At 50.4% G+C, this 135,653-nt stretch overlaps 1 protein-coding gene across 1 annotated transcript; it reads right to left on the reverse strand.

Moving 5' to 3' along the window:
- Window positions 1-60,268: 60,268 nt before the first annotated feature.
- On the reverse strand, window positions 60,269-112,716 carry CALB2 (calbindin 2). Its single transcript, XM_008174677.4, has 11 exons — window positions 112,466-112,716; window positions 82,663-82,739; window positions 78,732-78,821; window positions 73,468-73,548; window positions 70,338-70,394; window positions 68,300-68,377; window positions 66,115-66,170; window positions 65,142-65,181; window positions 64,988-65,041; window positions 62,656-62,727; window positions 60,269-60,836 (listed from the first exon to the last, which is right to left on the reverse strand). Exons 1-11 carry the CDS (start codon window positions 112,554-112,556, stop codon window positions 60,720-60,722), a joined length of 813 nt encoding a protein of 270 aa, XP_008172899.1. The 5' UTR covers window positions 112,557-112,716; the 3' UTR covers window positions 60,269-60,719.
- Window positions 112,717-135,653: the final 22,937 nt, after the last annotated feature.

The raw sequence follows: 135,653 nt of genomic DNA on the forward strand, positions 1-135,653 counted from the left end.
CCTGGAGTCCAGTATTATTTGGATGAAATTATTGTGTTTGGGAAGACTTGCGAGGAACATGAAAAACATTTCAATGCAGTACTAAATAGGGTGACCAGACAGCAAGTGTGAAAAATCAGGACAGGGGGTGGGGGTTAAATAGGGTGACCAGACAGCAAGTGTGAAAAATCAGGACGGGGGTGGGGGTTAATAGGAGCCTATATAAGAAAAAGACCCCAAAATCGGGACGGTCCCTATAAAATCGGGACATCTGGTCACCCTAGTACTAAACCACATCAAAACTGCAGGGCTGAAACTGAATTTCGCCAAATGCCAATTCTGACAAACAGAGTTGTTATTTCTGGGGCACATAATTTTGGAGACTGGATTGAAACCTGACCTGGACCACATCCTGGTGGTTAAAAACCACCACCTCCAAGAGACACACAAACCTAACATGCTTTCTTAGTTTTTATGTCATGTTATGCCAAGTTTATTCTGAACAACACTTCAGTCACCGTTACAAACATATTCCAGGGAATCTCGAGCTTGGCCTGGATGACTGTTGCACAAGTTGTTTTGAAACAGTGAAAGATTTGATTGAAAATAGTCCAGCACTTGCATTGTTTGACCCTGCCTCAGACTACAGACTGGGAGCAACACTTACTCAAATCCAGGATGACAACATGGAGGACACTGTTGCATTTGCTTGAAGAACACTTACAGAAGCTGAGAGGAAGTATTCATCTGTTGAAAAGAAAGCACTTGCTTGCTATGGACTATGGAAAAATGGAGAACTTAGCTCTGGAGCCAGACTTTCAAGTCGCATACAGATCAGAGCTCTTTGACGACACTGTTCACTTCTAAAGGACTTGGATGAGTGGGAGGCCAGATTGCTAGATGGTCAGCAAGACTACTGTCTTTCATGTATGTCACAGAATAAAGGCTGGGAATTCAAAATGTGATGCTTGTCCTGCCTGCCCTTGCCGACAGATGGTGACAATGTAGTTGCACTTATAGCAGGCACCCCCACATCCGTTACACAAGAATAATTCAAAGCTGCTTACTTAGCATGCCCCATTCAACAGAGATTGCAGGAACAGCTGATAACAAAATGGCTACACAACCCCAAATGCTTGATCCAGCTTTGCCCCTTTACTGTAGCGTACTCAAAACAATTCTGTACTAGACGGATGGGTATTATGAGGTACTGACTGATTGATTGTACCCGACACACTGCAGACAAAATTCATACATCTGGCACATGATACACATCAAGGGACTGACAGAATGAAAGAGTGTCTATGTGCCCTGTATTGGGGCCAAGAATGCATGCTCAGGTTGAAGCAGCTGTAAAAACGTGCATTACTAGCCAGTTACATGACAAAATGGTGGTGATCATGTGCCACCATTACAGCCTGTTCTTCTTCCAGATGCCACATGGGAAAAGCTTGCCATTGATATTGTATGTCCATTATTATATTTATATGTCATCTCTGCTACGCTCATCAAGTTCGTGTCGATTGTCTTTAGCAGGGAAGGAAACCTGAAAAATTTGTGTTGGACAATGGAACACAATTTTCCTCACTGGAATTTGAAACCTTTCTGGCAGAAGGGAACATATGTGGCTCTGTGGATATGGGGAAAGTCGTGGACGTGATATAGCTTGACTTTAGCAAAGCAGTCTCACACATTCTTGCCAGCAAGTTAAAGAAGTATGGATTGGATGAATAGACTATAAGGTGGATAGAAAGCTGGCTAGATCGTCGGGCTCAATGGGTAGTGATCAACAGCTTGATGTCTAGTTGGCACCCGGCAACAAGCGGAGTGTCCCAGGGGTCGGTCCAGTTTTGGGCACCCCCACTACAGAAAGGATGTGGACAAATTGGAGAGAGCCCAGAGGAGGGCAACAAAAATGATTAGGGGGATAGGGCGCATGACTTACGAGGAGCGGCTGAGGGAACTGGGGTTATTTAATCTGCAGAAGAGATGAGTGAAGGAGGATTTGATAGCAGCCTTCAACTACCTGAAGGGGGGTTCCAAAGAGGATGGAGCTCGGCTGTTCTCAGTGGTGGCATGTGACAGAACAAGGAGCAATCATCTCATGTTGCAGTGGGGAGGTCTAGGTTGGATATTAGGAAAAACTATTTCACTAGGAGGGTGGTGAAGCACTGGAATGCGTTACCTAGGGAGATGGTAGAATCTCCATCCATAGAGGTTTGTAAGGCCCAGCTTGACAAAGCCTTGGCTGGGATGATTTAATTGGGGATTGGTCCTGCTTTGAGCAGGGGGTTGGACTAGATGACCTTCTGAAGACTCTTCCAACTCTAATCTTCTACGATTCTATGACACTTTAACATTACATGTAGAAAATAATCATGTATTACAATCAAATTGATTGAGAAATTGAACAATTCCATAGAAGTTTGAAAGACAGTCTGGAGACAGCTATGCTGGAAAGAAAAGTGTGGACAACCTTCACTACTATTACTTTTAAATCTACAGGGCTACACGCCATGCCACAACACAAAAGTCACCTGCTGAATTATTGCACGGTAGAGAGATGCATACTAAATTAAACATTGCTGGATTACATGGGCCTATATCTGATATATCATTGCTGCCGGATATCAGACAAACAGTTCAATGAAAACCACAAAAATATAAGATGCAGATAAATGCTGTGGGGTCAGGGAACTGAAATTCAAATGTGGCTTGTTTATAGAAGTATGAAAACCTGGAATGTTAGGAAAAGGAGAACCCAGGTTCACTTCCCCACTGAAAATTGTTTCTAAAAAGGACTATGACACTCTGTACCTTAGAGTAGCACTCTGGAACTCCCATATTCATCACTGTCATAGAATTATGATATGTTTTGTACAAAGTTTGCCTTGAGAGGTATCATTTTAAAAGTCTTGATCTGTTGAACATTAATATCCTGTTGGATTGTATGTGCTATCATGGTATAGGAAGTTATGAAGTTTGGCTATGTATGTGTTATTGAAATATGTTGTGAGGTTGGGAACACCCACAACCAACCTTTCAGGTGCAACAATGGAGGAGGCAGACAGGGGTTAATGGCTCATCAACACCCATCAAGGAAAGGATCTCAGAAACTGTATACAATGGAAACTTCTCAGAGAGAACACGTAGACAATGGAGACTGCTTGACCAATGGAGACTACCTGATCCCCACACCACAGCAAAGGATTTTTCCAACAAGCTGGAAGAAACTATAAAAGAGGGGAAGTGACATCATCACTTGGCCTCATTCCCCCGCACAACTCAACACCTGGAAACATGTTTGGAGGATAAAGACTTTGTATGTGGGAGGGCGGTTTCAGGCTGGAAAAGAGTCCCAGTCTGTGTATTGAGGAACTATACTATCCTGTTTAGTTTATAGAACTCAGATTGTGAATTTACTTTTATTTCTTAGGTAACCAACTTTGATCTCTACATTCGCTACCTATAATCACTTAAAATCTATCTTTCTGTAGTTTATATTTTACCTAAAACAGTGTGGTTTGGTTGAAGTGCTTGGGAAATCTCAGCTCAGTTTACATCGAAGCAGGGGCAGTCTGGGTAATGAACTTGTTCTGGTTAGGCTTCTGACCAGGGCAAGATGGTACAGCTCTGTGGTGCAACGCTGGGGAGCTGGGGGGGAATTGGCTGGAGCCTCCCTATTGTTGGTTCATGAATGACTGGGAGAAGCATTCATGTAACTCAGCTGGGTGTGTTGCTGTCTATGGATGGCTGTGTAAGGGTAGTGCCTGCCAGGGGTATGTGGCTTGACACAGCATCACAGTGTGAGGGGCACCCCATGTTGGAGGGACAGAGGGCTCAGTGGTCCCACAGTCCATGTTGCACCCCAGGGACCCTGTCACAAGGACTTCACGCTTACAAGCTGTCAGATGGTCAGTCTGGAGCACTATTCATCTTGCCCCTGCTTACTAAGACATAGTGCAATGTTTCAGACTATCTAACTAGCCCTTTGCTGCTGACAATACAGGATAACTGACAGGATATTGGGCCTGACGAATATGCTGTCAGAGTCTGACAGCCAACTGTATTGGCTAGAGACTATGTTCTGTAATTATTAAAGGAACAGTCTTCTATTATAACTAGAATTCTAATTAAGTTACATAACTACTTCTTAGTTATTGTTTATTTGCTAATTACATAATTTATGTTTATTATAGTAGCAGGCTATTGGATTAGTATTACTGCCGTAAGATTGAGTTTGTTCTAAGACGAGGGAAATGTGGTGTTGTTAGATCCAGCATTGATTGCTGAGAGCTGTAGTCTTTGTTTAGAAGCCAACAGGAAACAGGAAGTGTAAATATGGGTGTTGCTTCATTGTTGTCGTAATAAACCTTGTTGGATTTCACCCTTTTGGTCTCAGCTTCCACTGCTCAGCAAAGAATGAGATAATATTCAGTTAGGTAATAAATACACCATGATCTCCCCAGGCAGAGCTGCCAAGCAGCTCCTGGTGCCTTTTCACAATGAGGCTGCCAGAATGTGACTTAGGGCTTTCCTACACTAGGGGGGCTACAGTGGCACTCTAGCTATGCCGCTGCAACCCCATAGTGCAGATGCAGACGAAAGCGATGGCAGGGTTTTCCCATTGCTGTAGGTAATCCACCTTCCCAAGCAACAGGAGCTAGCTCAATAGAAGCACTCTATTGTAATTCTTCACACCCCTGAGTGACATAGCTGTGTCAATCTACATTTTAAGTGTAGACCAGGCCTTAGAGCCTCTGGCCTTCTCTGCATGGGAACGTTGTATCAGTTTAAATTAAATTGGTTTTTAATCCAGTTTATTTAGTTGAGTGCGAACTCCTATGTGGACACTCCTACATCCGTTTAAAGCTGGGGTCTCAAACTCAATTTACCTTAGGGCCAGTGCCAGTCCTCAAATCCTCCCAGTGGGCCACTAGTGTCACTGAAGATGGTGCTCAGAAAAGAAAACGTTTATATTGTATTTTTTTATTTAGAGTTTCTTAGAAATAATAAAACTGTTATGCAACTTTATACAATTCTTTGCCTGTCAGAGAGTTTTTAGTGTTTGCCAGACACCTGGCAACGCCTCCGTTCTGTCAGTTTGTTGATGTTTGGCCTCAGTGACTGTGCAGTTGAAACCTTCAGGATTGCAGCAAGGTGTGCATCAGACAGTTGTGTTCGGTATTTTGACTTGTTTATATTCATTGTGGAAAAACGTGATGCTGCCTCGATGGCTGACTCTGCCCGGCACCTAATGATGCTGCCTCCATGGCTGATTCTGCCCGGCAACTAATGATGCTGCCTCCATGGCTGACTCTGCCCAGCCATTAGTGATGGTATCTCTGTCCCTCTCCCCCAGCCAATGGAAGCTGCAGGGGCCGCGCCTGCAGCAAACATTGCTGGCAGCGTGTCTGCATGCGTTTCTCCTCCGCAGGCCGCAGTGGGGAGGTTCTTGGGCCACAGATGGCCCGCAGGCCGGGACCTTGAGACCCCTGGTTTAAAGGCAGCTATCACTGGTTTAGTTAAACCTGTTCCAAACTGAGTTAAAATAAACAATAAAACAAAAGGCCTCTCTTACACAAAAATCAGTTTCATGTGGCTTTTTGCACCAGTTTAACTAGATGGTTTTCAACTTACACCTTGTGTTAAATCACTGCAGCTTCACAAGGTCTTTGTTTAGCAACGTAGTCACGAAAACCTGCAGCAGCCCATGGTGCTACAGCCCAGGTCTACCCTGGGAGTTTGTTCCTAGTAGCTATGCCAGAGTACACTGTCTTCAGATGTTGATAGATATTTGGCTGTGTGTGTTCTTTCAGCGTGCTTTCCAGCTCTGCGCAGATAGCAGAGACAGCAGGCTGTGATTGAACCACCCAATAAATTCACAGACTCGGTTTTCAGCAAAGGTACTTGGTCAGGTTTATTGCTGACGAGGCAGGGTACTAATGCCCTGGCTCAATGGTTACAGGTACACTAACACATGTATGCCTGTGGCAATGGACCAGCTCAGTGAATGGCCCCGACTTTCCATTTTCCCCTCGGCCAGACAAAGACACCCTCTCTGAGATACATCTTTATACACAGATACAAACAAGTTACTCATTACTCCTGATGTACCAGGGTGCCACCCTCTGACGTATTAGGGTGCCACCCATTGATGTATCCAGGAGCCACCCATTACCTTGTACATGTTGGTTCGATCAAAAAATCTCTATCCATCATGCTGTCATCTTGACTTTTTCCTTAAGATGGGTCAGCGTGTTCCTGTTCTCTTTGGGGAACGTGTTTGCTATCCAGATGTTCTGGTGCCACCTTTCTGGAATGTGTTTGCATATATTTGTGCCTAACACTACTTAGGAATGTGTGTTTCTGCAATATCAGCCCTATTCTTGCCAGATTCTGTCTGCTTGCAAGCAGGCAAAACCCGACTTTGCTTCTTTGCTTTATATCAACAAAACTACTTTAGTTCAGGCTAGGGTGACCAGACAGTGAAAAATCGGGACGGGGGTGGGGTGTAATAGGAGCCTATATAAGAAAAAGACCCAAAAATCGGGACTGTCCCTATAAAATCGGGACATCTGGTCACTCTAATTCAGGCCTCGGGCCTCACACCAGGCCTCTGATACAAGGGCTTATGCTTCAGGCCCTCTTCCTACTACATAAACTATACCAGCAAAACGGTCCTGGTGGTTTATACCAGCAAAGTGACTTTGTACCACCTTATTTCACCCACCCTGAGCAAATCAAGTTTTACGGGGAATGATATAAAGTTTAAACCAGAACTCTCGTTATAACATGACAAGATGGCTCCTACAAACTTTCAGCATACAGCCTCTGCGTGTATCTACTTCATGTGAGAGACCCTTGATAATGGGAGGCCTTCTGGTGATTAAACAACTAATTTTAAAGAGACTATAAATACAATATACTGCTGCATCACCCTTGCTTCATTCTTTAAACTTGTCCCAATAAATAACTGAACTTCTCAAACAAACAGGCCAGAGGCATGAGTAGAGAATTACAGCACTGATTGCTGTTAAATCTTCATCTGCGTGGGTCTGAGACTGTTAATGCTTAACCTGCTGGCACTTATTTTTACCACTGGTGCAATCTGTCATCTCTATGGGGGGAGGGATAGCTCAGTGGTTTGAGCATTGGCCTGCAAACCTAGGGTTATGAGTTCAATCCTTGAGGGGGGCACTTAGGGATCTGGGGCAAAATCAGTACTTGGTCCTGCTAGTGAAGGCAGGGGGCTGGACTCAATGACCTTTTAGGGTCCCTTCCAGTTCTAGGAGATAGGATATCTCCATTAATTTATTTTATTTTTATTTATTTATGTCATCTCTGTAGACAATTGTCATACGAATCCTGGTCGCAAATGTGTGTGTGAGAGAGAGAGCGCGCGGGGGGGGGAGGCAATAGGCCACATGTCCTCCCCTTCCTTACTAAGGCTATGGAGTAACTACTCACCTGCTACTGCAACTTGACACTTCAGCTTTCTAATCCTCAGCCCCTCATACATTCCATAGAGTCATAGATGTTAAGGCCAGAAGGCACTTTTATGATCATTTAATCTGACCCTCTGTATGACACAGGCCAGAGAATTTCTCCCAGTGATTCCTGCATCCAGCCCAGTAACTTATGGGTGAGCTAGAGCAATTCTTTATTAATTAATTTATTTTTAAGGAAGAGACTTACAATTCTGATTGAAGGACTACAGGAGATGGAGACTCCACCATGTCCCTTGTTCCAGTGATTTAAGTACATACATTGTGAAAAATTTTCACCATATTTTGTCTGGCTTCAACTTCCTGCCACTGGAATTGTTATTTCCTGGAGCTCACAGCCAGTTTAGTTGGGCTGCTCGCTCTGTTCAATGATACACCTTATCATTTTATCCTGGAGGTCTGGAATGTGTTTTCCAAAAAAGTAACTGTTGTGCTATAAAGGAAGCCCATGATATGCAGGGGGTTAGATGAGATGCTCTAAAGGTCTCTTGTGGCCATAAAGTCTACTAATTTTGGAAAAACTGAGTGTAGCATTGGGAGCAGCCTCTGATGTTTTACTGTCTAGCCGTCTTGCTTCCTAGAATGAACACGCATTGAGTGGGGTGATCCACAGAGAGCAGCTCAAACCTTCAAAGTGTTAGGCCAGCAGCAGGACATTAGCACTTCAGGGGATGGGTGGGTGTAGCAGTGACATCACAAAGGCCTTTTGCAGGACCTGAGCCTATTGGTCAAAGGTGGTAGGGAGGTGGTGACCTCACAGAGAGATGCTGACATCAGCCAGGCAGGACAGGGGCGCAGGGCCAGGGAAACCTCAGAGACCCCTGTGGCTTTGCTTCAGCAAGTCTCCTTCTCGAGGTCTCTCATTGAGGACTGAGGGAGTATTAGGGTTCACGTACGTGAGCGCCAGGAGGAGCCTTTTTCGAGTTTTCTCCTTTCCCTTTACTGATTTTACTAGAAAACAGACATCCCTGTTGAGAAGGTAACAGCCTCAGAGAGTTTCTCGTTCCCTTGCAGCAGGAGAACGTCACGGCCAAAGTGATGCACCAGCTCCGCATCATCCGGCAATTGCGCCAGGTGCCTGAGGCACTGCAGGGGCTGTGCCTCTGAGGCCACCAGCAACTCCCGCTCCCTGCTGCAGGTACTGCTCTGGCTCACTGTAAATGGGGAGCTAGTGGAAGGGGAAATGGAGCCCCCTGGCACTCACTAAAAGGGAAAGTGGTGGATTCTCCATCTCTTGATGTCATTGAATGAAGACTAGATGCCTTTCTGGAATGTGTGTACCCAAAAAGTAACTATTGTACTATACAGGAAGCCTATGATATGCAGGGGGTTAGACTAGATGCTCTATAGGTCTCTTCTAGCCATAAAGTCTACTAATTTTGGAAACACTGAGTGTAGCATTGTGAGCAGCCTCTGATGTTTTACTGTCTAGCCGGCTTGCTTCCTAGAATGAAGACGTATTGAGTGGGGTGATTCACAGAGAGCAGCTCAAACCTTCAAAGTGTCAGGCCAGCAGCGGGACGTTAGCACTTCAGGGGATGGGTGGATGTGGCAGTGACATCACACAGGCCTTTTGCAGGACCTCAGCCTATTGGTCAAAGGTGTTAATGAGGTGGGTGACATCAGAGAGAGATGCTGACATCAGCCAGGCAGGACCTGGGCCCAGGGCCAGGGAAACCTCAGAGACCCCTGTGGCTTTGCTTCAGCAAGTCTCCTTCTCGAGGTCTCTCTTTGAGGACTGAGAGAGTATTAGGGTTGACGTATGTGAGTGCAAGCAGGAGCCTCTTTCAAGTTTTCTCCTTTCCTTTTTCTGATTTTACTAGAAAACAGACTTCCCTGTTTAGAAGGTAAGAGCCTCCAAGAGGTTTTGGAGCTGCTCAGTCTGACGAGCAATTCCTCGACAGTGTCCCTGTGGAGACAGCTGAGGTAGCTGTCCCAGTACACAGGACTGCTGATACACCACTGGTGGAGGAGAAGATGGCTCAGGGTGGACACTGGCAGCTGGTTACTTCTGGCAGCGGGCAGTGCTCCACCCCTGCTCCGAACCTTCCTGCCGTGGTAATAGGTAACCGTTATGCTCTTCTTGATACAGGAAAGAAGGAATCACTCCCTACAGTAAAGGAGGAGAAGCCTCGTACCCCTAAGGCTGGGAGGTCTGCTGCCACCACTGCGAATAGGAAACGTAGGGTAGTGGTGGTCGGAGACTCTCCGATGAGGGGGATGGAGGCGCCCATCTGTCGCCCTGACATTTCATCTCGGGAGGTATGCTGCCTGCCGGGAGCCCGTACCCAAGACTTTACGGAGGCATTGTCGAGGATTATCCAGCCCTCTGACTACTACCCCATGCTACTCATCCATGTGGGCACAAATGATACTGCGCGGTGTGACACTGAGCGGATCAAGAGTGACTACAGGGCTCTGGGAGTACGGGTGAAGGAGTTTGGAGCGCAGGTGGTATTCTCTTCAATTCTTCCTGTCAAAGGTAGAGGCCCGGGCAGAGACAGATGCATCATGGAGGTGAATGCTTGGCTGCGAAGATGGTGTCGCCAGGAGGGCTTTGGCTTCCTAGACCATGGGATGCTATTCGAGGAAGGACTGCTAGGCAGAGATGGCGTTCACCTTTCGAGGAGGGGAAAGACCCTATTTGGACACAGACTGGCTAACCTAGTGAGGAGGGCTTTAAACTAGGTTTGACGGGGACAGGTGAGCAAAGCCCACAGGTAAGTGGGGAACATGGAGACTGGGGAGATGGGTCGGAAACGAGAGGGAGTGTGGGCTATATTGTCAGAGAGAAAGGAGGGTCAGGACAAAACTGGGAGGAAAGATCAAACCAGTATCTTAGATGCCTATATACAAATGCGAGAAGTATGGGGAATAATCAGGAAGAACTGGAAGTGCTAATAAATAAATACAACTATGACATTGTTGGCATCACTGAAACTTGGTGGGATAATACACATGATTGGAATGTTGGTGTGGATGGGTACAGCTTGCTCAGGAAGGATAGACAGGGGAAAAAGGGACGAGGTGTTGCCTTATATATTAAAAGTGTACACACTTGGACTGAGGTAGAGATGGACATAGGAGACGGAAGTGTTGAGAGTATTTGGGTTAGGCTAAAAGGGGTAAAAAACAAGGGAGATGTCATGCTAGGAGTCTACTACAGGCCACCTAACCAGGTGGAAGAGGTGGATGAGGCTTTTTTTAAGCAACTAACAAAATCATCCAAAGCCCAAGATTTGGTGGTGATGGGGGACTTCAACTATCCGGATATATGTTGGGAAAATAACACAGGGGGCACAGACTATCCAACAAATTCTTGGACTGCATTGGAGACAACTTTTTATTTCAGAAGGTTGAAAAAGCTACTACGGGGGAAGCTGTTCTAGACTTGATTTTAACAAATAGGGAGGAACTCGTTGAGAATTTGAAAGTAGAAGGCAGCCTGGGTGAAAGTGATCATGAAATCATAGAGTTTGCAATTCTAAGGAAGGGTAGAAGGGAGAACAGCAAAATAGAGACAATGGATTTCAGGAAGGCAGATTTTGGGAAGCTCAGAGAGCTGATAGGTAAGGTCCCTTGGGAATCAAGACTGAGGGGAAAAACAACTGAGGAGAGTTGGCAGTTTTTCAAAGGGACACTATTAAGGGCCCAAAAGCAAGCTATTCCGCTGGTTAGGAAAGATAGAAAATGTGGCAAAAGACCACCTTGGCTTAACCACGAGATCTTGCATGATCTAAAAAATAAAAAGGAGTCATATAAAAAATGGAAACTAGGACAGATTACAAAGGATGAATATAGGCAAACAACACAGGAATGCAGGGGCAAGATCAGAAAGGCAAAGGCACAAAATGAGCTCAAACTAGCTACGGGAATAAAGGGAAACAAGAAGACTTTTTATCAATACATTAGAAGCAAGAGGAAGACCAAAGACAGGGTAGGCCCACTGCTTAGTGAAGAGAGAGAAACAGTAACAGGAAACTTGGAAATGGCAGAGATGCTTAATGACTTCTTTGTTTTGGTCTTCACCGAGAAGTCTGAAGGAATGCCTAACATAGTGAATGCTAATGGGAAGGGGGTAGGTTTAGCAGATAAAATAAAAAAAGAACAAGTTAAAAATCACTTAGAAAAGTTAGATGCCTGCAAGTCACCAGGGCCTGATGAAATGCATCCTAGAATACTCAAGGAGCTAATAGAGGAAGTATCTGAGCCTCTAGCTATTATCTTTGGAAAATCATGGGAGACGGGAGAGATTCCAGAAGACTGGAAAAGGGCAAATATAGTGCCCATCTATAAAAAGGGAAATAAAAACAACCCAGGAAACTACAGACCAGTTAGTTTAACTTCTGTGCCTGGGAAGATAATGGAGCAAGTAATTAAGGAAATCATCTGCAAACACTTGAAAGGTGGTAAGGTGATAGGGAACAGCCAGCATGGATTAGTGAAGAACAAATCATGTCAAACCAATCTGATAGCTTTCTTTGATAGGATAACGAGCCTTGTGGATAAGGGGGAAGCTGTGGATGTGGTATACCTAGACTTTAGTAAGGCATTTGATACAGTCTCGCATGATATTCTTATCGATAAACTAGGCAAATACAATTTAGATGGGGCTACTATAAGGTGAGTGCATAACTGGCTGGATAACCGTACTCAGAGAGTTGTTATTAATGGTTCCCAATCCTGCTGGAAAGGCATAACGAGTGGCGTACCACAGGGGTCTGTTTTGGGACCAGCTCTGTTCAATATCTTCATCAACGACTTAGATATTGGCATAGAAAGTACGCTTATTCAGTTTGCGGATGATACCAAACTGGGAGGGATTGCAACTGCTTTGGAGGACAGGGTCATAATTCAAAATGATCTGGACAAATTGGAGAAATGGTCTGAGTTAAACAGGATGAAGTTTAACAAAGACAAATGCAAAGTGCTCCACTTGGGAAGGAAAAATCAGTTTCACACATACAGAATGGGAAGAGACTGTCTAGGAAGGAGTACGGCAGAAAGGGATCTAGGGGTTATAGTGGACCACAAGCTAAATATGAGTCAACAGTGTGATGCTGTTGCAAAAAAAGCAAACACGATTCTGGGATGTATTAACAGGTGTGTTGTGAGCAAGACACGAGAAGTCATTCTTCCGCTCTACTCTGCTCTGGTTAGGCCTCAGCTGGAGTATTGTGTCCAGTTCTGGGCACCGCATTTTAAAAAAGATGTGGAGAAATTGGAAAGGGTCCAGAGAAGAGCAACAAGAATGATTAAAGGTCTTGAGAACATGACCTATGAAGGAAGGTTGAAAGAACTGGGTTTGTTTAGTTTGGAAAAGAGAAGACTGAGAGGGGACATGATAGCAGATTTCAGGTATTTAAAAGGGTGTCATAAGGAGGAGGGAGAAAACTTGTTCACCTTAGCCTCTAAGGGTAGAACTAGAAGCAATGGTTTAAACTGCAGCAAGGGAGGTCTAGGTTGGACATTAGGAAAAAGTTCCTAACTGTCAGGGTGGTTAAACACTGGAATAAATTGCCTAGGGAGGTTGTGGAATCTTCATCTCTGGAGATATTTAAGAGTAGGTTAGATAAATGTCTATCCGGGATGGTCTAGACAGTATTTGGTCCTGCCATGCGGGCAGGGGACTGGACTCGATGACCTCTCGAGGTCCCTTCCAGTCCTAGAATCTATGAATCTATGATCCACTGGGGCCATTAGGGTTTGTCCTTTTCGTTTTACCTTTTCCTCCATCCCTCCTTCCTTTCGCTTCATCTCTTACTTCTTTTGTCCTTTCTCCTGTTCCCCTCCCACCATCAGGAGTGGTGTGTGTAGGTGTGTGTGTGTGTTGCTGGGGGTGCTCTTCACCTCCCCTTGTTGGAAGTTCATCCAAAACTGTGGGTTGAAATAGTGCCTGGACTCCACTGACACCAGGTGCTGCCATCCTGTGGCTTAGCATTAGTGTCTGGGATGACTTGGGGCAAGATCTCAACCTCCCCGCAACCCAGTTCACTGCTGCCAGAATCCCTCCTGCCCCCTCTGGTAGAGCCGCTTCCCTGGCGAACCTGGGTGGGGGTGGAGAAGAGGGTTCTGATAACTTGAGCTGTGGTTTGGAGGTGGAACAGCTGTCAAGGGCACTGAGGGGGAGGTAGCAGGAGCTCACCCTACAAGGAGGGGGGTTGGCACTGGAGGTTACTAGAAAGGACAAGAAGACTCCATTCTGGGGTTCAGGAGGTGAATTCATCCCTGAGTGGTGGGCATGTGCTGGGTGGAAATACTGCTGGTTCCAGGTGCCCTTAATTCCCCCTGATTCCTCGAGGTGTTTGAGTCTCTGACAGGTTCTCGTTCCCTTGCAGCAGGAGGACGTCACGGCCAAAGTGATGCACCAGCTCCGCATCATCCGCCAGGTGCCTGAGAAACTGCAGGGGCTGTGCCTCTGAGGCCATCAGCAACTCCCGCTCCCTGCTGCAGGTACTGCTCTGGCTCACTGTAAAAGGGGGTTGTGGAAGGGGAAATGGAGCCCCCTGGCACTCACTAAAAGGGAAAGTGGTGGATTCTCTATCTCTTGATGTCACTGAATAAAGACTAGATGCCTTTCTGGAATGTGTTTTCCAAAAAAGTAACTGTTGTGCTATACAGGAAGCCCATGATACACAGGGGGTTAGATGAGATGCTCTAAAGGTCTCTTCTGGCCATAAAGTCTACTAATTTGGTTAAAACTGAGTGTAGCGTTGGGAAGAGCCTCTGATGTTTTACTGTCTAGCCGGCTTGCTTCCTAGAATGAACAGGCATTGAGTGGGGTGATCCACAGGGAGTAGCTCAGACCTTGAAAGTGTCTGGTCAGCGGCAGGACAATAGCACTTCAGGTCAGGGGATGGGTGGGTGTGGCAGTGACATCACAAAGGCCTTTTGCAGGACCTCAGCCTATTGGTCAAAATTGTTAGGGAGATGGTGACCTCACAGAGAGATGCTGACATCAGCCAGGCAGGACGGGGGCGCAGGGCCAGGAAAACCTCGTAGACCCCTGTGGCTTTGCTTCAGCAATTCTCCTTCTCGAGGTCTCTCTTTGAGGTCTGTGAGAGTATTAGGGTTCACGTATGTGAGTGCTAGCAGGAGCCTCTTTCGAGTTTTCTCTTTTCCTTTTACTGATTTTACTAGAAAACAGACGACCCTGTTTAGAAGGTGTCACGGAGTGTGAGGGAACTCAGGGCCCTGCACCCCCGGCTTCCTGCGGTTCACCATGACTCTCAGCCAGCCAGTAAAGCAGAAGGTTTATTTAGATGACAGGAATACAGTCCTAGACAGGTCTTGCAGGCACAGACAGCAGGACCCCCCTCAGTTAGGTCCATCTTGGGGTCCCAGGGCATCCCAGCCCCCCTTGGGAGGTCAGAGCCATCTCTGCCTCCCAGCCATCTCACCAGCCAGCTTCCAACCCTCTGCCTTCAGCGACCCCTCCCACAGCCTTTGTTCAGTTTCCTGGGCAAAGGTGTCACCTGGCCTCCAACCCCTTCCTGGGTTCTCATGTTACATGCTCAGGTATTCTCCCTCAAGGCCAGTCTCCCATCCCCCAATGCAGACTATCCTAGCCACTCTCCCCTGTCGGCATTCACAGACCACAGTAAGAACAGTCCCAGTTCGTCACATCTCTCCCCCCTTCGAGACCGAACTGAGCGGGGTCACTTTAGCCAGTGACCCGGGGAAGTTCGAACCTACCCACGTTCCCATGGATGCCCCCGCATCCCTCCCATTCCTTGGTGAGAATTACACCAGGCCCCTCCAGTTTCACGCCCCCCCTTAGGTCGGGGGTGCTCGGTGGCACTCGCAGTTTGCATGTGGGAAGGTTTATGTGGCCTGTGCCCTTTCCCCACCCCAATACCCCTGGGGTTCCAACTGGGCTGTGGTCTTCTCCCAGCGTTCCAGTCTGGAGGTCTGTGCTTTGGGCTCTCTTGGTTCAGAGCCGCCCTTTTAACCTTGGCCACCCTCCGGAAAGGATCCTCTATGCTGGGCAAGGGTCCTAAAGCTGTTTTCCCCTTGTCCCGGGCCTTCCTCCCCCTCTGACAGGGGTCACAGGATCCGCAGTACTGTCGGACAGTAACAAAGACCCCAGGCCAGTAAAAGCTCCGTAGCAGCCTCTGCTGGGTACGCCAGGTTCCCTGGTGCCCTGAGAGGGGAATGTCATGGGCCCGGCACAGCAGCTGCGGCGATACTTCTGGGGTACCACCAGCTGCCTCCTGATACCCCCTGACTCCATTTTCCCTGGGGGAGCCCATTCTCAGTACAGGAACACCTTCTCGCACAGGAACCTTTTCCGGCCACCTCTCCCCATGGTCTGTACCGCATTGAGGTCGGCCAGGTCCCTTATCTTCCGCAAGGAGGGATCTCTCTGCAACTCGGCCTGGAACTCAGCAGCTGGGACAGGGATGGCCACCTGCTCTTTCTCGCCGGCTGGGTCTGAAGCTGCAGCCTCCCTGAGCCGTGTCCCTGGGCGTTCCCTCCCCACCAGGTTAGGGTCTTGCGCCTCAGGCAAGGCACCCTCCCCAAGGCCAGGGCACAGTGCCCCTCGCCGGCTCTGACTGCGGGTCACAACCAGTGCCCTTTGGGGGTTGCTTGGCCAGTCCTCCAGGTCCCCCCCCATCAACACCTCAGTGGGCAAATACGGGTGTACCCCCACATCCTTGGGGCCCTCCTGGCCTCCCACTTCAAGTGTACCCTTGCCACGGGCACTTTGACTGGTGTCCCGCCCACCCCCGTCAGGATCAGGTAGGTGTTGGGCACCACCTGATCTGGCGCCACCACCTCGGGCCGGGCCAGCGTCACCTCTGCGCCCGTATCCCAGTATCCATTGACCTTCCTCCCATCCACCTCCAGGGGAACAAGGTACTCTCTGCGGAGGGACAGCCCCGCGCCCACCATATAAACCAAAAACCCTGAGTCTGGAGCATCCAGCCCCCCAGAGGAGCTGGCCTGGAGCTCTCCTCCCTCCTTAGCAGGTGGTACTCTGCCAGCCCCCCTTCCCTGGGAATGCAGCCTCTCGCCCGGCTGGGTCTCTACCCAGTCAACCCTCTGTGGGTTCGGTCTGCTCAGTCTGTCCCTGAGCCTGGGGCACTGGGCCCGTATGTGGCCTTTCTGGCCACAGTGATAGCAGCCCATGTCCCATGGGTCCCCTTGAGTGGGTCGGATGGTCCTGACGCCGGATGTTCCCCTTTGATGGGGTTTTTCTGTATTTTCCCACGGGGAGGTCCCACGGTGACTCTCTCTCTGCGTTGTGGTGGGACTGTTCCTTTGGGACTCCTCCCTGTTATCCCCTGACCGGCTCTTTACAAACTCATCGGCCAGCCGGCCTGCATGTCGCGGGTTCTCTGGTTTTTTGTCCCTCAACCACAGCCTCAGGTCGGATGGGCACCGCTCATACAGTTGCTCCAGTACCAGCAGTTTAACCAGGTCCTCCTTCGTCTGGGCCCCATCAGCCCACTTGCTGGCGTATCCTTCCATGCGGACAGCTAGTTGCAGATATGAGATCTCAGGGGTTTTATCCTGACTCCGGAACCTTTCCCGGTACATCTCAGGAGTCAGCCCAAACTCACGTAGCAGGGCCTTTTTGAATAGTTCGTAGTCCCCTTTCTCTGCCTCTTCCAGTTGGCGGTACAATGCCACGGCTTTGGGGTCCAGTAAGGGGGTAAGGACCCGGAGTCTGTCCGCGGGATCAATCTGGTGCAGCTCGCAGGCCATCTCAAAGGTATCCAGGAAGTCATCCATGTCCTCCCGCTCCTTGCGTGGGGCCAGGATGCACTTATCAAAGCTCCGTGCAGTCCTGGGTCCCCCCTCACTCACCGCAGCCGGGGGTTCGCTGCCCCTCAGTCTCGCCAGTTCCAGTTCATGCTGTCTCTGTCTCTCATTCTCCTCCTGTTCATTCTGATGCTGTCTCTCTTCATGCTGTCTCTGTTGTTCACGTTCCTCCAGCTCTCTCAGTTTTAGCTCTTTCTCCCATTCCAGCCAATTCCGCTCCACGGATGCCGAACGTCGCCGGGAGGATCCCCTGCTGGCCGGGGGGGTCACGGCGCCCTCGGTATTTGCTGGGCTCCTCCCCACCCTTCCCCTAGGCATAGGAAGGAGGGGTCTCGGGAAGCCCTCAGCAGCCGGCTGACCACTCCCAGCTGGGACAGACACTGGTGCCTGCGCTGCATTTGCCAGGATGCTTCCCTGAGACACAGGGATCAGTTCATTCGCGCGATCTCCCGCCTCCAGCTGGGCAATGAGCTGTTCTTTGGTGAGCCTCCCACTGCGCAGCCCCCTCTGCTTGCACAGCTCCACCAGGTCGTTCTTAAGCCGCTTGGCATACATCTTCCTGCTGGCCACTCACCGGCCTGTGTGCTCACAGCTCCCCACAGTTCCCAGGGAGACCCCTAGTGTGCCAGCCCTTCTCGAGGTCACCACCTCTCTGCCAGGGTCGAGCTGCAGACTCCTCCGCCCCTGGGACCACTCGCTGCGATCCCCCCGGGGGACCCTGTTACTGCAAAAGTCCTTCTTGCTGGTCACACACTCCCAGGGGTAATAACCGTCTCTCTCTCACTCTTCAGCACACCTGGTCCCCGTCAATCCCCCTTCATTTTACTGCTCCCCAGTCACTTACTGCAGGAAGCGCCGTCCATGGGGTGCAGTAGATCCCACCGCTGCCACCAGTTGTCATGGAGTGTGGGGGAACTCAGGGCCCTGCACCCCCGGCTTCCTGCGGTTCACCATGACTCTCAGCCAGCCAGTAAAGCAGAAGGTTTATTTAGATGACAGGAATACAGTCCTAGACAGGTCTTGCAGGCACAGACAACAGGACCCCCCTCAGTTAGGTCCATCTTGGGGTCCCAGGGCATCCCAGCCCCCTTGGGAGGTCAGAGCCATCTCTGCCTCCCAGCCATCTCACCAGCCAGCTTCCAACCCTCTGCCTTCAGCGACCCCTCCCACAGCCTTTGTTCAGTTTCCTGGGCAAAGGTGTCACCTGGCCTCCAACCCCTTCCTGGGTTCTCATGTTACATGCTCAGGTATTCTCCCTCAAGGCCAGTCTCCCATTCCCCAATGCAGACTATCCTAGCCACACTCCCCTGTCGGCATTCACAGACCACAGTAAGAACAGTCCCAGTTCGTCACAGAAGGTAAGAGCCTCCAAGAGGTTTTGGAACCTGCTCAGTCTGATCCATCTGGTGCCAGCTGAATTCTAGGCATGGAAAACACTAGTTTAAGGTGGCAGAATTTTATTCCCTCCCTGGGATTTTGAACCGTGGAATCACTGGGGACATTAGGGTTTGTCCTTTTCGTTTTACCTTTTCCTCCATCCCTCGTTCCTTTCTCTTCCTCTCTTACTTCTTTTGTCCTTTCTCCTGTTCCCCTCCCACCACTAGGAGTGGTGAGTGTGTGTGTGTGTGTTGCTGGGGGTGCTCTTCACCTCCCCTTGTGGGAAGTTAATCTAAAACTGTGGGTTTGAAATAGTGCTTGGACTCCACTGACACTAGATGCTGCCATCCTGTGGCTTAGCATTAGTGTCTGGGATGACTTGGGGGCATTTCTCAACCTCCCCGCCACCCATTTCACTCCTGGCAGAATTCCTCCTGCCCCCCCTGCTAGAGCCGCCTCCCAGCCCAACCTGGGTGGGGGTGGACAAGAGGGTTCTGATAACTTGAGCTGTGGTTTGGAGGTGGAACAGCTGTCAAGGGCACTGAGGGGGAGGTAGCAGGAGCTCACCCTACAAGGATGGGAGTTGGCACTGGAAGTTACTAGAAAGGACAAGAAGACTCCATTCTGGGGTTCAGGAGGTGAATTCATCCCTGAGTGGTGGGCAGGTGCTGGGTGGAACTACTGCTGGTTCCAGGTGCCCTTAATTCCCCCTGATTCCTCGGGGCGTTTGAGTCTCTGACAGGTTCTCGTTCCCTTGCAGCAGGAGGACGTCACGGCCAAAGTGATGCACCAGCTCCGCATCATCCGGCACTTGCGCCAGGTGCCTGAGACACTGCAGGGGCTGTGCCTCTGAGGCCTTCAGCAACTCCCGCTCCCTGCTGCAGGTACTGCTCTGGCTCACTGTAAATGGGGAGCTAGTGGAAGGGGAAATGGAGCCCCCTGGCACTCACTAAAAGGGAAAGTGGTGGAATCTCCATCTCTTGATGTCATTGAATGAAGACTAGATGCCTTTCTGGAATGTGTGTGCCGTGCACTTAGGACGGAAGAATCCCATGAACTGCTACAGACTAGGGACCGAATGGCTTGGTAGCAGTTCTGCAGAAAAGGACCTAGGGGTCACAGTGGACGAGAAGCTGGATATGAGTCAACAGTGTGCTCTTGTTGCCAAGAAGGCTAATGGCATTTTGGGCTGTATAAGTAGGGGCATTGCCAGCAGATCGAGGAACGTGATCGTTCCCCTTTATTCGACATTGGTGAGGCCTCATCTGGAGTACTGTGTCCAGTTTTGGGCCCCACACTACAAGAAGGATGTGGAAAAATTGGAAAGAGTCCAACGGAGGGCAACAAAAATGATTAGGGGTCTGGAGCACATGACTTATGAGGAGAGGCTGAGGGAACTGGGATTGTTTAGTCTCCAGAAGAGAAGAATGAGAGGGGATTTGATAGCAGCCTTCAACTACCTGAAGGGGGGTTCCAAAGAGGATGGAGCTCAGCTGTGGGGAAGTTTAGGCTTGAAATTAGACGAAGGTTTCTGACCGTCAGAGGGGTGAAATATTGGAACAGCCTTCCGAGGGAAACGGTGGGGGCGAAGGACCTGTCTGGTTTTAAGATTAAGCTAGATAAGTTTATGGAGGGAATGGTTTAATGGGATAACATGATTTTAGTCAAAGGAACAGCGTGCCATGGCAGGTAAATAGTATAATGGATAATGAGGGTCAGGCTGGAGAATCTTGCCTACGTGCTCGGGGTTTTACTGATCGCCATATTTGGGGTCGGGAAGGAATTTTCCTCCAGGGTAGATTGGCAGAGGCCCTGGAGGTTTTTCGCCTTCCTCCGCAGCATGGGGCGGGGATCGCTAGCTGGAGGATTCTCTGCTAATTGAAGTCTCTAAACCACAGGATTTGGGGACTTCATCAGCAGAGTCAAGGGAAAGGGTAGGGACAGCTTTGTGGCCTGCATCATGCGGGAGGTCAGACCAGATGATCAAAATGGTCCCTTCTGACCTTAAAGTCTATTAGTCTATGAGTCTATGAGCTGTTCACAGTGGTGGCAGATGACAGAACAAGGAGCAATGGTCTCAAGTTGTAGTGGGGGAAGTCCAGGTTGGATATTAGGAAAAACTATCTCACTAGGAGGGTGGTGAAACACTGGAATGCGTTACCTAGGGAGGTGGTGGAGTCTCCTTCCTTGGAGGTTTTTAAAGCCCGGCTTGACAAAGCCCTGGCTGGGATGATTTAGTTGGGAATTGGTCCTGCTTTGAGCAGGGGGTTGGACTAGATGACCTCTTGAGGTCCCTTCCAACCCTGATATTCTATGATTCTATCCTAAAAAGTAACTATTGTACTATACAGGAAGCCTATGATATGCAGGGGGTTAGATGAGATGCTCTAAAGGTCTCTTGTGGCCATAAAGTCTACTAATTTTGGAAACACTGAATGTAGCATTCGGAGCAGCCTCTGATGTTTTACTGTCTAGCCGGCTTGATTCCTAGAATGAAGACGCATTGAGTGGGGTGATCCACAGAGAGTAGCTCAAACCTTCAAAGTGTCTGGTCAGCAGCAGGACATTAGCACTTCAGGGGATGGGTGGGTGTGGCAGTGACATCACAAAGGCCTTTTGCAGGAACTCAGCCTATTGGTCAAAGGTGTTAGGGAGGTGGTGACCTCATTGAGAGATGCTGACATCAGCCAGGAAGGACAGGGGCGCAGGGCCAGGGAAACCTCAGAGACCCCTGTGGCTTTGCTTCAGCAAGTCTCCTTCTCGAGGTCTCTCTCTGAGGACTGAGACAGTATTAGGGTTCACATATGTGAGTGCGAGCAGGAGCCTCTTTTGAGTTTTCTCCTTTCCTTTTACTGATTTTAGTAGAAACCAGACGTCCCTGTTTAGAAGGTAAGAGCCTCCAAGAGGTTTTGGAACCTGCTCCGTCTGATCCATCTGGTGCCAGCTGAATTCTAGGCACGGAAAACACTAGTTCAAGGTGGCAGAATTTTATTTCCCTCCCTGGGATTTTGTCCCGTAGAATCACTGGGGACATTAGGGTTTGTCCTTTTCATTTTACCTTTTCCTCCATCCCTCCTTCCTTTCTCTTCATCTCTTACTTCTTTTGTCCTTTCTCCTGTTCCCCTCCCACCACCAGGAGGGCTGTGTGTGTTGCTGGGGGTGCTCTTCACTTCCCCTTGTTGGGAGTTCATCCAAAACTGTGGGGTTGAAGTAGTGCTTGGACTCCAATGACACTAGATGCTGCCATCCTGTGGCTTAGCATTAGTGTCTGGGATGACTTGGGGCAAAATCTCAACCTTCCCGCAACCCACTTCACTGCTGCCAGAATCCCTCCTGCCCCCGCTGCTAGAGCCGCCTCCCTGCCCAACCTGGGTGGGGGTGGAGAAGAGGGTTCTGATAACTTGAGCTGTGGTTTGGAGGTGGAACGGCTGTCAAGGGCACTGAGGGGGAGGTAGCAGGAGCTCACCCTACAAGAAGCGGGGTTGGCACTGGAGGTGACTAGAAAGGACAAGAAGACTCCATTCTGGGGTTGAGGAGATGAATTCATCCCTCAGTGGTGGGCAGGTGCTGAGTGGAAATACTGCTGGTTCTAGGTGCCCTTAATTCCCCCTGATTCCTCGGAGCGTTTGAGTCTCTGACAGGTTCTCGTTCCCTTGCAGCAGGAGGAAGTCATGGCGAAAGTGATGCACCAGCTCCGTGTCATCCGGCACTTCCCCAGGTGCCTGAGACACTGCAGGGGTTGTGCCTCTGAGGCTATCAGCAACTCCCGCTCCCTGCTGCAGGTACTGCTCTGGCTCACTGTAAATGGGGAGCTAGTGGAAGGGGAAATGGAGCCTCCTAGCACTCACTAAAAGGGAAAGTGGTGGATTCTCCATCTCTTGATGTCATTGAATGAAGACTGGATGCCTTTCTGGAATGTGTGTGCCCAAAAAGTAACTATTGTACTATACAGGAAGCCTATGATATGCAGGGGCTTAGATTAGATGCTCTAAAAGTCTCTTCTGGAAATAAAATCTACTAATTTTGGAAACACTGAATGTAGCATTGTGAGCAGCCTCTGATGTTTTACTGTCTAGCCGGCTTGCTTCCTAGAATGAAGACGCATTGAGTGGGGTGATCCACAGAGAGTAGCTCAAACCTTCAAAGTGTCAGGCCAGCAGCAGGAAATTAGCACTTCAGGGGATGGGTGTGTGTGGCAGTGACATCACAAAGGCCTTTTGCAGGACCTCAGGCTATTGGTCAAAGGTGTTAGGGAGGTGGTGACCTCAGAGAGAGATGCTGACATCTGCCAGGCAGGACAGGGGCGCAGGGCCAGGAAAACCTCAGAGACCCCTGTGGCTGTGCTTCAACAAGTCTCCTTCTCGAAGTCTCTCTTTGAGGACTGAGAGAGTATTAGGGTTCACATATGTTAGTGCGAGCAGGAGCCTCTTTCGAGTTGTCTCCTTTCCTTTTACTGATTTTACTAGAAAACAGACGTTCCTGTTTAGAAGGTAAGAGCCTCCAAGAGGTTTTGGAACCTGCTCAGTCTGATCCATCTGGTGCCAGCTGAATTGTAGGCATGGAAAACAATAGTTTAAGGTGACAGAATTTTATTCCCTCCCTGGGATTTTGTCCTGTAGAATCACTGGGGACATTAGGGTTTGTCCTTTTCGTTTTACCTTTTCCTCCATCCCTCCTTCCTTTCTCTTCATCTCTTACTTCTTTTGTCTTTTCTCCTGTTCCCTTCCCACGACCAGGAGTGGTGTGTGTGTGTGTTGCTGGACGTGCTCTTCACCTCCCCTTGTGGGAAGTTCATCCAAAACTGTGGGGTTGAAATAGTGCTTGGACTCCACTGACACTAGATGCTGCCATCCTGTGGCTTAGCATTAGTGTCTGGGATGACTAGGGGCAAGATCTCAACCTCCCCGCAACCCACTTCACTGCGTTTCAGTCTCTGACAGGTTCTCGTTGTTGCTGGGGGTGCTCTTCACCTCCCCTTGTGGGAAGTTCATCCAAAAAGTTCATCAGGGGCTCGTTCACCTGCACATCTACCAATGTGATATATGCCATCATGTGCCAGCAATGCCCCTCTGCCATGTATATTGGCCAAACCGGACAGTCTCTACGCAAAAGAATTGATGGACACAAATCTGACATCAGGAAACAAAATACTCAAAAACCAGTGGGAGAACACTTTAACCTGTCTGGTCATTCAGTGACAGACCTGCGGGTGGCTATATTACAACAGAAAAACTTCAAAAACAGACTCCAACGAGAGACTGCTGAGCTAGAATTGATCTGCAAACTAGACACAATCAACTCTGGTTTGAATAAGGACTGGGAATGGCTGAGCCATTACAAACATTGAATCTATCTCCCCTTGTAAGTATTCTCACACTTCTTATCAAACTGTCTGTACTGGGCTAGCTTGATTATCACTTCAAAAGTTTTTTTTCTCTTAATTAATTGGCCTCTCAGAGTTGGTAAGACAACTCCCATCTGTTTATGCTCTCTGTATGTGTGTATATATATCTCCTCAATATATGTTCCATTCTATATGCATCCGAAGAAGTGGGCTGTAGTCCACGAAAGCTTATGCTCTAATAAATCTGTTAGTCTCTAAGGTGCCACAAGTACTCCTGTTCTTCTTTTTGCAGATACAGACTAACACAGCTGCTACTCTGAAACCCATCCAAAACTGTGGGGTTGAAATAGTGCTTAGACTCCACTGACAGTAGATGCTGCCATCATGTGGCTTAGCATTAGTGTCTGGGATGACTTGGGGCATTTCTCAACCTCCCCGCAACCCATTTCACTGCTGGCAGAATCCCTCCTGCCCCCCGTGCTAGGGCCGCCTCCCTACCCAACCTGGGTGCGGGTGGAGAAGAGGGTTCTGATAATTTGAGCTGTGATTTGGAGGTGGAACAGCTCTCAAGGGCACTGAGGGGGAGGTAGCAGGAGCTCACCCTACAAGGAGGCGGGTTGGCACTGGAGGTTACTAGAAAGGACAAGAAGACTCCATTCTGGGGTTCAGGAGGTGAATTCATCCCTCAGTGGTGGGCAGGTGCTGGGTGGAAATACTGCTGGTTCCAGGTGCCCTTAATTCCCCCTGATTCCTCGGGGCGTTTGAGTCTCTGACAGGTTCTCGTTCCCTTGCAGCAGGAGGACGTCACGGCCAAAGTGATGCACCAGCTCCGCATCATCCGGCACTTGCGCCAGGTGCCTGAGACACTTCAGAGGCTGTGCCTCTGAGGCCTTCAGCAACTCCCGCTCCCTGCTGCAGGTACTGCTCTGGCTCACTGTAAATGGGGAGCTAGTGGAAGGGGAAATGGAGCCCCCTGGCACTCACTAAAAGGGAAAGTGGTGGATTCTCCATCTGTTGATGTCATTGAATGAAGACTAGATGCCTTTCGGGAATGTGTGTGCCCAAAAAGTAACTATTGTACTATACAGGAAGCCTATGATATGCAGGGGGTTAGATGAGATGCTCTAAAGGTCTCTTCTGGCCATAAAATCTACTAATTTTGATAAAACTGAGTGTAGCACTGGGAGCAGCCTCTGATGTTTTCCTGTCTAGCCGGATTGCTTCCTAGAATGAAGACGCATTGAGTGGGGTGATCCACAGAGAGTAGCTCAAACCTTCAAACTGTCAGGCCAACAGCAGGACATTAGCACTTTAGGGTTTGGTTGGGTGTGGTAGTGATATCAAAAAGGCCTTTTGCAGGACCTCAGCCTATTGGTCAAAGGTGTTAGGGAGGTGGTGACCTCAGAGAGAGATGCTGACATCAGCCAGGCAGGAGACGAGCGCAGGTCCAGGGAAACCTCAGAGACCCCTGTGGCTTTGCTTCAGCAAGTCTACTTCTCGAGGTCTCTCTTTGAGGACTTAGAGAGTATTAGGGTTCACGTATGTGAGTGCGAGCAGGAGCCTCTTTGGACTTTTCTCGTTTCCGTTTACTGATTTTACTAGAAAACAGACGTCCCTGTTTATAAGCTAAGAGCCTCCAAGAGGTTTTGGAACCTGCTCAGTCTGATCCATCTGGTACCAGCTGAATTGTAGGCATGGAAAACACTAGTTTAAGGTGGCAGAATTTTATTCCCTCCCTGGTATTTTGTCCCGAAGAATCACTGGGGACATTAGGGTTTGTCCTTTTCGTTTTACCTTTTCCTCCATCCCTCCTTCCTTTCTCTTCATCTCTTACTTCTTTTGTCCTTTCTCTTGTTCCCCTCCCACCACCAGGAGTGGTGTGTGTGTGTGTGTGTGTGTGTGGCTGGGGGTGCTCTTCACCTCCCCTTGTGGGGAGTTCATCCAAAACTGTGGGTTGAAATAGTGCCTGGACTCCACTGACACCAGGTGCTGCCATCCTGTGGCTTAGCATTAGTGTCTGGGATGACTTGGGGCATTTCTCAACCTCCTCGCAACCCACTTCACTGCTGCCAGAATCCCTCCTGCCCCACCTGCTAGAGCCGCCTCCCTGCCCAACCTGGGTGGGGGTGGAGAAGAGGGTTCTGATAATTTCAGCTGTGGTTTGGAGGTGGGACAGGTGTCAAGGGCACTGAGAGGGAGGTAGCAGGAGCTCACCCTACAAGGAGGTGGGTTGGCACTGGAGGTTACTAGAAAGGACAAGAAGACTCCATTCTGGGGTTCAGGAGGTGAATTCATCCCTGAGTGGTGGGCAGGTGCTGTGTGGAAATACTGCTGGTTCAAGGTGCCCTTAATTCTCCCTGATTCCTCGGGGCGTTTGAGTCTCTGACAGGTTCTCGTTCCCTTGCAGCAGGAGGACGTCACGGACAAAGTGATGCACCAGCTCCGCATCATCCGGCACTTGCGCCAGGTGCCTGAGACACTACAGGGGTTGTGCCTCTGAGGCCATCAGCAACTCCCGCTCCCTGCTGCAGGTACTGCTCTGGCTCACTGTAAATGGGAAGCTAGTAGAAGGGGAAATGGAGCCCCCTGGCACTCACTAAAAGGGAAAGTGGTGGATTGTCCATCTCTTGATGTCATTGAATGAAGACTAGATGCCTTTCTGGAATGTGTGTGCCCTGCACTTAGGACGGAAGAATCCCATGCACTGCTACAGACTAGGGACCGAATGGCTAGGTAGCAATTCTGCAGAAAAGGACCTAGGGGTCACAGTGGACGAGAAGCTGGATATGAGTCAACAGTGTGCTCTTGTTGCCAAGAAGGCTAACGGCATTTTGGGCTGTATAAGTAGGGGCATTGCCAGCAGATCGAGGAACGTGATCGTTCCCCTTTATTCGACATTGGTGAGGCCTCATCTGGAATACTGTGTCCAGTTTTGGGCCCCACACTACAAGAAGGATGTGGAAAAATTGGAAAGAGTCCAACGGAGGGCAACAAAAATGATTAGGGGTCTGGAGCACATGACTTATGAGGAGAGGCTGAGGGAACTGGGATTGTTTAGTCTCCAGAAGAGAAGAATGAGAGGGGATTTGATAGCAGCCTTCAACTAACTGAAGGGGGGTTCCAAAGAGGATGGAGCTCGAGTGTTCTCAGTGTTGGCAGATGACAGAACAAGGAGCAATGGTCTCAAGTTGCAGTGGGGGAGGTCCAGGTTGGATATTAGGAAAAACTATTTCACTAGGAGGGTGGTGAAAAACTGGAATGCATTACCTAGGGAGGTGGTGGAGTCTCCTTCCTTGGAGGTTTTTAAAGCCCGGCTTGACAGAGCTCTGGCTGGGATGATATAGTTGGGAATTGGTGCTGCTTTGAGCAGGGGGTTGGACTAGATGACCTCTTGAGGTCCCTTCCAACCCTGATATTCTATGATACTATTCTAAAAAGTAACTATTGTACTATACAGGAAGCCTATGATATGCAGGGGGTTAGATGAGATACTCTAAAGGTCTCTTGTGGCCATAAAGTCTACTAATTTTGGAAACACTGAGTGTAGCATTGAGAGCAGCCTCTGATGTTTTACTGTCTAGCCGGCTTGATTCCTAGAATGAAGACGCATTGAGTGGGGTGATCCACAGAGAGTAGCTCAAACCTTCAAAGTGTCTGGTCAGCGGCAGGACAATAGCACTTCAGGGGAGGGGTATGTGTGGCAGTGACATCACAAAGGCCATCACATCCGGCACGTGCGCCAGGTGCCTGAGACACTGCAGGGGCTGTGCCTCTGAGGCCTTCAGCAACTCCCGCTCCCTGCTGCAGGTACTGCTCTGGCTCACTGTAAATGGGGAGCTAGTGGAAGGGGAAATGGAGCCCCCTGGCACTCACTAAAAGGGAAAGTGGTGGATTCTCCATCTCTTGATGTCATTGAATGAAGACTAGATAACTTTCTGGAATGTGTTTTCCAAAAAAGTTACTTTTGTGCTATACAAGAAGCCCATGATGTGCAGGGGGTTAGATGAGATCCTCTAAAGGTCTCTTCTGGCCATAAAGTCTACTAATTTTGCAAACACTGAGTGTAGCATTGGGAGCAGCCTCTGATGTTTTACTGTCTAGCCGGCTTGCTTCCTAGAATGAAGACGCATTGAGTGGGGTGATCCACAGAGAGTAGCTCAAACCTTCAAAGTGTCAGACCAGCAGCAGGACATTAGTACTTCTGGGGATGGGTGGGTGTGGCAGTTACATCACAAAGGCCTTTATCAGGACCTCAGCCTATTGGTCAAAGGTGTTAGAGAGGTGGTGACCTCACAGAGAGATGCTAACATGAGCCAAGCAGCATAGGGGCACAGAGCCAGGAAAACCTCGTAGACCCCTGTGGCTTAGCTTCAGCAATTCTCCTTCTCGAGGTCTCTCTTTGAGAGAGTATTAGGGTTCACATAGGTGAGTGCGAGGAGGAACCTCTTTCGAGTTTCTCCTTTCCTTTTACTGATTTTACTAGAAAACAGACGTCCCTGTTGAGAAGGTAAGTGCCTGGGAGAGGTTTTTAACCTGCTCAGTCTGATCCATCTGGTGCCAGCTGAATTCTGGTCATGGAAAACACTAGTTCAAGGTGGCAGAATTTTATAGCCCAAGTGGGATTTTGTGCCGTAGAATCACTGGGACATTAGGGTTTGTCCTTTTCGTTTTACCTTTTCCTCCATGCCTCCTTCCTTTCTCTTCATCTCTTACTTCTTTTGTCCTTTCTCCTGTTTCCCTCTCACCACCAGGAGTGGTGTGTGTGTGTGTGTGTGTGTGTGTGTGTGTGTGTGTGTGTGTGTGTTGCTGGGGGTGCTCTTCACCTCTCCTTGTGGGAAGTTGATCCAAAACTGTGGGGTTGAAATAGTGCTTGGACTCCACTGACACTAGATGCTGCCATCCTGTGGCTTAGCATTAGTGTCTGGGATGACTTGGGGCCAGATCTCAACCTCCCCGCAGCCCACTTCCCTGCTGGCAGAATCCCTCGTGCCCCCGCTGCAAGAGCCGCCTCCCTGCCCAACCTGGGTGGGGGTGGAGAAGAGGGTTCTGATAACTGGAGCTGTGGTTTGGAGGTGGAACAGCTGTCAAGGGCACTGAGGGGGAAGTAGCAGGAGCTCACCCTACACCGGGGCGGGTTGGCACTGGAGGTTACTAGAAAGGGGGGTTGTGCCTCTGAGGCCTTCAGCAACTCCCGCTCCCTGCTGCAGTTACTGCTGTGGCTCACTGTAAATGGGGAGCTAGTGGAAGGGGAAATGGAGCCCCCTGGCACTCACTAAAAGGGAAAGTGGTGGATTCTCCATCTGTTGATGTCATTGAATTAAGACTAGATGCCTTTCTGGAATGTGTGTGCCCAAAAAGTAACTGTTGTACTATACAGGAAGCCTATGATATGCAGGGGCTTAGATTAGATGCTCTAAAGATCTCTTGTGGCCATAAAGTCTACTAATTTTGGAAACACTGAGTGTAGCATTGGGAGCAGCCTCTGATGTTTTACTGTCTAGCCGGCTTGCTTCCTAGAATGAACAGGCATTGAGTGGGATGATCCACAGAGAGTAGCTCAAACCTTCAAAGTGTCAGGCCAGCAGCAGGACATTAGCACTTCAGAGGATGGGTGGGTGTGGCAGTGACATCACAAAGGCCTTTTGCAGGACCTCAGCGTATTGGTCAAAGGTGTTAGGGAGGTGGTGACCTCAGAGAGAGATGCTGACATCAGCCAGGCAGGACAGGGGCGCAGGGCCAGGGAAACCTCAGAGACCCCTCTGGCTTTGCTTCAGCAAGTCTCCTTCTCGAGGTTTCTCTCTGAGGACTGAGGGAGTATTAGGGTTCACGTACGTGAGCGCGAGCAGGAACTTCTTTCGAGTTTTCTCCTTTCCTTTTACTGATTTGACCTGAAAACAGACGTCCCTGTTTAGAAGGTAAGAGCCTCCAAGAGGTTTTGGAACCTGCTCAGTCTGATCCATCTGGTGCCAGCTGAATTCTAGGCAATGAAAACACTAGTTTAAGGTTTTAGAATTTTATTCCTTCCCTGGGATTTTGTCCCGTAGAATCACTGGGGACATTAGGGTTTTAGCTTTTTCTCCATCCCTCCTTCCTTTCTCTTCATCTCTTACTTCTTTTGTCCTTTCTGTTGTTCCCCTCCCACCACCAGGAGTGGGGTGTGTTTGTGTGTTGCTGGGGGTGCTCTTCACCTCCCCTTGTGGGAAGTTGGATAGTCCGTCCACCTGGGATTTTGTCCCGTGGAATCACTGGGGACATTAGGGTTTGTCCTTTTCGTTTTACCTTTTCCTCCATCCCTCCTTCCTTTCTCTTCATCTCTTATTTCTTTTGTCCTTTCTCCTGTTCCCCTCCCACCACCAGGAGTCGTGTGTGTGTGTGTGTGTGTGTGTGTGTGTGTGTTTGTTGCTGGGGGGTGCTCTTCACCTCCCCTTGTGGGAAGTTCATCCAAAAAGTTCATCAGGGGCTCGTTCACCTGCACATCCACCAATGTGATATATGCCATCATGTGCCAGCAATGCCCCTCTGCCATGTATATTGGCCAAACCGGACAATCTCTACGCAAAAGAATTGATGGACACAAATCTGACATCAGGAAACAAAATACTCAAAAACCAGTGGGAGAACACTTTAACCTGTCTGGTCATTCTTCTTGATGGGCCCTCAACACATGTCTGACAGGTCTGGATGTAAATCTGTCTTGTCAATGTTAGCTGCTCCTTTGTTGCCAGTGAGGGCTAGTTGTAGGCGTTTCCCATTACCACATATTTCAGTAAAAAACCTATAGCAATACTTCATAACTTCACATACACTAATAGTACCCACAATTCAACAGGGTAGTAATATTCCACTGATCAAGACTTTTTAAATGATACCTCACAAGGTATACTTTGTACAAAACATACCATAATCATATGTAAGAGTATGTGGCCATCCTGCCCTCTCAATCTCTGAGGGCGGCCACGCCTCCTCACTGGCACGCACCTGTGAGGGTGATCTAAAAGGGGGAATTAGCAGCTCCAATGTTCAGGCCTTCAGGCAGGGCACAGCAGTAGAGAAGTCAGTGAGCCCTGGCCCTCAGTCAGGGTTAGGTAGGGGTAGCAAATAGTCTACCCCTCAGTATGGCTGGAGTCCTCTTCAGGCTCCAGCAGCAAATGGGATGCATCTGTCTCTGCTGATGACTCCAGCCCATCTGAGCTGCAGGGCCAGCCTTTTATACTCCCTCTTCCTGTCCAACCCCTATGCTTCCAAGCCAGTGGCTCTCAAACTTTTGTACTGGTGACCCCTTTCACATAGCAGCCTCTGAGTGCCACCCCCCTTATAAATTAAAAACACTTTTATATATTTAACACCATTATAAATGCTGGAGGCAAAGCGGGGTTTGGGGTGGAGGCTGACAGCTTGTGACCCCCCCATGTAATCTCATGACCCCCTGAGGGGCCCCAACCACCAGTTTGAGAACCCCTGTTCCAGACGGCAGGGCATGGCCTGCCTGACTCTGCACAACAGGTGTCGGGTTGTGGTCCCTCCCTGTCAATCTCAGAGGGAGGCCACACCTCCTTGCTGCATCATATCACAGTAGTGAATATGGGGTACCAGGGTGCTACTTTGAGGTACAGAGTGTCACAGACCCTCACATGAAAGAAGCTATGGAAGTGATTTATGAGGATGATGGTTCAGCTGAATCAGAAGTTTCCACGCAGCAGCCCTGCTAGATTCTGGTGTTTTACTCTTGAGCCACTAGGTGGGGCTACATTTCTACCAGTATTTCAGTGGTTCCCAAACTGGGGTTTGTGAACCCCTGGCGGTTCGCGAAATGTTACAGGGGGTTCTCGGAAAAAATTCCCTAATGGCGGATAGGGCAGCACGGGACCAGTAGCCCGGAGCCTCTGGACTTCCAAGAGCTAAGCAGATCAAAGCAACCATATCTATCAGACTGAGGAGATTTAAACTTCAAGACTCATAAGAGATGGAAAGGGCGGTGCATATTTTTTGCTGTTTTTAAAATTAAATAGGCAGCTAGTATTGTTTTTAAAATTATTATGAAGAACAAGTTTAAGCTTTGTTGTAACGTGTGTTGTTTGCTTGAACTGCAGTTGGCTTCTTAGATACCTTCATGCTGTTTCACATCTGATACTTCTTGATGAAATATAGGAGCCTCGTCTTATAACAAGCTTATTCAAAGTGATACAAGCTACGAAAGTGAGATCTTGGAAGAGTGTAGCCATTTTCATGATGTAATAAAAATACTGTAATGATTAATAATAATAAATAGTGTGTAATAAGCATGTCATAAAAACAAATTTTATATTTCTAAGATCACTGCTTTTATAATTTATACTCAGGTAAAGGAGAAAATCCCTGGAAATATTTTTTTTAGGAGGGGGTTCACGAGACTTGACATTTTGGTGAAAGGGGTTCACAGGTTGTTAAAGTTTGGGAACCACTGCAGTATTTCAACCACTGCAACCAGAACTAACAGGAGATGGGGAAGTAGAAATAATTATTCTGGAGAGTCAGAGCAGGTCTGGGGTGTCTGTGAAATCATGACCAGCAAAGAAGTCCCTGTGAGTGGAAAATTGAAAAACTTCCCCTACATAATTCACTATCCAAGTTCATGAGGAGTGATGAAGAAAGCAACAGCGAGAAGTTATGAGTAAGGCTGTGACTTTCAGCCACTTCCGTGACTTCAGCCGGCGGTGACCGGGAGCTGCAGGGTCCGGCGGGGACCCCCGGAGCTGCTGGTAGTGGTGGAAACCCCGAGCTCCTGGCTGCCCCGGGCGGCAGGGTAACCCCGCATATCCCAGCGTCCAGGGGCAGCAGGGGAACCTCCGAGCTCCCGGGAGCCCCGGGCAGCAGGGAGCCCCGCAGCCCCTGAGACATCAAACAAAACAGTATAACAATGGGACATTCACACCATCCCATATATATGGTACGTCACCCCTGAGCATGCTGTATCCCAATGGACTATGGATTCTTAAGGTCAATCTCCACTCCAATATAACCATCAACCGGTACACCCATTACAACACAGCTATCATTCTGGGACACAATGATCCATGTTTGAACACTGTTGAGGAGACTGGTCCTGTCCACAACTGTAGCATGGTTTGACTCCACAAGATGGAGCTATTATTTAAGCCAGGGGTAGGCAACCTATGGCACACGTGCCGAAGGCGGCACACGAGCTGATTTTCAGTGGCACTCGCGCTGTCTGAGTCCTGGCCACCAGTCCGGGGGGCTCTGAATTTTAATTTAATTTTAAATGAAGCTTCTTAAACATTTTAAAAACCTTATTTACTTTAACATACAACAATAGTTTAGTTATATATTACAGACTTCTAGAAAGAGATCTTCTAAAAACATTAACATGCATTACTGGCACGCGAAACCTTAAATTAGAGTGAATAAATGAAGACTCGGCACACCACTTCTGAAAGGTTGCCGACTCCTGATTTAAGCTCTTGCACCATGGCCCCAACAGGACTGGTTTCCCTTTGCAAAAGGGAGGGTGGATTATCAGCAGGAGATTGAAAACCTATAAACTTCTAGCCTCTGTCTACACCGCAAGTCTACCCACATGTCTATTTCAGAGTAGCAGCCGTGTTAGTCTGTATCCGCAAAAAGAAGAACAGGAGGACTTGTGGCACCTTAGAGACTAACAAATTTATTAGAGCATAAGCTTTCGTGGACTACAGCCCACTTCTTCGGATGCATATAGAATGGAACATATATTGAGGAGATATATATACACACATACAGAGAGCATAAACAGGTGGGAGTTGTCTTACCACCTCTGAGAGGCCAATTAATTAAGAGAAAAAAAAAAAACTTTTGAAGTGATAATCAAGCTAGCCCAGTACAGACAGTTAGATAACAAGTGTGAGAATACTTACAAGGGGAGATAGATTCAATGTTTGTAATGGCTCAGCCATTCCCAGTCCTTATTCAAACCGGAGTTGATTGTGTCTAGTTTGCATATCAATTCTAGCTCAGCAGTTTCTCGTTGGAGTCTGTTTTTGAAGTTTTTCTGTTGTAATATAGCCACCCGCAGGTCTGTCACTGAATGACCAGACAGGTTAAAGTGTTCTCCCACTGGTTTTTGAGTATTTTGATTCCTGATGTCAGATTTGTGTCCATTAATTCTTTTGCGTAGAGACTGTCCGGTTTGGCCAATGTACATGGCAGAGGGGCATTGCTGGCACATGATGGCATATATCACATCTGACCTGGTTATAGCAATCCTGCGGGAATTGTATCTACTCAGCAGCTTGTCTGCCTCACAACTATGTCTGAGCTGTGCTTGTGCATCCCCAAATAACGGTTTGTATCAGTGCATTCTGGGAGAATCCAGACAACTATCTCATAGTGCCTCAGTAGGGGATATAGCATTCAGTAAACATGCGCAAGAAGCAGCCCCAGCAGCACGAGGCAAGACGTCCTACTGCACAGAAAGCTGGGAGGACAGAAGCAGGGCTGTGCGGTTGCATTTGAAACAGGCACAGAGACACAGCTCTGGTTTGCTGGGCAAGTCACATGCCTCCTGAAATGCAATGGATCACAGATTTGGGTAAATACACAGATTTTAAAGAGAAAACCCAGGAATTTGGTGGACATCATGGACCCCTTTGGGGCTGACAACCCTGGTTTAAGACCCTCTCCCATCCCGTGCCGACACATGACAGGGCATAAATTGGTGCCTCTTGCAATGGAACAAGTAGCTTGCTCCAGCTGTTTGGAACTGCTACCCTCCAAGCCCCCCCCCCCCCCAACTCAATGCTGGCTCTAGGCATTTTCAAATGAATTAGACCAGGACAAGTGAGGGGCACAGTTTTTCCTTTGAACTGGATAAAAGTGACGGTGAATATGGTGGTGCCAAGCCATGGCCATAGCTATACGATGTGGCAGACCAGTGTTCCTGCCTTTTCTCAAGAATACATGAGTACTGAGTCATCCCAAAGATCAGATACAGCCTCATCCTGGGTTGGGCCTGAGTTCTGGAGGAGCTCTCAGCTTTGCAGCCTTTCTTACCTGGAGTGGCTATAGAGAGCGGGCAGGGTAGTCACTGGAGGGGCTGTACTGACAACGCTCATCCAGGGCAAACTGCAAAGAATAGGGCAGATGATCCCCCAAACTGGTAGTTTAGTCTAATAATTAGACTCACCAAGCCAGTAACCAAACAGCTCCTGTAATACCACCATCCTTTGGCTCCCACCCCGACAGCCAAGTCGGATATAGTGAGTGTTACTGAAAACCTTATTTACTATACATAAAGTTCTACCAATCCCAAGAGATCAGACACATTGCTCCCCAGGTCAACGAATATTTCAGATTTTACCCAAATACACGCTTACAGCCAATCCTTATTAACTACATCTAAGATTTATTAATAAAAAAGAAAAGAAAGAGAGTTGCTGTGGTCAAAAATCATTATACATACAGATAGGAATAGAGTTCTTAGGTCAGTTTCATAGAGAAAATGGTGAGGTTGCTGATCTGTAAAAATCCTTCTAGAATTAATTTAAGAGGTTATAATCCAATAGGCAGTCCAAGTGAAGAGTTGGTTCAAATTTGCCCTGAAAATTGAAGGGATAATCCAGAGTAGATCTGGAGACCTCAGTCTTATGGGTTTAGACTTTTCCTGTCAAAGTTTCAGCAGCTCTGGTACAGCAAGAATCAGGTCCGCAACTTTCTTTATAGCTGAAAGTTGTCAGCCAATGATCACAGTAGGCGCTCTTTGGATGAAGACTAGGCAATGTACACCGTTGCTTTGAAGCTAATCTGTTGCCTAGGCATACGCTAGACTGTAATTTGGTATTTGAGAAGTGAAAGGGATGGTAGCCCTAAGGGAAAAGAGAACAGCTTGGCTCATTGTGTTAAATAGCTGTCTGCAAGCCTCAAACTGCTAAATGAGCTTTAGGGTAGGGAAGGCTGTGCCTCCCCAAACAGCCTGGCCCTGCCCCCATCTGACCCCCACTCACTTCCTGCCCCCCGACTGCCTCCCTCAGAATCCCCGACCCATCCTGCTCCTTGTCCCCTCACCGCCCCCACCACCACCACCCGGGACCCCACCCCCACCAACCCCCCCGTCCCCTTACTCCCCCGACCCCTATCCACACCCCCCGCCGAGTCCTGACAGACCCCCAGAACGCCCACGATCCAACCCCCGTTCCCCATCCCCTGACCACTGCCTCCCCCCAGCAGCGCTGTCCAGGGCTGCTCCTGGGTTACCGCCGCCTCTCCCCTCTCTCAGAGCCTCAGCGTGCCGTGTCCAGGAGCTGCCCTGGCCCCTGGACAGCGCTGCAGCGGCGTGGCTCCAGCGGGACCGGAGCTCGCAGCCCCACCCCCTTACCACGCGGCTCTGACTCAGTGGGAGTTCAGGCCCTGCCGGAGCCACGCCGCTGCAGCACTGTCCAGGGCCGCTCCTGACGCGGCGCACTGGGGGAAGGCGAAGGCGGGGCCGGGGGCCCCTGTGGGGCCCGGGGAAAATTGCCCCATTTGTCCCCCCCTCTGGGCGGCCCTGCTTGAGGGCCCTGACCTTCTGCACTTGGATTCAGTGCGGATTCAGCCTTGACAAGGTCTGACACCAGTACCTGTCTTCTGGGCAGGCAGGCTTCACTGTGCTTTCTGCCCTTGGTTAACCCTTTTCTGCCCATGTGCGGTTTGTATGCTCCATCACAATACAGCATCTCCTCCCTGAATTCAGAGATCTTATTCAATGGGTTAAACTCACTCTAATTCGCTCCTTAGGAAATGTTCCAGAAACTCAGAAAGTAAAATGTACCAGGAACCGTGAACAGTTTGAGAAGCTCTTTATAGCTCTCCCTGCTGCTACATACATTCAATTTCTTTCAAACAATACACCAGTCATCTGCACTGCGATCAGTCAGAACTTCTAGGATATCAAACAACGTCTGACTTTGAAGATTCATTTGAAAACCTCTCAAAAGAATCTCAGACTGGGAATGAGAAAGCAAATGACTTGCCCTAGGGCCTGAAGTTTTTTGGAAGAATCCTTTCGGAAACCATTCTATTTCAAAAGGCTAGTGATTAATCAGTCTATTCCATTCCTGCACATGTGGGTGATCCTGCTAAGAACAGAAAATTCCCAGCTATATCCAGAGTTCAGGCCTTCAGTGGCTCTATCACAGAGACATTTGGGGCAAAATTCTACCCTCGGATAACTCTACTAAAGCCAAAAGAGTTACATCAAGGATGAATCTGCCCCATACTCTGTTTTGGGATTTGGACACATTGTTGGTGCATTTGTTCCCACAGTTCCTAATGATTCAATTAGTCTCAGCATAGATTGCTAACATCCTACCATTAAGAGAAACTCACCAGATGTTCTCTGTCAGATTCAGTCCTAATCACTTGTCTCATATCTGACATCAGAGAACTCCTATGAGCAAAAGAATCTGTAACAGCAGCCCTACCTCCAGCAATCTGGGCAGCTTATCCAACCTATTCTGTGTCCTGTATTCCAAAGGCCTCGGTGAGATGAAAAAGGACAGCTGCTCTAAAAAATAATAATTAGATGTTATTACTTATGATTAGGAGGGAAAATAGGAAACGCTTTGCCTTGAAGCAGTATCATACATACTTCTCCAGTGCTTTAACGGCTCAGTGTCAATGAAAGTTAGACCCAGAATGGAGGTTTGGAGGTTTGAAAAAAAAAGGATTGTAGAAAATCTATTATTAAGGGAAATATTTTTATGGCCAGATTTCAATGCCAACTGTTTTGTGGGGCTCTAAGCTTTCCACATGCAAAGAAAAATCACATCATTTCATTCAGAATGGCTTTTATTTTAGATTAAGGGCGGCTAGAATGAACACAAGGAAAATGTCCTTGACAGCCCAGTGTGTGTGTCTCCTCTGTGACAAGAAGCATCAACTCTGCCTCAGAATGGCAGCTGCCTCTGCAGAGAGTGGACTCAGAGAAATGGAAGGGTGCGATATAACAGAAAGACATCTTCAACGTGATGATGGGATGGATTGCACCCTCAGCAAGTTCACAGATGACACTAAGCTGGGGGAAGAGGTAGGTACACTGGAGGGTAGGGATAGGGTCCAGAGGGACCTAGACAAATTGGAGGACTGGGCCAAAAGAAATCGGATGAGGTTCAACAAGGACAAGTGCAGAATCCTGCACTTAGGACGGAAGAATCCCATGCACTGCTACAGACTAGGGACCGAATGGCTAGGTAGCAGTTCTGCAGAAAAGGACCTAGGGGTCACAGTGGACGAGCAGCTGGATATGAGTCAACAGTGTGCTCTTGTTGCCAAAAAGGCTAACGGCATATTGAGCTGCATTAGTAGGAGTATTGCCAGCAGATCGAGGGAAGTGCTTATTCCCCTCTATTCGGCACTGGTCAGGCCATAACTGGAGTATTGCATCTAGTTTTGGGCCCACCACTACAGAAAGGATGTGGACAAATTGGAGAGAGTTCAGCGGAAGGCAAAGAAAATGATTAGGGGTCTGGAGCACATGACTTACGAGGAGAGGCTGAGGGAACTGGGGTTATTTAGTCTGCAGAAGAGAAGAGTGAAGGGGGATTTGATAGCTGCTTTCAACTACCTGAAGGGGGGTTCCAAAGAGGATGGAGCTCGGCTGTTCTCAGTGGTGGCAGATGACAGAACAAGGAGCAATGGTCTCAAGTTGCAGTGGGGGAGGTCTAGGTTGGATATTAGGAAACTGTTTCACTAGGAGGGTGGTGAAGCACTGGAATGGGTTATCGAGGGAGGTGGTGGAATCTCCTTCCTGAGAGGTTTTTAAGGCCCGGCTTGACAAGCCCTGGCTGGGATGATTTAGTTGGTGTTGGTCCTGCTTTGAGCAGGGGGTTGGACTAGATGACCTTCTGAGGTCTCTTCCAACCCTGATATTCTATGATTCTATGAGAAAGAGAATCACAACAGCTGCATGCACTATAACCATTCTTCTGTAGTGTTCACGCCCAGTCACGTTAAATTGGTGGATGAGACTCAGAAAGTGAAACTGACCAGCCTTGAGTGACAGTTCACTGTAAACAAAGACATCCTGGTCTAGTGCAGGGGTGGCCAACCTGTGGCTCCGTAGCCACATGTGGCTCTTCAGAAGTTAATATGCGGCTCCTTGTATAGGCACCAACTTTGGGGCTGGAGCTACAGGCGCCAACTTTCCAATGTGCCGGGCAGTGCTCACTGCTCAACCCCTGACTCTGCTATAGGCCCTGCCCCCACTCCACCCCTTCCCGCCCCCTCCCCTGAGCCTGCCATGCCCTCGCTCTTCCCCCCCGAGAGCCTCCTGCACACCCCGAAACAGCTGATCGGGAGGTGCGGGGAGGTGCTGATTGGCTGGGCTGCCGGTGGGCGGGAGGTGCTGGGAGCAGTGGGATCTGATGGGGGGGGGGGCTGCTGATGTATTACTGTGGCTCTCTGGCAATGTAAATTGGTAAATTCTGGCTCCTTCTCAGACTCAGGTTGGCCCCCCTGGTCTAGCAGTTAGAGTCTTGGCACTGCATTGCTGTGTGACCTTGAGCAAGTCACTTCACTTTTGTTTCCCTGCCCATCTTTTGGATATTATGACTGTAAGCTCATTGGGATGGGGTCTGTGTCTTAATATCATAGTGATGGAGTGTATCACAGGCCACCAGCACCTGCACACAAAACCCAACAAACAGAATGAGACCAGAGTATTACAGCCCACAGTTCTGTGCCATGGGCAGAGAACAGCATGAACCAATGTGCACCATTGGCCAAGGCCCCCACAATGGCAGGGAAGTGGTTAAGTGAGATATCCCCAGATAATCCTGGCAAGTTGGTACAGTACACAGTGGGGTGCAGATCCTGGTGCTACTGTATTACAAATTAATAATAATAAAGTAACCCACATTGTTAACATTCTTTCTGTGTTACAACCATTGTAGTTGTTCTACTCAAGACTAGAATAAACTTGCCTTTAATGGAACTCCTCGGCTTCATACCAGTGTATCTGAGAGCAGAATTCAGCCAATTGTACTGAAATGGGCAGTCTCCCTTTTTAAAGGTAGGATAAGATGCTTGGCTATAATTACATTGTAGGCTGTTGTGTTATCATTCCTGTGCATAGGCGCCGACTTCTGCTCCTGCCGGTGGGTGCTTGACCCCCCCCCTGCTCCTGGCCCCACTCCACCCCTTCCCTCATGTCCGCACCCTGCCTTTCCTCTTCTCACCCCTGCTGTGCCCCCACCCCATTCCACCTCCTTCCCCAAGTCCCTGCCCCGCCTCCTCCCTTGAGCGGGCTATGTCCCTGTTCCTCCCTTTCCCTCCCAGAGCGCCGCCAAACAGCTGTTTGGTGGCAGGCAGAAGTGCTGGGAGGGAGCGGGAGGAGCAGGCACGCTCAAGGGAGAGGCAGGGAAGAGGCGGGGGGAGTTTGGCTGCCAGTGGGCGCGGAGTACCCGCTAATTTTTCCCTGTGGGTGCTCCAGCCCCGGAGCACCCACGCAGTCGGCGCCTATGTGCCTGTGCATGGACTGGCAAGACCTATGCCACACTCCTTGGCACCACAGACTTTGCAGACATATGAGTCAGCAGGATTATATGTAACTGATCCTGCAACTAAAACAACTACCTAGTACTTTTGTCTGTATTGCTTTTATTGTAAATAGGGGAAAACTCAAACAAAAAGATTAAAGAGAGAGAGAGAGAGAGAGAGAAAATTAGCATTATTGAAGCGTAAGAAAAGTCCCTGGAGTCCCCTCGGCCATGTGACAGCTATATAATCTTTTGTCAAGTGTCTGGGTCAGGAAATAAAGTTCAGGCCCTTCTCAGCAGTCCTGAATATTGCATCTTTGTTACACGAGGGATTTGTCCTTTTATCCCTGAATGTTCTTTACCTTTCACTTCTCCTTCATCCAGTAGAACCAGAATTAGCAAACAACAAAGCTTTATTTAGATTCACGGGTCATGGATTTAAGGCCACAAGGGACCACTGTGATCATTCTAGTCTGACCTCCTGCATGGCACAGGCCGTAGAACCTCACCCAGTAATTCTGGCATCAAGCCTATAACTTCTGCTGGAGCTATAGCAGATGCTTTAGAAAGGGACCCAGTCTTGATTTAAAGATTAAAGATGGAGAATCCCCCACATCCCGTGGTGAGCTGTTCCAATTGTTCACCGTTAACATGTGTTGCCGTATTACATACACATTTAACAAATATTATTTTAAGATAATCTCATTATTTTTTTGCATGACTCTTATGGCTCAGTCCTACAATCCCTTATTCATATGAGTAGCCCTTACTCAGGTGAGTTAATGTCATAGATTCCAGTGGAACTACTTGTGAGAGTGAGGGTTTGCCGTACTGGGTAGTATTTGTCTAGTGTTTCATACAAATTGTAAGTCAGAAGGCTTTGTAGAGTAGAGTTACAGTGATAAATAATTGTAACAGGAGAGCGAAATGAGCAGGGGCAAGGGAGAGGAGAATTTGTCAAGTGAGATATGAATTCTAACCTGATCTGTCTACCTACATAACTCTGTGCCTCCCCATAACCAATGTAGCGTCTAAGCACCTCCCCAGGCTATTTAAAAACAGAAATAGCAATTAGAATCTCATTCTCTTCTTCCCAGCCTATAGGCAGGGGCATCATTTGCATGGAGCAAGGGGACAGTTCCCACTCCCAACCTTAGTTTGCCCCCCAACTTTTCATAGGTCTACATGCTCCACTCCCCCATGAATTTGCCTGATACAATAGAATCACACACAATGTTCTATCCAATGACATAATTCCTGCCCGACACCCATCCAGGAATTTTTCTGAAATGATGGCCTTATCTGTAGGACAAATAGCGGGAGGGGGTTAGACTGTGGGTATTTTGTCCTGGCTCCTGAACTGAATGGTCAGCCTGATGGGATGTTTGGGGATAGAGGTGTCACAATCTAAGCATTCAAAGTTAGACCCCCCAAAATAATTTGATTTTAAAAATTATTACATTTGGGTTCTTTTTATTTGCGCTTATAGGGAGTTACAATGTCAAGCTATTCTCTACAACGATGAGGGATAAACATGTACTTTACAAATAAAAAATGAGTCTTGAGAAAAACCACCAAGTATTACGAGTATTGCCAGCACTGGTACTGTTATAGTCCAGGAGCAACAGCAGCAAAACAGGTGTAGGATTGATGTGACTGTCTGTAAACGCTTACCAAGGTTTGTGGTGGACTCTCCACCACGGGACATTTTTAAATCAAGGTAGGATGTTTTTCTAATAGAGATACTTTAGTTCAATCAGGAATTAATTCAGGGAAGTCCTATGGCTTGTGTTATGCCGGAGGTCAGACAAGATGATTGTAACAGTCTGTTCTGGCTTTATAATTTATGAATCATCCAGTAGATGCTCGACTGACCACAGACCTGGTGTTGGAGAAATGACCCTCTATGGAAATAGAAACAGGTTTTTCCCTTTTAAATTTGCTCCCAAGTCCAACAGCATTATTTTGTCAGTGCAAAGGAATCCATAGATGGCATAGAGTTGAGATATCAAGTGCTACACACCTTTTTCCTGAGGAAGGGTGTGTGGCTGAAGGACTGTTGGCACAGCCACTTGGGGGCCCATTGCAGCTGGAAGCAAGTCAGAGAAAACCTAAAGCATAAAAAGTGAGGGATGAATTCTGAAGCCAACATGTTCAACCCTTGGTGCTGTAATGGTAACTGGGCCTACAAATGTACCATAATTGTGAATTCAACTGGGGGGAAGTGGAGACAAGTTCATAAAATGTCACAATAACCTACAAAAATAATGCTGGTGGGAAAAGATGCAAAAGGGGGCCCGACTGAATTAGTCCAAACAAAAAGGCCTCCTGATATAACTCAAGGCCTGTGTTATAATCACGCCTTGTAAACAAGAGCAGTACGGGTCCAGAAATTGATGAACCAAAATTGGGGTGTTGGAAATTAGGCCTGTTGGTGGATAAAATAATGACGGGATGGGCTATTCCACCTGCAATTCCCTTTGGGATCCTTAAAAAAAGAGACTTTAGGAAGAAAATTGGCAAAGGCAGATGCTGGCTGATTGAGGGAAAGACCAGTAAAAGAGTTTCCCATCCTGTCCGCCACTGGCTGCTAGTCCCCCAGATCCAGCACAACACCATTGTACTTTCATCATCCTGATCTTAAGAGATGTCCTGAGCAGACCGGGCCAGAGAGAGGGACCCAGATAACATCACCATCTCTACAGGCTCTGGTTAAATCCCTAACAACAGCGGGGATGGGAGACTATGTTGTCCACGCACCCCTCCACCCCACCTGATGTACCTCGCCTCACGTGTACCCTGTTGTTTCCCCACCTCATTTCTTTTATTTTTTCCCCTATCCCTCTCCTTTTGCAGAAGAGTTTCATCAGAGTCTGGCTTAGCTGGCCAAAACTGCATCTTTGGCAACACTACTATAAGCCTGTGATGAGAAGGCAGCTCAAAGCAATGCCCCAAATAGCCTGTTTCTGGTACAAGTTTGCCAGGTCTGAAAGTGGCTAATCAGACCGTGTGCTGGCTGGACCTGTGTTTTTCCAGCAGTGAAATTACAAGTGAGAGTCAGCACCTGAGATAGAAGCTGCATTTTCTCTCATTGCTGTTCTTTTCTCTTCCCTTTTGTGTGTGCTGTCCTGAACCTAAGGACAGCCCCCCTGACTCGGACTATTAGGCTATATCGCCCGGAGGGGAGGTGCGATCTGTTAGACTTGGCCTCAAGGCCACAACGCCCCCCACCCCGGGGTGATGGGGTGTACCTGTCCCAAGACAACTGATGGAAAATGTGGACAATGACTGGGACCTGCTAAAATGCCCGAAGGAGGGAAGACCGACAACAGGACACCCCTTTTCTTTCATTGGTCAGTCGAGCTGGGCCGGGATGGAGACAGACAAGGTTCTAAAGTGGCTGCTGGAGAGTCAGCAACAGCAAGTGATGCAACAACACCAGCACCAGACCCAGCTGCCACAGCAGGAGACGTCACAGCAGCAGCAGGTGATGGAGAGCTGGTCGCCCAACACCAGACCCAGCAGGAGCACTTGATCCAGCAGATGGTGCCACACTACTGCGGCCGGGCAGATCACCCTTTCCCACTCCAGTGGAGTCAGAGGCCAGGAACACCTTGACTGGCCTCCCAGTGGGGCTATGGGGCCCATTGATGACATTCTTTGTGACATTCGAGTGGGTCGCCTGCCACCACCGCCTGGTGGTTGTCGGAGCGCTGGGCTACCCTTCTGGTGGAGCTGGTCCGGTCTGCTTACTGGAACCTAGACCCCCAGGAGGCCTTGGATTACGGGAAAGTGAAGACAGCCATCTTAGACCAGACTGGCATCAGTCCAGAGACATACTGCTGATGCTTCTGCTGGGAGTGATACCCACCCCGGTCCAGACTGAGGGCAGTAGCCCAGAGTCTCTGGGACTACTGTTGGCAATGGCTGGAACTGGAGAAGCAGACCAGAGTCCAAGTGGCTGAGATGGTGGCCCAAGAACAGTTTATCCAGATCCTCCCCAGTGGAGGGAAGAAATAGATGCAGCGACACCAGCCAGTGACTCTTGCCAAGGCCGTCATGCTGATAGAAGATTAGTTGGCTGACAAAGGGTCAGAGCTGCGACCCTGTAAGCCAGAAGGCCCAGACAGACCAAACAGGACTCCAGCCAAGCTGGGAGATCCGGAATGACCACGTCTACCAAGTGATTAAAGACCCACAGACCCAGGAAGACTTCAGACAGTTGCTAGTCCCACAGAGGTTGTTGCGGGAACTCTTGCATCTAGCCCACTTGGTGCCCTGAGTGGGGCACCTGGGAAGGGAGAAGACCCTTCAGCGGCTGGCGTGACGGTTCTTATGGCTGGGTATACACCACAAAGTTAAGGACTACCATGCCTCCTGCCAATGAGTGCCAATGAGCTGGCCCAAAGGGAATACCAAAGACACCCCTAATTCCACTCCCCATGATCAGAGTAACCGTTGAATGCAATGGCATGGACCTCATGGGACCATTGGAGAAAAGCAGGGCAGGATATCGTTACCTCCTCATGGTTGTCAACTCTGTGACTCAGTATCCCGAGGTCGTCTCCTTATGTCCAGCCACATCGCCTCAGAGGTCATGAAGATCTTTGCCAGGGTTGGAATACCATGGGAAATAGTGACAGACTAGTGCACCAATGTGTCATTGTGGCTAATGACCAAATTATGTTGCCTATTGAATATTCAGGCCCTCAGAACTTCAGTGTACCATGCCCAGATGGATGGGCTGGTTGAGAGTTCAATGGGACCCTGAAGGCAATGCTACGCAAATTCATGGGGGATGACCCGTGACACTAGGGCAAACTGTTACCAGCCCTGTTGTTAGCAGTGCGAGAAGTCCCCCAAGCATCCACAGGCTTCTCCCCCTTCAAGTTTCTCAATGGGAGGCATCCCAGGGGCATCCTTGACCTCCTAAGGGAGAACTGGGAGGAACAAGAAACCCAGGTTTTGGGGTCAGCCCACTTACATATTACAACTGCACAAATGGCTCCGAATGCGTGGGACCTTCGCCCAGGAGAACCTACTTCAGACGCAATGTACACAAGAGCGGCAGTACAACAGAGGGGCCGAGATACGTAACTTTGAGCGTGAAGACCAGGTCTTACTCTTGTTACCCTCCATGGAGTCCGAACTACTAGCTAAGTGGTAGGGTCCCTTTGAGGTGGCATGGCAGATAGGGCCCGTGGATTATGTAATCTGGTTGCCCAGACAGCGAAAGGAGGTATGAACATATCATGTGAACCTCCTGAAAGCCTGGAAGGCCAATGAAGGCCTCCTGATTGCCCTTTGCCCTCTGAAACCAGAATTGGGGCCTCTAGTCAAGGGACATCTGGATATGAGTGTGACCCTGCATCCCATATTCTTCACAGTGATATTATTATGATAGGTTTATGGCATAATTATGATGCATTTTGTACAAAGTAAGTCATGTTAGGTGTCATTGGAAAAGTTATGATTTGCTGGATATGATTATCCTATTTGTGTGCATGTATCATTTTTGTATCTGAACTTATAAATATTGACTATGTATCTGCATTTCAAATGTAGTTACACCTGGTAATGCCCACCAGACAAGATGCTTTCAGCCTAGATAGTGGGTGGGGAAGGGCCTATTTAGGGCAATGGCCATTAGGAAAAAAACAATAGGCCTTAGGAGAAGCTCATCTCCCACCTGGGGATCCTTCCTGTGAACGCTACAGACAGCCTGTGAGTGAAGCTGCTATGACTCTACAAGGACATGTGACCAGGCCACCTGATGCTGGACTTCATCTTGGGATGTCAGTATTTTTCCACAGACTGGTCTGGGAACCAAGCTTGGAAACAAAGGGTTCCTGCCATATGCAAAAGCTACATAAGGCAGGGAGTGACATCATCTGTGGTTCTTCACTCCCCACCCAAGAGGACTCCGGGAAACATCTGAGGAACAAAGACTGGCCTGGGGGAAGTGCTGGATCCAGGCTAAAGGGATTTCTAGCCTGTGAATGAAGCACCTGGGGATTCCAAGTTGTAAAGCAAGTGCAGCTCGCCCCTTAAGGAGCTGCAGCCTGTTTGTATCATTTCTCAGAGTGAGAATCTGCTAATTCAATGGCTCTCAAACTTTTTTACTGATGACCCTTTTCACATAGCAAGTCTCTGAGTGCGACCCCCCCTTATAACTGAAAACACTTTTTAATATATTTAACACCATTATAAATGCTGGAGGCAAAGCGGGGTTTGGGGTGGAGGTTGACAGCTCGTGACCCCCACAAGTAATAACCTTGTGACCCCCTGAGGGGTCCCAACCCCCAGTGTGAGAACCCCTGGGCTAATTCATATCCAATCTAGCTAGTATATTAAGCTTAGTTGGCATTTTTTGTTTATTTGCTAGGTAATCTGCTTTGATCTGTTTGCTATCACTTATAATCACTTAAATCTATCTTTTGTAGTTAATAAACGTGTTTTGTTTTAATCTAAACCAGTGATCTTTGACTGGAGTGCTTGTGGAAAATCTCTGCTTGGTTACCACAAGTGTGAATTTGTCCTCTTCACATTGAGGGAGAGGCGGACCGGGTGTTAAACCCATATACTGGCCACATTTGACCAGGGCAGGGTGTACTGCTCTGGGGCCTAGGCTGGGAAGCTGGTGGTTAGAGAGCCTGCATGTGACTGCAGCTGGGTGTGTCCCTACCTGTGTGAATGTTGGTGAAAGTGCAGGCTGAGGCGAAACTCGTGGGCAAAGACAGCCTTCCCTAGGCCATTTGGCCTGTTCCAATTCATGATAATACTGTTCGGGCTGCATGGGGCAGCTGCCACATTCCAGTGGCTGATGAACTAGGTACTGCAGCCACATGATCAGTATGCTGCAGCCTAAATCAACAACATTGTGATCTACAATGCCAGCTGGAAAGACCACCTCACCAATGTGCTGCAAACCCTCAAGGAAGCCCTCAGCTGTCACGTTGGGGTATACAGTGGAGGAGGAAAGTTACAGCCCTTGGCAGATAAAGTACCTGGTGGTGTGGGCCCTGTTTACTGGTCCTAGACACCATTTGATCCTTCTCCTCTCTCCATGGTATAATAAAAGAGCTAATTTAGATTCAGTTGAGAGTCTTGTTACGTGCTGCAGAGCTGAAATCACGGATACCTCGGTCTAAGTATTAGACCTACTTTGGGATAGCGCCTCTATTGCAAGAGACTGCCCTGTGTGCGCCAGCAGTGAGGCTCCCCCACTAACAGCTGAAATCACTGAAGGCTGTGTTAAGTGGGGGACCCTGAAGATATCTTGGCAAGTGGCCAGCAGGGAGGCTGGTGGAGAGGGCCAGAGCAGAGCCCCGCAGAGTGGCACGGCAATCGGCCGTTGGGGCGACGAGCGAGTGACCGAGCAGCAGGGCGTGTAAGGTGCTTCCTTACCCCCTTCCACCCAGGGTGGGAGGTGAACTCTGTGGATGAACTCTGAACTCTGGGGCTTGCACTGGCCAAGGACAGCAACAGTGAGTGTGGTACAAAGTAGGGATGGGCACATTAAAGGGACTTTTGGGTTGCTGGACTTAAGAACTTGAGGGGAAAAGGACACTGCCCAACTTACTTAGGGGTGGGTCTTTTGCTCATGGTTTATGTTATGAACCCTAGTTGTGGTGTTTTCCCAAATTAATATTGTTACTTCCCTCCTTTTATTAAAAGTTTTTGCTACACTCAGACTCTGTGCTTGCGAGAGGGGAAGTATTGTCTCTTAGAGGTGTCCTGGGGGTGGTGTGTAATTGTCCCACGTCACTGGGTGGGGGCTCGAGCCAGTTTTGTGCTGTATTGTTGAAAAGGAACCCCTAGATACTGAACCCGGCCCTTGTTGCTGCTGGCTCCACCTGGCAGAAGGGTTACAGATCAATCATTTGGGGATCTGTCTGAATTAGCAACAATTATACACGTAGAGGACAATTATATGAATTAGAAGAAATTTGGACCCAGTTTCTTGATAGATTTGTATAAAATATGATGAGACAGCGCAAATAATGCCAGACTTCCATTCCACGTCCTCTCTGATTTTTCACTCCTTCCCCCGTCACCTCTTCCCTTTTTTGCCTATTTGATTTTGTCGTCTTTTTCTTTAATTGTTCCCCCCTCCCTAACATAAAGTGTCTGAACTCTGGTCTGATTTTTGTATTGTCCGGTCTTGCAGCTTTGACAAGTTGTAAAGTTGCGTAATTATAGAATTTCACTGGTTAGGCTGTGAATATTTAACATATTCATAAACGATCTGGAAAAAGGGGTAAACAGTGAGGTGACAAAATTTGCAGATGATACAAAACTACTCAAGATAGTTAAGTCCCAGGCAGACTGCGAAGAGCTACAAAAGGATCTCATGAAACTGGGTGACTGGGCAACAAAATGGCAGATGAAATTTAATGTTGATAAATGCAAAGTAATGAACATTGGAAAACATAATCTTAACTGTACATATACAATGTTGGGGTCTATATTACCTGTTACCACTCAAGAAAGATCTTGGAGTCATTGTGAATAGTTCTCTGAAATCATTCATTCAATGTGCAGCAGCAGTCAAAAAAGCGAACAGAATGTTGGGAATCATCAAGAAAGTGATAGATAATGAGACAGAAAATATCATATTGCCTCTATATAAATCCATGGTACGCCCACATCTTGAATACTGTGTGCAGATGTGGTCGCCCCATCTCAAAAAAGATATATTAGAATTGGAAAAGGTGTAGAAAAGGGCAACAAAAATGATTAGGGGTATGGAACGGCTTCCGTATGAGGAGAGATTAATAAGACTGGGACTTTTCAGCTTGGAAAAGAGGCGGGATATGATAGAGGTCTATAAAATCATGATTGGTATAGAGAAAGTAAATAAGGAAGTGTTATTTACTCCTTCTCATAATACAAGAACAAGGGGCCACCAAATGAAATGAATAGGTAGCAGGTTTAAAACAAACACAAGAAAGTATATTTGCATGCAATGCACTGTCAACTTCTGGAACTCCTTGCCACAGGTTGTTGTGAAGGCCAATACTATAACAAGTTTCAAAAGGGAGTTAGATAGATTCATGGGAGATAGGTCCATCAATGGCTATTAGTCAGGATGGGCAGGGATGGTGACCCTAGCCTGTGTTTGCCAGAAGCTGGGAATGGGAGACGGGGTGGATCACTTGATGATTCTGTTGATGATACCTGTTCTGTTCACTCCCTCTGGGGCACCTGCCATTGGCCACTGTCAGAGGACAGGACACTGGGCTAGATGGACCTTTGGTCTGACCCAGTGTGGCCGTTCTTATGTGAAATGAGCAGCATTTGGTGACATATACAGGCAGTAAGGCAGTTATTTTTTTGGCATTTCTATTGTTTTCTTTATGAAAATTAATTTAAAAAAAATCACAAAAAAGAAAACCTCCCTTATTGTGATAGACTGAAGGAGCTCTAGCAATTTAGTTTAACAAAGAGAAGGTTGAGGGTGATGTGATCACAGATCATAAGTATCTACACAGGGAACAAATATTTGATAATGGGCTCTGCAGACAAAAGGTCTAACATGACACAGTGGCTGAAAGTTGAAGCAAGACAAATTCAGATTGGAAATAAGGTGTAAATTTCTAACAGGGAGGGTAATTAACCATTGGAACAATTTGCCGGGGTTGTGGTGGATTCTCTATCACTGGAAATTTTTACATCAATATTGGCTGTTTTTCTAAAATCTCTGCTCTGGTAACGATTTGGGCTAAGTCTTGTGGCCTGTGTTATACATGATGTCAGACTAGATGATTGCAAGGCCAGAAGAGTCCATGGTAATCTATGACTCAAACAAGGTTTTTTTTCCCCCTCTAGAATCATAGAATATCAGGTTTGGAAGGGATCTCAGGAGGTCATCTAGTCCCACCCCCTGCTCAAAGCAGGACCAATCCACAACTAAATCATCCCAGCCAGGGCTTTGTCAAGCTGGGCCTTAAAAACCTCCAAGGAAGGAGATTCCACCACCTCCCTGGGTAACCCATTCCAGTGCTTCACCACTAGGGTGACCAGACATCCCGATTTTATCGGGACTGTCCCAATATTTCCTTGTTTGTCCCGCGTCCCGACCGACATGCAGTCGAGACACTGGACAAACAAGGAAATGCCCCGAGCCTAGAGCCCGGAAGTGCTCGCACCCCGCCCCCCCCGGACTCCGCCCCCTCCTCCCCCGATTGGCTCCCTCCCCGAATCCCCACCTCTTCCCCGGGCTCACCATTCCCCCTCCCTCCGCAAGCGCTGGAGGGAGGCCTGGGAGACTCAGAGGAAGCGCGGGGCCGGGGTGAGTAACAGTCCGGCCTGGCTGTAGGGCGAGGAGGGGGGCGGCCCGCGGGGCCAGGCGGTGGCTGTTCTCACCCCCGGGCAGCAGGACTCGGGAGCAGCCGCTGCTGCAGCTCCCACTGCCGCGGGGGAGGAAGCGGCCATGGCGCTCCGCGGCTGCGGCTCTGGCGCCCCCGAACCCCCCGAGCCGGGGCCTGCTGCAGGGACCCAGCAGCGCGCACGCTGCGCCCAGCCCCTGGCTAGGCACGTCTGGGCTGCCCAGCTGGTGCTATCCCGCGGCGGCCCCGGGGCGGAGGCATCGGCAGCCCAGCCCCGTTCGTTCCCCTGCGGGACAGGGGGACTGGGGCCTGCTGCCCCCACTCCGGGGCCGCCGCGGGATAGCACCAGCTGGGCAGCAGCCCAGACGCTGGCCAGGGGCTGGGCGCAGCGTGTGCGCTGCTGGGTCCCCGCAGCAGGCCCAGGCTGGGGGGTTCGGGGGCGCCAGAGCCGCAGCCGCCGAGCGCCATGGCCGCTTCCTCCCCCGCGGCAGTGGGAGCTGCAGCAGCCGCTGCTCCCGAGTCCCGCTGGCCGGGGGTGAGAACAGCCGCCGCCTGGCCCCGCGGGCCGCCCCCCTCCTCTCCCTACCACCCAACTGAGTCCTGCCTGCTCGGGGCCAGGCCGGACTGTTACTCACCCCGGCCCCGTGCTTCCTCTGAGTCTCCTGGGCCTCCCTCCAGCACTTGCGGAGGAAGGTTTTTTTTTGTTTTTTTTTGGCCCCGCCCCCGCCACGCCCCCTCCCGCGTCACCCCCCCCCTCCCCCCCCCCCCCCCCCCCCCGCGTCCCGATATTTGTCTTGGGTGATCTGGTCACCCTATTCACCACCCTCTTAGTGAAATAGTGTTTCCTAATATCCAACCTAAACCTTCCCCACTGCAACTTGAGACCATTACTCCTTGTTCTGTCATCTGCTACCTCTGAGAACAGTCTAGATCCATCCTCTTTGGAACCCCCTTTCAGGTAGTTGAAAGTAGCTATCAAATCCCCCCTCATTCTTCTCTTTTGCAGACTAAACAATCCCAGTTCCCTCAGCCTTTCCTCATAAGTCATGTGCTCCAGCCCCCTAATCATTTTTGTTGCCCTCTGCAGGACTCTTTCCAATTTTTCCACATCCTTCTTGTACTGTGAGACCCAAAACTAGACACAGTACTCCAGATGAGGCCTCACCAATTTCGAATACAGGGGAATGATAACATCCCTCGATCTGCTGGCAATGCCCCTACTTATACAGCCCAAAATGCCATTAGTCTTTTTGGCAACAAGGGCACACTGTTGACTCATATCCAGCTTCTCATCCACTGTAACCCCTAGGTCCTTTTCTACAGAACTGCTGCCTACCCACTCGGTCCCTAGTCTGTAGCAGTGCATGGGATTCTTCCGTCCTAAGTGCAGGACTCCGCACTTGTCCTTGTTAAACCTCATCAGATTTCTTTTGGCCCAATCCTCTAATTTGTGTAGGTCCCTCTGTAGCCTATCCCTATCCTCCAGCGTATCTACCGCTCCTCCCAGTTTAGTGTCATCTGCAAACTTGCTGAGGGTGCAATCCAGGCCATCCTTCAGATCGTTAATGAAGATATTGAACAAAACCGGCCCCAGGACCGACCCTTGGGGCACTCTGCTTGATACCAGCTGCCAACTAGACATGGAGCCTGTAGACGAGCCCTTCCTTGCTTGTGGTACAGATCAGTCAGAGACCAGTTTTTTGCAAACCCCAGTGCCTTTTATTTCGCTGCGTGCGTTTCCACCACCACCTGTACACAGTTCTGTACACGTCACTATTACTCAGGTAGCCACCTGGGGAACAGCTAGGTCCTGTAGCTAGGTGGGAGCAGCGATCCCTAACTCCTCCCTTTCCTGTTCCTTCCTGCCAGCTTGATTGGCCTCCCCCCATAAAGCTCACAGGTGATGATCTTGCAGCCCTTTAATGAGCCACACCCTGTCAGCTCCTATTACTTCCCCTTAATGGAAGCTGAGCTAGCAGGAGCTGAGTTAACAGGGGCTGGTTCAGTGTCTCTTAGGCCAGCACCCTGTTACAGAGCCATTGATCACTACCCGTTGAGCTGGATGATCTAGCCAGCTTTCTATCCCCCTTATAGTCCATTCATCCAGCCCATACTTCTTTAACTTGGCGGCAAGAATACTGTGGGAGACTGTATCAAAAGCTTTGCTAAAGTCCAGGAATAACACGTCCACTGCTTTCCCCTCATCCACAGAGCCAGTTATCTCCTCATAGAAGGCAATTAGGTTAGTCAGGCATGACTTGCCCTTGGTGAATCCATGCTGACTGTTCCTGATCACTTTCCTCTCCTCTAAGTGCTTCAGAATTGATTCCCTGAGGACCTGCTCCATGATTTTTCCAGGGACTGAGGTGAGGCTGACTGGCCTCTAGTTTCCCATCCTCCTTCTTCCCTTTTTTAAAGATGGGCACTACATTAGCCTTTTTCCAGTCATCCAGGACCTCCCCCAATTGCCATGAGTTTTCAAAGATAATGGCCAATGGCTCTGCAATCACATCCGCCAACTCCTTTAGCACCCTCGGATGCAGCGCATCTGGCCCCATGGACTTGTGCACGTCCAGTTTTTCTAAACAGTCCTGAACCACTTCTTTCTCCACAGAAGGCTGGTCACCTTCTCCCCATACTGTACTGCCCAGTGCAGCAGTCTGAGAGCTGACCTTGTTCGTGAAGACAGAGGCAAAAAAATCATTGAGTACATTAGCTTTTTCCACATCCTCGGTCACTAGGTTGCCTCCCTCATTCAGTAAGGGGCCCACACTTTCCTTGACCTTCTTCTTGTTGCTAACATACCTGTACAAACCCTTCTTGTTACTCTTAACATCCCTTGCTAGCTGCAACTCCAAGTGTGATTTGGCCTTCCTGATTTCACTCCTGCATGCCTGAGCAATATTTTTATACTCCTCCCTGGTCTTTTATCCAAGCTTCCACTTCTTGTAAGCTTCTTTTTTGTGTTTAAGATCAGCAAGGATTTCACTGTTAAGCCAAGCTGGTCGCCTGCCATATTTACTATTCTTTCTACACGTCGGGATGGTTTGTTCCCAAAGATCACTGAAGATGTTGTTCAGAAAAGAAAACGTTTATATTGTATTGTTTATTTCAAATTTCTTAGAAATAATAAAACTGTCATACAACTTTATACGATTCTTCGCCTGCCAGAGAGTTTTTAGTGTTTGCCAGACACCTGGCAACGCCTCCGTTCTGTCAGTTTGTTGCTGTTTGGCCTCAGTGACTGAGCAGTTGAAAGCTTCAGGATTGCAGCAAGGTGTGCAGCAGAGAGTTGTGTTCGGTATTTTGACTTGTTTATAGTCGTTGTGGGGAAAAAAGTGATGCGGCCTCCATGGCTGACTCTGCCCAGCAACTAGTGATGGTATCTCTGTCCCTCTCCCCCAGCCAATGGGAGCTACGAGAGGCGGCGCCTACAGCGAACATTGCCGGCAGCTTGTCTGCCTGCGTCTCTCCTCCAGGGGCCACAGTGGGGAGGTTCTTGGGCCGCGGGTGGAGACCCCTGCTTTACACCTTTATTTTCAGTCTGAATTTGTCTAGTGACAAGTTGCAGCTGTTGGAGCGTGCAGTGCACCCTCCCCGGGAATCTGCGGAGCGTGACCGGCGTTCTCTCGAAGCCGATCGCAGGTAACGTCTTCCAATGGCTAAATCTACATGGAAGAAATCCAGTCTCCACTCTTCAGGTTCAGGGCCCCCCCTAGCCAGGGGCATGCTGCGCACAAAGGGGGGCACAGCGGGTGCCCTCTAAAGACAGTGACATTTCACTGCCTGCACCGGTCTGTCTGCAAAGAGTGGCCTAACTTGCCCCCTCTCTCTTTGTGGTGCTCCACATTTCCAGACTGCGGGCAGGTGCTCTTCGGGGACGCTGTGTCTCGTTACTGAAGAGTCCGTTAAATCAGCCAGTGAAACCCAGGCTTCTGAGCTTTATGGATCACTTCGGCACAGCAGGGGCAGCCACATGGTGCTGACTAAGGCCCTCGTCCTGCAAACACTAAGCATCTGCGGCACGTGGGCCACACGAAATCGGTTCAGTATAAAACCTGGACTCAGCCCTTCAGGGAAGAGCTCTTCTTTTGTCGGCCCAAAGTCCTGGACAAGAAGCTAAGGAGTTACTGGGGCCTAGTACAGTGCCGGTTTGCTTTGGATGTAGTCTCTGTGGGTACGTCTACAGAGCAAAAAAACCCCCACGTCAGCGAGTCTGAACTTGGGTCTACCGACTTGGACTTGCTTTACAGCCCTAAAAATAGCCATGTCGTGGTTCCTGCTCAGGCTGGAGCTCGGCTCCGAAGCCGGGGACGGGTAGTTTTCAGAGCCTGGGCTCCAGCCCTGTAGCCCTGGGCTCTGAGACTTGCTGCGGCAGGTGTTTATTTTGCAGTGTAGACGGACGCTATATGGGGAGAGATGGAACAGTAAAGATAAGCTGCTGCCTCTGCAGTCCCAGCTGGGCGGTGCTAAGGCAGGAGGACAAATTTCCATTTACTTCTAGCCCCTAGACTGAAAGCTCTCTGGAGCCAGAGCTGCCCACCCCGTTGCCTTCTGACGTGCCAAGCACACTGTGGGTACCTAACAAGTAACGTTGAGCCAATGAGTCACTCCAGGGATACAGGGTCATTCTGTCAGCACTGGACACTACGATCCACTCTAGTCGCTCATGGGGCTGTAGGAGCAGCCAGTGGGAGCGGGAGGAGAGTTCTCAAGCAGAATATTTCACAAAGCCCCCTGCCCATGTGCAAAATCTCTAGCACAGAGGCCAGGTAGAAAGAGCTGTGGGATAAAGTGGTTTGTTGCCTGTACAATGCCCAGACATGTCAGCAGGTGGGATTCCAGGCTAATGGTGATCTCATTTCTATAGCATCGTTGATCCAGGAGGGTCCAATGGATCTGTGGCCACATTCTCTCTTGGTGTAAATAGATAAAACTCCACTGATGTCGATGGAGCTCTGTACTTACACCCACAGAGCACTCATTTAAAAGATAGAATCATTTTTCCCAATCACTGAAATGCAGCCACCTCTGGGTGGATTAGGGCAGTATTTGAATAGCACAGAGCACCAGCTTTAGAATAATACAATGATGTTTAAACTACTGGGGCAGTTAAGGTAGATGACATGTCACACACTATGGGAATTCAGGCAGTAGCCTAGGGCTAACACCTTAGAATACAGGGATCCAATAAGATAAAGTGAATCGATCACTAGGCAGACAGAGTCGCTGTCTCACCATAAACATCCAATATTTAGAGTAAATGATACCGTCCCAATCTGCCATCCCAGAATGCAGGACACTAGCTGCCGAGTTTAGGTCCAGGGTGCCCCTTGCCTAAGAGCTCACAGAGCGTTGGCTGTAATTACCTCTTGGAGGGGAAGTTTCTACCTACCCCTGGAATGGAGCGAATGGCTTATCCCCTGATGCAGGCTGGCTTATGCCAGTTATTGATGTTTAGCCTTTTTTAAGATTTTGTATTTGAGGCCTGTGATGGGGTGTTTACCTCACACAAGGCAGAGCAGGTTAAATTAGACTAATTAACCTGAAGGGCTGCACCTGAGGGAGAGCCAGGGCTTGAGAGGCTGAGAAGGAACAGGGAGGTGGGGGGGCTGACATAAAGTCAGGAAGTTCCCAGCAGAAATGGAGTTGGGCTGGTAAATGGTAGGAAGGGTCTAGGGAGAGAGCAGCTGGGTCTGGAAGAAGGCAGATCACAGTTGCTAGACATCGGGTCTCTGGACTGGAACCCAGAGTAGAGAGTGGGCCTAGGTTCCACTACCAGCATCTAGGACAGGGGTGGGCAAATTTTTTTGGGCCGAGGGCCACATCTGGGTGGGGAAATTGTATGCAGGGCTGGGGCAGGGGGTTGGGGTGTGGGAGGGGGTATGGTGTGTGCAGGAAGGGGCTCAGGGCAAGGGATTGGGGCAGAGGTGGGGTGTGGGGTATATGAGGGGGCTCAGGGAAGAGGATTGGAGTACAGGAGGGGTGTGAAGTGCAGGCAGGGGGCTCAGGGCAGGGGGTGTGGGGTGCAGGAGGGGGCTCAGGGCAGGGGGTTGGGGTGCAGGAGGGGTGTGAGGTGTATGAGGGGGCTCAGGGCAGGGGCTGTGGGGTGCAGGAGGGCTGTGGGGTGCAGGAGGGGGCTCAGGGCAGGGGGTGTGGGGTGCAGGAAGGGGCTTAGGGCAGGGAGTTGGGGTGCAGGAGGGGTGTGCAGTGCAGGCAGGGGGCTCAGGGCAGGGGGTGTGGGGTGCAGGAAGGGGCTCAGGGCAGGGTGTTGGGGTGCAGGAAGGGGCTCAGGGCAGGGGGTGTGGGGTGCAGGAGGGGTGTGGGGCGTATGAGGGGGCTCAGGGCAGGGGGTGTGGGGTGCAGGAGGGCTGTGGGGTGCAGGAAGGGGCTCAGGGCAGGGGGTGTGGGGTGCAGGAGAGGTGTGGGGCGTATGAGGGGGCTCAGGGCAGGGGGTGTGGGGTGCAGGAGGGCTGTGGGGTGCAGGAAGGGGCTCAGGGCGGGGGTGTGGGGTGCAGGAGGGCTGTGGGGTGCAGGAAGGGGCTCAGGGCAGGGGGTTGGTGTGCAGGAGGGCTGTGGGGTGCAGGAAGGGGCTCAGGGCAGGGGGTGTGGGGTGCAGGAGGGGTGTGGGGTGCAGGAAGGGGCTCAGGGCAGGGGGTTGGGGTGCAGGAGGGGTGTGGGGTGTATGCGGGGGCTTAGGGCAGGGAGTTGGGGTGCAGGAGGGGTGTGCAGTGCAGGCAGGGGGCTCAGGGCAGGGGGTTGGGGTGCAGGAGGGGTGTGGGGCGTATGAGGGGGCTCAGGGCAGGGGGTGTGGGGTGCAGGAGGGCTGTGGGGTGCAGGAAGGGGCTCAGGGCAGGGGGTGTGGGGTGCAGGAGAGGTGTGGGGTGCAGGAAGGGGCTCAGGGCAGGGGGTTGGTGTGCAGGAAGGGGCTCAGGGCAGGGGGTGTGGGGTGCAGGAGAGGTGTGGGGTGCAGGAAGGGGCTCAGGGCAGGGGGTTGGGTGCAGGAGGGGTGTGAGGTGTATGAGGGGGCTCAGGGCAGGGGGTGTGGGGTGCAGGAGAGGTGTGGGGTGCAGGAAGGGGCTCAGGGCAGGGGGTTGGGTGCAGGAGGGGTGTGAGGTGTATGAGGGGGCTCAGGGCAGGGGCTGTGGGGTGCAGGAGGGCTGTGGGGTGCAGGAAGGAGCTCAGGGCAGGAGGGGTGTGGGGGGCAGGAGGGGTGTGGGGGGCAGGAAGGGGCTTAGGACAGGGGGTTGGGGTGCAGGAGGGGTGTGGGGTGTATGAGGGGGCTTAGGGCAGGGAGTTGGGGTGCAGGAGGGGTGTGCAGTGCAGGCAGCAGGCTTAGGGCAGGGAGTTGGGGGGTGGCGTGCAGGAAGGGTTTGGGCTCTGGCGTGGCAGTGGCGTGCACCGGGGCCAGGGCAGGCTCCCTGCACGCCTGCCCTGGCCCCGGCCCCGGCCCCGCACTGCTCCAGGAAGCGCTGCAGGGGGTGGGGTGGAGGGCTCCCTGTGCACTGCCCTTGCTGCGCCTCCAGGTACCTCCCCGGAAGCTCCCATTGGCTGCAGTTCCCCATTCCTGGCCAATGGGAGCTGCGGGGGGCGGTGCCTGGCGGCAAGGGCAACACACGGAGCCCTCTAGTGTAGACCTTCCTGAAGTTTCTCGATGGCATCGTGGCAGGTGTGCTTGTGTTACAAATTAAAGGATGTTATTTCTAGGCTACGGCTACACTAGAGAGTTTACGGTGGTGGAGCTGCACTGCTGTAAGCTAATGTAACCGCTCTAAGCTGATGGGAGAGAGCTCTCCCGTCAGCTTCACGACTCCCGCCCTGTGAGCGGTGCTGGTTATGTCGGCAGGAGAAGCTCTCCCGCCAGCATAGTGCTGTCTACCCCGGTGCTTAGGTTGGTGTAACTTACGTTGCTGTTTCACACCCCTGAGTGACTTAAGTTATACTGCAGTAAGGGCTAGTGTGGTCACAGCCTTGCTGTCAGTTCACTAAGGGCAAAGAGAATCAAGGTGGGATCTTTCTCATGCATCATCACCTGTAAAGATGTTCCTAAGGCCAAATTAACCCCCCTAATACCTGTGCAATCCTATTGTCTTCAGATCAGGTCCTCAGTTACATTTGTGCAATCACCCTGCCATCCCTGGGTTTGCACAGGTGTCCATGATTAGAACTTAGAACAGTTCTATTGATGGTGCACATGGGAGAACAGACGACGCAGCTCACTCCCTGCCATGTCAACACAGTGCCGACCTAGCACCAGGAACAAGATGAGAGCTTATTTTTATCCGCTAACTCAAGCGGATATGCTGGAGAGAAAACCACTCAGGCCCCTGTTCTGCCTTGCCCTTTGTAGTCTCTCATATACCTGTGCTAAGTGAGTGTCAGATGCTACCAAATCACAGTTGTAGGGCTAAATTCTCTGCAGGCATATTACCACTGACCTTAGTGGAGTTATCAGCAATCATTTGCCCCCTGGTGTTATGCCCCCGGGTGTTATGCCCCCCTCAGACAGATATAAGTGATGATAAACACGCAAGGAGAAAATCTGATGAGTAAGAAATCATTCTTGCGTAGTTTCTTTGCAAACTAGAGCCAGAGTTTTAAGACACTGGCAGTGGGACAAGCCAGCCCCATGGCTGCTGCAGGACCACAGAAACACTGACCAGCCTTCAACCCTAATCATGAATCTGGAGTTCGGATGGCAAAACGTAACAAAATATCCCCCTATGGAGTCAGATTTTCAGAAGAGCTCAGGGCTGGATTTCAAGTGAGATATTTTGCACTGAAACTCTTCTGAGGGAAGATTAGGGTTTTGACTAAATTATTATTTTTTTAAATTAAAAGTATCTGCTTTCCACAGGGAAATTCTAATTCTCACCCTCTCCGCCCCCATTGAAAGCTGAATACCCAAATACCGAAATCCTTCAATTCAGAATTGCTGCTGTGGTGCCTCGTTTGAGAGCCTCATGCTTCCATTCTCTTCTATGGACTGGTCTCTCTGGTCAGACTACATTTCCCATGATGCAGCAAATCCAGCAACTGCCATGATGTACTACCTATCCTCACCAAGGGAGGAGATGGTGATGCGTCATGGGAGAGGTAGTCTGACCAGGGAGCCCAGCCTATAAATGAGAATGGGATCACAAGGCATCTGAACTACAACTCCCACTATGCACCACAACATCACTTGTTTTTTTGCAAACACCCCACCTCCAAAACCCCCTTAATTTTCTGTGGAACCCCTCCCCAACCACCACCACTTTCCGAACAGTTCTGCTCAGTACCCAGCACCTTCTATTCCTGTGACTCTTCAGGAGAGATTTTCAACTGAGCGCAGCACCCAGTGTGCTGAGCACTTAGGCACCAGCTTGATTTTTCCAAACTGGGAGCTGAGCTCTTTTGAAAACCTCATGCTTATTTGCTTGCAGATGTGGCCTTCATCGTCCTGGAGAAAAAGAGATCCAAGCGCAGCCTGTCAGCCCCGGTAGTAGTACTTAAGTTTATTTGTAAACTGTTCTTTGGTAAACAATAAGACAGAACTTGAAAAGAATTAAAAAAAAAAAAAAGAGACAAAGAAAAATGATTCACTCCAGATTCAGGAATGCACAGGAAACAAACTATGCCAACGCAAGACACAGGCTGTACCCAGGAAGAGAACTGGACTATCACCCTACTGAATACTTAGCCTAAATCACAGAGCCACTGGTGGATGAGGTCATGCATCACTGCCCCGCTCACTACTGTTGGCAAAGATTCTGTGACCTGGGTCACAAGCAGATCAGCAGGTCTAGCCTGGGGGGGTTGGAGTTGATTGGTCAGGGACCCACCCAGTTGCTCTCCCTCCTCACCTGCTCGCGCTTGCCCTCTCTAGTCATCTTTGTGGAAGGTGGCAGGGTGGGGGAGGTTTTGGAGGAGTGGGGGTGTTGCCTCTTTACAGGGGCGGCTCATTGCAGAGTACAATTTCCAGTTCCTTGCGGTAGAGCTTCCCCCCATCGGAGAGGTTCATGATGCTCTTTCTGTAGTTGGTGAGCTGCTGGATGTTCATTTCCTGGCAGGCGGGAACAGAAAGGAACATGATATAGAATGGCGGCATACACAGGACTAGATTTGAGCTGGCCTTTGAAGTGGGGTTCAAGGACCTCCCAGATAGGGTTGCTGACTTGGAGTGTCTGGTTTTTAAATATTACCACCAGCAATGCCAGAACCTCCCCTGCTCCGCCCCACCCCACCCCCATCACTTGCTGCTTTTCCTCTCCCACCCCCACCCGCCTGGGTCAGGAGGGACTCGCCCGCAGAGCTGGGGGTGGGAGCTGCAGCCACCCGACATAGGCAGGAGGCAGCCACAGCTGAGTAGGGGCTGGAGCGGGTGAAGACCCGGCACCTCCCCCATCTGCAGCAGCCAGACTTTGGGGGTCCAGTCAGTAGATCTGACTGGACACTGTCTGGTCCCCTTTTTGACTGGACTTTCTGGTTGAAAACCAGGCACCTGGCTACCCTACTCCCAGAGCGGAAGGATTTGGGGGATTGTAAGTCGCAGGGATCATGGGCACTGTAGGCTGGTAGCAAAGCATGCTGGGAAGAGAGGCAGAATAAAGGTTGCTTGTGGCAGTTCCCCCTAGTGAGGAAAAAAGAGGAGAGTTGTATCTCTCCATGGGAGGAAGCTTGGATGTGGGGAGACCTTGAGAAGGAGGGAGCAGAACCCCTCATAGGAGACCCTTGGGTGGAGGGCTAACGCCACTCAGCCAGCAAGGGGAAATGGACAGCGGCTGTGACTGAAGGCAAGAGGTGAGTTGCTTTATTCCTGAGTGGGGGCCAGGCCCAGAGGCTCTAACTCCGCCGTGGTTTGCCACTGCAACGCCACTGAGAGCAGTGCAGTTTCCCCAGCGTAAGGTGGGAGCAAGGTGGGTAAATCAGGCCCAGTCTCTGCATTTGGCCTACAAACTTGCTGTAGTTCACTTTGTACTCTTTCCCTAAGTACCGCTGGGACGCTGCAAAACAGCTGGAGCAGCTGGCCGTACTCTGGCTAGAGTGACCCTCACCCCTGCACAGAGAGTCAGAAGCACCGAACTCTTAGAGCGGAGCAGATGTGGGACTTCAGTGGAGCACAGGCCTCTGCACAGAGGCAAACTTTGTGCACTGAGTGGCTTGCAGGTAAGCACCCATGTCCTGACTTGGCAATGGGCCACATTCACCACTGCACAGTGCAATGGCATCTTGGCTGGGTCATCTGCAGGGACTGGACTTGGACCTGTGGATCTAAAAACACGAGCCAATGCTGCCTAAGCTTCATACTAATAAACCTGCTTACTGGCAGGAGCAGCTTCCTTTGTGCCACTCTATCGAGCAGCACCTTGCACTGCTGCAAAGGGTCAAGCAAGTGCAGGGCAACAGTGATTCAAGCGCCTGGCCTCCGCTGTTCCTACATTCCTCAGGGCAGACATTGCTGAGCACTGTGCAGGCTTCTTCACAGCCACCCGATCGGGTGCTGAGCAAACCCAGATGCCCAGCACTAGCACGCTGGCCCACCTTCTGCACCCTGCAGGATTGAACCCTCACTGACACGACCAGCTAGGACACCCGCATGTTAACCTTTGGGCCAGATCCTCCAGTGCAGCTTCTAGGCACCACATGGGTCTGCAGCCAGGTTTCCCCAGGCTTGCCGCAGGTGTAAAGGATGACCCTGTGGTTCACTGATCCGTGCCTAAGGCACTGCCCTGCACTTCATCCACACAAGACACAGACTAGTCGCGGAGGACGCAACAGCTGCTAGGGCAGACTAGGGAGCAAAGCTGCTCTAGTGGATTTGCCCATTGACTTGAACAGGAGCAGCCCTTAGGTTTGTCTCCATTTGCTCCTTGTCAGCTCACCTTCTTGTTCTTCTCATAGAGGTCTTTCAAAAGGGCATCCAGCTCGTTCTCATCAATGAAGCCGCTCCCATCCTGGTTAGCAAGAGCAGGAGAATACACACATTAGGGGACACTTCATCCAACCCAAGGGGCCCTGCAATCATCTCCCTGCCTCTGCTCCCTAGGGCCGCAGTGGCCTTGCTGTCAATCACCACTGAACGGCTCAGACCTGCCATTCCCCTGGATCGCTCTCAGGTTTGGGGGCCTGGAAGCTACAGGAAACCCAACACAGCTGCACTCTCTTTAGTCCAGAGGGCAGCAGTGGGGAACTGGTTTCACTTTTGACTGTGTTCATAATGTGATGATGTCACCAGTGCAGACATTGCCACTCTCACTGGGGTAAGGCCCTGAGTCAAAGCCCAGTGCAGGCACCAGAAAGGCTTTGAGTATATGGCCTGGTCCAGCGCCCACTGGCATGACTCCATTGAAATCAAGGGAGTTACACTAGTATAAGTGACAGGAGAATCTCTATAGCCAGCTCTACTTGCTATAAAGATCTGCAGCAACAGTGGTCCAGAAAAGCAGGATTTCATTATTATTCTGTCTCTAAATCCACATATCCCCTGTGTTCAGGTGGGTGGCAGATCCCTGGATTCACAGACTCTTTAAAATGTGCTCTTCTGTCCTCTGTGGGCAGAACTCCCCTGCTCACATTGAAACATCGAATCATAGAATCATAGAATATCAGGGTTGGAAGGGACCTCAGGAGGTCATCTAGTCCAACCCCCTGCTCAAAGCAAGACCAATTCCCAGCTAAATCATCCCAGCCAGGGCTTTGTCAAGCTGGGCCTTAAAAACCTCTAAGGAAAGAGATTCCACCACCTCCCTAGGTAACCCATTCCAGTGCTTCACCACCCTCCTAGTGAAATAGTGTTTCCTAATATCCAACCTAGACCTCCCCCCACTGCAACTTGAGACCATTGCTCCTTGTTCTGTCATCTGCCACCACTGAGAACAGCCGAGCTCCATCCTCTTTGGAACCCGCCTTCAGGTAGTTGAAGGCTGCTATCAAATCCCCCCTCATTCTTCTCTTCTGGAGACTAAACAATCCCAGTTCCCTCAGCCTCTCCTCATAAGTCATGTGCTCCAGACCCCTAATCATTTTTGTTGCCCTCCGCTGGACTCTCCAATTTTTCCACATCCTTCTTGTAGTGTGGGGCCCAAAACTGGACACAGTATTCCAGATGAGGCCTCACCAATGTTGAATAAAGGGGAATGATCATGTCCCTCGATCTGCTGGCAATGCCCCTACTTATACAGCCCAAAATGCTGTTAGCCTTCTTGGCAACAAGAGCACACTGTTGACTCATATCCAGCTTCTCGTCCACTGTGACCCCTAGGTCCTTTTCTGCAGAACTGCTACCTAGCCATTCGGTCCCTAATCTGTAGCAGTGAATAGGATTCTTCCGTCCTAAGTGCAGGACTCTGCACTTGTCCTTGTTGAACCTCATCAGGTTTTTTTCGGCCCAATCCTCTAATCTGTCTAGGTCCCTCTGTATCCGATCCCTACACTCTAGTGTATCTACCACGCCTCCTAGTTTAGTGTCATCTGCAAACTTGCTGAGAGTGCAGTCTACACCATCCTCCAGATCATTAATAAAGATATTAAACAAGACCGGCCCCAGGACCGACCCTTGGGGCACTCCACTTGAAACCGGCTGCCAACTAGACATGGAGCCATTGATCACTACCCGTTGAGCCCGACGATCTAGCCAGCTTTCTATCCACCTTACAGTCCATTCATCCAGCCCATACTTCTTTAACTTGGCGGCAAGAATACTGTGGGAGACAGTATCAAAAGCTTTGCTAAAGTCAAGGAATAACACATCCACTGCTTTCCCCTCATCCACAGAGTCAGTTATCTCGTCATAGAAGGCAATTAGGTTAGTCAGGCACGACTTGCCCTTGGTGAATCCATGCTGACTGTTCCTGATCACTTTCCTCTCCTCGAAGTGTTTCATAATTGATTCCTTGACTCTTGAAACAAGAGTCTTCTCCGCACCCCTTCCATGAGCAGAGCGGTTGGCTACGTGCTGCGGGCCAGAGCCCCAGCTAGCCTCCATTAGCATAATTATGTGCAACTCAGTGGAGCCCTGCGGATTGACACCAGCAGAGGCTCTGCCTATGACGGTGAATGGGAGAAAATGCCAAAATGCCTTTCCCAGTCGCAGCAGGCTAGAGAGAATAGGGGAAATAAAGTGCTAGGAAGAGTTCTTCCTGGACCAAGCTCATGGGATTTCCGATCCCCTTGTGCTTCCCCTTCTCCCCCACCCCATCCACGCAAGCCTCTTACCTTGTCATAAAATGCAAAGATAGCATTGAATTCCTCGGTGGCTAGTTTCATTCCCTGGACAATGACAGGAAGAATAAAGAAATGAGCCACGCACACAGGGAGGGAGGAAGGGGAAAACAATCAAAGGGGAAAAAAGTGAGCAATCTTTTTTTACCTGAAATTTAAGTAGGAAGTTCTCCTGCACAGGTAAGAGTCTGCAGAGAGATTGTGAAAGGGTAAATCAGGAGCTGAGTGGAGACACTCACCCGGCACATGTGGCCACGGTGCGGGGAGGGTTTGGTCCTCAGAGCTCTGCACAGATGCTGCCCTGGAGAGATCGGCTTTGCCTGCTCTTCTGTGGATGTACCTCACTCAAGCTAGTTAGTGGATCCCTGTAAAGATGGGCCTACAGTCTGCACCAACCGGCTTCTGAATGGAGGCCTCCCTGTTTTCCCACTCAGCCCTCTCAGGAAGGGCATGGTCCTCCAGTCAGGGAGACCGAGGGTTAAAAGCTGTTGAGATTGATTGGATGGTCACAGACCAGACTCCAGTGGATGTTTGTCTGCAACCTGATTTGGCATGATTAGGAGTCAGGCCAGATTTGGAATAGCAACGGGTGCTACAGGTTGGCATCGAGGTGTATTGGCAGAATTGGGCAGGAAGCAGTTTGTTTGTACTACAGTCTGCCAGGCTGCAGCTATTGGTCATTAATCTCCAGTCATGGGCAGTGGGGGGCAATGTTGTTCTTTTACAGAGGCCATAAGGCCAACGGTATTAGCCCTCCTGGAATGCTTTTTCTGCAGCTGGGCAAGCCATAGTATTCTCTTCCACTCCTGGTGCGGATTCCTCTCTGGCACTAGTGTGGTGAGAAGTCACTCCATGGAGCTCCATTGGTGCAAATGGGAAGGGAGTCAGGCTCCTGGACTTTAACAGCAGTAGGGTGTGAAGCCCTTCGTTTAGCATGGCTTTGAGGCAGGACTGGAGTGGCTTGTAGAACAAGTTCAGGGGATACCTGGCATGCAGATGGAGCTGTAATTCAGCAAGGGGGGAGATGGATTTGACTGGGGGGAGGGTCCATAGTTTTCTTTGGCTCTTGCAGGGGGAAGACTAAGAAGCCCAAGTAGCAAGCAGTGCAAGAGGACCCTTACCGGGACATCTCCGACAGGCCCAGCTTCCCGTCCCCATTCATATCGAACATGCGCAGCTGATGGGACACAAACCAGCAGTCTGTTAGTGACCGGCTCTTCCCTCCACCGGCGTCCCCAACTGGGATTGCAGCCGAGCCTTTGGCAAAGCAGGGGGTCAGCTGACAATGCCAGCTTTCTACAGGGGGTAGGGAAATGGGGCCTGTTAAATTCAGAGTCGTGGAGGAGGGAGGGTTGCCAGGTGTCCAGTTTTCGACTGGAAAGTTCAGTCAAAAAGGGAACCTGGCAGTGTCTGGTCACCTGCAGTAACATGACTCCGCCAATGCCGGACAGGAAGCGCAGCAGCTGCGGCGGGAGCCTGGAGGAGCTGCTCTCTGCTCAGCTGCTCATGGAGAGAAGTGGCTGGCTGCCTCTGCCATCTCCAGCAGACAGATTGGTGTGTGTGGGAATCCTGTCAGCCCCTGCCTGCCCTGCTCGGCCCTGATTTTCCCACCTGGCCTCTTGCTCCAGGGACTGACCCCCATCCCCTCCCTGCCCCACATGGGCAGGCAGGCACTGCGTCAGCTCCTCCCAGCCCAGCTCTGCAGGCGGCAGGTGAGTCCCAGGACGGGGGAGCGAGCAAGCGGGAGGCAGGGCCTAGGGGTGAGGCCTTGGGGGAAGGGGCAGGGGTGGGGCTGGGTGCCCGGTTTTCAGCAGTTAGAAAGTTGACAACCCCAGGAGGAGGGCAGGCCTGGTCCAGGGTGTGTTATGGGGAAAGCTCTCGTCAGCCAGATAAGCTTGAGTTTATAGCTAAGTGAACTGTAGGGAGAAAAGTTTGAGCCAAACTGTTCCCTAGTGTAACTGCAATGGGCAACCCCCAGGGATAGATTGGGCCTGTTATGTGTGTCTGCATTTTACACTTAGTAAAGCCTGGGACAGGTTTAACAATAGCAAACTCTTACATAGCACTTTTAATCAGTAGAGCTCAAAGCAATTTAAACAGGAGGCCACTATCATTGTCCCCATTATACAGACAGTGAAACTGAGGCACAAGAGGGGAAGGGACTTGCCTAAGGTCACCTAGCAGATCAATGTCAGAGCTGGGACAAGGACCCAGGTCTCCACACTTCCAGTCTAGTGCACTCTTCATTAGGACAAACTGAGACAGGTGAAACAAGTGCACTTTCCACATCACATGCCACTAGCCAGATTCTGTTGGGAATCTCAGCAGAGAGGCCAAGGAATTGCTGGGGGCCTAGACACCGAACTCCCCTTTCGTGCTAAGAGTGGACCTGTTGGGGCAGTGGGGGAAGCCTGCCCTGCTGCCAACCATTCTGTGGTTAGACACAGGCCTTTGTTCTCCAGGGCTAGCACCGGAGAACTTTGCACTGGCCCCAGCCTGCCCTTTCCTGTGACTGAAGGTCCCAGCCCAGGGGCGTGCTGCTCACGCTCCTACAACAGAACGGACTCGAGTTTCTGACCCAGATTTCTTACTGCCTGGGCATGCTGCAGAACAAGTGCACCCATCCTCTGAGGGCCTACCATTGCTGCTCTGGGAGTCCCCTCCACTCTTTTGGCTGGAAGATGGTAGCGGTGACCTTGGGGAGTCTCAGGGTCCTGAGACAGAAATAGAATTGCCCCAGCCCAAGCAGAAGATAGCATTCATCCCAGTGCTACAGGTGCTGGCCTTCTCTGCTACGGTCGCCATAAGCTCTTTGGGGCAGGTGTGTGTCCAGTGCATAGCACAACTGGGGCCTGAGCAGGCCTCTCAATGCTACCACAACACCTGTAGCAGAGAATACCTAGTAAGGCCAGGAGTTGCCCTGCAGCACATGGGCTCAGTCACTGGTGAGGAGGAGGAAAGTGCGAGGGGCTGAAGGAGCGGACGCAGGCTGGGGGAGCTCTCACTGCACCAGCTGAAGAGGAGGAGGGCTGTGGGGGGAGCTCTTTACCCAGACCAGAGGGAGGATGGGGGAGCATCTCTGATTTTAGCAGTGGAGGGAGGAGCGGTGTTCCCTCTACTCTAACCCCGATGCTTTTCACCCTTTTTCAGGCAGCTGGACTCATGCAGACTGACTCCTCGTCCCCACAGCTTCTGTGAGCTCGCTGCACGTCTGCTGCAGCTGCTTCCTCAGGCGCAGAATGGGCTCTGAACGGAGGGAGCTGGGTCAGCAGCAGCACCCCCCCCCCCGGGATTGGTCTCACTTACTATGGTCTGTGTATATTCTTGCAGCTTTGGCTCATCGTAGGGCTTGTTCGCTTTCTTTAACAGGTCTGACAGGAACCCCTGCGACAGGAGAGGACCACGTAAGATTCGTGTCGGTTACAAACCCTGGCTTACCAAGGCAGAACTCCCCCTGCCTTGCTGGAGTAAACCCATGCCCCTTGTTTTTCTTCACTGGGGAAAAAGGCACGTCCACTGCTGGGCAGTCTAGGAATGGCGCTGAGACGCGTCCCACCTGTCCAGTCAAGGGCTATAGCCACAATGCAAGAGCATGTCTGAAAAGGTTAGTGTGGGAACTTCAAGGGGTCAGTGGCTAGTACCTTGGCACCCCCATCGCTGTGCCAGTCTCAAAGCAGCGCAGTGCTTGGCACAAATTCCTCCAGGACTCAACCCGGGGAATGAGCGCTTAGAGTGGAGTGCCTGCTCCTTACATACTCCATAGGAAGTAGCGTCTCCTCTACCAGCCAGATTTAGCCCCAGTGTACAGCGACATCAATGGGGCTGGACCCACTTCCACTGGGGCTGAATTTGTCTTTAGGTTTGTTGGTGTTATCCGCAGTGAGCATTTCTCTCACAGCATCGCTCAGGAGATTAGGCATTTCTCACTCTGAATCCCCCCCAACGGAACCTTCTTAAAAGAGCTCTAAATTCCCTTCCAGAATGGGAATTGCTTGGTCCCCGCTTCACTCTATGTGCCTTGAGAAATACCCCGACCCAAAGGCAAAGTGCACCACAGCTCTGACTGACTCCAGTACAGCCATGCTGATATGCACCAGCGGAGGAGCTGGCTCCAAACGTTCTGCTGGCTCTTCACCCTCTGAAAGGCACATGGCACCCAGCCAAGGGGACTGGCCCAAATTATGTGCCCAGTCTCTCACGAGGTTTTTGAGATCAGGAGCACTTGAGCAACACATCGAGTAAGGCAAACCTAGGAGGAAGGGGCAGCTTCCAGCATTGTACACGTCTAATATCCTAAGATGCACTGAGAGTGACCTGCCATTTCACCGGAACAGGTGGTGTCAGCAGGCTCAGTGCAGAGAGCCCTCAACACTCCTGGCTGCTGATGGCAACTGAAGTTGCTCAGCGCTTTACAGGAACAGCCCATAGTTACGAAGGGAATGAAGCTTTCTTGAAATGAGGCCACTGGCTCTGAGAAGCCAGTCGATCACAGTAAGTGGGATTTTAAGATCAATATGTTAACACAGGCAGGCTGCAAACACTCTTATAATGTGGGGCAATATAAACAACACGCAGTGAAACCTGCCGTCAGCCACCATCCACGGGGCAAAGCAGAAACCAGTTGCGTACCTAGCAGCAGTGGCTCTCTAAAGACTACACCAAACTGCCACGGGAACTTTGGGGTTCCTTTACAGAGGTGACTTAAGACAATGCAATGCCGTCATGGAGCGGGTCCTGGGTGCAGATTCTACTGCTTGCATTTGTGCCACCCCATTGGCATTCAGTGCAGTTGCAGCGAAGTAACTGGGCAGGATTTGACCCTGGGTGAGTTTGGTGAGCTTTATTTCTAGTCGTTTCTGGACAGTTGCAGACCTCTGAGCTTTATCAGCTCATCTCCCCAAGCTACTCTAAGGTAGGACAGCTTCAGTAAGAGCCTCCCGTCTGCATCTGCCTTCACTGCATCTGCCTTCACTGCATCTGCCTTCACTGCATCTGCCTTCACTGCACGGCCCCTAGAGCTGCGTATCCAGAGCCCAGCTCTGCTGCTGCCAGAGCCAATGACAGTTTTCCCATTTGACCTCCATGGCAGCAGGAGTAGGTGCTATACAGTGAAGTACAATGCAGGCTGAAGTGATCAGGAGCTGCAAAGGGACAGTGTAACTCTCAAGCCTAGCGTCTTATAGACTGAGTGAACATAAGCTAGACACGAGCTGCGCCATGCACACGCTGCTTTTCTTAGCGAATGACTCGCAAGAGAGGTATGGTATGGTATAGAATGCCAGCCCCACCAACAGCACAGCCCTTTAAAGTTATATCTCCAAGACACTCTTCAGTCATCCCCCACCTTGAGTTCATTGGCTTCTATATACCCACTGCGGTCTGTGTCATATTTCCGCCAGGCCTGCAAGGGAAATGCCACACGTTAGTACAAGTGATTCCCCCACTGAAAAAAGTACTAGATTTTGGATAGTGAGACAGTGATAGCTCTTTGATCTAGAAGACAAAGGTATGAATGTGATCTAATGACTAGAAGCTGAAGCTAGACCAGTTCAGGCTAGAAATCAGGAGAAAATTTAATGCTTAGGGTAATTAACCATTGGAATCCAATTTACATAGGATTCTCCATCACTTGAAGTCTTTAAATCTAGATTGGATGTCTTTCTAGAAGATCATCTATAGGTCAAACAGAAGTTATGGGCTGGATGCAGAAATTACTTGGTGAGTTCTAGGGCCTGTGTTATACAGGTCAGACTAGATAGTCATAATGGTCCCTTCTGGCCATAGCAGCTTTATGACATACTCGTTGGGAATCCACTGATTTTACTGGGAACTGCATTCACTTAACATTGGGGCTGGATCTAGCCCAAGGTACCTATGTACACAGCAGTGAATGGACTGGGACTACCCCTGTCAGCTTTTCCTTTTTAGGTAGCCTCTCTCGTGGCATTGGGAATGGGAATAACTAAAGCTACCATGACAACAGACCTACAACGCATGAGGTCCATTCTCCTAGTGATTTGTGTGTTGTCTCAACATTGGCGCATCCATCTCAAATACAGTAAGAACTACCCCACAACTACCTGCACCAAACGCAAATGAAACCCAACCTGTTTGGGCGTTTGGCTCAGTGAGCATGAACCTGTTCTGTAGCTGTGGAGGAGACAGATTGTTACCCATAAACAACAGAGGTGACAAAGGGGGAAGGAAGGGCAGTAGAAATGTGCATTTCCCCCCACACTTGGTTAGCATTTATTGTAAGTTTCTCTCTATCTCGGGTCTAATACAGCATCCTTTACCATGACAGCTGAGTCCCCTATAGATCAGGAGCCTGTGTACAGTCTCTCTCTGTCTCAGATATTCATGTGGACCTAACAAATCAAAAGACATTTATCTGTTCAGAGCTGGTTGATCAAAGTATTTTCCTGCTTCCTGTGGAGACACTACATTGTCTCCCCCACACGGTGTGTCGGAAGAGGTCTCCCTAAGTGCTATTCTTCTGCCTACGCAGATTTCCACCCCATCTGGCATGGGGAGAACATAGCTCCTCATTGGTCTTGAATTTTCTGAAGTTTCATCTCTCAGGGGACGGGTTTTGGTCCTGAGGGGAATTGGTTTAGCAGAGCCGGGTGCACTCGGGGAAAAACAATGTCAAGAGTTCATGCTCATTATTAGACTCGCTATTGGTGGAGTGGGCTGAATTCAATATTTAATGACATGTGATTATGAAACAATAACTCCCCTTGTCTGTTAAATGGCAGCAGATAGAATGGCATCACATTTGCATGTTGTTCTCATTTTCCAGTAATTGATTTAAACTCTTGCACGGTGTCGCTGTGCATTGCTGAACAGCTGCTACACGTCACTAGCCGGTGAAACCTCTCTCGTACATCTCATATTGATGAACTTTGGAATCTGTCAGACTGAGATGCCACATCACTTTATAATTTGAGAGGGTCTTTTATCCTATCATCTTAAAGAGTGTTTAAATATTAACTACTTATGCCCAAAAATGTCCCTCTGAAGTAGACAAAGGAGATAAAGGTCATGTTACCCTCCTCCAAAATGCTGCCACTTCTGTGTGGAACACCACTGCTGATTGATGGCATCAAGGAACACTACATAGTTTAGGACTGAAAGTGGAGAAAAGACCATCCAAATAATACTGGGAGTGAAATTTAGGGAGGCAGAATATAAATATCTAACCTGCAATTTGGGCAAGACACAGGAGCTAACTTCCTTACTGTTCTGAGAAGTGCCATAAGATCCTCGATGATGACAAGGCTTCTGCACCTCACTTGTGTACTTGGTCCACAGACAGCACCTCCAACAGATATGTCTATAGACACTAATCACCTCCCGCAGCCCAGATCTATCTCCCTGCTCTTACCTTCCTCTTCAAATTCTTGAAAGAGGCTAAATAACTGATTTACAGCACCCGGAAATTTAGAACATTCTCTTGCAAAGTGAATTTCAACAGCACAACACAAGGGAAGTCCTCCTCCCCTTCCACAAGGAAACACATCCCACTAATGAGCAGCGCCAGGCTGTTGAGAGCCCCTGCCCCCAAAACTCCCTCCCAGGTTTTACAGTGTGAGCTGGGCCAGGCCTTTGGAGATTAGTGAGTGTCATGGATGCCATTGTTGTGCAGGTGTGATCAGTGAAGCTCCTAGATTGAAGGTGCGCCTTAGTCACTGGGACTTGGGGGTTACAAACCAGCCAACCTGTCACTCTGGGAAGAGGGAGCAGGGATGTTCCCACAGTCCACTTTGTGCTTGTCATAAACTATCTGACTAGCTCAGGTACTTGCAGAGTATCTGTCCCCTTAACAAGGTGTATTATGACACCAGAATTATGGTGTAGGCTCTGTGGCAGACCCTGTCTGTCTGTACAGCATTGCTCAATATGGCCCCAGTCCTGAACTGCTTAATACAAGCAATAAAAAGGACAAAACTACGGTGTGGATGTGTAGGGCTAAAAGCTGCTCCCACTGAAGTCTATGGCAAAACGTCCCTGGACTTTAATGGCATCATGGTTTGGCTTGTTGTGTCCATAGCTACAGCTTGCCTTCAGTGGGAGGATAGAATTGCAGCTGGCATGTAGCTATGTCTCTTCCAGGTAAAAACATTCAGAGGAAGCCAGCATGGCTGCTGGACAAAGAAACCACTCACCTAGAGAGTGTGGCCAAGAATTTCACCAGGCTGTATTCATTAGGAATAGCTTGTTAGTCAATGCATTTTCCCTGGTAATAGTTCAAGTATATTCCCCCTGCCCTGCCTGCCTGCCTCCCTCATGCTCCCCGCATCCCCAGCCTCCTAACATGCAGGAGAAACATTCTACCTAACTGGTCAGAATTAAAGAAATTACAGGGCGAATTCCTTATTCAGCCCTTGATGTCAGTAGAAATTTAGCCTAAAAATGGCTTCTGGAACTGGTTTGGTTATAATAATAGTAATAAAAATCTGCTCTCTACTCACCTCCATGAATTCAGAGCTGGATCCAACCTGCTGTCTGAAACACAACAGGAAGTTCTCCTCTGTGGGCAGGATCTGAGCCAGCTGGAGGGTGGGGGAGACAGCAAAGCCATCAGTGAGTAGAAGGCAAGTCACACAACACACAGAGAATCCTTGGCCCATCCCACTGGTGCGTGTAGACGGTGACAGAATAGGATTGTGTTTCCTTTCTTACTGCATCTTTGTAATTTTTGCTGCTGTCACAGGCCACTGCCATTTTGCGAGGGAGAATCAATGCAGCACGTTGCAGAGGAGATACATACATTGTGCTCTTTCTCTCTCATTGCAAATTTACTTTTGCTCTTAATTGTTTTGTTGTTTTGCTTAACCTAAAATAAGTCATTGAGACTAAAATGGTTGCTCTTTGCGCATGGAAAGAACATAACAAGTCCCATCTCCATTGTTTGCAATAATTCCCTAGAAAAAGGAATTATGTTTCAGATCTTCTATCTGTTTTGTCCTCTTCCTGATGAAACACATTAGCAGAGTGGATGTTACATTCCTCTCTAATGGCTAGGCCACTAGGTAATAACAGCCTACTGCCACTACCAGCTAACAGAGTGAAACCATTAGCTCCAGTGATTGAGGTCTGTGCTTTTGTGTGAAGGTCCTGGCCTTACATTCTGTTGATAGCTAAGAATGAGGTTTGTTCCACTGTAATTCAACATACTTTCTCCATGCGTTAATAAGGGAGTTTGAAAGTATTGTGGCTCCTTTTTACTTCCTTGTTTGTTGCACCAGCATCCTTGATGATGCTGAGCCCAGCTCTCCGAATCGTGTTAGGCAGTTAAGTGCTGCCACAGAACTAACCGGGGGAGGCCAGTCACACTAAACACTTTGTTCTACCTAAAGCTTTTGTAAAAGTGGCTGTTTTACACTTTAATTTTTGGTGATCAAGAAAAGGAGGATTTAAAAGTGGGGCAAAAAAAGTCCTTACATGTACTATTGATACCACCTAGGACTACTGAATGCAAAAGAATCATAAAAAATTCAGTTCCATCGACACTGTTTACAATTTGAGCTTTTTTTCCATTTGGACAGGGAAAACAAGCTAGACAAGGTCACATGTGTGCTCCTAGTCAGTTTCAGGCAGAAACTGGGTTTCAAGCACAGGAGGGAACTGTTTACATCCAGACAAAAAACTATCTTTAGTGACATTTTTAAAGGAAAACCCATGAAAACATTAGCAATGGGGTTGGGAACTTTTTAACGAAACCTTATATTTGAAGATCAAGGCAGCTAGGACCAAAGAGAATTGTTCCAAAGAAGATTAACAATTTGAAAGGGCCATAGATAAAACTGAGACCTAAACTTTGTGAGGTGCCTCTGTTTTTCCAATCAGTTCAGTTCTCCTTGTCTGCCTGCCTTTCGGTGCCCTTTTCCCAGCTGTCTTCTTAACTTTGAGTCATTTCTCCCAAAATAGTGTCAGTGTCTTAATCAAAGGGCTGGACAACTTTTAATAAGGCCTGTGCAGGCGAGCAGCTGGACAGAAGATTTCTTCGGAAGCTCAGGTTGGCAGGAGCCTCCTTTTTATTAGGAAAATAATAAAGTGGAGCTTCCTGGTAAATGGAGAGAGCAGGCAGCAGACTGGCAGGAGACAGAGTGACTGGCTTCCTTGATTTTTTCATTTAGTGGTAAACAGCTGAAAGGAACCATGTCCTAGCCACTGAGAACATCCTGGCTATATAGCTGGCTTTGTCATGACACTGACAGCAACTCACCAGAGCAATTTCATTCTCTCTGCAGGTAGGGCCAAATTTAGACCTGGTGTCACTCCAGTGACTTCAACAGGGAGGAGTTTGGCCTGACGAGTTCTCAGATACTGTAAAGCTGGAAGGATGTAGACTGGGGAGCAAAAGATCGTAGCCCCCACTGCCCATTGTATATACAGTATCTCTGCTCCCCAGTCAGAGTCCTCCCCTCGGAAAGAGAAATCAAGTCCGGTTCTGCAAACCAAGAGTGGATTCATGCAGATCCCACCCATTATGGCTGTGACTGGCTTAGCTGAATTGCTGCCATCCTAAGCCCTGCTCGGCTTCTGCTGTGCCCATGAGCAACCGCACCTGAGATGCAGTGACCTGAATACCGGTAATTCGTTGGTATGGTCAGCAGGACACACAGTGCGAAGCATGTTGGGATATGACCGAGTCAGGCCAATTACATCTTACTGGTCCCTCTGCATGTGCTGGCTCAAACGCAGGGCCCAGGCCTGGGGCCTGACTCATGCTGAGTAGCATTTTGGTCCATGATGAGTAGTTAATGGGACTAGTCAGTGTGAGTCAGGCTACCAGGATCAGTCCTGACACAACAGGGCCTCCTTGATGGTCACAGGGAGGAAGCGGGTGGAAGGCAAAAATGAGGGTGTACACACGCACAGGGGTGGGGAAAGGGCTGAGGACGGGGAGTCAGAATCACTGATGGCAAAGCGGGGAAGGGAATGGGCGGAGAGGCAGAGACTGAAATACATGCTCTGGGAGCTAGCGCCTCATCACTCATAGGCAGGGAGGGCAGAGTACAGAAAAGCGAATCCACCTCTGGGAAAGGAGCCAGCCAGACATGCTGCCTTATTTTATAGGGACAGCCCTTCCTTGGTGCCTAGCCTCCTACAGCCAACATCATCACAATGTGTGGCCCACACCATAACAGGGAGCGTCTCGCTACCACCATCCTCTCTCCCATTCATCACTGTGTGCACCCAGCTGCCCTACTGGCAACTGAACAGCTGCCCTGGGCCAACCACAGTAACTACTTATGTAGCCAAAGTACTTGGGGCAGTCGTGGGATTCGAATCTAGGACCTACCGAGCTGAAAGCAGAAAGTAAGTGGGGGGCTGGCCCCCCACTGAAACTTAGTGGGTTTTTGGTCGGCCCCCTCCCACTATCAAAAGAAAGGGGAAGGGCCAAAGAGAAATCAGGATCGTGAGACTGTCAGTCCCCAGGGCCAATGGGGAGACGCCAACACTCCAAGTTAGCCCCATTGACAGGGCAGGTGAGCCAATGAGGGAGTCAGGAACCTGGGGTCCTGTCCTCCCTGTGAGGGGGAGCTGCCTGGGTCACAGTAGGGCAGAGCTAAGGAGAGCAGCATGGAGTCAGAGCTGGGCTGGAGCTGGTGCAGTGCAGACCAGCCGTGCCGACGGGAGCCAGGGCTGAGCTGGCTAGCAGGCATCCCTCATGCCACGAGTAATGCCAGAGAAGAGAGTGGTGAGCAGCTGGGGAGAGCAAGGGGGCTCTGGGGAGAGGGCCCAGCGCAGGGAGACATCGCCAGGCCCAGAGCCAGCTGTGTGGGGTGTCCCTGGGCCCATGGGCGGGGGGGGGGTCCTTGTTCCTTTACCCTTTTCTATTTTACCTTATTTTTCTAACAGTTGCTGTTTAGTAAATTGTATTTGGTTTAAGCTATAAGTAATGATCAGTGGGCCAGGGATGTGGCTGGTGCAGAGAGTACCCCATCCCTTGGCCTAAGTGCCCACAACAAGACTGGGGTTAAACCTCCCAGGAATCCTGGGCCCAGCTCTACTGGGGGTAACAAGCACTCTGCCACATAGGAGCATGGAAGAAGTGTCCTCAAGGTCAGGCAGGCTTCTGGGTAAAGGAAGTGGGAGCGAGGACTCCGGTCCTTTCGCTATCTGATTCCACTGGGGGAGTGCAGAAACCAGGAATAGTGGGACCATTCCCCCGCTTGCAATGAGCTGCCACCACCGGAGCTAAAGAAGTAAGCATTAGCAGACTCGTACACCTCTTATGGGATGCAAAGCACTGAACTGGAAATCAGGAGACCTTGGTTATATTCCCAGCTCTGTCACTGGCCTGGTGGGTGACATTGTGCAAGTCACTTTGCGGCCCTGTGCCTCAGTATCCCCATCTGTCAAATGGGGATTATGATGATCAGCGTAAGAGCCTGCTATTATGTATATCAATCATTAGAGGGCAACAGATTGAGATTCCTCACTACCCGGAGTGCAGATCACACGTACCTGGGCAGGCAATATTAGTGCTGAATGGAAACACGGAGAAGCCAAATCCTTGTGACCAGCCAGCTCCCCACTGGTCACCATGAAGTGCTCTGCAGACCGTAATCTGGGACTACTGCCTCATTAAAACAATATGCCACACAGTTCTCTCTCATATTGCAACAATCATGCAAAATAGATACAACTTTGATACCTCATCCCAGGTATGATTTTATACCACTGTCCCTGAACAATCAGCTGCATCTTTGACCTGACAGTTGATGTAAGAGTTTATAGCCCTTCTCAAATCTCATTCTAGCTACGTCATTTTTATTGTTCCTATCAATGCCTAATCCTTTCCTACATCCCACTAAGCTCTCGGATTTAATAATTTCCTGCAGCAGTGAGAACCAGGCCTCCTGGGTTCAGTTCTTGTCACTCCGATAGAGCAGAAATAGAAATGATCCAGGAAAAGGCAGCCGAAATGATTAGAAGCCTGTAGAGACTATATGAAGATAAATTAAAAAGATTAAGATGCTTTCCTTTAGAGAGGAGATGAATCGGGGAGGGAGGGGAGGGGGGGATATAAAATCATTACTGGGAGAGAGGAGGGTTCCCATTTGCCCAATCCCATAACATGGGAGCAAAAGGGCAGCCAATGAAATGTAAATCAACAACTTCTACAGCTGATAAAGGGAAATTCTGTTTTATGCAAAGCATAGTTAGCCAGTGGAACTCACTGCCACAATATGTTAGTGGGATCGAAGGAGGAATTAAACATGTATATGAATAGTGAGAACATCAGCAGCAGTTACACTAGCTGGGATAACAATCCATAATGAGCATCAGCTCACGCTTCAGGACACAAGGCAACCACATTAGCTGCCAGGGGTTCAGAAGATGTTTCTCCCATGGCTATTGGATTGTACTATTGTCCATGTGGTAGAGAACCAAGGCTTGCATTTTCAAAGGTGCCTAAGGGAATCAGGCGCTCAGATCCCATGGAAATCCAATGGGATCTGGACACCTGACTCCCTGAGGCTGCTTTGACAAGGCAGTCTAATGCAACATGCGGCAGGATTCACACTCCCCACTTCTGGAGTGCAAGAGGATCCATGTGTCTATGCTAGGATCTAATCCCCAAGCATAGGTGGCCATCCTGGTCCCAGTGAAGCCAATGACAAGTCTCCCACTGATTCCAGTGGGGCCAGGATTCCCCCTGAGCATAGTTGTATCGATGAGAGCAGCTTGTGGGAGCGATGCTGGCGCTAGCACCACTCACCTCTGCCATTTCAATTCTGCCATCTGCATTCTTGTCATACTTCTGCATGAACTCCTTCATCTTCTCTGCAAAGTTGCCGTTCTTAGAGTCCTGTGAACAAAGCAAGAACGTTTGTCCCTCTTGACCTCCAGCAGGGCCTCTGTGCCCCCTGGCCCCTCCCGCTCCATGCACTGTGCCTGGTCAGTGCGTTGGCTTCGAGCCATGAAAGGTTGGGAAGGACGCTGGTTGGATGTCGAACAGGCCAGTACATCAGAGAGGAGCCCCTTTCACTCTTAACCCAAGGCAGGAGAGCCAACGGACTATCCTACCTCAACACAGTAGGGTTAAATTACAATCGTGTCTATACGCCCTGTTGCGTTAGGCTCTGTACACACGCACAAAGAGACAGGCCTTGCCCGGAAGAGTTTACAGTCTAACTAGACAAGAAGAATTAGTCTCATTCCCAGCTAAGAAGCTGAGGCACAGTGAGATTGAGGGAGGCAAGGGCAGAGCTAGGAGGTGAATCAGATTTTCTGCATCTTGAGGCCAGTGCCTTAACCCCAAGAGAAGTCCCGTCTAGTCCAAGAGAGCAGACCGGCAGCTGGCAGGGGACACTAATCTAAATGAGTATGAGGTGAGTAACAACCCAGCCTCACATCAAACCAGGAAAGGCAGCTGCCCATGTGTCCCTGGCCAGCTAACGCCGGCTTTACAGATTACTCTGCAAACCAGAGTGGTCCTGTTAATGCCAGGGGCTCCTTTGGGTGGGGAGAGGTTGCAGGATCAGGATCTATGAATATAACTTGTGCTAAGGTGACTCGGTCTAAAGCTCCTATTGACTTGTTACACCTCATGGCTCCAACGTTAACTCAGCGTTGCTAACTCTCGTGATTTATCATGAAGCTCACGCTATTTGGTGTTTTCTCTTCAAGCCCCAGCTCCTGGAGTCATGTGATTATAGGAGAATTGCAGCTTGCATTTAAAAAAAAGTAGGATTTGAGCACTTGGGTCTGTGGAGAAAAGCTGGAAAATGTGACCCCCTAAAGGCTCCAACAACAAATATAAAGACCCCAGATCTATTATTTTTGTGATTGGGAGGGGTGGGGGGGGAGACTGGCCTGTGATTTTTGCAGGGTGGGGTTTGGCAATGTTAATGACTCAAAAATGGCAAAGTAGATTTTGCAGAAACTTTCCTAAACAAACATCACCTTGGGGCTGAGACCAAGCCTGGAGGGCCAGATACTGGAGACACTTATGACATGGACAAGCAGAATATTGTGTGTACCGGGGAGAAAGACAATCAAACTACCCACATCCAGCTCTGCTCAGCTTGCAAGTCATAGGAGCTGGAAAACAATAACCCAGCCTTTCCGCAAGCAGATAGGAGTTTAATGGTCACCCTCTTTTCAGCACCCTCTTCCTTAGCTGGCTTGTCATTTACTCACTGAAAACAAGAAATAAGATCAAGAGTTATGAGGCTTTGTTGCTAGAGTGTCTCAGGGCACGTCTTCACTACCCGCCCAGATCGGCGGGTAGAAATCGATCTCTCGGGGATCGATTTATCGCGTCTCATCTAGACGCGATAAATCGATCCCCGAATCGATGTGCATACTCCACCTCGTCAGGAGGAGTAAGCGGCGTCGATGGGGGAGCTGCGGCGGTCGATTTGCCGCCATCCTCACAGCGGGGTAAAGTGCTATTACAATTGTGTTGACTTTTGTTTGGGGCCAGCTCTTCCGTATGTGAGTAATCTGATGGGTGGGTCCCTCTTTAAAGCAGCATGGGCTTCCCATGCCTTCTTACCTTCTGGCCTTGCACAGCCAAAGCAGTAGAAAAGGCCACCTGGGCTAACCCCAAGGGGCCTTGGTTAGGCAAGGGGTTTTCACTGGCCAGCAGGGGGCAGTGTGATGACGGGCTGAGCAGTGTTTGGTTAGCAGGGGATGGGCAATGGATCTGCTAAGGAACAGGCTTATACACACTGTATGCGTCTGGGCTCACGCCATGTCAAATGGCTTGGCCTGAGTGAGCAAACCTTGGCTGATGGGGACCCCAAACTGTGTGTGGAGGGGCCAGCGGCACAGTGTGGAGCTAGTTCGCTGCCCTCTCAGCGCGCACATCCAAGCCCCTGTAAAGGGAGCACAGCCCCAGGAGGCAAGAACAATCAAAGCAGCAGTCTGGTTATGCCACTGCCCCTCCGAGGCAGTGAGGCCCTGCTCTCCAAGGCTGTTTGGAAGAAGAGGAGCTCGTGTTTCCAGTGATTCCATAATTTATGCTGTCAGTTCCATCTGCAGCCTTGCATATGCTCCAATGAATATTGCACAGACATCCGCCGGCAGGCTGCCAGGCTCCGTGCCACCTGTGCCAGCCTGATGATCACGTGGCAGCGGGCGAGCCTCGTTCAGTCTCACAATGGTGTGAGAAGGGTGCTGAGCTGCAGGGAAAGCTCGTCTCTGGCTTGCCTTGGCCGGAGAGATGGCTCCATGACCCAGCATATGAGGGTAATATTGGGGAGGAGGGGAGTAGAAAATGAGAGGAATAAATGAGGCTCTTTGGGGATCCAACCCCCCCTCCCAGAACCCACCCCGGGATGTTAGGGCTAGAATGAACGTTTCATAAGGAAGGAGATCAGAGCTGGCTCAGTGGCAGGGCTCTGCGCTGTCATGCAGGACAAGTGGACTAGCAGGGACTGGGCTCAGGCTGCAGAGTGGGTAGCTAGGGTCTGAAAGTAGCAAATATCCTGAGTTGCTCAGCAGTGGCTCTCTCAGCTGACTGACGCCTGAATGGATTTCAGCCTGGTCCTTAGCCAGCGAGGACTGGCGACTGAACCCACCCCAGATGTTTCAAAATCACAAGTCGGCCCCTTCCAAAATCATGAGTTTTGGGGTGCTTTTTATTTGCCTGCTGATATCAGACCCTTCAGGTTGTCCTCGGGTCACGTTCTCAAGCTGCTCTTCGCAAAGCCTGAGGGCTAGAAAAGTATTTGTATTGACCATTTTAAAGCTATTCTTTACTAACCAGAAGTAGCTGTGACCTAAATTCCCAATGTCAACTGCAATATGGCACAGCCAGCTGCTGGGGCCTTAACATTAGTCGTGATGCAGAAGAGTGAGCGACCACCCTGCTCCTTGCAGCACAGCACCTCCAGCTCTACGCTGGGCCAGTGGCGGCAAAAGTGCCATAGAGGGAAGCACACCACCTACTGAACCTTTCACACACACACCCTTCCTGTAGCTGGGGCATTGGGGCTGCAAAAGAGTCTCATGTAATCACTTGACTCCAGTAGCTGGGGCTTTGAGTAAAACATCAAATATTGCAAGACACAATAAAGTCACAGGAGTTGGCAACACAGACAGTGCAGCCTACAAATGCATATTTGCAACAGATGTTTCCAGTGTTACAGAGAGGCCATAGGTTTTTTAGACCCAACTGTGAGCCATGTAATAATGTGAACATGTGGGAGAAATACCCTAACTTCTCAGTACATGGAAATACTTGCCCAAGTAAAATTGGTAAGGCACAGATTGATTACTAGCCAAATCCTGCTGACTTTGAAGAGTCAGGACCAATCATCATCAAGAGGTGTAGCTTGGCACCCACACTGGGATTTTAGGTACCCTAGAAGTGGGCCTGAGCCAGAGAGTTCAGAACCAGACTTTTCCAATGTCCAGAGCTGTTTGGAGCCAGGATTGGAAAACTCCGCCAATCTTGAGTCAGTCCCAAGCCCCTGAATTCTTTTGAAGTTTGTTTTTCACTACTGGGCATGGCCCCTAAAACTTGCAGGTGATGGGCCCAGATTCCAGCTCCCTGAAAGGGCTCTTCATTGCAACCCTCACAGGGAATGAGGCAACACTGGGCTGTGCGGGAGACTCAGGTCAGGAGAAGAACAGGGAAGGAGGGAACAAAGAAGAGGAGGAAGAACAACAGAAGAGGAAAGGAAATGAATTTTTCTTACCACTCCAGAGCCCTTTCTAGCACTTTCTAGCTCCTGGAAGAAGTTTTCCAGTTCCTTGCCTTCAATGTAGCCATTTCCTGCAAGGAAAACAAACACATGGTTAATAGTGGTTGAGCCAGTGAGGGGGTTAAGACAGTGCCAGATTAAGGCCTGTGTGGAGAGGCCCAGCTCCTGGAGTCCTGTGATTACACCAGAATTTAAACATTCAGAAAAAAACCAAAATGAATTTCTAGCCTTTGTGGTTGGGAAAAAAAGCTTAAAAACATTGCCCAAGTGTAACCAATGCAGTGATGTCCGCCTGAGTCTGCAGAGAGCCTGCGACAATTGCTTGGAGAGGGGAAACTGCCCCTTGTTTCTCAATAGGGGGCTAACTCCAAGACTTTCTGCTCCAGGGCGACCAAACCTGGCCTGTCAGAGGATTGGGTGTAACAGGAGGAGTAGAGTGCAGCTGGCCTGGCCCATGTATCTAAGTGGTTTCACCTGGCTGCTGAAGTATGTCCTGAATTTCCCCACAGCCTACCCTGCTGCTCTTGGTGGAGACAACGGGGCTCCATACTGCTTCTCTTGCCTCTCTGGGAGTGGAGGCCCCCTGCCACCTCCACTCCCAGCCGGGGCAGGTCCCGGGCACAGGGTTCTGGGGATAGAGCCATGAGGGGCCTGGTGCCATAGTGTGCCTGTGGTCCCAGATTGCCTTATCCAGCCCCAGTCCATCTAACAGGAGGAGCTCTGTGTGTCTATGGAGTTCCCTTGCCACACTCCCCTGACCCCTGAGCACAGGCAGGAAGGAGGCTCTCCAGCTACTCTCCCCTAAACTCAGCTCCGGAGTCAGTAACTCAGCCGGGACAGGGAGCGGGCGCAGGAGAGAGCAGAACAGATTCAGGCAGTGTCTCTCCTCTGGATTTCCCTCAGGCACTGTTCACTCCTGCAAGGGCAGAGACTGGCGTAACTGGGGCTCAAACCTTCCAGACTAGGCCCAGAACTCGGGCAAAGGGCCTGGGCTGGCTCACAGGATCAGGAGAGAACTGGATATGGGCCCATGGCACAGCATTTTAGATCCAGATCTGAAGTGTGAGGCTGGTGCAGCCCGGCTCTTGCCTCATTATTGGAAGACAGGCAGAATTCTGCTGGGTTGGGCCGAAACCAGCCCAATAGACACAGCCTCTGCTAACTGAAAGCATCTCATCGGCGCAGCTCCAGGCAACACTTTGTTCCCACACATGCCTCTGTCTAACCCTCACCCTGCCTCAGCCCATCCCCTCCTGCCCATCACACCCTCACTGACACGTCAAGCCCTGCCACACCCGTCCCCCTGCCCAGCGCACAGCGTGAGGGGTGTCATCTAACCGCAGGGTTAGAAGGGACCGCAAGGGTCCTCTAGTCCAGGGGTTCTCAATCCGTGGGGAGGGACCCAAAACTGCGTCACCGGAATGTTTCAGAGGGTCGCGTGGCAGCTCCTGTCCCAGGGGGCCGGCTGGGCTCCCTTCCCTGCTGCAGTCACTGCAACCTCTGGGCTCCGAGCACCATTCAGGCTTGGCCCAGCCGTCATGAGCCAGGTCACAACTCCACTCACACACATGTGGTCCAGTCAGGGGGGCGGGGCCAAACCGGAGTGGTGTGAGTGCCGGCAGGACCCAACCCCCCGGGAGGCGGGATCCAACCGAAACCACCCAAGGCCTTCACCCCCAGACTATTTACTGGGTCATGACAGGCCGTAAACATTTACAAATGGGTCCTGAGCCCACAAAGGTTGAGACCCCTGGGCTAGTCTAACCCCCTGCCAAGATGCAGGATTTGTTGGGGGTCTAAACCACCCAAGACAGATGGCAATCCAGTCCCTTTCTGAAAATCGCCAGGGGAGGAGCTCCCACCACCCCCCTAGGCATCTGTCCGTCTCATTGTCCTTCTGCTCTTACAGATACAAAGTTTTTCCTGAGATTTAATCTAAATCTGCTACGCTGTAGATTGAATCCATTCCGCCTTGCCCTGCTCTCTGGGGCAAGCGGGAACAATGTTTCTCCATCTTTCTTATGGCAGCTTTTCAAGTATTTGAAGACTATCATGTCCCCCCTCAATCTCCCCTTTTCCAAACTAAACCTACCCTGTTCCTTCAGCCTTTGCTCATATGACTTGCATTCCAGCCCTTTGAGCATCTTTGTCGCTCACCTCTGGATCCTTTCTATGCATTGGTGACCAAAACTGGACACAGTACTCCAGCTGAGGCATAACCAGCACCAAGTAGAGCGGTACTATCACTCCCATGCTATGCCTCTGTTAATGCAACCAAAATTGCATTTGCTTTTTTTGCCAGAGCATCACATTGCTGACTCACGTTGAGGTTGGGATCCACCACAACTTCCAGATCCTTCTCAGCAGTGCTGCTGCCAAGCCAGCTATGCCCATTTCACAAAACCCGGTCGCCTTACTTAGCTGCAAACCCACATGAAGGGAAGCATGGCACCTGGTGAAATGTAGCACAGAGTCTTCTCCAGCTCTGTTTAGACCCCTGTCTTTCTGCCCCCATCTGTGGCATGTCTGTCCTTCACTAGGCCAGGAAGCAGGACTCCTGCACTAGCTTCCAAATAGGAGTATGTAGTGCCCTAGCTGCCTTATAGGGCTGCAAGCCCCAGATCACTGACTTGGAATGATCAGGGCCTTCGATCCCACCCTGTCTATTTGGGGTCCAGGTGAGTGGCACAGGTGCCATCTCCATTTAACATTTACAGGAAGAACAGGAATAATGTGCCGGGCAGCTTGGAGTCTGTCTGATTTCTCAAGCAAGAGGGAGGAGATGGTAGCCGGTAACTCGTGAATAACCCTTCCTGATCCCGGGGGAAGATAGCAATCCGTAGGACTAAAGCTCAGTGACCTTGTGACTTGGAGGAAAACAAATAAAAGTCATTTGCCCATATGAGACACTCTGTACCTCAAAGGAGCACCCTGGAACTCCCTATTCTCCACTGTGATATGAATAGGACGTGTTTGTACAAAGGATGCCTTGTGAGGTCTCATTTTTAAGTCCTGATTTGTTGAACAATCATATCCTGTTGGATTATGTCTGCTATCAATGTGCTGTGAGGTTGGGAACACCCACAGCCAGCCTTTCAGTTACAACAAAGGAGTAGCCATCAATAGCCATTAATGGCTCATCAACGCACAATCCACTAGCCCAGAGGCTTCTCAGAGTGGGCACGTGCACAATGGAGACTGCCTGGCCCCCACCTCACAGCAAGGACATTTCTGGCAGCTGGAAGAAGGTATAAAAAGAGACAGTGACATAATCGCTTGGCCTCTTCCCTGCCCCCACCCAACTCAACCCCTGGAAGAAGGTCTGGAGGACAAAGACTTTGGACTGGGGGAGTTTGGTCCCAGGTGGGGGGTTCCCAGCCTGTGTATTAAGGAACTGTCACCTGTTTGTGCCCTCTGGCGGGGTGAGAAAAGCTGTTTCATTCAATTCCTGCCTAGACTAAACGTTTAGAATGCGTGTTACCTTTCAATTTTCTTAAGGTAACTATCTCTGACTTTATGCCTACCACTAACAATCACTTCAAATCTCTTTCTCTGTCATTAACAAACTTATTTTAATGTTGTCCTTACCAGCGAGTCAGTCTAAAGTGCTTGGGGAATCTGCTCATGTTACAAAGGCTGGCGCCGGCCCACTTTCCTTTGGTGAAGTGGCCAGGCTCCTGACCAGTGCAAATTGGTACAGTTCTGGGGTGCAAGACTGGGGAGCTGGGGGGGACTGGCTGGAGCCTCCCCATTGATGGGTCATGAGTGGCTGGGAGATCATTCATGCAACTCAGTTGGGTGTGTCCCTGTCAGTAGATGGCTGTGTGGGTGCAGGGCCTGTCAGTATCACAGTGTGAGAGACAGCCCCAGGTGGTAGCTTTGGAGGACTCAGCGAGTCCACAGTCCAGGATGCACCTCGGGGACCCCGCCACACCATGGCAACAACCTGGCAAGATCTCGTACAGAGATTCACTCGGTGCCATCCAGCATAACAAGACCTAGCCTGTCAGCCTCCCAAGTTAGCCTGTCTGGGCCAGCTACAGCAGCAAGGTGACTCAAAGCCTTTCCAGAAGCTCAGATCTATAGCCCTAAGCAGGCCTGTGGGCTGTTGTAACATGCAGCAGTGGGCTAGTCTATCTTCCTAGGGTCCTTATATGGCCCCCAATACCGTAGTATCTGAGCACCTCACGATCTATTACCATATTTATCCACATAACACCCTGGGAAGCAGGGAAATGCTATTATCCCATTTTACAAATGGAGCTAAGTGACTTGCACAAGGTCACATGGGAAGTCTGTTGCTACAGCGCTAGGTCTCCTATGTACTACGCTACTGCTCTAACCGCTGAACTATCCGTCCCTTGTATTGAGCATAACTGGTGGCTGGCTGTCGTAGAGAGGCACATGCTAGGGCTGGTGTGTGATGTGATTAGTGTCAAGTTATGATGGAATCAGTGGATTTGGAACTTCCTCACCATGTTTGAAGGATCCCCTCTCTCTCCTGGTCTCCAAGAGCTCAGAACGAAAGCCCAGGGCTGTCTTACATTGGGTCGATCTGGGGCCTATGTAGCTTTGTTCCAACCCTGGCTCTGCAGTTAATAGTCTGGCAGCATTTCCATTATAAACTCTCATTTCAGGGGTGTCCAGCTCAGCCCCAACTGCTCGGTCTGGGCTGTGACTTGCTGCACAAAGTGTCGGCCCATCAACCTACTTCTCTCTTCTTACCAATCTGAGACTATGTCTCCACTACCGCAGGAAGTCGACCTACGTCACGCCACTCCAGACACAGGAATAACACAGCTGGAGTCAACGTAGCTTAGGTCGACTTACTGCGGTGTCTACACTGCGCTGCGTCGACGGCAGATGCTCTACCATCGACTTACCTTGCTCCTCTCGTTTTGGGGGGGAGTACCAGGGTCGACTGGAGAGCGCTCTGTGGACTGCGGTTCATTTGGTGGGTCTTCACTAGACCCACTAAATCAACTCCCAGTGTCAATCGCCAGAGTGTCGATCCGGCTGTAGTGTAGACATAGCCTAAGAGCGTTAACCACAGCCCTTTTTGAAATTGCAGGCAAGAGGGGGAAAGAAAGATGGGTCCGATTCTGATCCTTCTTTGAAGTCAGGTTACAAAAATGGCTTTGTTATTTTTGTTAAAAAGAAGAAATGTGGTAAGTGAGTCTCCCACAACTTGATCAGATCATTGCTTGTATTTTGAGATTAGACATCAGTTAATGCACGAATAGTAAAATAAAATCAGCCACTGAATATGCAGCAACTTGTCTTAAAAACTCTTTCATATGCCTTCTGGTTGTGCATAATGACACCTTACATTGATATTGCTCCTTCCTAATGCCTTGAAAGATTGCAGAACCAGAGGAATTATTTTGATCACCACTAAAATGCGGCCACTTCAGGTGTGGAATGTGGCAGTCTGTAGCCATTTTACAATCCATTAAATACAAACCCAAGATACTAAAACAAGGAACCCTCCAGCAATAAGCCCCTCTACAATGGAAACTGGCCAGGCAGAAGGAAACGTAACCAAAATCTCCACAACCCTGACTCCCGAGAAGAGGCCATACCGCAACATCGGCCAAACATCGTTCAGAGAGATGGAGTTTGCAGCATGCCCCAAAGGTCAAGCTGGGACTACTTCAGACATGGAAGGAGGGAGGGAATTCCTAAGTCAATAGGTGCTCATGGAAAATGCACTGTCAGAAGTGCCCTCTTTTCAACCAGCTTGGTCATGTCCAACGTTCACAACTGCTGCAGCAGCATGGCAAAGTGCTAGAGGCCTCTCTCAACTAATAATAATCCCTAGCTCTTATCTAGCACTTTCCGGCTGTAGCTCCCAAAGCACTCTACAAATCATTATCCCACAGGTGATGGGGAAACTGAAGCACAGAGAGGGGAAATGACTCGCCTAAGGTCACCCAGCCGGCCAGTGACAGAGTTGGATAGAACTGAGGTCTCCTGAGTCCCAGTTCAGTGCTCCTCCATTAGATCACCCTGCCTTTGAGATCCCAGACTTCGTAGGTCAACACCAATATCTTGCACTCCACTCAGAAACCAACAAGCAGCCACTGCTGATCATGGATGGTTGGGTCTTGTTCACATGCTCAGGGTCTAACTGATCGCCATATGTAGGGTCAGGAAGGAGTTTTCCCCGGGTCAGATTGGCGGTAACCATGGGGGTTTTCACCTTCCTCTGCAGTGTGTGGGTGCAGGTCACTTGCCAGGATTATCTGGGTGTATCTCATTTAAGCAGTTCTCTGCTTGAGGCATATCATAGTCTCCTGGGGGCCGTAATACCTTGGTCTCATTTCTTTTGTTGGGTCAGTGTGCCGGTGCCCTGTGCTATACAGGGGTCAGACTGGAGGGTCTGGTGCTCCCTTCTGGGCTGGAACTCTGACTCTATAATGGCAAGTCCTGCACCTAGCACGCTGACAGCTGCGTTCTGCGTCAGCTTCCACGTGGCGTTAAGGTGGCCATGTAGAGCACCCACCCTAGAGGCTATAAAGATGTGGATCAGTTTAGGGAGGCAGGATGTAAGTCCCCAAACTGGAATTTGTCCAGCACACTGAGACCATCATCCCTGCCATGATGCTGGGTCCTTGTCCCTCATCTGAATGCTGAATACTGACTCAGTGTTACCAGGCCACAGGCTGGAATGGCCCCATACATCCGCCTGGGTAAATGGCCCTAAACACCATTTGGAATCTTTGCAACTGATGGAGAGAACATCTCTGGATGTAAAAAGCTGCCTTCATCCACATTTATCCAACCTCCAGAAATGGCTCAGGAATCTTCCTCATGAAAGAACAGGAGGACTTGTGGCACCTTAGAGACTAACAAATTTATTAGAGCATAAGCTTTCGTGGACTACAGCCCACTTCTGAAAGAGTCACAACAAAATTAAATACAACCTCTCACCTGGGATATCGACTAGCATGTATCCTGATGCTCTACATTACAATCATTCTTCGTTAGGAATGGAAGGGTTGGGAGGGAGATAAGGTAGGATGCCGGGGTTGAAGCCTAGAGTTACAGGAAGCTTTACTATGGTTTCAAACTAGAAACTCGGCTCAGGTTTGCCAAAAGATTCTTAAAACTGGGCCAAGATTCCAACAACCCTGGGCTGGTGTTAAGTTTTTGGGTAGCAACCATGCCCGATCCTCTGGATCCACTCGTTTTTAATCCCAACCCAGGCAAAACCTCACTCTTTATTCCCCCCAAGAGGTACCGATGAGAGCCAATGCCTGGAAGTTGAAGCTAGACAAATTCAGACTGGAACAAAGGTGTACGATTTACCAGTGAAGTAACTAATCATTGGAGCAATGTACTGAGGGCCGTGGTGTCCTGTGTGACCTTGGGGAAGACCCTTAGCCTCTCTGTGCAATGGGGATAATAATGCTTCCCTGCCTGACACAGGTGTTGTGAAGATAAATACATTAAAGATTGCATTGGACAGCTCAAGGCATGTCACAAAGTGTTATACAGGAAATAGGCATTTATTATTTATTGGGATTACGGTGGCTTCTCCATCAGTGGCAATTTTTAAAATCAAGACCAGATGTTTTTCTAAAAGATCTGCTCCAGTTCAAACAGGTGTTAGTTCAGGGAACGTCTAAGTGTTCTGCAGGGAGGTCCCCATGCTCCCTTCTGTCCTTGGACTCTCTGAGTCGTGCCAGGTGCTGTAAGCACATGCAGTGAGAGACAGTCCCTGGCCCACAGCCTAAACAGACAAGGGTGTGGGGGAACTGAGGCCTGGAGAGGAGAAGGGTTTTGCCCAAGGTCACACAGCAGGTCAGGGATCATGCCAAGAAACCAGGCAGGGTTGCCAATTCCACATAGCAGGAAGTCACCGGACAAACCTTGAAAAATCGCTAGATGTTGCTGTTTAAGCACTCAAAAGGAGTCAAAAATGTCACTAAACAAAATGTCGAGAGAATTCACCATCTATCTATCTATCTGTATATGCGCCCAGGCGAGTATAGGCACAAAATCATTGACAAGCTGCTCAGTAACGTTAATAAAATCCATTCCATGCCATTCTTACTACGTTCTGTTGCATACCAAGTCAATCTCATTATGTCTCAACTAAGCACATTCCTTGGAAGGAATCGCTTTCCGGGGCTTCTTGGGCTGAGATCACTGTAATCTGCAGGCGAGGAAAAGAAGTTTGTGGAGGCTAATTAAATAGTTTGCTAAAGCCAGGAGCACTTTGGTGAGAGCAGCACATTAGCCAGGGGGTGTTTTTAGCCACGTGTTCTTTCTCGCTGCTCCGTAGTAGGTAGCGCACCCTGTGATGCAGGGAAAGACGGCTAATGAAGTGGGCAGGGTGGGGGAGGCAGGTTAGCCAGTGGGGAGAGCCGCACAGAGGAAGGGGAGGTGGGATGAGACAGGGCCATGTGCCCCAATAGGGTGGGGGGCACCGTGACTCCAGGGATGAAGCCCTTACTACAGGATCAAAGGTGGAGATTTCGGCTCCCCTTTACTCCTTCCCCTGGCTGGCCTGTGGTTAGCTGCCCAGCTGGGGGAGGGATTAGGAAGGGGTCTGGCTAGCGGATTGTTGTTTTTAAATCTACTTTCTTGGTGCCCTGGCTCTCCCTTTCACTAACCTGTCGGCTCAACTCCAGGCTGGCAAGAAAGGCGAGGCTCAGCTGCAATTAACCAACCCCAGCCGTGCTGGGCTGCAGTGTCCAGAGCGCCCTTCCCAATGAGCAGAGGGCACCCTTCTGATGACAGTGGACTGTTGTAGTTGCTTCTGCTTGTAAGTAACAGTGGCAGTTACAGAAAGCAGTGTGCAAAAAGCTGTAATATTTCAGTAGTAATAATTTTTGCAGTCTATGGGAAACAGAGATGTCAAAACACAAAGCAGCATCCACTCAGCGACTCCCAGGGAGTGGCAGTCTCAGGAGCAATTTAAGGGCTGGCTACAACCTGTGCAAGGGAACTCAAGCAAGGATGCAGGAAACAAAAATCTCTTTGCTCACTGGTGAAAGCGGTACTTCCACTGCCTCACCCTAACCCTGACGGGGACCGTCTGTTTAGTCTCCTGAATGTTGCTGAGTCAAAACTGCACAGCCGCCTGGGTATAAACCCAGTAAACGCTCTCCTGACCGTAAGAACTGGACTGAAACGGTTTGGAGAATCATGCTGCCCTTACAACTTTCCTGATGCTGTTATAAGACGAATAGGAACAACTTCAGCCTACTCTTTTAAAGCAAACCAGTCATCTCGCAGGAGTCAGGAACCTGAGCCGTGTACCAGTAATCAAGAGCCATCTCCAGCCAAAGAAGGGGAATGGGACTGGGATGAGAATACTTTGCAGGTTTAGGTATGTCCAGTGCTTACTTTGTGATGAAAGAGGGGTCAGGGCTCAGCTGCCCTCAGTCCCAGCAAGCCCAAACACAGATTAAGCACTGCCCAGAGGTGCTGGGCACATAGGTAGGAAGAACCCTCTGCTTTGGGGCTACTGAATATTCCCTCTTTAATCATGTAAAAAGAACAGGAGTACTTGTGGCACCTTAGAGACTAACAAATTTATTATTAAATTTGTTAGTCTCTAAGGTGCCACAAGTACTCCTGTTCTTTTTGCGGATACAGACTAACACGGCTGCTACTCTGAAACCTGTCTTTAATCATGTGTGTTTTGTTTAGAAAGCAACACTACCTTATTGCAACGGTGGGGGTTTTTTTGGTTGGTTTTGATGTGTTTTTAATTACAACGATTTGGTTCAGTGGAGGAGGATTTACAAACCTCAGCTGTACGGACTTTGCTCTTTGTCTAATTGAGAGTCCAATTTCCACCCATTTAAGGGGACCTGCCTGGAATGGCAGAACCTCCCCTGGCCCTGATTAAATGTTCTCCCACTCTCTGAGCCCATTCAGCAGAGGGCTTAAGGTTTGTATGTGAGCCAGTGGCCCTCTGCTCATTGGGAAAGGCGCTCACAGGTCTGCTGGGATTGGTTAATTTCAGCTGAGCCTCACCTTTCTTGCCAGCCTGGAGTTGAGCCGACAGGTTAGTGAAAGGGAGAGCCAGGGCGCTCGGTGCTGCAGGGAACCAAGAAAGTAGATTTAAAAACAAAAACCTCCCCCCAAGCTGGGCAGCTAACCCCAGGCCAGCCGGGGAAGGAGTAAAGGGGAGCTGAAATCAAACTAGCTCCACCTTTGATCCTGTAGTAAGGGCTTCATCCCTGGGGTCACGGTGCCCCCCACCCTATTGGGGCACATGGCCCTGTCTCATCCCACCCCCCCTTCCTCCATGCAGCTCTCCTCACTGGCTAATCTGCCTCCCCCACCCTGCCCACTTCATTAGCCGTCTTTCCCTGCATCACAGGGTGCGCTACCTACTACAGAGCAGCGAGAAAGAACACGTGGCTAAAAACCCCCCCTGGCTAATGTGCTGCTCTCACCAAAGTGCGCCTGGCTTTAGCAAACTAGTTAAATAGCCTCCACAAACTTCTTTTCCTCGCCTGCAGATTACAGTGATCTCAGCCCACGAAGCCCCGGAATGCGATTCCTTCCAAGGACGTAGTAAAGAGTTTAATAAGCAGAGAGGAGAATGACCTTGTGCCAGGCCTTCAGCCCCACCCCCAAGGCTCAATGGTCCTTGTCCCTGCCTCGCCTCAAGGAGGATGGCGGGGGTGTTATATCCCCTGCCTTGGGGTCAGTATGGGAACCCAGACTCCTCCCTCTACTCTGGGTTCTAGGCCACTCACCCTGTACTAAACAGCTAAAGGCTGCTTCCTCAGACTCACTGCTGCTTCCCTGCGCTCCTTCCTCTGCCTCCCAGCCCTCTTCAGAGGGTGATGCCTTCCTGTGGTTTGTCACTGGAGGGTCCAGCTCCTTAAGCTAATTCCTGACATTTTGCAGCTTATGCAGAATTCTAGCTAAGCTCCCTGGCATCTCCTTATGCTTGGTCTGCAGGCTCTCAGCCCAGCTGCTGCTGGTCGGCCAGTTAACCACAGCTAAAGAGGGAGTCACTCTGCCCCTTAGTGGCTGGGGCAGGATGGGATTTATACACCCCAGCACAGGATCTCAAACTTTTTGATAGGCCCTGTCTGCATTCCAGAAATTTTAGTACAAAGTCGGCTTAACCTGGTAACTTACGAAAGTAAACCGCCCTGGTTAGTTACACCAGGGGAGATTTCTCTAATACGGGCAGGGGCATAATGTGGCCATGTCTTAATAGAGCCACAGGTTGTGCCAGCAAGGCCGTGAGGTCCGCCTGGCTGGAGGGCTGAGCTGTGAGATGGGACAGACCAGTGGAGGCTGAGGGCTGTGGACAGGGGATGCTAGAGCTGAGGAGGTGGATGCAGCATGGCTGGCCAGGAGGGTGTGCACTGGCTAGTGAGTGACCCCTCCACGCATACCCCTCACCCCTACTTTAGACTATAAGCCTCCAGGGCTGGCACTTTCCTGACTGTGTGCTCGGTGCTGTAACTGCAATGAATGTGGGTGCTGGGGGGTCGGGGCAGTTTACTGTAATGTCCCAGGGCAGATCAGATACATGATCTATCGCTGCCAGATGAAATGGTCTAATGGAAACGTGCACAGACCCTCACTAGCTGCTCTTCTCTCTTGCACCAGTTCTTGTTCACTGGGAAGTCACTTCTTGGGGCCTATTTCTTCTCTGCTTCTTGTGTGAGGAATTGCTCCCAGTTTCATGGCGCTGAGGCTTAGCTACAGAACACTGAACTTGGAAATGCCTGACAAAGCCCTGGCAAGCGGGTCACTGGGAGAAACTGCAGCTGATGTGGGGGGAATCTGGGAGAGCCACTGCTGCTAGCCCAGGTACCGCCATTGCTAGGGCCCCAGAAATGAAGCTCTTATGGAGAGCTCCTTCCATGTGCCTCCCTCTCCATGACAGGGTTACCCGGGCCGGGCCTCTTGGGGACAGTATTGCTGTGAGTCGCCATTAAAGCATCTGCCCTCCCATGATGGGATAAGCTCTTAGTCAAGTTAAAAATCACCCTAAAGGCGATGGGAATTCTGCCTGTGCGAGGACTGGGAGGATACCAGGAACTTGCCCATTTGTTATATCTATCCGTGGTATTTACATGGCCACTGTAACAGGGTGACTGGCCCTTTAAGGGGAAACAGCTGCAGTGCCCACCTGTGATACTTAATTCTCACCCCAAGTGCAGAAAATGAGCAGTCAGATGACAGGCAGGTCACATGCCTAAATCAGAGCCTCTGGGGTGGAGAGCAAACAGACGCCTGAGGACAGCCAGAGAGAGTCCATGTCTGCTAGAGAGGAGTACCACAACCCTGCAGCAGCAAGTCTCGGAGCCTGGGGCAACGGACTTCGGCTTGTGCTGCAGCAGGGCTAAAAGGAGCTCGGGTTGGAGCCTTCATTCTCGGAGCTTGCTGTCTGCAGCGCCTCCTGCTGGTCTCCGTCCGCACCTAGACCTGCCTCTTCACTAGCTCGTCCTCCTTTGTGGCAGAATGTAGGGTGTGACGGCAGAGACAAAAGATGCCCTCGACCTTGGAAGGCAGGGGAGGGGGAGATCAGACAGTGACCGGCTGCAGCCACGGCTGCTGTTAACTACAAGCTCTCATTGTTTTAATGCAAAGAACGCCATGCTCCCTGTATGATGTTCTCTTGCTGGGTATGATGGAGCTGCAGCTCCCCGCAGGCAAGTCAGCACAGCTGCCCACCCAGTGCATGCTGCCCAGCCCTGGGGCTGCAGGTGAGACTTCCAGGGTGTGCTTGTCCCCCTCGGAATTATAGCCCAAGCTCACGGAGTGAGCGGTGGAAGGAGCCAAATGTAGCGACTCATCCAGTCTAGTCCCATTCCCTAGGGCAGGGATGGGCCACTTTAAGGTAGCAGAGGGCTACAAAAATCCACTAACACCCTCTGGTGGGCTGGGATGGTTGGGTCTTGCCTCCAGGTGGTGTGAGGTGGGGGGTGTCGGGTCTTGCCCCTGGGGAGTGGATTTGGCGACCAAGCCTGCCCTGTGCAAACCCTGCAGCAGCAGCTCCTGCCCCACAGGACTGGGCCCAGCCTCCTGCGCCGGCCCATTGGCTCCCGCCAGTGTCACATGACACACGTGTCCACCTTTGGGCGGGGCTCATGCCTCGCCCTGGCGCTGCCAGATCACCTGCCCCAAGCTGGACGGTGGCGGGCCAAATAAAATGACCTGGCAGGCTGGATGCAGCCCCTATGCCGCCAATTGCCCACCCCTGCCCTAGGGTGTCCAGTATCAGCGTTTATAATGCGGTAGCACCCAACAGCCACAGCCAAGCTGGGCCCCACTGTGCTAGGGCCTGTACAAATCTCCCATAGATTACAGCCCAGGTCCTACAAGGCTTCCATTGCCTGGTCACCATCTCCTTCCCCACATGGCAGCTCTTGGCTGAACACCTGGCATTGTTTGATCGGCAGGAAGGGGTTTGTGGGACTTAACTACTGCAAAGACTACGGTCAAGGAGTGAGAAGGGATGTGACTGAGGGATTCAGTTACAAACGGCACAGTGAAAAGTGACCAGTTCCTTCTTTCTCCCATAATGAGAATGGTGGGGGTCAGCAGCTGGAAATGCTTCTCCCTATAGGGTGGCGTTCACGGCTATGGAAGGCCATTGTGTCAGACGCTATGGCTGGAACTTACCAAGATGATTTTCTAAAGAACATCTGCAGCTATTGCAAGCAAAAGAGAAATCAGTCTCATGGTTCAGGGGCTGGGCTGGGCATACACTGATTGCTGCTATGGTCAGAAGGGGTTATGTACTCATCCCTCAGTCTCCCACAAACTGTACAGGCATTCCTGTGCATCATTAGGCGTTCTTATCTTCCTCTGAGTTCTCTGGCATTGACTGCTTTTGGAAGAAGGTTATTGCTGGGCCAATGTGCTTTGTGACATGCTACAGTAACAGAGACTCACTTGTTAAAATTCCCAAGGAGATAAATAGCTCCTCGTGATAACTGCTGAATTTCCTTAGTTATAGAAAAACAGCCCATATGTTCTTTAGCTAACAGCACAACTTGGTGTTTATGCTGCGCCAATTTTCTGTAAATATAGACATTCAGTATCTATCACTAGAACTCTTTGTTTATTTACTTTTTACCAAAAAAAAGAAAAAGAAAAAAAGACTATGCATTATGTAAAAACAATTAGCCTGTGGAACTCATTGCTACAAGATATCACTGAGCCAAGAGCTTACCAGGATTCAGAAAAGACTCGGACATTTATATGGCTAGTGAGAACATCCACACTTAGATTAACTAGGAATATACATGCACCAGCTCCAGAATAGGGAAGAGCTAGAAGCCTGCGTTGCTTCCGGGGCTAAAGCAACATCTCATGGAGGAGTTAATCAGAAGCTTCCCTTGAGGGTTGGTCATTAACAAATGTCCACTGGTGGGTCCTGCTATGGCCTCTATTATCTGAGCACCTCACAATGTTAACCAGAGTTGTCCTGGCAGCTCCCCTGGGAGGTAGGAAAGTGCTATTACCCTCATCTGACAGATGGGGAAGTGAGGCACAGAGACAGACTAAGGCCCTTCTTCGGGGTCACACAGGGACCCATAGGAGAGCAAGGAATCGGACCTGGGTGTATCTTAGTCGCAGGGATCATTGCTGATGTGCATGGGGGAGGCTGGCACTGCCACGGCCCCTGCAGTAACTAGCTCGTGGGGCTAGAAGACGTCAGTCTCTATGACTGTCATGCTGGCACCTTTCATCCACGCATGCATCCACGCAGCGTTCCACTGGACGGCACCCACTAACTCCCTCGGTATCCTCTTGGAGCAATGGATGTTGCCCAGGATTCTCTGCTTGCTGTCTCCTTGTAGATCCCTTGTTTTGCTTCCAGGACCTGCCCCCCCCTTCCTCTTTTGTTCTTCGCTGGCTCCTGTGTTCTTGTGACCTCTTCGTTTCCGTGGGCAGAGCCCCACCACACACCGATCAGAAAGGCTGGTACCCTGCACCCACACATACATCCAAGCAGTGTTCCACTAGCTCCCTTCTTCTCAGAAGAGCGGGCGCTGTCCGGGGGTCTCCGCTTGGTGCCTCGCACTGATGCTCTTCTGTTGCACCTTTGACCCATCTCTGCACTGTTCATTTGTCCCATGAGTTGACCTCAGGGTTCTTCTGGCTCTGCCCCACTCTGAAGTGGGTGGCCCTCCCGTCACTGGAAATCAAAGAGCCCAGAGCCTTTCGTTAGCACTGAAAATTCCAGTCCCTTGCTGATCTCCTTTTGGCCACTTGGCTCTGGGCCCTCAAAACACAGGGCTGCACGAGTGGTTTCCTGGAAAGGGCCACCTCTCTTTGCTGCCCTCCCAAAAGTAGTCCTCCCAGGACGGGCGCAGGCAAGCCATTGCCAGTCGAGCCTCACGCAGATTTTGTAGCAGCCTTTCGCCAGTCGCTGGGCAGCCAGGTTGGAAGGGTCAGTGCACAAAGTATGGCTGCTGCTTTGGCCCTGGAAGGAGCTGCTGTCTGGCTTGCAAAACATTTAATGGCCTTCTACGCTGCTGTACACTTGCAGCTGGGGTTCCTATGGTAACAGTGCCTTCTCTCTCCCTTAATGAATCCATCCCCAATTAGTTTCCGATCGGTCTCCCTTCCTTTCTCTCTCTAACTCCAGTTCATCTCTCTGCCATCGCTTTCTAATTGCCATCTGAAAGGCTCCTGTGCTCGGCTGTTCTCGTGTGGAGCAGAGCAAGCGGGGTGAGGCTTCAGCAAAGATTTAATAAAGCGACCGTGGGGCTGCGGCGCTCAGCCAGGAATCCGGGGAGCAGCGATCACTATCGCCTGCAGCGCCTGCCCCCTTCCTATCCAAGTCGGCTACACAAATAGCTGTGCCGCTGACACCCCCTCCGCGCCCCTCCCCCAGCCAGCAGTTGGGCGTGTGAGTGCAGCGGGCCCCTAGAAACAGCGAGCAGCCGGATTGTGTCTGCGCTTTCCCAGCACGGTGACTAATGAGGCTTGTCCTGCAGCCGTGCCCGGAATGACACACACGTGCCAGGCCTGGTTTGCGTTGCACAGGGCTATGCTGGGCCTGGAAGGAACGCGGACAGATCTGAGCGTCTCTACCCATCCCTGCCTAGAAGACAGAAGAGGAAGCTGTGACCATATTTTCTCTCAGCTGCACCAAAGGGAAGCCCTGGAGAACAAAGCACCCAGAGGCAAGAGCTAGGGAGACGCCTGCTTATCTCCCCCCAACCCCTCCCTTCCTGAATTGTTTGGGAATGACGAACTCCTTCACGTATGTCTATACTGCAATTATACTCAGGCTCCGGCTCGGGTTAAGGGGCTGTTTAACTGTGATGTAGACGTTCAGGCTGGACTGCAGCCCTGGCTCGAGGACTCTGCAATGGCACCTACATGGCAATCAAACAGCCCCTGATCCCAAGCCCAAAGCCCGCTGGCATGGGCCAGCCGCGGGGGTCTAGTTGCAGTGTAGACAGACCCTAACACTACTAGGGCTTGAAGGTCGTGCCGTGTATTACTGGAAAGGTCATCTTTCATGCATGCTAAAGTACCAACTTAGTACCATTTCTGCCTCTCAGAGACCCCAGGCACTGGGGTAGGCAATTGCTCACCCAGGCTGCTGGTTCCTGTATGTGGGGTTTCCATTGTCACCCACCCTTGACTGAAGGTGGGTCTGTACAGTCACTAGGACAAGTAGCGCGAGCTTTTGGGGCCGAGGCACCATCACTGTGCCAATGACATCTGGCTCTGTCCCTCGTTGAGTGGACACAGTGTGTGGACTTTCCCAGTGGGCCGGCAGAAGGGTGAGCTGCAATCCAGATGGAGGTGAAATCCTGATAAGATGGAGGCAATGCTAGTTGGTTGGGGGAATGCAACCGAGCTGGCACCTACCCCATGAGAAATCCAGCCTGCCCTCCAGCCTGTGGCCACGAGCAGGGACTGCTTTCTGTGTCCAACTGGAATCTGTTCAGGGCACTTCACCTTTCTGGAACTGTGAGACGCCTCTTTGGTTTTGGTGTCCACAGCGTCTATGTCCACCCAACCCACTGACAGCCGCCAACCACACCTCCATGCTGAGGGGTCATATTACAAGCTTAACTGATTGTTCTCCCAAGAAGATCGGCAGCATCGCTTTGCTGCTGCGGGTCATGGTGGCATTCTCAAAGGGCCCTAGCCTTCCACCAGGGCTGCGCTGGAGGTACATCCTGCCCCATGAAGCTGGTCTGTGCACTGGGGCAGCTCATGCCCACAGAGAGCGATGAGGGAGATACAAAGATATCAGGAGTTCCAAGCAGCACCAGGTATTCTGTGAGCCCTATCTAGTTTTGCTGCTGGTGTGCTCAGATGCAGTGTCTCTCGGAGGAGGGAAATTACTGTCCATTCTAACAATTAGCCACATGTCTACTCAGGCAAGGTATTTGGTTACAAGACTGTTGAAGGCTTCACAAATCTCCATCTTTATCTCTGAAGGTCCATGCATGCCATGCCAGCCTTCTTCTGATCTACACCTTCATTTCCCTGGCTCTCTTGGGCTCTCTTTACTGGCTGTTCTTGGGGAATCAGAGCTGCAGCCCAGCACGTTATCCAGGCTAAGGGATTCACAGAACAGCAGTTGTTTATCAGGTGAAGCCTCCTGGGAGGATTGATAACGAGACTGGTGGCGCTACTGTGAGGCCATCTCCTCAAAGAGTTGTCTTGAAAGCTGCTGAGAGAGAATGAATTGGAAACAGATCCTATTTGTCCTTGCCACTATTCAACTGGAAGTTCATGTTCCACTCATTGAGCTCCTGCTTCCATGGGCTCTGGATTCTTATCGTCCTAGGAACAGGAAAGGTCAACTTACAGCTTCATCTTCTCTACCCTCTATTGTCAGACCCCAACCCATCCAAAAATCATCAGGAACCTACTAGCTAAGTAGCCACCCAGCCTGACCTACCTTATGAAATATAAGGAGACCAGAGGCTAAGTGATATGGCTGTAGACAATCACTACTTTATCCAGAGAGCCTACATTGGCCGTTTCCTTCAATACTGTATGCTCAGAACCTAGAAGGTCATTTCTGCCCGTGTCCAAGAGGAATACTAGCAGTTAGAACGTAAATGGTTAATACACACCCCTCAATCTCTCTCTTGCCAAATCTGCTCAGGTAAGGCTGACAGAGAGCAGAACTGTACTGAGAAAAGCCCACAGACAGTGTATTCTCCTCTGCACGTCCAAAGGAGTAACAGTTACAACTCCCATTAGCACTGTCTGCCTCTTAGCGCAGGGTTCTATAGTACCATCTATCACCACCCAGTAAAATCAGTATCAACAGCCAAATCCCTACTGGGCTTCATGGAGTCTCCAGCACTAATGGAAGATAGATGAGTTGTCCACCCTCCTGCTCATCTCCCAAATTGCAGCATGACCCATGGAGCCGGGTGCACATGACCTGGTGCCAGGTGATCAGCCCCCATGAAAGGTCTGCATTATAAAGTGACCAGGTTGATAGCAAGAACATAACTTTACTAAAGGTGAACAAAATGGTCCAAATATATCCTTGGTATAACTCCAGTGATGTTCTCCAGAGCATTATAGATAGAAGAAACTGAATGGCCAAGGCCTCTCTTAAATGCTCCTTCGCTACCAAAGGCTGATCCCCAGTTTCTGAAGACCTTACAAATTCAGGCCCACCTGACAATGGCCTGTCTTAAGTGCTATGTGTGGCAAACAGATGGTCTCCTCCGCCCAACTGTGCCCAGCGTCTATGGCAACTGGAATTCTGCCTTTCATTGGCAGGATCCTTCACTGGGGTAAGCAGTATGGCCATAGAGCATGAGGCTGGCGAACAATTATAAGGTTTCCATTCCACCTAAGGGAACTGGAAGGGTTTAGCAGGTAGACAACAGAATGTAAGGGGACTGTTGGCCCCTTGCTAACACTCAGTGGAGGTGTTTTGGTTGCTGCTCCCAGTACCAAAAGAAAGGGGAGGGGTCGATGGGAAATCAGGACCTGAGACTGACAGTCTCCAGGGGCGATGGGGAGAGGCCAGTGCTACAGGTCAGCCTGATTGACAGTGCGGGCAGCTAATCAGGGAGTCAGGAGGCCAGGGGGGTCCCGTCCCCTGTGTGAGCTGGAATTGCCTGGGCCAGAGTGGGGCCGAACTAAGGAGAGACCAGGCTGAGCTGGGGAGCAGAGCTGCACCGGCCAGAGAGAACCAGAGACGCAGCCCAGGGAGCAGGTCAGAGCTGGGAGCAGAGTCACAGAAGCAGCCCGGAGAGCCGACCTGAGCTGGGAGCAGAGCTGCAGCCACCAGAGCCAGAGGGGCCAGAGACGCAGCCCAGGGAGCGGGAGGCAGAGCAGCGCTGAGACAGGGTGGAGCTGGAGCTGGGGCTGGGGCAGTCCGGAGCCAGGTTCGGTGAGCAGCTGGGGAAAGTGAGGGGGGACCCTGGGCAGAGGGCCAAGCACAGGGAGACCCCATCAGCCAAGAGGCCTTGCAGTCGAGCCCCCCCAGGAACTCTGCGCCCGGCCGTGTTGGGGTTACGAGGACTCTGCCACACAGGAGCGTGGAAGGGGAGCCCTCGAGGTCAGGCAGCCGCTGGGTAAAGGGAGTGGGAGCGAGGACTCGGATCCTTTCGCCAGCCCATTTCACCGGGGTAGTGTGTAAGCCAGAAAAGTTCCCCACAATAGCGGGATCATCCCCCCACTTACAGGAAGCTGGTGGATTTGTCATCATTATATAAAATCTGTCTAGGTACCTCTATGGACCACAGCATCTCTGTTTCTGGATTGAGCCTCTCAACACCCCCCGCCCAATGTTCCCATTTTACAGATGGGAAACTGAAGCACGGAGCGATGCCGTGACCTCCCAAAGATCACACAGGAAATTTGTGGCACCACTAGGAAGATAACCTGAGCCCCAGGCCAGTGCTTTAACCAGGACACCATTCGTCCTCCTCTTTATCAATAAAAAATGCAGAGGAGCCCCAAGCGCCTGCCAATTCAGTTACAGAGCAGCAATTCGTTCAGCAAATTGAAAAGAAAAACAAGAAAAGCTCCAAGTCGCTGGATTCTCTTCTGCCATGGCCACAGCAGAGCTCTCAGCAAAGCAGGTGGCTCTTACCCTCCCACTCCTGCACTGTGCCCAGGGTCAGATCGCTTCAGAAGTTTCACCCATCGGGTTATTTAGTCGTGCCATGGACAGACATGGCAGTTCAGATTCTGCTCTTCACGGACCCTTTTTTTTTTTTTTTTAAACCATGGCTCCTGCTCAACTAAGTGGCACAGTCCACAATTTTGGTCTCCTTGCTAGAGTACGTATTTGGCCCCCATTACAGTATCTGAGCCCCTCCCAATCGTTAATGTATTTACCTTCACAGTCCCTCATGTGAGGTAGGGCTCTGCTATGATCTGCATTTTACAGAGAGGAAACTGAGGCCCGGAGACGCTAGATGAATTTCCAGTCACACAAGGAGTCTGTGGAGTGAGAAGAACCTTGCCCTGGTATCTGTGCCAGTGAGAAGAGAGGCCGGAGAGCTTGGTGGAGCTAGCTGTGACTATTTATTTCAGAGCCATCACTTTGAGTCCACCCGGTTCTGACATCAGATGAATTTGATGGTGTGAGGGTTCGAGTCCTCCTGTGGGAGCACAGCACGCCGAGAATGCACTATCCTTTCACCGCCGATGGCCGTGCGGGGACCACGCCTAGCCCAAGTCATGGGTGCAATGAGTTCAGTGCTATCACACAGATGGGTTTTTAAGCTCTGCTTAGGGGAGGCCAAGCACTGGAAACGCAGGGGTTGGTGCCAGTCAGGCCTGAGGTGCCTTGGCAGCGCTGCTGGGAGAACTTGCCCACACCAGGCTGGTCCAATCAGCCTCACACACTAACATTCCCCAAAGCCACCGGCAGCAGCCTGGAGTTGACTCCAGCAGCAGAGCGTCCGAGCCTTTTCCCTACAGTGACGTCATGCCACCAAGGAAGAAGTTTCAGAATCACCCCACCCATCAAGCCATAAAGAAGGGGAGTCTGATCATGACAACCCCACCCCAGCCAAGAACCCCGCCACTACCTCAGTGGCTCACGAACAGACAAGATCCTCCGTTTCCAGCGTGCTCTAGACCCAACCTCCCAGCAGCCTCAATGAGTCATAGAGCTTAAGGCCAGTAGGAACCACCATTTCATCTAGCCTGACCGTCTGTAGATCACAGACCTCCAACACCCGCACACTAAACCCAGCCCTGGAAAGGAGACCAAAGTAAATAAGATGTTTGAGCTTCAGCAGTGAGCTGCTGCCCTGAAGGGCTCTGCTGCTGTCCCACGGCCCTGGCCTGTGCTTAGGAGCCCAGACAGAGGAGAGGTAGATGGTTATTGACACTGTCCCACAGGGTCTGAGGTCTGAGTGGGCATAGCCAGAGGGCAGCAGATTTATCCGCAGTGACGGACTCTCAGCTGGGTCCCGAGAAGCCCGGTGCTTCAGTGCGGCCGTTCTTTTCCATGTCAGCTGAGGCAGCCTTCAAGCCAGTGAGCACAAAATAAAAGCGAATGAATGACTAGACATGGGAGCTGCAGTGCCATTCACAAGGATAGACACAACCTCCGCTGCACTTGGGAGTACCGTGGTCTCTTGGTGAATGTCCTCGCCAGGCAAAGGTCCGGGGCTACAGGCTGAGCTAAATAAATGTGTTGCAATGGATTTAGTAAGTGACTGTGCACACCAAGAGGAATGGGCTGGAAGTTGGGGGAAAATCCATTTCCCAGCTAGGAAATTCCCCGCATGAAAAAAATCTCTACAGCTGAGCAGCAGCCAGGGACAAAACCTGTTGAGCAGACCCTCTGGGCGCTTCATGATTACAGCAGGCTAGAACTCAGAGCCTCCGGTCACAGAAAGCACAGGCCCCTGCCGTTAGAGCTCAACGAAAATCTCCTCGAAGCATAAGTAATCCAGGGTTGATGGCACACAATCGAGCAGTTCTGATTGCTGCCAGTAGAGGGCAGTCATGCACATAGAAACCAGTTCATTACAATAGCTTTATGATGGACCAGTGCTCATGGCGCTAGCCTGGGGCTCCACAGAGCCTGATCCAATGCCTTGCTCTGCCATAGACTTCTTGTGTGACCTTGGTCCAGTCACTTAGTCCCCTGAGCCTCAGTTTCCCATCCATAAAATAGGGTGACTAGTACTTCCCTGTGGGACTGGGGTGCTGTGAGGAGAAATACACTGTGAGGAACTCAGATACTAGAGCAACAGGGCCATGTGAGTCCCTGAAATATCTGAAGCTTCTTTCTCTAAAGCTGCTGGTGCTGTGGCAGACCCCTATGGGCCAGTGGGTGATGGCCGTTTCTAAGTTGATCGTTTCAATAGTTTTTGAGCGATGGCTGCTTGGGATTCGAGGGGTGAAAAGGAAAATGGCTGTGTCAATGGCTACCTTTCCCCTTTTGTGTCTGAGCGGCAGGGAGTCCCAGCCGAGCCTGGCTCACTTCTTTTTCAAATGATGATTTTTATACAATTTTTCCCTTTGTTGGCAAGACGCGACCGTGGCTCTTTCCAGCTCTGGCTGTGCTCTTTGATGCGATAGTAATGGGCTGAACAGTTCTTGTTAAACAGCCTCTTTGCAAAGATAAAGGATTTAGCTGCTGCTTTTCTGTTGGGTCTCGCTGCAGCTGTCTGCACTAGGGACGTTTACCCTTCCAGTGGCCCACCATTGCAGTCACTGGGGAAGCCCAGCATGCTAGCGACGATGGGAGCCTTCGCACAGCCAAGCTGCTGGGGTGTTAACCACCGTGCTGGCTAATCCTGCGCAGAGCAAGTAGAGATGGCATGGTGGGTAAAATGCCAGAGGCCATCTACACTAGCTGCCCTCTGTTGCAACAGACTCACTGTTTGCAGTGTTGGCAGGGGTGGGACATGCGAAGGCTCTAGTGTAGACATGGCCTGTACATGAATTAATGGCTGGATCCATTTCTCCTCAGCTCAGTGGGCCAGGTGCAGCACCTCTGACTTCACTGGGACACCGTCTGCTGTGTGTCTCCACAGCCATGTTTCTGGCAGCAGCTTGTTCTGCTCCTCTGCCCCACTTTCGGCCAGCATGACAGACCCGTCTCTGTGCTGCTGCTGTCCTGCCTCTCAGCTGTAGGGGAGCTGTGTTTGGGTGGCCGGACCTCATGCACTGCCTAATCGTGTTTTGCACCCGTCAACAGCACTGAGTTGGGTGAACGGTGTCCGGCTTTTCACGTCCTGGCTAATATCCCAGATCTATTGGCGGGCAGAGGAGCAAACCATGGCTGGCTCAGTTTTCTCTGCTCCCTGGCTCCTCAGCCCCAGGGAAACAAGGACCAGATTTTCACAAGAGCTCTGAACCCAATGGACACCCTGTGAAAATCCGGGTCAGGCCCACCACGATGCTATTCCTTCCTTCGCTGGAGGGAAAGGGAAGGCCGGGGGCAGAGGGGCTGGGGCACTGGGGCACTGCAGGGACGGGGAATGACGAAACGTTATCAGAGAAGGACAGGAGATGGAAGCCGTGGTACCAGGGTGGAGAGCATGGGGGCCGGGGGTGAGCACATGGTGGGAGGGCCCGGAGGCCGAGCACTTGGTGGGGCAGAGTGTGTGTGAGTCTCCCTGGAGTTGTCAGATCCACTTGAAATTCTCATTCAGAAATGGAACTTGTGCCCCGTGTCTCTGAGGCAGTGGCAGGTCCTCTCTGTGCTGGGCATGGACTCAGTGGCACATGGGGCACAGATGGAAGCTCCCCGCATTGCACAGCTGTCTGGGGGATTCCCCTTCTAGGGACCATCATCTCCTTGAGCCCCCATTGGCATCGGGCTGCTCCCACCTCTCTCGATCCTGGTCCCCACCTCAGAGCGATGTGTTCCCGTGCTGGATCACAGCCTGAGTCCCTCCAGCAGCCCTGTGCTGCGGACTCAGCTGTGGAGGAAACTCAGCAGCCAGGCCTGGCTCAGCGGCTCCATGCTGGACCAGGGCACTGCAGGTGGGGCCCAGAGCACACGATCCCACCCACAACATCTGTGCCATAGAGCCACCTAGCCCAGGGATGCCTTGGGGCGGGGGTTCTCTGCAGAGCCCTTTGGCATGTGGCGCTGGGCAGTTTGACGCAGGGCTAGCTAGACCTGTCACACCCTGATGGTGTTGGTGGGTGCTCCCTCTCCCCCCCCAGCAAGGGGCACTGAGCCCTGTGATTCCCCACAATGTATCTATGTTCTTGTAGTCTGCCCCTCATCATGATATCTGAGCTTGATGGCTTTCATAGCCCTTCTCATCAAGGCACTTTACAAGGGTGGTTAAGTATTATCCCCGTTTTACATTTGGGGTAACTGAGGCAGAGAAGTTTAATGCTAAATTTTTCAAAAGCAGCTACTGATCTTGGGTACACACAGACACGTAGTGCACTTAGATTTCCAGAAAGCCTTTGACAAGGTCCCTCACCAAAGGCTCTTACGTAAATTAAAGCGGTCATGGGATCAGAGGGAAGGTCCTTTCATGGATTGAGAACTGGTTAAAAGACAGGGAACAAAGGGTAGGAATGAATGGTAAATTTTCAGAATGGAGAGGGGTAACTAGTGGTGTTCCCCAAGGGTCAGTCCTAGGACCAATCCTATTCAACTTATTCATAAATGATCTGGAGAAAGGGGTAAAAAGTGAGGTGGCAAAGTTTGCAGATCATACTAAACTGCTCAAGATAGTTAAGACCAAAGCAGACTGTGAAGAACTTCAAAAAGATCTCACAAAACTAAGTGATTGGGCAACAAAATGGCAAATGAAATTTAATGTGGATAAATGTAAAGTAATGCACATTGGAAAAAATAACCCCAACTATACATACAATATGATGGGAGCTAATTTAGCTACAATAAATCAGGAAAAAGATCTTGGAGTCATCGTGGATAGTTCTCTGAAGACGTCCACACAGTGTGCAGAGGCAGTCAGAAAAAGAAACAGGATGTTAGGAATCATTAAAAAGGAGATAGAGAGTAAGACGGAGAATATATTATTGCCCTTATATTAATCGATGGTACGTCCACATCTTGAATACTGCGTACAGATGTGGTCGTCTCATCTCAAAAGAGATATACTGGCACTAGAAAAGGTTCAGAGAAGGGCAACTAAAATGATTAGGGGTTTGGAACGGGTCCCCTATGAGGAGAGATTAAAGAGGTTAGGACTTTTCAGCTTGGAAAAGAGGAGACTAAGGGGGGGATACGATAGAGGTCTATAAAATTATGAGTGATGTGGAGAAAGTAGATAGGAAAAGTTATTTACTTATTCCCATAATACAAGAACTAGGGGTCACCAAATGAAATTAATAGGCAACAGGTTTAAAACAAATACAAGGAAGTTCTTCTTCACACAGAAAATCTATGAGCAATGCTGGAACCTGGCATATTACCATATTAACTAGCTATGTACAGATAGCTCTTCTGCAGCAATCTTCCAACACTGTGAAAGGCGAATGGGAGCCTAGTTCGGCCCCAGGGCAGCGCGGGCCTGTTCTAAAGCCCACGAGACCCATTGGAAAGAATCCTATTGACTTCACTGGGATTTGGCGCAGTCCATGCATGAGTAACTAACTGAAGTCAAGTTTCAGTGGTAGCCGTGTTAGTCTGTATCAGCAAAACCAACAAGGAGTCCTTGTGGCACCTTAGAGACTAACAAATGTATTTGGGCGTAAGCTTTCGTGGGGGTAAAACTTGTATCTTCCAAAAGAGAAATGGAGCCCTAGGAGCAGAGGAGTTCGTAGCTGATGTTGAGACCTGGGAAATCAGAAAGAGAGAGAGAGAAGGGGACTGAGTAAAAGAGGCAAGAGACACAGGCAGAGGAAGAAAGCGTGGGAGAGATAGAAATTGACACCTCTGTAAGCGGTAAGGAGTGAATGAGGGGCAGAGGATGAAATGACAAAGAGAAAGAAAACTCAAAGAAGACTAGTGAGCTGGATTTTGCTTGGCGCTAATGCGCCTCCTGTTTTAATTGCATTTCCCTAGCCATTCGACTCAATCCCTTGGCTGCCTCTAGTCTGAAAATCTTCAACTCCGCTGGGGCTCAGAAATCATTTTAACTGGGTGCAAAAGTAAACAAGGCGCATCGACCCACCAGACACCCGTGCTGTGTGCTGACCAGTCGGGTAACTTCTGCCATTTTCATTTGCAAGGACAGCCCCCTCCAAGGGCCCAAGAGATGGGTTAATATTTTCATTTGTATGTGCAGCCACTGTCAAGGAGAGAAATGACCCAAATACAGCAGCTCTGCACTCCAATGGTGCACTGAGCATGCTTCCCTTGGGCCTACTGTGTGGCAGATGGCAGAGGCATCACATTTCCCCAAATCCCTCAGTAGAACCCCCAGACCCTGCCATACAGGACCACCCTGAAATCACTGGGTGAAATCTCTGGCCTGCGTGCTGCAGGAGGACAGGCTAGACTAGCACAACAGTCCCTTCGGGTCTCTGAGACTTAGTGGGAAAGATTCTTACTAATGTAAATTAAGACAGTTTCAGTCCCAGCTGTACTCCTTGCTTCCGATGTTGGGGAAGAAAGTGGGTGAGGGGATGCTGTTGCAGTGGGAACTGGAGTTGTTAAAGCCCAGCCTTTTGTAGCATTCAGGGCACTGGTTGGAAAAGTGATCGAGCAGAAATGACTTTGTGACATTCCACATTGAATCTCTCAGCGAATGCTGATCACATCTGCTCAGTTCATAAGTCAAAAGAAGGCAGAGGAGGATAAATCCTGTTCTTGTTGGCAGTGGTGTAAATCCAAATCAAACCACTAATTTCAGTGACGTTACTCCAAATTTACACCGATGTAACTAGGAGCAGAATTTGCCATGATTTTTCTCAGACCCGGCAGCACGGAAACCTCCAGCTGGGTTCTCTCTGCCTTTTCCATCGTTGCTGGTAATAAAGTTTCTGCAGCCAGAACTCAGCTCACAGTTTTGGAACAGAATCGAGTTGGTACTGTTCGATGTTAACGAGAACCCAGGTAGCTCTCCCCTAGCTGCAGTGACTCTGCCAGTGCAAAGAGCTCTGGGGTTATTTTAGCTCAACCAGCAATAATTCTTTGAATTGCCTTGCGCTCAACATCCAGCATATTTTTCCTGACTGTCTGATTTAAAATAATCACAAATGCTTTCAAACTGAGATAGAAACTAATGTGGGCAGATTTTGAAAGCAAATGAACCCAAGCCACTACCTTCTGTAAATGCTTCCCAGGGTCACTTTTGCTGTTTGTTTACCGAGACTTGTTGGGTTGTGGAGTGAGAGACAAGTCTTTCTTAAGCAGGTGGCTTTGTTTAATTGGTCTCTGCAATGCCCTGAAGGGAGAGATGATAATCAGGAGAGGTTTCCTTCACAGGTGTTGGCGAGATGAAGGGTGGAGAAGGGAGGGGGAAGAGAAGGGCCCCAAGGACAAGGCTGAAAACAAAAAATGATGACTTGGATGAACAAACCTTGAGCCACAGATGGAAAGAGATGGAGATAAAGGTGGATGGGACACTCCCGTGGAATCTTTGTTCTATTCTTGGATCTTACTTAATTCCTACTTCACTGCTGCCACTGACTCCTCTCCCTTGTTCCTGAGCCTTGCTGTTCACCTTGGTTCTTGCTACAGGATTTTAAATCGTTTTGTATTTTCCCTTCCCCAGTTTATGACCCCAAGTGCCTGGAGGCTCGCTGGACTTACAAGCGAAGACCACTCCATGATCATTCCCTAGTGCCTCTTCCCCCCTAGACTCAGCTTCACCTTCTCACCCAGCTTTACCATGCTGCGGAGTTTCTGCTAGAGAAGGGCTAAGCTGGGATCATCTGGAGTCCCTCCAGATTCAGGGGTGTTTCAATTTGGAGCTTTGCTTCGGGCGAACGTCTGTTTCTCGCCTTCTGCTCTAATTGCTGTCAAAGTGTGATGCAATGGCAAGGACATGGCTAATGATAAGCTAGCATGACAATTGGCAGCCATGCCAAATAAGTGGCCCCCGGTCTCCTGGGAAGTCCTCTTCCCACCCATAAATTCCAGTTTACACAGCAACACCCAGTTTACTCAGACTGTGTGTGTTTATTAGATGTTCCAGATGTATCAGGTCTGATGTTTTAACCCCTCCACAAATACAAGGCTCCCCACCAGTCTGTTCCAATTAGCAAATACTTCTAGAGATGAAAGGTCTACCAGGAGATTTCTGAGGAGAGTTTAAGTAGCTGAGCACCAGTCATTGCATCTTGATGACCTGCACACCCATCACTCCCTGCCTTTTGCTAGTGTTCCGGCTTATTCCTGCGGGAATCCGAGTCTTTCTCCCGCTTCACAGCTGCTGTTTCCTTCTGATGGAAGCTACAGATCCGTGTTCCAGGAAAGCCCTTCAGCACCGTTAGCCTGGGGGAAGAAGGGGGCGCTTGAAACTAATAAGAAGTTGTTTATTTACTGTAAGCACTCAGGCAGACTGTACATCAGCGCTCCTGCTCCCCTGTGAATGAAGAGCCTGGAGTCCTGGAGACTTAGGGTTCCTCCTGCTCTGTCTGGGGAATTCCATTCAATACATTATATAATGGAATTCCCACGAAGGACATTCCTTTTGTGCAGGATGGGTGAGATGTGAAGGTTTTAGGACCAGGTAAATGGATGGATTACAAGGGTCTGCAAGTGGCTATGATTCAGCGCTGGCTTACCTGGCTAACTACCCCTTGATAGCAGTTGTCCGTGACAGAGAAGCTGGGCATTTTGAAATAACAGCTGTATAGAGACCCTTCTGCACAGCCAAGCTCACTCCCTGCTTCAAGAGGGACACGGAGAGGAAGTAAGGGGATCGGACGTGCACAGGGGGTTTCTTTCTGCTCCACCATTAGGACAGATTTAAAGCCAATTTTCATTTTCAGGTTGCATTGACATCTCTGGGCTCAGATGGGTCAAAACTGCGAAAACTTCACTTGCCATCTGGTTTTGAAGCCAACAGCTGACTGAAAGGACACAACAGACCTAGGAGATGGTGCTGGCTGTCATGCCTGCAAACAGCTCACCCCATCCTAGCATACCTCTACCTGCTTAGCGTAGCTTGCTACCAGCATAACCATGCACATTCCATCCCCCCAGCTACCGCACAGAGAACAAAAGCTACAGAACTGACCAAAGATCTGGACTCTTCACATAGAGATTTAAGACTGGGGTCAAATTCAACCCACGTGCAAACAGGTACAACGCCACTGACTTCAGCTAAATTATGCTGGGTTACCCCAGGGTTTAATTTTAGTGCAAGTGTCACTTTTATTCCCCCATCAGATCTGGACCTTGCTGAACATCAAACAGAACCAGCAGAAGGAGGATTATTGGGCTGCCTGACCTAGAACATAGAACAGTACCACAAGGGATTGGAGTTAAGATTGGGGGAGTCCAGCAAGCAAGAACTATTGGGGTAACAAAGCAAAACACCAGCCAGCTCCATCTTTTAAAAGGCAGCTGCAAAGTTCCCACAAGGGCACAGCCCTGTCACAAGCAAAGCCAGACCCAGCACATTACAGTAGGAGTTCGTCCTGTGTCACTTAGGATGCTGGTGGCAATGTCACACCAAACAGAGCAGATGGGCCGGGAGACTCCTAGGTGCAATACCTAGTGCCCGGCTCTCCTAGCTGGAGCCGTGTCCATTGAAAAAGTTCCCTCCAATTAATAACAATAAAAAGCCCCTTAAAACATGCAGTTAGGAAAAGTTTTTTTTTATAGCTGTCCCAATAGAAAAATATACATTTCAAAACCCAAATGCACACAGATCTGACTCTAGCAATAGCACACAGGGATGGATTTTTATCAAATATTTAAGGGTTGTTTAAAAAATCCTCCTAAAAGTATCTGAGATTTAAAAGAAGTTTTGGGGGTGAGGTTCTTACTGACCATCAGAATCGTAATGTTTCCAGATGTCCAGGAACTGGGATGCTGTGAGCTCAGCCAAGTGCAGGTAAGGGGTTTGCTGCTTCACCGCCATGGTCAGCTGCCAGGGCAACCCTCAGTGCTGCTCTCTGTCTCCTCTCTCAGCTCCAGTGATCTCGCCACCAATATTTCCAGCCTCTCTCTGCTCTGCCTTTATATAAACCCTCTGGAGCTTGCACAGGGCCCTGGCAGCCACTAGAGGGCGCACAGTCTCTGAGAACCTAAGATCTAGCCAGAAAAAGGAAGGGAATGCAAGAGAGAAATGGGTAGAGATTGGGAGGTGTGGAGCATAAGGGGGGGTGAGGCGCTGAAGGGAGGATCTGAGTTTCCAGGATTTCGCTAACATCCGGGAGTTTCTGTGTACAGGAGCCAACCGATCTAGTTAAAAAGATCCAGCTCTCTGGAATTGGTGTCATTGATCTGCTGAGAGGTCACCAGCCCTAGCATGGTACCCTCCCTACTGAAAGTGGCTCTATGTGCTCCCGAGTGAACTGGCCGGCTTGCTGGGCTCTGGGGTGAGACAGACCAGTTGGACCCATTGTAACGGAGTCCAGGGCAAAGTGGGCTGAGCTCAAAGACTTTCAAGACTCCCCTGGGTTGTGGCACCCAAGCCCTGGGACAGGACCTGGGTAAGAGAATTCAGTGCTGTTCTGGCTTGGTCCAGCTGTGTAGTAAGGAGAAATAGTTATCTGGTGGTCACTGTGAATTGGGCTGGAAGGTCTCCGGCCAGCTCCACCACCCCAAACTGGTACTCGTTGGCCTCTTTATTGTCAGTCTCAGCAGAGACACCAAGGCCTGGGAAGGCCAGGGAGACTGAAGTCCCCTCTCACCCTCAGAGACTGCTGTGATCTGGAATGCTGCCCCCCCCCCCCCCGCCCCAGCTCTCCAGCCAGTCCTTCCCCAGGGTATGTGGCTGTGCTACTCCGTAGCAGTGTACATCAAGCAAAGTATTAACAACTTCAACTAGGGTTACCATATTTCAGCGAGCAAAAAAGAGGACGGGAGGAGCCCCGCCCTAGCCCCGCCCCTGCCCCTCCCACTTCCCGCCCCCCCCCTGACCTCCCAACCCTCCCCCCGTTCCTTGTCCCCTGACTACCCCCTCCTGGGACCCCTGCCCCTAACTGCCCCCCAGGACTATCTAAGCCTCCCTGCCTCTTGTCCCCTGACTGCCCCAACCTTTATCCACACCCCCATCCCCAGACAGACCCCTGGGACTCCCACGCCCCATCCAACCACTCCCCACCCACTGACAGCCCCCCCCCAGAACTCCCAACCCATCTAAACCCCTCTGCTCCCTGTCCCCTGACTGCTCCGATCCCTCTCCGCACTCCTGCCCCCTGACAGCCCCCCCCAGAACTCCCAACCCATCTAAACCCCTCTGCTCCCTGTCCCCTGACTGCTCCGATCCCTCTCTCCACTCCTGCCCCCTGACAGCTCCCCCCCAGAACTCCCAGCCCCCTACCCCCCCCCCCCCGCTCCTTGTCCCCTAACTGCCCCCTCCTAAGACCCCCCCCAACTGCCCCCCAGGACCCTACCCCCTACCTGTACCCTGACTGCCCAAAACTTTCTCCACTCCCCCCAAAAAGCCCCCCCCGTTTCTTGACCTCCACCTCCAGAACCTTCCTGCCCCCTGACCTCCTTACCCTGCTGCTCAGAACAGAGTGTTGGGCTCTGTGCAGCCGAGCCGGACACGTGGCTGAGCTCCCCTGCACAACAAAACCCGGTCTGGCCCTGCACAACAAAACCCGGTCTGGCCCTGCACAGTGCTGCTGGACTGGGCTGCAAGGGAGCTGCTGGCTCAGAATGCAGGGCGGATCCGGCTCCTCTACAGCTGCTCCTGAGTCCAGCCCGGGACTTCCCTGCAGCCCTCCCAGCCACTCGCTCTGCTAATCCCGGACATTGTGAGTGCTTTACAAATTCCCCCCGGACGCTATTTTTAGCACACAAAAGGAGGACATGTCCGGGGAAATCCGGACGTATGGTAACCCTACTTCAACAGAACTTTATTTACAGTGGAAGTCCCTTTTCCAAGCTGTAGCTGCACATTCTGTAACTCTCCCAGCCTCCTCAACTCCTCCCCCTCCTTCCTGTTTCCTGTCCTTTCAGACTCCCAACAGCCAGTGCTCCCAGTTCTAATAATCACATGCAGCATCTAAACACCACAAGCAGGCAGCTCAGAGAGGATAAGAGTTCTAGCCCTGCTCACCCAACAAAGAATCCATTTGGGCTGAAGTGGTGGAGATGTATCTTCGTGGAGTCACAGGCTGGCAACTGCAACAGGCCTTATTAGTGGCCTTCCTTACAAAGCAGCCCTTCTAGAGCGTGGTCCAGCTCCTGGTGGGATCACTGGGGGATTGCTGCTGCCTCTTCCCCGATGGGCCTGTTCACTGGGGAGGGGAGGTGGGTCTCTGAGGCTGTCAGACCAGAACCTTACACAGGCACTGGCCATTGACAATTAAAAGAGAGACTCAAACTGGCCCAGCTGCTGTGCTGTAGGGCTCCCCTACAAGATCAGAGACAGTGGCGCTCAATAACTAGACAGATGTGATCCACACTGAGCAGGCTAGGCCAGAGCGAGGGATGTATCTTTGTTCCTGGCCCACCCTCACACAAGGATTTTGCTGTAACAAATCAGGCTGAGCATGCCTTGGGAAATATCACTGTCTGCTGTTGTGAGGCCCGGACTCTCTGGTCTCTTGCTCTCCAACCCAGTGGGACCAGAAGGGCTGGGAGGTGGAAGCGTGATCAACTTCCCGGTGGCCGGGTTACTGTCATGGCCTGCTAGGGAAATATCTGCCTGCTGATCATGATCAACATTAATTGAGCTCTAAATAATAATACCACCTGGCTCTTCTACAGAACTTTTCAGCCCTGGATCTCAAAGCAAGGAAGGAGAGAAGCATCATTATCCTCATTTGACAGATGGGGAAACTGAGGCACAGAGCGACGAAGTGACTTGCCCGAGGTCAACCGGCAGGCCAGTGGTCTCATCTACTATAGAGGCCGATATGGTTATTGTCCCTATAAATGCCTGATCCTGTCTCTGAAATTGCAAAGCCCTTGGCACTAACAGCACCTTATGGTAGCAGGTTCTATAGGCCAGCCGTGCATCTGGCAGGGAGGCACCTAGTGGAAGTGAGAGAGAAGCAGTTTGGGTAGGGGGCACTCTGGGTGAAGGGACCAAATCCAGTTCTGGTGTAAGAGGCCAGGACTGTACTGATGCTGAATTTGGCCCTGGAGAGATCTGGGGTAATCAGAGTGTAATCCTTCTGCCAGGTTCAATGGCTAGGGGGTCCTTTTCAACACGAACTGGCTCGTGCCCCCACCCAGTAACCTGGGAAATTACACAACAGTCCTGGGTGCCTGAGAGGCAATACTTCCCCACTCGCAAGCAGAGTCTGAGTGTAGAAAAGAAACTTAATGAAAGGAAGGAAGTCCCCTGACATTAATTAGGGAAAATGCCACAAGGAGGATTCATAATCATAAAACTGTGAGCAGGACACCCACCCCAGAGTGTGTGGGGCGGTGTCTTCTGCCTCATGTTCTTCAGTGCTAGAACCAACGTGCCCCCCCTACTCCCTCACCACACCCCACTCGCAGTGGCTGTCCTTGGGCAGTGAGGACCCAGGGTTCAGAGGTGCACATGGGTGAGTTCACCTCCCACCTTAGGAAAAAGACACCTAGAAGAAGACCTCGTCACCTGGCCACCTTGCCAGCCACTGCTCCTCATTGCCTGGCCGCCCTGCTCACCACTTTCACTGGCTGCCCATCAGTCACCTCGTGCTGCCACCTGCCTCTCTTCTGTGACCTCTGTAGGTCAGTCTCTTAGTGATTTTTAGCTCTCAGCAGGCTGGGCAAGAACACTGCCCGACCGCAAGTGATTTCAGCTCTCACTGAGTACTTAACATAACAACAGGCTCCTAATGGAGCCTATTTAGTTCTGTCTTTAAACTGTGGGGAGGAACAGGGTATAGGACCAGGGACCCTTAGAGAGACTCCACACCTCCTGGCTGAGAAACCTGTCCCCACCCCTCTTACAGGCATCTAGCATTCAAACCCCTGGCTTAGCAAGTTCCTTTCAGCTGAGAGTGACCCCTCCTTTGGGACAGGTTAAGCACAGTTCTGCTCCCCTTTATTCATACAATAAAGACAACAACACTGATAACAGCATTTCACCTCCCCTGCATTCAGCACTAAAGTGATTTCTAACCCAACACCAGCCAAAGTTGATCACTTTGAGCAACACTGTAAATACAGGTTTCAGATTAGTAGCCATGTTAATCTGTATCAGCAAAAACAACGAGGAGTCCTTGTGGCACCTTAGAGACTAACAAATGTATTTGGGCATAAGCTTTCATGGGCTAAAACCCACTTCATCAGATGCATGGAGTGAAAAATACAGTAAGCAGTATATATATTACAGCACATGAAAAGATGGGAGTTGCCTTATCAAGTAGGGGGTCAGTGCTAACGAGGCCAATTCAATCAAAATTCAATTTAAAAACTTCAAAAACAGATTTCAATGAGAAACTGCCGAACTGGAATTAATTTGCAAACTGGACACCATCAAATTAGGCCTGAATAAAGACTGGGAGTGGCTGGGTCACTACAAAAAGTAATTTTCCCTCTGTTGATACTCACACCTTCTTGTGAACTGCTGGGAATGGGCGACGTCCACCTTGATTGAATTGACTTCGTTAGCACTGACCCCCCACTTGGTAAGGCTTGGGATGGGCCTGGGTTTTGGAGCAGGAGGATCTGAATTTCTCTCTCTGTTGCTGTTGTAAAGAGTCATGGAGAGCACCATAGTGATGGCTTTGAAGTTCCTAGTTGGCCAGGGATTGGTTACAATAGGAACTCTCTGATGCCGTGGGTACACGTGTATGGTGACTGATGCAGTGTGAATTCTATAGTGGTATTAGCCATGTGTTGGTGAACAGCACCAAGCACGCTCTGAAATCGTGCTGTTACTCACACACTGGTAAATAGAAAGGAACTGGAGTCTCCCTTGCCTGGAACAGTTTGTGTCTGTTGTTGTCAAAGAACATTGCTGCTGCGGCTGCATCCCCTTTCCAACCTGTTATTGTAGGCCCTGGGGAGGGTGCAGTTTCCTGCTAGGTCACCGGAATGGCTTGCTGTTGCTTCTCTTTATGACAGTGGCATTGCAAGAAGGTCTCTGCCGCTCTCCTCTTGGTCTAACTGCACTGTCTTGACTTCTTCTCAGGCACACCGGGTGTTGTTTCAACCTGTTGGCCCTGCCAACTGTCTCATTTGTCCCAGAGCGGAGTTCTGCTTCCGTTAGCACGGAGGATGCAAAAATCAAACTGACCTCTTGTACAGGGATGTTGCATTCCTGTTGGCAGCATGGAGCCAACACAAACCCACACCCTCAAATGCACGCACCCACCTCCCTCCCCGCTACACACAGACCTTATATACCACCGAAAGTGGGTCAGGTGCTTCACGGACAAGTGGAAACTCCAGGGCCCTATTCTGAGCTCTCCCAAGAGTAAATCAGTGATAACTTGGGGGTTAGACTAGATAACCCTTCTAACACTAGGGTTCTATGAGTGTAATTCCACTGAGGTCAAAGGGCCAGATCCTGGGCTAGTCTGTGGCTGCTGTACACCACTCCAGCGGCACAAAGCTGCCTAAACCCCACTGAACCAGCCAGCGGAGGGAATGCTCGGGTGGTAGCTCTAATCCACCCCTCCAAGCCCTTGGTGCAGGGGATGCATTTAGGGACTGCCTGGGCGGTCCCTGGGACAGCCCTAGGAGGCCATTGGCAGCCAGCACAGTTTACAGCACCTTCTGGCTACTCTGAGCTATGCTAAGGGGCCAGTCCAATGGTGGCTGAGGGTGGGGCACCAACAGCACCTTTCCCCCCCCCGAGCTGTATGGATCACTCTGCGGCCATAGGCCAGGGCCTGGCTGACGTGGAGCTATCTCAGGCTAAAGGGACTTCAATCCCTTAAAATTGTGGAGGGATAGCTCAGTGGTTTGTGCATTGGCCTGCAAAACCCAGGGTTGTAAGTTCAATCCTTGAGGGGGCCATTTAGGGATCTGGGGCAAAATCAGTACTTGGTCCTGCTAGTGAAGGCAGGGGGCTGGACTCGATGACCTTTCAACGTCCCTTCCAGTTCTAGGAGATAGGATATCTCCATTAATTTAATCCAAGGGACCAGTTCTGGCACCTCAGTGGGACTGCGCCAAATGGGAGACAGGGCCCGACCCAGGGAATAGACACCTGTGGTGAGAAGGAGGCGATGGTGCTGGGCACAGACTTGGCAGTGCCCTGGCTTTGGGGATGGGGGGCTTGGTTTTGTTCCTTGGATCGTTCGGGTTTGGTTTCAGTCTATGGGTGCCCTTCTCTGGGGGAAGCGTGGAAAGCAAACGAGGAGGCCAAGCAGGTCCGAAGGGCGGCTCTAAGAGTAGGGAAAAAGCAGAGAGACAAATGGGAAGGGGGACTTTGGCCCAGCACCAGCGCAGAAGCCCGAGGGCTAAAGGCCCCTCCTGAGCTGCGCCTCTTGATGGGTGCAGCCCCGGATCTGTCTCATGGGGCTCAAGGCAAGCTCACGGCCGGATGGAGCGATTCACCAAGGAGAGCTCCCAAACACAAGCCGTGGAGGTGATGCTGGCCAGGAGCAGGGAGATGATCGGCTTTCAGATATGCATTCCCAAGGAGCCGCAGGGGGCTCTGGAGGGACTAAGGCAGGCCTGCACAACTCGTAAAGCGGCGAGGGCCATATTACTCCAAAGAAAACAGCTGAGGGCCGAAACCCCCCAAGCGCTGCCAAACCCCCCTCCCCAGCGCCACCCAGCCCCCCTGAAACACAACACCCCCCCCCCAGCGCCACACCCCACACGGAAACAACCCCCCCAGCACTGCCGAAACACTACCCCCCCAGCGCCACCTGCCCCGCGGAAACAAACCCTCCTTCTCCAGCGCCACCCAGCCCGCCCGAAACACGACACCCCCCCGGCGCCACACCCCACACGGAAACAACCCCCCCAGCACTGCCGAAACACTACCCCCCCAGCGCCACCTGCCCGCGGAAACAAACCCTCCTTCCCCAGCGCCACTCAGCCCCCCCGAAACACGACACCCCCCCGGCGCCACACCCCACATGGAAACAATCCCCCCAGCCCCCCCGAAACACGACACCCCCCCGGCGCCACACCCCACACGGAAACAACCCCCCCAGCACTGCCGAAACACTACCCCCCCCAGCGCCACCTGCCCCGCGGAAACAAACCCTCCTTCCCCAGCGCCACCCCACCGAAACAGCAGTATTGAACCTCGGTAATGTGTTATAGCGGGCCCCTAAGGTAGTATAATTAAAGTTAAAAGAAAAATGTCTTTTTGTTAGAAGTAGAATAAGATCTTCCCCCCACTTTGTAATCAATTGCCCTGTTGAATGAATGAGGTGTGAATGAGGAAGGCGTGGAAGGCAGCACCTCCAGACAGCTGCAACTCTTGGAGAGGGCAGGGCCGGCTCTAGGATTTTTGTAAAAAGCAACAGAGGGTCCTGTGGCACCTTAAAGACTAACAGAAGTATTGGGAGCATAAGCTTTCGTGGGTAAGAACCTCACTTCTTCAGATGCAAGTAATGGAAATCTCCAGAGGCAGGTAGAAATCAGTATGGAGATAACTAGGATTTTTGCCACCCCAAGCAAAAAAATTTTTGGCCGCCCCCCCCTTTTTTTCGTGCCCCTCTGCGCCCAGCCCCTCCCCAACTCCACCCCTTCCGAACCCGTTCTCCAAATCCCCAGCCCCGCCTCCTCCCCCAGCGTACCGCATTTCCCCCCCACCATTGCTTCCTGCAGGCCCCCCGCGACCTCCCGCCCTAGCTCACCTCCGCTCCGCCTGCTCCCACGGGTGTGCTGCCGCTCCGCTTCTCCCCCGTCCCTCTCAGGCGAGGGAGGGCGGAGAAGCAGAGCAGCGGCGCGTTCAGGGGAGCAAGCGGAGCAGAGGTGAGCTAGGGTGGAGGGGCGCAGGAAGTAACGGGGGGTAGAGGAACCACTCCCCGCTCCAGCTCACCTCCGCTCCACCACCACCACTGCCTCCCCCGAGCGCCCTGCCGCTCGGCTTGTCCTCCCTCCCAGCCTTGCTGCGGGAAACAGCTTTTTCACATGTGGCAAGCCTGGGAGGGAAGGGGGAGAAGCGGAGTGGCGGCAGCGCACTCAGGGGAGCAAGCGGAGGCGAGCTGGGGCGGCGGGGGCACTTTTTCCCCATGCCTCAGAGTTGGCGCCTATGATGGCCGGCGCCAGAATGCTGCCCCTAGAAATATGCCGCCCCAAGCACCTGCTTGTTTTGCTGGTGCCTGGAGCTGGCCCTGGGAGAGGGGATGGGAGCCAGACCAGATCAGTAGAACAGGTCAGCCACCGAGTCACCGCTTGCCTCCTCAGCCCCCCTCCCCTGGCTCACCTACTCACTCCCCGCCTGCTCGCCTACTCAGCCCCCCCCCTTCACCCACCGCTTGCCTACTCACCCCCCTGCGGGCCGCACAATGAGCCCACCTACTCAACCCCCCCGGGCCGCACAGTGAGCCCATGCGGGCCGCATGCGGCCCCCGGGCTGCATGTTGTGCAGGCCTGCTCTATGAAATCAGTGCAGCTAAATTGATATGAATGAGGGGAAGGAGCAGACCTCTAAAAGCCAGAGCCAATGGGAGTTAGTTGCCTAAATTTTGCCTACTTTTGAGGGTCTGGGCCTAAATCTTTGAGATCTTCTTTGGAAGACATTTTCATGAAAGGAAAACAATGCAAAGATTATATACAGAAGTTGGGGTCAGCAGCAAATTATGCATGAGAACTTTTTCCCCCCCAGCCAGATCCAGTAACATCAAGTCAGCGACACCATCAGAGGACCCACCCACTCAGTCACACCATCAAGGGCTCATTCACCTGCATGTCTACTAATGTGATATATGCCATCATGTGCCAGCAATGCCCCTCTGCCATGTACGTGGCCAAACCGGACAGTCCCTACATAAAAGAATAAATGGACTCAAATCGGACATCAGGAATGGTAACATACAAAAGCCAGTAGGTGAACACTTCAATCTCCCTGGACATTCTATAACAGATTTAAAAGTCACCATTCTTGAACAAAAAAACTTCAGAAACAGACTTCAAAGAGAAACAGCAGAACAAAAATTCATTTGCAAATTTAACACCATTAATCTGGGCTTGAATAGGGACTGGGAGTGGCTGGCTCATTACAGAAGCAGCTTTGCCTCTCCTGGAATTGACACCTCCTCATCTATTATTGGGAGTGGACTACATCCACCCTGATTGAATTGGCCCTGTCAACACTGGTTCTCCACTTGTGAGGTAACTCCCTGCTCTCCATGTGCCATTATATAATGTCTGCAGCTGTAACTTTCACACCATGCATCTGAAGAAGTGAGGTTTTTTACCCATGAAAGCTTATGCCCAAATAAATCTGTTAGTCTTTAACGTGCCACCGGACTCCTTGTTGATCAAGTCAGATTATTGGTGGATTTTTTTTCTGCTTCCTGTCAGCTTCAGAATTATAGAAGATTTCCAGACCCAAACAAACAGGTGAAACCTGAGGTTTGTCACTTGCTCTAACAAAACGTGCCTCGGGGAAGAAATGTTGCCATGGATACAGGAACCCAGATCCAAAGAGGAGGTTTGTCCAAAGTAAGTGGTTAATTAAAAATTAAAGGAATATAGAAAAGTTCATACAGGCACAGAACAGAAAACTAATCACTGGCAAACAGATGCTAAGTTATCTACAGAGACAGGGCCGGCTCTAGGATTTTTGCCACCCCAAGCAGAAACAATTTTGGCCGCCCTCTCCCCTCCCCCCGTTTTTTTCTTACCGCACCCCCGGCCCCGCCTCAGCTCCGCCCCTTCCCCAAATCCTCAGCCCTGCCTCCTCCCCCAGGCTCTCAAGCCTAGGAGGGAGGGGGAGAAGCAGCGCGTGCGCCGCGGCCACTCAGAGTCTCCCCCTCCCTCCCAGGCTCTCAAACCTGGGAGGGAGGGGGAGCAGTGGCGCGCGAATCAGCTGTTTTGCGCGCCGTGGCACGCGAGTGGCAGCAGCGGAGGTGAGCTAGGGCGGCCAGGGCACATTTTTAGGGGCGGCATTCTGGCGCCGGCCATGCCGCCCCTAAAAATGTGCCGCCCCAAGCACCAGCTTGTTTTGCTGGTGCCTAGAGCCGGCCCTGTACAGAGAATTTATTATCACAAGACGTCTAGGACTTCATGCTACGTGCAATGGCGTTTTGGATTTTGGCAAGGATGGGGCTAGAACTCCTTTTCCTTCCTCCAAAAAGCACAAGCTTTTTTGGTTGAACTGAAGGAGAATTTCTATTAGTGCTATCAGGGCTGTAAGCCACAGCTGAGCCATGCTACTTCTGTCCTTCGAAGATAGTGATGTGCACACTCAAACTGGCCCGTCTGTTACAATATTCAACCAATATCTTTATTAATGATCTGGAGGATGGTGTGGACTGCACTCTCAGCAAGTTTGCAGATGACACTAAACTAGGAGGCGTGGTAGATACACTAGAGGGTAGGGATCGGATACAGAGGGACCTAGACAAATTAGAGGATTGGGCAGAAAAAAACCTGATGAGGTTCAACAAGGACAAGTGCAGAGTCCTGCACTTAGGACGGAAGAATCCCATGCACTGCTACAGACTAGGGACCGAATGGCTAGGTAGCAGTTCTGCAGAAAAGGACCTAGGGGTCATAGTGGACGAGAAGCTGGATATGAGTCAACAGTGTGCTCTTGTTGCCAAGAAGGCTAACGGCATTTTGGGCTGTATAAGTAGGGGCATTGCCAGCAGATCGAGGAATGTGATCGTTCCCCTTTATTCGACATTGGTGAGGCCTCATCTGGAATACTGTGTTCAGTTTTGGGCCCCACACTACAAGAAGGATGTGGAAAAATTGGAAAGAGTCCAGCGGAGGGCAACAAAAATGATTAGGGGTCTGGAGCATATGACTTATGAGGAGAGGCTGAGAGAACTGGGATTGTTTAGTCTCCAGAAGAGAAGAATGAGGGGGGATTTGATAGCAGCCTTCAACTACCTGAAGGGGGGTTCCAAAGAGGATGGAGCTCGGCTGTTCTCAGTGGTGGCAGATGACAGAACAAGGAGCAATGGTCTCAAGTTGCGGTGGGGGAAGTCCAGGTTGGATATCAGGAAAAACTATTTCACTAGGAGGGTGGTGAAACACTGGAATGCGTTACCTAGGGAGGTGGTGGAGTCTCCTTCCTTGGAGGTTTTTAAGGCCCGGCTTGACAAAGCCCTGGCTGGGATGATTTAGCTGGGAATTGGTCCTGCTTTGAGCAGGGGGTTGGACTAGATGACCTCTTGAGGTCCCTTCCAACTCTGATATTCTATGATTCTATGATTCTATGATTTGTATTTAAAGTTTAGGTTGGGGAGGAGAATAAAAGGCAAAGTAGTAGTGAGAGATTAATTCAGTTTAGGGAAAAACAAAATCAGGACCGTCCAGGTTGGATATTAGGAAACACTATTTCACTCAGAGGGTGGTGAAGCACTGGAATGGGTTACCTAGGGAGGTGGTGGAATCTCCATCCTTAGAGGTTTTTAAGGCCCAGCTTGACAAAGCCCTGGCTGGGATGATTTAGGTTGGGAATTGGTCCTGCTTTGAGCAGGGGGTGGGACTAGATGACCTCCTGAGGTCCCTTCCAACCCTGATATTCTATGGTTCTATATTTTATGAGGCCTAGCACAGCGCAGCCTGGGTTGTCCTGGCCATTTGCCCAGTGGTTCTGTTTGGCCAAACAGCACCATGTGGACCACGCACAGCAAGTAGGAGACAGCAGAATGCTGCCCTGCAACCGGCCTAGATGGATGGTGGTTTTGTGTACAGAAGGGGACACATACTGCACTGGCCAGTGAGTTACATTCCCTTACTCAAGATGGGATCTTTTCACCCTGTTATGCTAGTTTTACATCAATTTAAATTTCACAGGCATCTGCTTTCCCTACTGTCATGATTAGGGTTACCATATTTCCACAAACAAAAAAGAGGACACTGGGGGGGGGGGAAAGCCCTGCCCCAGCCCCGCCCCGCCCCATCCACTCCCTCCCACTTCCCACCCCCTGACTGCTCCCCTCAGAATCCCAACCCCCCCGCTTCTTGTCCCCTGACTGCCCCCTGCTGAGAACCCCCTACCCTAACTGCACCCCCCAGGACCCTACCTGTCCCCTGACTGCCCTGACCCTTATCCACTCGCATGGGTGGCAGGGTTGTAGAAATTTTGGTGGTGCCCAGAACCCCCCACCCCACCTGCCTAAGGCTCTGGGAGGGGGGTTGGGTGGGGGGAGGAGGTCTGGGGTGCAGGTCCTGGGCTGGGGATTAGGGTGCAGGAGGGGTGCAGGTTCTGGGATAGAGTTTGGGTGCTGGGTGCAGGCTCCGGGCAGGGGCAGGGGGTGGGTGTGCAGGAGGGGGTGAGGGGTGCAGGCTCTGGGATGGAGTTTGGGGGTGAGAGGCGGTGCAAAGGGAGGGGGTGCAGGCTTTGGGAGGGAGTTTGAGGGCAGGAGGGGGTGTGTGGGAAGGGGGGAGGGGGATTGGGAGGGAGTTTGGGGATAGGAGGGGATGCAGGGGTGAGGGCTGTGGGTCTGGGGATGAGGGGTTCATGATGCAGGAGGGGGCTCAGGGATGGAGCAGAGGATTAGGGTGCAGGGGGATGAGGGCTCAGGGCTGGGGCAGAGGATTAGGGTGGGGGGGATGAGGGCTCAGGGATGGAGCAGAGGATTAGGGTGGGGGGGATGAGGGCTCTGGCTGGGGCTGGGAATGAGGGGTTCATGATGCAGGAGGAGGCTCAGGGCTGGGGCAGAGGATTAGGGTGCGGGGGGATGAGGGCTGGGGATGAGGGTTTGGGGCGTTGGAGAGGCTCAGGGCTAGGGTGGAAGGGCAGGGTAAGGGCAGCCTGTCTTCCCATTAGTGGATGGGGGCACTAGGACCCGGGGGCAGCAGACAGCAGTTGCTGCTGGCTCTGGCAGTACAAGCAGACAAGGGAGAGGCAGACAGGGAGGGGGGACCCACGGAGGGGGGGATGCGCGGAGGGGGGGTGGCAGGTGGAGGCTGGGGACCCATCCAACCCTCCCCCTGCTCCCTGACTGCCCCCCCCCAACTCCTCTTACCATTCTGGCTCCACGTGTTTGCAAAACACGCTGCCCGGTGGGTCGGTTTGTGTGTTACACAGGACTACAGAGAGAGGGAGGGGGGAGCAGGAGAGGGCTCTGGCTGCTGGAGGCCAATGGGAGTGGGTCAATCGGCCTAGCCGCCCAATCAGCAGCCACACTCTGCATGGAAGGGAGGGAGGGAGGCGAGGGAGAAAACCCTCCCGGACATTTTAACCTTATTACCAATTCCTCCCGGACGGCTATTTAGAGACGCAAAAGCCGGACATGGCCGGGGAAATACGGACGGATGGTAACCCTAGTCATGATTACAGGACAAGCTGCGCTCTAGACCCTTTTACAATCTCTCCAAGTGCACCCCACAGATGACAGGCTTCACTACCTTTGCCCAGGGCCGGCCTTACATGTGGGTGACATGAGCAACTGGTCAGGGGGGCACCATGGTCACCCCCCCCCCAAAGCCAGCCCAAGACCCCTTTAATCCCCAGCTCTGGGTCTGGAGTCAGGGAGAAGCTCCTACTGTGTGCCGGGCTCCCGGCCAGGATGGGGAGGGACGGCACTTCCTCTTCCCCTGCACAGCCCCACAGCTGGGTCAGACCCACCTCCGGGAACTCCCCCCCCAGCTGCAGGAAGCTCTGCACCTCACCCCTGCTTCCTGCCCCCATTGCTCCCCAGTCGTGGGGGGAGGGGTCACAGTACGGGGAGCTGCCCCATCCCTTCCCTCCCCCCGTTCGCCCAGGGCGCCTTTTTCCCTAAGGCCAGCCCTGCCTTCTTCCCTCTCTGGGTGGAGCCCCAGAGTCCCACCAGAGGCTCTGGGCTTCAGGGCCCCTGTTTACTACCTGACATAAATTGGCAGGCTCAGCTGTATTTGGCACTTGCAGGAACTTGCTTCTGGGAGCCTGTGATCGGTGGCTGATTAAAGTAACTCAAAACAGCTCCTTGAAAGCCAGGTATTATTTAGTCACCCATAGGTTCGTAGCATTCAGAGAAGTGAGTTAACACAACAAAAGTCTGTATGCAGCTGGTCTCACCTAAACGTTATCCTTTGCAGGTTTTGGCACGCTCCGCTGAACCCAGATACCCCTAGTCCTGGGCTAGGAGAGACCAACGGTCTTCGCAGAGTTCTCGGCCTCTTGCTGTGTCTCGCCTGAGCAGCTGCTGCCCACTCACCCTGTCCTTCCTCGCTAGCCAGGGGGTTTGATCCTGGGCTCGGACCAATGAAGAATAAACCTGCAAGCCTGACTGTGGCCAGGAAGATGGGCATTTCCTAATTAATAATGCCCTCATTGTTCCTTCAAGTCCCGTTGGTATTTTCCTTTTAGTTATCTCTCTCAGGCATTGTTTCAGTTCCTGCTTGGTTCTCCCTAACAGCATCCTTTGATTTGATTCCATGTCGTCAGACGAAATAATTTTAAGCAGGTAAACTGAGGCACACATGCTAATAATAAAAAATACATTCGCCACAGCTACAAATGTACATTCCCAGCAGTGTGTGCTGTGTGAGCTCTGGTTCCCCCTGGCACTGCTGCTACAGTCCTGCCTCAATTCTCATAACAAATGAGACCTGCTCTGGGATAGGGCCAAGACGGGTGACACAGGCTTTCCTAAATAGGGTGACCAGATGTCCCGAGTTTATAGGGACAGTCCCAATATTTGAGGCTTTTTCTTATATAGGCACCTATTACCCCCCACCCCCTGTCCCGATTTTTCACCTTTTCTATCTGGTCACCCTGTTCCTAAAACCATTTGGTGAGGTGTGTTCAAGATGAGTAGACGTGAACAGGTGGGCTAACTAACTAGGCTGTGTTGTGTGCGGCAGCACGTGTTCCATAATGCTCAGGTCCCCAGGGAGCGCCCATCCTTGCCACAGGAAGCAGCAGAAGTGATACGTTGGTTCTACCGGCGCTCATCACTGTGAGGTGCAATTATAGCCCACGCCCACCCAGCATGGCGCTCTGTCTAGTCCATTGTATTCTGTACAGCTTCTTACACCGCACTCATCTCAGTGGTACCTGGGCCACGTACAGAGGTTGATGAGCTTACTGCAGCCGTTGCAAGTCGAGCTGAGTCTCTCAGATCAGAACTCATGGAAGTAGCTCATGGATTCAGTAGATTCAGAGGTCCCAGGTGTGATCCCTGCAGCTCATGGGCACCTTTCCCTCCCCTGGGTGCCGTGTTACACAATGGAAGAGTCCTTAGTTTAGTGAAGACACAAGTGTTGGATTCTAATTCCCATCAGATTGGCTGCAGTTGAGGACCGGAGTGCTTTGGCACAATGCCTATCAGTGTGCACTCCTGCCGGGCTCTGGTCTGTGATTTCCACCTTCCCAAATAACCATGTATGACAAAGTGGGGTTTTCCCCCTTGTTATGTTGTATATGAGTTTTATTGGTTTGCATGAATACTGTGTGTGCCTCAGTTTCCCTGTGTCTTGCACCAAAGCCTGGGTGGTGGGAATATGGGTGTGACTTTTGGTGAGGCCCTTGAGGGCACGGGAGGCTGCCCAGCCTGCACGTTAGGAATGGACGGTGCCCGTTGTAACCTGAGAACCAGTAGGGAGATGATACTTTGCCAGGGAAGCCAAAGACCGGAGGAGGGGCAATGGGCATTGGAGGCCAGATGGCTGGGTCCAGTCAGTCTCCTGTTTGGGACTTGGATGGGGGGTGTTCAGGGGCACTAGACCCTGGGTCCCCCCAGATGGACTTTGCTGAAAGTTCCTGATTTCTGTGCTAGCAAAGTGGTCTATGCTATGTTCACGGCTGACTGCGAAGTTGGGGTGCAGGGCCCGCTGCGGGATGTGCACGGTGAGAACAGGGGTGCTGAACGCTCTGAGGTCAGACCCAGGAAGGCCATAGCCAAGGAGGCTTTTTGCCCTGGACAGCATGTCCTGATGGGAGTCACGCTCCACCAGAGTCCTGGCTGGCTTCATACCAAGCAGTTCCAGAGCATTGGCCCTGTGACCCTGTGACAGCATGAAATAAAAACACCTGTCACCGTAGCCAGGCCTGAGTCTCATTTATGCTACGAACTCTCTCCCCTGCTCTGGCTGTGCAAAAGGGCCCTCAAGTGGGTACACAATGGTATAAAGGGCTTAGAGTAACTGAGAATCAGACCCTGTATCTTCGGAGGGTACCTGCTTAGCACTGACTTGGGCCTGCCCCTGTGAAGTGCTGCTGCCTGGAGGATCTCCAGCTGTGCCCATTTAAGTGTGCGGGGAAGGCTTCATTTTCCCCTCTCCGGGGTTTCTCTTTTCTCGTTCCCGCCGTCAGCCCTTTTCTGGGAACCTGAGCCTGCTTCTTTTCCCTGTGTGTCTTCATCGTCCAGGAGAGAATGCTGCCGGAATCCAGGAGTGGAAACTCACCACTATCTCCGAGTTGACCTCAATAGCAGCCTCCCCAGCTCACATGCATACAGCACAGGACTGGCCAATGAGAGGTCAGGGCAGTGAGAGTGAACATTGATCCTCTAAGTACCAACCCCATCCTGTGGCTGATTTATGAAGCCGCTGGATGCCAGTCACCATCAGCCCTGGGGCCATTTCAGCTGCTGGGGGCCAGACCCTTCAGTAAAGCTTTGCCCTGGTTTTCATGGCTCACTGCAAGGAGAGCGGCTCTACACTTTCTGAACTGCTTTAAAAAGAGGTGATTGCTGCACATTAGTTGTCAGAGAGTTTCCAGAGCCTATCTCTAGCACAAGACAAGTGGGTCATTCGTGGGAACAGAGACCTCCTGAAGGGGAACTGAAACCAAGAGGGAGGAGGATATAGCTCCGGTTGAGTCAGCCCACACTGGGGGATGGATGGTCTCATTGCTGTCACTCTGCTGTAGGGAATCCTGCGGCTGGGACGATGAGGACGGGGAGGTCAGCACTTGCAGGGGGAGGTGGAACTGGGCTGAAAAAATTAGAGCAACCACTTGTCATCTTTTCTAAAATCAGCCTTTGGGATCTTTTGCCTCTCTATTTACACGGGAAGCTCACTGGGGCAAGGACCCACTTTGTGTGCTGTGTCTGTACAAAGCCTAGCACAATGGGGTCCTGGACCGGGACTAGGGCTTCTAGGCATTGACACGATACAAGTAAATAATAGTAATAATGTTTATGTGGCCCACTCAGCGTGGCGTTCTGTCCCCCTCTAGTGGTGGCTCCCCCATCTCAAATCCCCTTCCATGGCCATCGCCTTTCTGTCTCTGTGCTTTGAAGGCTGGGTAAGGACCATGTCTTAGTGAACCAGGTCCTCCTCTCAGGCCAGGTACCAGCCTTGCTGCATGGATAAGTACCTCCATGGCTCCTGCCCTCTATCTTGGCCTCCTCCCTGCTGCTGTCAGAGGAAACAGCTTTTAATCGAGCCTGTTGTATTCATTGCCTCGGGGAAATAACTGAGACAGAGTTTCCATGAAAGGATTAGGCAGGAGGGGGAGAATGGGGTTGAGGCAATAGCCCAAGACTACAAGGCAGGAAACCCAGATTCTAACACTGCTTGTGTGACTTTGGACCTCAGTTTCCCCATTTGAAAACCAGGAATTACTCTACTTCTTTGTGAAGTGCTCTGAGCTCTTGCTGGTAGCAAAGAGCAAGGTTTACTGACAGCCCATCTAGCTAAGTCAGAAATTAGTAAAAAGCAACAGAGGGTCCTGTGGCACCTTTGAGACTAACAGAAGTATTGGGAGCATAAGCTTTCGTGGGTAAGAACCTCATTTCTTCAGATGCAAGATGGTTTCAATGGAGTTGTAGTCTCTGATCAGGCCATGAGTACCCTGCTTCTGGGAACCAGTCACCTCGGTCCCTTCTCTGCTGCTTGGGATCCAGAATATAGTGCCACAGCCATGGCTTGTAGGTCCCCAAGTCTCACTCCAACACATCAGCTGAGCAGCCATCATACCTGCCATCAGCGCTCAACTCAGACACGCCGGGGGGCTGCTCTAAAACACCAAGGGCAGGTAGCAAATTTAGGGCCAAATCCTGAGATCCTCCTTCAGTGTCTACTCCCTGCTTCCTTGGGCAAGATGCCTTCTGAGGGCAGGGAGAGTTTTGCCTGTGTGCAAGCTGAATAAGGATCTGAAGGATTTGGCTCAAGGAGTTTACTTGCACAATGCAATATTTTAAATTAAAAAAATCGAACTACAAAATAGCAATCCTGGGCCAGAGTTTGTTCGCAGCGATAGCTGAGCAATCGCTTGGAGAGTGAAAGAGCGAATTTAAGCAGATGATCAAAACTGCCAGTGTCTTAAAGCGACTGCTGGATGGTGTAATTAGTGCAGGTGCTCATCTCTGTACAGTCACAGGGTTCCACGTCCACTAATTAGCCACAGTCAACATGGTTAATTCCAAAGACAGGATCACTGTCTGTTTTAATACCGGGCCTTTATTCCCCCTCCCTGACAGCAAAACACCAATGCAAGATCGCATTTCCGGAGGGCTGGAGGGAGACCTCTCAACTGAGCTGCAGGTTGGTAGAACAGGAGAGAGAGCTGCAGGCAATTGCTCCTGAATTCATCTGGGTTCACTAATTGGCAGGACTTCCGTTCAGATATCTGGGGCTGGTCTTTTCGCTCAGCAAAAACTGAGCCTGATTCCTCCTACCCATCCTCCACCATCTCGTTTCTTCTTCTGGCTCTTTTTAAACTGATTTTGACATGTTAAAAAGGTCAGGCCTGTCTGCTGTTTGTAGCAGCGAAGATGCTCGCCTTCTGGTTACAAGGCCTAGAATGCTGCAGCTCACTTCAGAGGGCTCGGGCTGGTTTCCATGGAAACAGATGCAGAGTTGCTGGGCACTGCCAGGTATCCAATGGATAGTGAGGAACCGCACTGCCCAAGGATATAATGCGACACCACAGGGAGAGGAAAACCAGCTAGGTCTAATCTTATTCCAGAACTGCACGTGCATGCATTTGTGTGCAGGTACAAATATAGCTGGTTCCATATCGGAGGGAGAATGGTGTGCTGTAAGTGTATAGCATCATGCGTTTGGGATTGCTTGTAATAATGTGCGACTAATTTCCTTCGTTGTAATGGTGCACGTGTTCTGTAAGGTTCAGGAAAGCAACCAGCATGTGTGAATTCCTCCTCATCGCAGGCTCAGTATCTGTGGGACAGTGGAGCTGGCCTCACGAAGGCAATCTGGGGTTTATGAAAAAACATGGGCTGCTGATGCTGTTTTTAGGGCCCTCAGCAGTGAGGGGCAAGGCTGGCTCAGCAGAGCTGGCAGCCAATTCCTCCCTGAGATCTATCCAGGAAAGCAGAGAGTACTGGGAAATGTAGTCCCCCGGGCAGCCATGACCATAGGTCTAGCCTGGGGCAAAGCATGCTGGGACTTAAAGGGCCTGTATAAAGCACATTCCAGGAGCTCCGGGAGAGATGTAGGCGGAGTGGGTTATGCTGAGAGGCAGTTCTGGAAGTAAGCCTTTTTTGGTTTAGAGTTCTGTTTGTTTGTTTTTTTTAATTTGGTTTTGTGTTTTATTTTGTGTAGGCTTTGAGGGAGGGTCTCCGCCAATTTAATCGAATGGGGAATACAGCCCCTGGCAGGGAAAGGAGAGTATTGGTGCATGTATAATAGTAGCTAAGCCATGAGCGAGTCAGTCCTGGGTTACACAAGAAGTCAGACTAGATGATCTGATGAGCCCTGTCTGGCCTTAAAAATCAAACAACAAAACCATGCTGTGTCCTGGTGTATTCGATGTGTGCTACTGCCTTAAAGTGACACTCCTCTAGAAATGTTTGAGATTTATTTTTTAAATAACTTTGTATCCCTCTGCCTGCAGAGTCAGTCTGCAGAAAGCCCCAGTTCAGCAAAATACTTAAGCATGTGTCTAGCTTTAAACATGTGAGATCAAGCTATATGTCCTGAAGTGTATCTTTTATGTAGCTAAATTAAATTAACTTTGTTCAGCTCACCACTTTTACTTACTTCTCTTTGGTCTGAGCTCTATTGTGTCTTCCCTTTGTAGTTTCATGTATTCATCCTTGCAATGAAGGATTTAAATTCTTCATGTGTGTTAAATCCTTCCAGCGAAGAATGAGAGAGCTTTAAAAATAAAATTCAAATGCAGATTTCTGGTATAGAGAAATCGGAGAAGGAAGTTGATAATTTTGAAGGCAGCACGTGTGTTCTGTTACTGAGATGGGAGATTGGAATTGCATTTAAAAAAGGGTTTTCCGTTTATTTTTATGTTAAAAAAAAAAGCCTGAATAGCTATTCTTGTGTAAAAGAGAGTGACTGATAAATGAAACCTTGCAAGATATACGGGGGCCAATCTCATCATCAGTTTGTTTGGTTTTGTTTTTATCTTTTTCCTGCTAACAATGGGGATTTCTAGTGGTGTGATCTGGCCCATGTTGTTATCGGGGTCCTCTGACATAATCACTTCCATTCAAGACAGTCATGATGGCATAGGGATAGGATTGTCCAAAACGTCAGTGGGGTAAAAGCAGCAGCAGGGGAGGAAGATCCAGTTTCCATGGAAGTTTTCTGTGTAATGATGGACAGGTCAAGTTAAATGGCAGGCACACATGATGGCCCAGGCTTGCTCCTGGGATGATGGAGCCCCAGCAGTGGTAAGTCTGGGTGGAACATTGGCCCTGATGGGTCTAGAGCTGACCTCAAAGTGGCAGGACTGCCCACTGGGATGGGCTGAGGCCCGCTGCTCAGGAGCTGTGGCGATTGAGTACCCACCAGGCGGCAGCCATCCTATTGCCAAGCCCAAGCACTGAAAAATGACAAGTCAGGCGTCCAGATCAGGACATTGGCTTAAAGACTATGAGATTTAAAAAAAAAAAAACAACAAAAGTTGGGTTCTTTTTGTCTTCAGTTTTCTGGCTTTAGGGTGAGCTCACTTCATGTTTTCAAGCTTTCCTCAGAAAGCATAAGGGCTGGAAACGTACTTTTATTTGAATGCAATCTGTTGATTTCAGCAGCTGAGGCTTTGAAAAACCACCAAATACTGCGAGACTCACGATAAAATCTTAAGTTGGCAACACTGCATCCACCAGCCGGGCTCCAAGAGCCCCAGATTGGACTTCTTTAAAGCTGCCTTCGCCCAACAGAATCTTGGGCATTTGTCTTTCATCTTCTGTTCAAACCCTCACTTGGTCCACACTTGCGTATATGGTCTTGGTGTTGGGATACACACACACACACACATTGTGATTCATATATCCATGGAATATGTTATAGGTCATTGAGGCCTGGCATGAATGACACGTGCTTGACATGAGTACGTGCGTTGCAAGTTGACAACCAAAGCAAAAACTTAAGGTCAAGGACTATTAGAACTATTTGTGCAAAAACAATCTTGTTATGTTCCGAGAAAAATCCAGAAAATCATCAGAAAAATAAACACCACCAGCTGGACTGATATAAAATGGTATAAGAATTGGAGGAAATGGCATGCCTATGATCATGGCGGCCCACCCAGGATTGTCTCTTTGGAACGGTGTGGGTAGAAGGCCTAGTAAACAAAGGCAAAAAACCAATGACGTGACAGAATGGACTATAAATGGTTGCCTAAGATTTCTGCAAATTGGAGTCATTTATTGAGCCAGAGTCCCGTGTGGATATAAATGTGGTTTTCGACGGCTCCCCGCATCTTATGATCGGAAGGAATCTCGACTGGCCATTGGGACTATTCTGACCTTTGGACTCTGGTATAGTATCTTTAGGGTGTGACTGTGGTGTGAGTAAGGTTTGTTTAATTAATAAAGAGCATTTAAAGTATTATATACCAACACTGTGTCTGGTATCTGGCTGCTCCCATCCTGTAGGGAGACCTCTATTGTGGGTCTAACATTGGCATGTGCAGGTCACAAAAATCCACCCACAGTGTGACCTGCTTCAAGTCATAATTCAAAGTTGCTAGCAGTCTCTGGTGATTCTGTCCCCAAAGTGCTTGGAAATGTTAAAATCTATTATCCACCCATTTGGGGTGGGACATACCAGCTGTGTAACCAAATGCAGCAATACGCAAACCATTTTAGGACTGGACGTGAAGAAGAGTATATCCAACTACATACAAATACAGAGGGTATTTAGCTAAGCAGAATGTACTTACCCAAACTGGAATTTGGCTAGGACATACACACTAACGTGTGTAAAAGTTTGCAGGTGATCTGCAAAGAACATACAGGCTTAAGACCTCCTCTTACATCTTATCTGCAAGACCAAACCTCCAATGTCCCTTAGCATCATCCTCTCACTGACTCCAGTTGACAAATAGGAAACACTGTCTTTTCAGTCACCAACACAACGATGGGGTGCTTGGATGTTTCCCCTCTGAGTACTGATCTGGCCTGACCGTGATTAATTTACGAAATCTGACAAGATCTCAGCCTTAGCTGCTTTGGCTGCATGCTAGCTACATCTGACTGAATGTATGATCTCCACTCTCAGTCAGATACTTCTATTTACATAATACACCTCTACCCCTATATAATGCTGTCCTCGGGAGCCAAAACATCTTACCGCGTTATAGGTGAAACCGCGTTATATCGAACTTGCGTTGATCCGCCGGAGTGCGCAGCCCCGCCCCCTCGGAGCACTGCTTTACCGCGTTATGACCCGATATAACACGAATTCGGCTATGTTATATTGGGGTAGAGGTGTATTTATTTAATAAATATTAAGTACCATTACTTGGACAGAGCACTTGTCTCCTATCTTGTGCCCTGATACTGACAATCGGTAACGTGCTGCTCTACTCTGAATAGTGAGTAAGTAAAAATTACACATTCTTTCTCAGCAGAACTTCTTTCAAGTCAGTCACATCTACTGACTCTAGTGACCAATTCTTTTTAACTGCTTGTCACTCCTGGTGCCCTGCAGAACGGACACAGTTATGGGAAAGGGAGCGGGCATTGTCTGCTCTTTGGATGTCATTTGCAGAACTGGTTACTGAGACTCAATCCAATGTCATTGAGGGACCTCGTTTTAAAGTTCATGGGGTTGTACCGGAGTTGCTGAGATGGTAACTTGGCCTGCAGAACGTTTATTACTGATTATGCATGAGAAG

This window comes from Chrysemys picta, chromosome 14 (assembly GCF_011386835.1).
Source record: "Chrysemys picta bellii isolate R12L10 chromosome 14, ASM1138683v2, whole genome shotgun sequence".
Classification (NCBI taxonomy): domain Eukaryota; kingdom Metazoa; phylum Chordata; order Testudines; family Emydidae; genus Chrysemys; species Chrysemys picta.

Bases quoted from the DNA above. Each gene is read 5' to 3' on its own strand.
- CALB2 (XM_008174677.4), bottom strand. From the start codon at position 112,556: ATGGCGGTGAAGCAGCAAACCCCTTACCTGCACTTGGCTGAGCTCACA. The intron at 73,549-78,731 runs GTGAGTGGTGCT...CCCACCCTCCAG, and splicing joins GCAGAATTGAAATGGCAGAG to CTGGCTCAGATCCTGCCCAC. The intron at 65,182-66,114 runs GTAAGGGTCCTC...ATCTCTCTGCAG, and splicing joins GGCCTGTCGGAGATGTCCCG to ACTCTTACCTGTGCAGGAGA.